The 127,275-nt window shown below is 42.9% G+C and overlaps 1 protein-coding gene across 1 annotated transcript; it reads left to right on the forward strand.

The window, feature by feature from the left end:
• Positions 1-2,948: 2,948 nt before the first annotated feature.
• Positions 2,949-118,789, forward strand: SLC7A14 (solute carrier family 7 member 14). The gene is made up of 8 exons (XM_027541357.1): positions 2,949-3,167; positions 61,112-61,566; positions 81,672-81,908; positions 83,461-83,678; positions 93,956-94,102; positions 96,070-96,278; positions 98,070-98,947; positions 111,695-118,789. The coding sequence occupies exons 2-8, from the start codon at positions 61,263-61,265 to the stop codon at positions 112,015-112,017; spliced, it is 2,316 nt and encodes a 771-aa protein (XP_027397158.1). The 5' UTR covers positions 2,949-3,167; positions 61,112-61,262; the 3' UTR covers positions 112,018-118,789.
• Positions 118,790-127,275: the final 8,486 nt, after the last annotated feature.

Below are 127,275 nucleotides of genomic sequence, written 5' to 3' on the forward strand. Positions count from 1 at the left end.
TGCTTAACCCTGGAACTAAGATATGCATCAATTGTTCCTGCTGTGTGTGGCTCTAAATGCTCTGCTACACTTTTATCTACCGCATTTCTATTCATTGATTCATTAATGCTTGGTCTACAGCTGGAAAGTGTCTGCAGTGACTCATAAAGGCAACAATCAACAGGTAAAAGATAAGACCTTGTAAGTAAAGGAGTAGGACCCAAGGGAAACCTTATCAGGAAATCATTGTTAAGGTGTAACTTTCAATTACAATCAATGCAAGATTTGTCCCCCAAGCTTCCTTTTTCTGTCCTATGCTGTGAAAGGTGACTTGAACATTGAAAAGTTGTTTGGAAAAATTATTCAGAGTCCCAGAGCAATTTCTGGTAAAACTGTCCAAATTTTTCTGAAATTTATACTCATCCAAGTAACTGTTCATAATGGTACCATTTTTGAGGCAAAATTATATTATTTCATGCTAATTCTTCCATTTCTTATGCTTCCTCATAACAACCCAGAAGTAGGTAGGAGACAGAGGTAGCATTTTACCTAGCCTGGACAATTTTTTTTTTTAATGATATATATATATAGGAGCATGAGTTGGCACCTTCTGGTCTTTTGGTGTCCCTAAACATAAAGAGGTCCAAACTGACGCTTCCTGAAGAATATTTTTAAAAAGAAAATCAGCAAAGTGGACTAGAATTTGCTTACAAATGGGAAAACTCCTCAGGAGTTCCTGGTTTGTGTAAAGATGTCATTGGGTTCATAGGCAGTGAACTGGAGACTCATATCACTCAAGGAGCTGATGGCTAACCAGAAATTGCTCCTGGATGCTGAATATTCTTGCTTTGAAATCAAACTCATTTTGAATTTCTAACCCAAATCAGTTTTACCTGGGAAAGGCAAAAGAGTGTAAAGCTGCTGTCCTGAAATATAAGTGCAAACTTATCTCAGTTATGAAATACTCATAACCACTGTGACTGTGGCTGGTGTTGTTCTAAAAATTAAAAGGCAGGAAAAAAATTAAATTTAATCCAGAAATTCATCACAGAAGACACTGAAAATGAAAATATAATGCTCAAAACACTACACCCCTTAAATTACATGCACACACACAGACTTACAGAAAAATACTGACAGTTTAGTTGTTGCACATTCCATGATAAATCCCAACTTCCTACCCTTTCATGCCCATAATGCATCTGGACCAGGCTAAATTCAGGGTTTTCTTCAGTCTGTAATGTCAATAATTCACATTTATTCACTCTGGACATTTAATGGTATGGCTTGTCATACATTATCCTCCATTTGAACCAGCTCATGGAAAAGGCAGACAAACATTCTATTCCCATTGAAAAGCTGAAACTCGAAGAGCTTGAGTGATTTGCCAAAGATCATATAATAAGTAACTGGCAGAGCCTGTATTTGGAGAAGGAAACAGCAACCCACTCCAGTATTCTTGCCTGGAGAATCCCTCAGAGGAGCCTACTGTCCTCTGGGGTCGCAAGAGTCAGACATGACTTAGTGACTAAACCACCACCACCAGAGCCTGTATTAAGATGCCAAACTTCTGATTCTTTAACTCTATGCCTTTCCTGCAAAGTTCCACAGCTTCTTGGGTATCCTAGAAGATCTGATATACCCTCCATAAGCTCAAATGAAGGAGATATCTCGATACTTAAGACCTGGATGCTGGTCCAAGGCAGTAATAAATTTAAGCTAGGTAGACTTTCCCAGACTGTCACCCAGGTCCTCTAGCTAGAACTCACAATCTAAAGGTACATTTGACTGCTCCATGCTAGGAAAGAAGTGTCAGACAGCCAACATTCTTCTCAATCAGAAGTCCAGTGAATGTGTTTCCAAGGATGGGGAGTTACATCTCATTAGCTCCCATAGATTTTGAAGGCCTGGGCCAAAGATACAAGATTATGTAGGTACTGTCCATCTAAAGCAGTCTTTTCAATGAATATTAAATACTTAATTCTCTGATGAGGCCAAACATGCCTCGGTTTGTACTACATAGTCCTCATCCTTTTGAGACATAACATAGTTCTCAACAAAACCAATGAAAAAATATAAGCCCAGTAAATTGCTTTTCTCCTTTCATATATTATCTGTCAAGCCTGAATGCACAGACACCCCTTTCTAAGTTTACAAAAAATACTTCCATTCTACTGGTGCAAATCACAGTCTCCTTGTTTCTGAGATTTATTTTAACAGAGACGGGGGAAGGATTCCCATTTATTGAGTTCTAAATATGTTAGGCAACTTTAAGAATATTACCATTTTTAATTCTCATAATAGTTCTGTGAAGGGCTCATTTCACAGATGAGAGAAGAAAGGCTAACAGAAGTTAAATACTCCCAAGGGTATCTATTTTTGGTATGGACCAAAATTCCTCCTCAATCTTCAAATCTCAAAGCCTCAATCTTTTCTACTAATAAGATGTTTATCAAAAGATAAACTTGGTCTATTGGAGAAAGAGGAAGATCTTGTCTTTTTTAGGAGGGGAGGGGAAATCAATCTCCCCCATCCTTTCCTTTCAGCAATGCTGAGGGAGGTGGAAGAAATTTAAGAGCAGCAAGAGCTCGGTGAAGAAGGGGGAAGCTTCCAGAGGGCAGGAACCAGGTCTGGGTAGCCAGCTTTGTCCAATGTCAAGTCCAGCAGAAGTGGAGCTTCTCGCAGAGGCTGTGCATTCGCAACACATCAACACTGCAGAGTCCTGCCTGGTACTCTCCCAGGACGGAGAGCTGCCCGCATCTCTTTCCCTCAGCCTCACATACCATGAGGTACTGGAAGCAGCACCTGGAGGCTTAATAGGCCGGGGAGGAGTTGAGAGCGGCAGATAGCAGTGTGTGTGTGTGTGTGTGTGTGTGTACTGGGGGCGGGGGGGGGGGGGGGGGCGTCTGGTGAGAGGCTTCTGCTCGGTAATGTAAGGGGTTGGGCAGCCCACGTGACTCCAGGAAGGCGGAGACAGGCTAGCTGGAGGGAGGGCTGAGAGGCCGCGGGGAGGGTGCAGATAGAGGGGCAATCTGAATAATTGAGGAGCCGTTCGGCAGCGGCGGCTGCCTCCTGCTTTCCTTTGCCGCCAGCACCCCGCATCACGGGAGAAGAGACAAACCCCGAGCTGTAAGTGAGGACCGCCAGCCATCAGCCCCGGTAGCCAGTTCATCACCTCCAGCCCTCCGGTGAGTGAACGTCCCCCTGACGCTGTAGTCTGTCCCCCTCCGTGGCCTCTGCATCCCAGCTGGAAAATGGGATGATCACCTCTTGTTGAATGAACCAGGGAGCCGGAGCCACCCGGAGCGGGTAAGCAGGAACATGGCGCGGAGGCTGAGGGCGCCCTCCGGGAAGGGGTCTCCTAGAAGGAAGGATGGAGCCGGGTAGGGGTCTCTCCGGCTCTGGACCGGAATGGGGCCTGGATAGCATCCAGAGTTGGGGGACGCCGGGCTCCAGCTGCGGGGCTGCCAGGCAGGTCTGGCCCGCGGGAGCTAGAGGCGGAGGAGAGAGCCGCCAGCAGCGTTCGGGCCGCCCAGGTCTCCACAGACGCCGGGCCCGTCCTGTCCCCCCAGTGCCTTGGCACGCACCTTGGCTCGCGCCGCTCGGTTTTCTCGGCGTCTGAAAGAGTCCAACGAGAGAGATGCTTTTCCAGCCGAAGCCCGAAGGACGGGCGGGAACAATGTCTGCCCTTTTACATGAGAGCAAACTCTTCAAAGGGACTATCTGAGCCAGGTGACCTGACAAGGCCATGCGCTCGCAGGAGCATCTGTCCCCAGAGACCGGTGACACACCGGGGGCGACGAGGAGGACGTGATGGGTGAGGTGTCAGGGAAGCTCCCTGAACAGAGGGGGCAACCCCGGGGAGAGGACTCTCACACTTACACCTAAGTCAGAGCCCGCCCCACTTCCCCATCCCAAAGCACATCAGTGTCCTAAGAATCCAAAGGGCCAGAGTAGGGCAGTGTAGCCTCGCCGGACGCAGCCACAACCTCCTTCTAGCTCTTGAGTCAGCACCCTCCTCTCCGCGCGCCGCCCCCCCCCCCCCCCCCCCCCCGCTGCACCTACACACACACATGTATTTTGTATTGTGATTGAAAAGTAAGACAGAAGTCGCCGAATGGCTAGAAGTAAAGTGAAAGGTGGAGAAAAGGTGCAGGAATGCTGGAAAAATAGAGCCCTCACCGGGCTATATTTTAGCACTCCCCACCCCACCACCTATGCTGACTTCGGTTCTTGGGGGTCTTCAACCGAGAGGAGAAAAGGAACCGGCTCTTGGGAGGTATTCTCACCGTAGTGGCAGGGCCGGTCACTGGCCAAAGTTGACCGAGAAACACAGAATGATAACCCACCCTCCCCTCTCCCAACCCCACTCCGACCGGAGCCCCCTCCAGGAAGGGGTTCGGGAGAATGCCAGTCCAGAGAGTGGGCCACAGAGAGGACGGCGGGAGCTGTCCGCGGTGCTGAAAGTTCTCCAAGGCGGCGAGATAACACCGCCAAGGGACTGGAGGCTCACTGCTTGCCAACATTTTTCTCCAAAGCAGAAACTGTGTTAGAACCCTCGTAAAGGAAGTCAAGTGGATCAAGTGACCTGAAGAGAGGGGTAAAGGTGCTATGCATTCCCCGTTTCTCTGCCTTCCCCTTCCCCTCCCCCTCCCCCACCCCTGGATTCCACTTGGAAGCAGGTTTTCCCCAATGCTGGGTTGAGGAGCAAGGAGCGGGTGTCACTCTAGGATCCAGCTTTGCTTACTTGAATGGGAACGAACGTGGTGCCTCATTCTGTTTTCTCTGCCTGCGCTGTGAATCTTCCTGTTGGTGAAGTGTTGGAAACACGGTGTTGTTCTGATAAACGCTACTGTGGCTTTCAAGAACCAGAGAACTGTGAGGCTGCACAAAGGAAGAGGCTTCATTAACGGAGAGACTAACTAGGCTTTCTATTCCTGGCTGAGGTTTTTCCTCTCTTCAGTACCCTTCTCTCTCCACCACGCGTTATCTACAATGTAAATTTTGCATCCTCTAGATATAGATCTCTAAGCAGTCTTGTATGTTTGAGAGTCTTTTACATTATGGGCTAGATGAGGAATGAACTAAGCCAATTTCAGGAGGCCAAGTTAAGAGACTATTTATTAAAAAAAAAAAAAAAAACCTACTATATGCTGGGCCATATCATCTCATTTAAGCTTCACAATAGCTGCTAACCAAATGTATCACAAAGTTTAGAAAACTGAAGTTATGTATCTCGAATCCAGAACTTGGATTCAAATTCAAGTCTGCTTAACTCTGAAGTCCAAGCTATTTCCATGCCCTTATTTTGGCATTGACTTTGGGCAGTGGTTACTGGAGACTATAGCAAGAATCTGTCAAAGGTAGAGGACCAGCTTTGCTTTTCACAGACACTACTCTCTCTTCCAACCCTTTCCTCTTTAATCTGTTCACCCACCCACTGTCACTAACTCCCACCATACCAACTGCTTTTGTGCATGCTGCTTGAGATACCACTGTTCACACACTTGAGCTTCAGGATAACAGAAACATGACAGAGGAATAAACGGCAGGCTTTCCTGAAGAACAGCAAGGCTTCGGGGAGTCTGGAGAACTAGATTTCACTCATGCTTTCATATTTAGAATTACACCCTTGAGTTATAGGGCTGGAAAAACCTTCAAGATCATTAAGCATCATTGTTTTACAAAAAAGAGAATTTGGGAACCAAAAGATGCTTATTAGTCTAACCCACATGACTGAAAAGTTAGGACTGGAATCCAGTTGACCTGACTCCAAGGCCAGTGCCCTTTCCACTACTCCCATGATGCCTCAAATATTCTTCCATGCCTTCTCTGATTATCTTTGACAAGAATATCAGCAGGACTGAACTATATTCAGTAATTTGTTGTTTTTGTTGTTGTCATTTAGTTGCTGAGTTGTATTCGACTCTTTGCCACCCTATGAACAGTAGTTCACCAGGCTCCTCTGTCCATGGAATTCTCCAGGCAAGAATACTGGAGTGGGTTGCCATCTCCTTCTTCAGAGGATCCTCCCAATTCATGGGTTGAACCTGCATCACCTCCTTGGCAGGCAGATTCTTTTACCACTGAGCCACCTGAGAGGCACAAACACTCAAAATACAAGTAGTCCTCCTACCTAATTTTTCTTCCTGTTCTTCCCTCTCTGGTCTCACTGTTCCAGTGTTGGCTGACCGAATATAACTGAGATACCTGACCCACATTCCTCAACAACTGTTTTCCCTATACCAACAATTTGCAAATCGGGATGGTGGTATGGCATTTCTTTACTTGCCTTTATGCTGTCTATATTTCCTCTTCTATGATCTATTCTCAACAAAATAATTTTTCCAAAATCAATTACCCTTAGCATCTTCCTGTGTTCTCACAGGTACTTACTTGGCAGAGGCCTCAAAAAGATTTAGGCAGAAATAAGTGATCATCCTAAGTCCTGATATTTATCAATGCTAGGCAGTATGCTAAGTCCTTTCATAAGTCATTGAATTTTCACAATTCTGTCAAATAGACAATTTCATTAGACATGGTCCTAGAGTTCTAGTCCACTCTAACATACAACAGACTTGATACTCTATTCATTTTTGCTTGCTTCTCTTCTAGCCCATAGTAAAATCTCACTTTCATTAATTAGATTTTTGTAGCCCTAGTAATCACACTTGGCAAGATGAAATTTTTATATTAAATTGGACAGTTCTATCCTGCTCCAAAATGTAGAATTTAGAGATTCAAATTCAGTTCAAATGGCACCATTCCACTGTTTCATCTCTTAATATTTACCATAACATATTCCTCCCATTTATTATTCTTTACTTAAAGATCCCCTTATGCCTTCCTAATGCTATTACTGACATTCTGCTTCAAACCTGCTCCAGAAGCAATTAAGGCATAACTCATAATTAAATACATAACTTCTATTATATCATCACTGCGTGATTCTGCAAGGATGATGTTGCTGGGTTACTCAGTCCCAGGTACCATAAGCTTACACTGTCTAGAACCACTCTATCCAATATGGTAGTCACTAGCCATATGTAGTTATTTACCATTTTAATTAGCTAAAATTTAAATGTTAAAAATTCAGCTCCTTAATTACACTAGCCATATTTCAGCTGCTTAATAAAACCATATGTGGCCACTGACTGCCTTATTGGACAATGCAGATACAGAAAATTTCCAGCATTGCAGAAAGTCCTATTGGACAGCATTTCTATAGGAAGTGCTAAAAACATCACAGCAACTGAGAATATGAAATTGGGAATAAGGACTTGGGACTCTGCTTTGAAACTTTTTCCAAGAGAAGAGGAAAATCCACCTGTGCTGAGAACATCCCCCAAAGCCCAAAGATGCTCAAGACAATAAGGCTAGGAAGGAAAAACATGTATCTCACTGAAGGAGCCGATGCCTTCTGGAGTTTAATTACACATAGATTCCTTTTTACCATAAAGTCAAATGCTCTATTTTACTGTCTTACTGGTTTCCTGAGTTCCAACTTAGAAATAACATAGCTGTTCTTATTCAGATTTCAAATTTATATATACTTTATATAAATATATATATATATTTATCTTAAGATAGATAAATAGATCTTAACAAAAGAATGGATGGTAACTTGAAAGATACTCTTTCAGAAAAAGAGCTGAGATGTACTCTCAGCCTGATGTTGGTCAAGGATGCCATTCTCAGGCAATTGTTACATACGGAATCTTATTACTAAAGGAGAGCTTAGAGAAACTGTCTACTCCGGTCTCCGGCAGATCATGCTGGCTTTAATAATAAATACCACTTTGGGGGGAATCATGGTTTATTCATTTCATGGGAACTCTTTATCTCTTAGAGAGGCCTGGATTTTGGAAGAGAGAAATACATTGCCTTGGAGCTGAAAAGAGTTTAATTTTCACTGTCTTCAGCTTGAGGGATTTAACTGATTTTGTATCTCAAGAAATAAATAGAACTGACCGTGTAGCTTTGAAACTCATGCTGGTAGCATACAATCATTCACTTAATCAATAAAGTAGTTGAGGAGTGTCATATATTTGCACAGAAAGGCTGTGGTCACAGGTGTTTGGAATGCCTATAGCCTAGCACATGGGTGCTCAAAAGATATTTGCTGAATTCATACCATTGTTCCAGGTCACTTCATGCCACAAACTCATCTAGCCAAGAAATGAGTACTGCCCGTGGCATTTTCCCTTATCAAATAAAACAGGAGACAGACACAGAACATCAAATCTTACCCTGATAACCACCTTCCTAACCCCTCTGGGGGCATAGGTAGTGATGGCCAAGACAGACTGCCACTGAGAACTGTGTCTCGCTGTTCTCCTCCAGGGAACAAGGAACACATCAGTCCAAGAGTGTTTCATTTCTTTATGATGAGGCAATTTCACAAACAATACTTAAATGGAATTGTATGATACTTTTCACTTTTACCTTAAAGAGACATTTATTTCCTTAAGAAATAAATGATTGGCCTTCATGATTGTTGCAGGCAACTACTATTATTCCTAAGTTCAGAAGGGGCTTAGCTCAAAATGAAAACACATATAATAATAAAAGGAGAGCTGACAACATCACAGTTTGATTGGTCATATAATATTATCCTTTTCCAGGAATAATTGGGCTTTCCTTTACAAGTTTTAACTGGTGATTACTGACAAAAGTGAAAGAAAAACATCTTTCTATTCTAGCAAGTCATTAAGCAAATGCCTGGAATTAGCTGATTCTCACTTGCCAAAGGCAAAATATTCCAACCCAATAAACTGTCCTACAAATGAGCAAGCTGATCTCCATCATCTGTTCATTTGAAAAATTGTTTTCCTTTGTTTGTTTTAAAAATAATCAGCAAATTTAAAAAAACAATTGCATCCAGGTGTTTGAACATTTTGATGACAAAATGTTTCTCATAATTGTAAAGATTTAATTGTTCATTAGAGAAAATCTTTATACAATATATTATTGTGCCAATATTTTGTAACAGTTGCATAACCTAACTCTCTTACTTTGCAAACAGAAAAACTGAGGCTGAGAGTGGTCACTCAAGTTAATAACAGAGGCAGAAGCAAGACCTGAGTCTTCTTTCACAATTCACTGCTCCTTGCATCTTTTAACATCATGCATCTTTTCATTAGTCATTAAAATTTTTATCAATGACTTTAGCCACCAAAACTTTACCAGAGATGCTAAGAGTAGGAAAATGAATGTATCTGGATTTCAGATTATTTCCCTTGTACCCTGGTGTGAACTACTAGTCAAGGATAGTCAACAGGTAGAAATTTCATGGCTGGTATTATAAGGCAGAAGAAAAGCATTCAAAACTTCAGAATCTTTGTTGCCAAGAATTTGAACAAGGATTTTACTTCTCTCACCTTCATTACCTTCATCTTTAAACCAAGAAATTTGGATTAAATAGTGTTTCAGGTCCCACAAGCTGTAATATTCCATGGTTCTATGAAATGAGGCTAAAGACTTGAATATGCTGTCTCACTGAGCCCAAAGAATCAAAAATAAATGAAGGATTCCTATTTTTACATCATTATTTATTGGAAGCTCTGACATGTCATGACATGTCATGCTAGTATTTCACCTAGTTACAGCAATAATGATAATGATAATGATCAGGATAGCGAATACCCTTACTCTGACCCTAAATGTTGGTAATGTTATTATCCCTTTTTTACAGATGAAGAACTGGATCCTAGAGTACTTAAATAACCTGCCCCAATTCTTATTTCTTCATGGCTATGCTGGATCTTCACTGCTACACATGGGCTTTCTCTAGTTGTGGAGATTGGGGGCTGCTCTCTAGCTGCAATACTCAGACTTCTCATTGCAGTGGCTTCTTTTGTTGTGGAGCATGGGTTCTAGGGCGTGCAGGCTCCAGTAATTGTGGTACACGAATTTAGTTGCCTTGTGGCATGTGGAATCTTCCCAGACCAGGGATAGAACCCATGTCCCCTGTGTTGGCAGGCGGATTCTTAACCACTAGGCCACCAGGGAAGTCTGACACTTCCTCTTTGAAAACCACTAGTCTCTCAGATAACTGATATGAATCATTTTTAGGCCACAACATACAAGCCCCTTCTCTGGGGAATTTTCACTTTACCTACATTTTCTGGCTAGAATAGCAATCACAAGGTGAATAGAATTCCAGGTTTCTGGTTCAGATGAAGTTACATAGGGATCTGTATTGTCTTTCTGCAAGATGGCTCTTGTCCTTCTGTAAGTTACGCCACTGATCAATTGTTTCGGTAGTTCAGTACTGAATGTTGTTGCTTTGCACCATGCTGCTTTTCCCACAGTACATGAACTGCCTGTACTGCCAGAAATGAATGAATGCTGGTGCAGGATCCATCACCTTTTAACGCTACAAATGTCAGCCTACCACATCTTCACTGTTCAGTAGAGTTTTCTGGCATTTACCTCCAGGTTTTTTACTCAGAGTGACAATCTAGACAGCTTTTAAGGAAGAGAAGGAGAGCTTCCAGAGTGTCATTTCCTAGTGATGGGCTTCTATCAAAAATAAGACTCAAATTTTCAAAATCATGTGTAGAATTCATTTTCTTCTCATTGCTGCTAAGTCACTTCAGTCGTGTCTGACTCTGTGCGACCCCATAGACGGCAGCCCACCAGGCTCCGCCGTCCCTGGGATTCTCCAGACAAGAACACTGGAGTGGGTTGCCATTTCCTTCTCCAATGCATGAAAGTGAAAAGTAAAAGTGAAGTCGCTCAGTCGTGTCCAGCTCTTAGCGACCCCATGGACTGCAGCCTACCAGGCTTCTCTGTCCATGGGATTTTCCAGGCAAGAGTACTGGAGTGGGGTGCCATTGCCTTCTCCATTCTTCTCATTAACCCTATCTTAATACCAAATTAGTCAAATAGAATACATGACAGTATCTATCTACCTCACTGTGGGTTTTAACGTATATTAAATCTGCTCTTCATATCACAAAAAGGGCCAATGAGATACTCCTTGTGAACCATAAAGTCTTTACAAAGGAAAGGATGGATTTTCTGTCCTTTCTGTTCTTTTCAAAAATAGCTCTTCTCTTCAAAAAATAGCTCCAGTCCTGAACCTGACTTCACAGCTATATCAAAGTCTTTAGGGTTAAGATCTTAGACCTAAGCTTGCACATCTAGAAAATGCTTATTAACAATAAGGGAGGCTTCCTGGTTCCTTCTAAAATCAATAGTTCTCAAACTCAGGTGCTATCTCACTAAAGGGTATTTTTTTTTTTTTATTCTTACAAACACTGGGGGTAGGGGGAGGTATTATCACTGGCTTTGGCAGCCTGGGATCAGGGATGCTAAATATCCTGCATCAGCAGGACAACCCTGCACAATTAAAAAAAAAAAAAATCCCACCTGAAATGCCAATAGCACTCCTCCTGCACTGAGAAATCATGCTCAAAGTGAGATGCTGTTCCAGCTTCCTAATTCCCCAATTGATACAGAGAATTTACTTTAGTATCCTTCCCCAGATGGAATGCAACCAATGTGAAGTCTACAGCAGCTTAGATGCATTACTGGGATTTCAGTAATTTTATTGAATTCAGGGCTGGTTCATGCCCTGAATCATGAAGTCTATTGTCACAGCTACAAGGAACCTCAGAAATCACCCCAACCAGCCTTCTCCCTTCCCTATGTTTTAAAGATGAAGTAATTGAAACCCAGAAATGTTAAGTGACTTGCCTAAGGTCAGCCAGCAAATTAGTGACAGGACCAAGACTAGAGTGCGGTCCATCCTCTTTGTTGATAGCATTTTGCCCTGCTCTGTACTGCCTTCAGGAATTTTATTCATCCTTGGAGCACAATCCAGCGTAACACACAGTGTGATTATTAAGTATTTATGAAGCTCCAAGTTTTCCACTGCTCACTATTGAGATATGGTTCCTTCATAACAACCAGGTAAGAGATCAGATCCTGGGCTACTTCTATACAAGAGCATTCTTCTTAGAAATACAGATAAGCAGCATACCCAACACATGGGCACAGCCATTCTTCCCCCGCCTCACACACCCTCCCCTGCCTCCTCGTTTCAAACTGCCAGAGATTATAGAGGCACAGCCTGAACAGAAGGCATCTTAATCTCCGGTGATTCTGTAAATAATATGCTGTTCATGCTTGCATATAAATGATCACAGCCTCTCTACTTTCCAGATGAGGGAGACTTCAGAAAGATGAAGGTGCCTGCACACAGAGCATGTCAGAGAGAGGATTTTCAGATTCCAAGCACCAGCTCTCATTGTAGCAGGGTTAAATTTTTCACCCATCTGCACATTCCTAATTATTTATCCAGGCTTATGGTCTTAAATTTCACCTCACAGTCAAGTTAGTTTGTGCATATTTAGATTCTCAAATTGCTTATTTCCTACTTTTCATTCTCTGGCCACCGTTCTTCTACCTCTCATCCAATATACATCCAATAGAGATCATCTAAACCAATCCACTCAATTTACAAGAGATGAAACTCTATCTCTGAAAGCCAGAGAGGCAAAGCTGCCAGTTCAAGGCTAGATTCTCTGACTCCCACCCCCATGCTTTTCCCTCCACACCAAGCTGCGACTTTCCAAGGGTAGGTAAAAGAGCATCTTCCCACTCCCCACACACCTCCCATTCATTGACCAACCCCATAAGGATGGATGGAAATGACTAACTGCACTGTGCTCTGATGCTTATTCCAGGACCTTATTTAGAATATCCACAACTTAGTATCTCTCACTTTGTATTGATCCATCTATCATATTAAGAAGCTGGTTATAGAGGACACTTTCTAGTCCAGAGGGTATATATAATCAATATCATCAAGGCAGAGATCACCACAGAAAACTGTGCTCGAGAAAAAAGAGGGCATGATCCATGGCTCCCATCACTTGATAATGGAGCAAAGTTCATCCTGCATTCACTGTAAATGGCAGGTCATTGGATTCATAATCCCAGAAAGCAGATAACCGGGTAAATGGGTAGGCTGAAAAGAGTAAGAAAGTTAAAAAGGACAACTCCTAAACCATGTCTGCTTTAGGAGCAAGGTGTTTTTCCTGAATTGATCAGCATGTGTTCATGCTAAGTTGCTTTAGTCGTGTCCAACTCTTTGCGACCCAATGTACTGTAGCCCACCAGGCTGCTGTCCATGGGATTCTCCAGGCAAGAATACTGGAGTGGGTTGCCATTTCCTTCTCCAGGGAATTGATTAGCATGGTACATTTAATTTAATGTACACAAGGCTTACAATAATAGGGTTTTTCTTTTTTTTAGAAAATCAATGAAACATTTTCTATTTAAATTCATTCTGAAGAATCATTTAAAAACAAAAACAGGTGGTGTTTCAGTAAAAATTGCACTGAAAAGAGAATTGGTGAAGAAATCTAAGAACCAGCTTCTCAGGCAGGGCTTCACACCATCATGATTGTCTCATCGTCTGACCAGGCTTATTAGGTTTAGAAACCTGATTTTATCAGTTCTATCAAAAGTCTTCTAGCTCTGCAGAGCCAAGCCATGTTCCCCAAATCCCAAGAGAATGACCTGATAACTAGATGCCAATACAGTCACTTCTAATGTAGGATGCTTTCAAGTATTGCCCAGGTCATTCCCATCCTGGTATTAGGATAGTAAGAAAACCGAACAAGTCATAGAAGATGACTTGAGAGCACAAGATCAGGATCAGTGGAGTTGGAGAAGCAGTCTCAGGAAATCTACCATCCACCCTGAAACAGGGACTAGAGAATTCTTCCAAATTCCACCAAGAACACCTTTCAGATTACTGGAATATTGGGCCCTCCAAGTGGAGGATCTTGTTTCCCCTTTCTCTAGTGTTAGAGAAACTTTGGAAAATTATTTCAGTAGAAGGTAGACTTTAGCTTCTGTGCATCCCTCATCTTCTGTTAGGATATTATTTCATACATGTTATAACTTCTTAACTCATAGCTTGTCTTATATTTAGTTACATTCTAGTCTCCTTTAGGAAGTTTTGGTAGATGCCCCAGTTTAACCACCAGTCATGAATAAGTCACCCTAGTGGCTGGGTTATTTCTAAGGGGCAAATCTCTTGTATTTTGCGCATATTCTATTTATTCCACTTCTCAGAGGGTGCCATGATCTGACCTCGCTCTGAGAGCACTGGGTCTGGTGTATACTTGTCAGTAATCTTCATGTGTGGACCCTGACATTTGAAACTGTATTCATTAGTCACTCTCAACACAGAAAACATTCATGGGGTGACTATGACTCATCCACAAAAATGCCAAAGGAATCAACTCTCAAAAGGTTTTTTTAAAAAAAATCAGACACCATTGTTACCTCTGACAGAGGTCAAACAATCATTTAACTATTTTTATTCTCCCCTTGAGCAGGCTAGTTATCCTAGTTCCAAGCAAGCATAAACTGCAACAGACGGTCTGGGATTCATCTTAAGTTCTTTCCTAGTCACACAGACTTTTGACACACTTTCTATTCCAGCATCAGAACATAGAGGAGGAAAATATCTGAATGAGTATAGACTGTTGTGCCAGAAATAAGTTCCTAATATAGACAACTAAAACATGCCACCATAGAACTTAACTGTCAAAACAGAAACAAGACTTCTCCATTTCAATACTGTCTTAGTGACTAGCCTGTGTTCTTCTTTTCTGCCCCCAAGTCTATTCCAAACCAGTTGTAAATAAATATTATGGTGCCAACACAGTAATACTAGGTATCTGGGGAGAACCTTCAGTTGAGCTTTGTGATGTCGTCTCTTTACACACGTGATTCCAATATGGCAAGTTACTGAAGTCAGGGATAATTACATAGCTACATCATAATACTTCTGACAATAGTCACAACAGCTCAGTTCAGTTCAGTTCAGTCACTCAGTCGTGTCCGACTCTTTGCAAACCCGTGAATCACAGCACACCAAGCCTCCCTGTCCATCACCAACTCCCGGAGTTCACTCAGACTCACGTCCATTGAGTCGGTGATGCCATCCAGCCATCTCATCCTCTGTCGTCCCCTTCTCCTCCTGCCCCCAGTCCCTCCCAGCATCAGTCTTTTCCAATGAGTCAACTCTTCACATGAGGTGGGCAAAGTACTGGAGTTTCCGCTTTAGCATCATTCCTTCCAAATAAATCCCAGGGCTGATCTCCTTCAGGATGGACTGGTTGGATCTCCTTGCAGTCCAAGGGACTCTCAAGAGTCTTCTCCAACACCACAGTTCAAAAGCATCAATTCTTCAGCGCTCAGCCTTCTTCACAGTCCAACTCTCACATCCATACATGACCACTGGAAAAACCATAGCCTTGACTAGACGGACCTTTGTTGGCAAAGTAACGTCTCTGCTTTTGAATATGTTATCTAGGTTGGTCATAACTTTCCTTCCAAAGAGTAAGCGTCTTTTAATTTCATGGCTGCAGTCACCATCTGCAGTGATTTTCACATGTACTCATTTAATCCGAGGAGTAGGTATATTTATCCCAATTCTTCATATGAGAATTATCAATTTTAAATGACATGCCCAAGGTCTCAGAGCCAGATTCAGATCTGTGCTACCTGACACCAAAATCCTCCCCATTCATACTACTCATCCACAGTTTTCTTAATTAGTTTATTTATTTTAATTGGAGGATAATTACTTTACAATATTGTGATGGGTTTTGCCATACATCAACATGAATTAGCCACAGGTGCACACGTGTCCCCCAATCCTGAACCCTCCTCCCACCCCACTCCCCACCCCATCCCTCTGGGTTCTCCCAGAACACCAACTTTGAGTACCCTGCTTCACACATTGAACCTGCACTGGTCATCTATTTTAAATATGGTAACATACATGTTTCAATGCTATTCTCTCAAATCATCCCACCCTCGTCTTCTCCCACATAGTCCAAAAGTCTATTCTTTACATTTGCGTCTCTTTTGCTGTCTTGCATATAGGGTCATCGTTATTGTCTTTCTAAATTCCATATACATTAATATACTGTATTGGTATTTCCCATTCTGACTTACTTCACTCTGTATAATAGGCTCCAGTTTCATCTACCTCTTCAGAACTGACTCAAATGCGTTCTTTTTTATAGCTAAGTAGTATTCCATTGTGTATATGTACCAAAACTTCCTTATCCATTCATGTACTGATAGACATCTAGGTTGCTTCTATGTCCTAGCTATTGTAAACAGTGCTACAGTGAACATTGGAGTACATGTGTCTCTTTCAATTCTGCTTTCTTTGGTGTGTATGCCCAGCAGTGGAATTGCTGAATCATATGGCAGTTCTATTTCCAGTTTTTTAAGGAATCTCCACACTGTTCTCCATAGTGGCTACACCAGTCTGCATTCCCTCCAGCAGTATAAAAGTGTTCCCCTTTCCCCACACCCTCTCCAGCATTTACGGTTTGTAGACTTTTTGATGGCAGCCATTCTGACCAGTGTGAGATGAAACCTCATTGTGGTTTTGATTTGCATTTCTCTAATAATGAGTGATGTTGAGCAACATTTCATGTATTTGTCAGCCATCTGAATGTCTTCTTTGGAGAAATGTCTGTTTAGTTCTTTGGCCCACTTTTTGATTGGGTCATTTATTTTTCTGGTATTGAGCTGCATGAGCTGCTTATATATTTTGGAGATTAATTCTTTGTCAGTTGTTTTGTTTGCTATTCTCTCCCATTCTGAAGGCTGTCTTTTCACTTTGCTAATAGTTTCCTTCATTGTGCAAAAGTTTTTAAGTTTAATTAGATCCCATTTGTTTATTTTTGTGTTTTGTTTTTTTTTTCCATTACTCTGGGAGGTGGGTCATAGAGGATCTTGCTGTGATTTATGTCAGAGAGTGTTCTGCCTCTCTTTTCCTCTCAGAGTTTAATAGTTTCTGGTCTCACATTTAGATCTTTAATCCATTTTCAGTTTATTTTTGTGTAACTTATCCACAATTTTAAAAGTCTCTCTGAGACAGACTGATCCTAATATATCTTACATGAGTACACGGATGACAAGAATGGCTCTGCAAGTGCACTTACCTTCGTGGCCTTATCAGAGGAGTTAGACCCAGAGGTCCAAAGGTTTCACGTGGAACCGTGAAAAAGTCATACTTTTTCTAGGCCTCAGTCTTTCCATCTAAGAAAGATAAATAATAGTGGCTCTTTAGTTATTCACTCATTCAACAAATATTCTAAAAACTGAAGTGACAGTGGAAAAAAACACAGGTTAAGAGTTGTTAATAAAAATAGGAACCCCTGTTCAGATTATTGTTGCTAAAATAAAGATAATACTAAGTGCCAATGGCCTAGGGTATGTGGAAGACTGCATTCAAGATTGTTTTGGGTTAGTTTCTTAATCAGCAAAGCAGTTTGAAATCTTCTCATGTATCTGTCAAATAAAACTACAGGCCCAACCGACCAACATAATGCAAGTTGTTACTTATGAAAAACAATAGCCTGGATCCTCAAGGTTCCTGTGAATGGTTTCTGAAGACAAATTTGTCCTAAGTGATGAACAATACATCTTTAGACTTAAATTATTACAGAACTTCAAAGTGCCTTTTCATTTGCCTAAGGAACTCATTTCTTTCAGTGAAGGCTGAGATCATGTGATTACCCAAAGCAAGAACACAGTACAGGAAGACTAATAATCTATAATGGCAAAAGAGATATCTGTTAAGCAAACAGAATGGGCAATTTGAAATGAAGGGAAGTAAGGCCATTTTGAAAGGCCATTTTGTTCAGTTTAAGAAAATTCTTGAGTTTAATCTTGCTGGAACTAGTGAATGTTAAGAAAACACTGAATGAGAGAGTAAAAAAGAAAACTTGCTGTTCAGTTGCTAAGTCGTGTCTGACTATTTGTGACCCCATTGATTGTAGCGCTTCAGGCTTCCCTGTCCTTCACTATCTCCCGGAGTTTGCTCAAACTCATATCCATTGAGTCAGTGATGCCATCCAACCATCTCATCCTCTGCTGCCCCTTTTCTCCTCCTGCCCTCGATCCTTCCCAGCATCAGGGTCTTTTCTGATGACTCTTCACATCAGGTGGTCCAAGTACTGCAGCTTCAGCTGAAATCAACCCACAAAAAGGAGGGGGAAGAGATGGCATTCTTCCTAAAGCACTTTCCCTAGAAAGGAAGAGTTGAAGTGGGAGGTGCAGAGGCGTTTGCTGGGCGGTGAGAAGTGAGATGTGTTTCCTTCCCCTCAATCAAAGACTTTATCGTGTCCCAGGCTTGAGAGTAAGAGACATCGCACACATAAATAAGCAGATGGCTCTTTCTTCAGTTCTGAATCATCCAATTTGTCCCCAGTTTTCAGAAGTCACTTGGCAAAAGGCATCATCATGAAGCCATTAACTAATGATTGCAAATTCACCAAGCCTAGAAGCCTAATTTATACACAGGAAACTATTTGGACTTTTAAAGTAATTTTCTCCTGTTAAGAAAAGGGGCATCAAGCCTTTCTTGGCATAAAAACAAAACAAACACAGACTCAAAAAATCAAGGGGGAAGCACTGGCATTAGAAAATGAAGGAAATTTGCCAGACTAATCTCGCAGCTTAGCTTGTTTGCAAGGCCAGTTTCTAGTCAAAAAGTAGGATAATAAGAGTTGTAAACAGAATGTTAAAATGTGATTTATGACTGGACTGTGTCATATCACTCAAGGTGATCCATTTTAACTTAGCTTTAAATATCAAAGCAAAGTTCTCAGTGTTGGCTTTTTTTGTTTGTTTTTTAATGAACTATAAGGAGGTCCTTATTGGAATTTATTTGCTGCTCAGCTGCTTGCAGTTTTTTGGAGAAGTGTTTCATTACAAGCTCTATGGCTATAAGATTAGTAAAACTCATCTCTCCTGGACCTTGAATGCTGAGCTAAGGGGATTAAGCTTTAAGCCACAAGCGCTGGGAGCCACCAAAGGTTTTAGTATGGTGAAAGTTATGACCAGAAGAGTAAGAGAAGGTTCTGGCAACAGTGAGTGGGATAGCTGAGGGAGACAGAGAGAGGAGGGGAACAGAAAAGTCAAGTCAGGAGATTGTCAAAAACATTCAAAAGAAAGAGCATTTCATAGCTGCAGAATCAGGGGCCATTGTTATTTCTTGGCTGGTGTTAAATCATGTTGCCTGGATCTGGAGATGAGCACAGCTCCCAGGACTAGGGCTCAAGAGCGCCCTCTCCTTGACTTCACACCTGACCCACGCCCTCCCTCTCCTTTTTGTCAGCTGACTGGAACCCCTCTCCACTCATGGTGAAAGGGTTGGTGGGGATGGGCTGGAGTGCAGAGAGAGGTAAACCAGAGGAGCTTTGCCTGCCTGGAACCAAGACGGTGCCAAGAAGGCACCACAGGGAAGCAAAGCAGGGGTGGTGGTTTCAGGCCAGCCTCTCTAGCAGTGTGTGCCTCACCTCGCACAGGTTACTTTGCTTTTCTGGGCCTGAGATGCCCCAACCTTCGAACAGAAAGGCTACTGTGGATGCTTGCCATGGTTCTTTCCAGCTTGAGAATTTATAAAATCAGCAGTGCGTTATTAATTTAAAGATGCATTTCATGGACCACATTCAATTCAGTTCAATTCCAGGGCGGACACTGTGCAAAATGCCAAAGGGTTTGATTTCCTCCTTTTATTCCCCACCACTCCATTTCTTGTATTTTTCCATTATTTCTCAGATACAGTATTTTTCCCCCGTTCCTTTTTTTTTTTTTTTTCCTCCATTTTCCAGTGGTAGCAGGGAGGGGGCTGTTTCCATAAGACAAGACACTGGGATCATCTGTTTATTGACAGGACAAGGGACTAGCCCGCCAGCTCTTTTGCACATCATTCTGCTGATGTCCCGTAGTCTTGTACCAGCAGGAAGAGGAAGTTGAACTCAACCTCCCTTCTGACTTTTATTTTTTAATCACTGCTTTCTCCACCAAGCTGCAGGCTTCCAGATGTTCTAGGCAACTCTCCCTCACTGCCTACAGGTCAAGCAAGATGATTGCTGTTACCCACTTTTCCCTAGGAAAACAAATAAAGAAGGAGGCTATTTATACTGTCTTGCTGTAGTTTAACTTGACAATAATTAATACGCATGTGCATATGTACACACACAGCCCAGCCTCTTGAATGCAACTGCATCTGTTTAACCTTGGCCTACTCAACTCTAACCAGAGAGCAGGGCCATGGAGGCCTCACTCCCAAGGAAACAACTGAACCCTGAATTAGTCACCTGTCTTTTAGTCCCCTGAGCTACTATTCCATTTGAGAACTATCAAATACTTGTCTTGCTCATCTCAGTTGAAGCTGAGCTCAGCTAGGGTCTCCCCTATTTTACTGCCCCACCCAACCCCCAACCCCAGCCTAAGGCTTTCAACCCCCGACTCAGTATCTCACTTCCTACACCAGCCTGGTTAATATTCTAAGCACAACTTCTAAAGAAAGAGAAACAGGCCAGCAGAGGAAGCGAGAATCTATTTCTTCCAGTGCTCACAGCCTAAGGAGGCTAGAGATTTTCTCCTAACAATCCAGGATTCTGCGATGAGAACCAGGTTATTGGGTAGCTAGAAATACTTCAAAAATAAAACACTCAACACCCAAGAGAGGCCTACGTGGATGTACATGGAGCCCAAAGCTGGAGAGATGAGAAAAGACTTTAGGAAAGACTACCAAAAAAGTATTATAGAAAATGTAAATTATTATTAAAATTAGAGGGAGCAGTTGATCCAGCCCCATCTCCTAGAGCAATAACAATAATATCTGTATTTTAATCTAGTACATACCACAGACTTCATATACATTAACATGAATTAGCACAAAAATCCTAATAAGGTGGGCATTTTTATGCTCTTTTTTTTTAAAAAGAAAAGCTCTTCCCTGGTGGCTCAGATGGTAAAGAATCTGCCTGCAATGCAGGAGACCCGGGTTTGATCCCTCAGTCAGGAAGATCCCCTGGAGAAGGGAATGGCAACGAATTCCAGTATTCTTGCCTGGAGAATCCCATTGACAGAGAAGCCTGGAGGAATATAGTCCATGGGTTCCCAGAGAGTCAGACAAAACTGAGCAGACTAATACTTTAGATAAAGAAACCAGGCTTAGAAAGACCATAACTCTAACACAGATCTGTCTAACTTCAGAGACTAGAGATGATTACTTCTGCAAAAAATAAACTGCTGAAACTTAAACTTGGTAAAATAAAACCAAAGCCAGTGTACTGGAGGCAGACCTTTTGGGTCCAGGGAACAGCAGTGTGACCCTGGGCACATCCTTTAGGTCACACTTTCTTGTCTATGAAATACAAGTTTGGGATCCAATCATTTCTTCCAACCCAGCACCTGGGAGTGAGCTTTATAGTCCCTGCATGTCTCAGCCACAGGAGCCAACAGCTAAAATCTTAGCTCAGCACCACAGATCTCTAACAACAGGAAGTGCCACTTCAGAGGCTCTGGAAATGACTCAGAAAATCATTCTGTTCTCCAAAGAGAACCTATAATTTATACGACTGTGATTATCCCACTGGTCAGGGCCTAGGTAACATTCAGCATTACATTCCATGGCACTCTGACAACACTGGAGACAGGAGCTGTGCTCAGTTTTTTTAAATACATGTGTTTAAAGCAGATAGTGACTCAAAAATGAAACAGGGTAAAAAAATCAATATTACAACCCACACATTCCTCTTATGTGAGAACCCATGACAAGAACATGTTAATGGCAGGGAGGGCTGGGGTTATTTACCAGCAAGGAGTCTTCATTTAATAAAAGGAGTCACCAGGATTCCTAAATAGCGTATGTTTATAGTCTGCAGAGACTGAACTTGATGGAGAGATAGACACTAAACCAATGGTGACTGAATGCAGATCAAAACCAAAGTGAGAACATGTGTTATTTAAGTTGAAAATAAGATATCCTGTTTACAAAGGTTTGCTTTACACATAAGTGTTAGGAACCAGTGTTTGCTGAATGGATGTGAGTGTCCCTTTGGTATGGCAGGAGCCCTCTAGGTACAAATCTACACAGAGGGGCTGGATGCACACAGGTGAGGGAGGGAGAAAGAGAGGTGGAGGCGAGATGTGAGGGAGCCTCATTTCTGCTTAGAAAGGCATCATGGCAGTAAAAATTTGTATTGACTTAAAATAAAAATGGATGTTGCTAGAAAAGAGGATGATATATGGTGCAATTCTTTGAGTTAAACAACCAAAAATGAACCTTTGTCTAAGCCATCTAGAATATCAATAGGGCTTCTTCGGTCAGTATGTTAACCATTAAAGAGAGTTTGACAAGCAAAAGCAATATTTCTTGTAGCAAGGCCGGCAATCAGACAATGCTAGCATAAACAACGTCCCCCAGGAGGAATCGGAAATCTCATTACTGCCTTTGTGGTTTACCATGTCCTGACCCACAAACAACCAAACATTACCAACAACACACTGTGGATCGCCTTTTAAAGTTTATACCCCCTTTTCATGTGGCATTTCTTATTTAATCCTCTTCACAACTCTTCAGGGTAAGCAGAGCCAATATATTATCTTTGTTTTGAAGACAAAGAAACAGGTTCAGAAAGGTAGACGGATTTGTTTAAAGACATACACTTTTTCTGTAACAGGTTAATCTAAAACCCTGGAGTTCTGACTCTTAGTCCAATGCTCTCTCCACAATACCCCAGTAGGATCTGAGGCTTGGAGTACTCTCTTTCATAGGCTTACGTGGAAGGCAGCTCATATGTTTTGTGTGAAGATACAGACACAGCAATTTCCCACACTGGGAAGTTTGTGAATCAGTAAACAAATATTTGTTGCAAGAAGTCTGCTCGATCGTATATTAACATTGAAGAAGACTAAAACATGGGCCATGTCCTCAGGGAGCTGATAGCTGTGAGGCCTAGACTGTGAAGGGACTTGAAACCACAAGATGTATTATCAAAAGTAGTATTAGCATCAGTTAAGCCTCAGAGAATGAAGAGGTGAATCAGAAGGGGAAATGGGAGAAAGAGGGGAAGAAGGGTTAGTACCCAGGACGGGGCACTACTGCTTAAGGACATGAAGGCCCACACAGGAGGGACAGTAGATTTAGGCCCCCTGGAAGAGGGGAGTTGGAACTGAGATACCCACACAGATCTAGGACTTTCAAAGGACCTCATCGTCAGTGAAAGGAAACACAAGAAAAATCCTACTCACCCATCAGTGATCATCAAGGGAGCTGGTCTCTGCCCAGAGTTCTGAATACAAAACAAAAAAGGCTTGCATGAGAAACCAAAACCTTAGCCTTTCCACAAAAGGGTGGAGTCTAGATTCACAGTACTCACTCAGTATGAGAATTCCAAGGCTAAGAATTTAACATAAAGACTGGGCCACAAATACCCATAAGGCACCTTTCACAAAGGCTTCCCAGGTGGCCCAGTGGTAAAGAATCTGCCTGCCAACGCTGGAGACAAAGGAGACATGGATTTGACCTTTGGGTCAGGAAGATCCCTTGGAGGAGGAAATGTCAACCCACTCCAGTATTCTTGTCTGGAGAATCCCATGGACAGAGGACTCTGTTGGGCTACAGTCCATGGGGTCACAAAGAGTCAGACACAACTGAGCAAGTAAACAATGAGAACCTTGCAGAAGAAAAATGCAAAAAACTCTGAAAGGATACTCTGACCACCCAGGCCAGATGGGATATCCCAGACAAAATAAACTCCACTGAAGTTTGCTCACAACCAAAAATTTAAAAACATATAAAGAAATATTCTCCAACGAGTCAGAATGGGTAACACAAAGAACTGGAGATTATCCCAAGAACCTGAGCATTACTCCAATTAAATTCTCTTTTGAAGCAAATTTTACATTAGCTATCAGAAGTGGAGAGAAACAGCATGGGAGGTCTACATTTGCCATGATATTTTAGCGTTTTCCATTTCAGGTTCTGAAAACCATCCCTCTTTATTTTGAAGATTCTGTTGGCCAAATAAGTTCAATAGCTGTAAGTCTCCATGACACCATGATAAAATGAACTTTAAAAAAGAAAAGAAAGAAAGAAAAGCCACAGATCTAGAAAAGATACATTCACTGTATCTAACTAACAAAGGATTAGTATAAATCACATGTATTTTAAAATTCCTACAGATGAATAAAAAAAAGAAACAACACAATAGAAAACGGGCAAAGATTAGAAACAAGCAATTCACAGAAAAGGTAAAGAAAAAAAAGACCTACTTAACAAATTGAATAATCAGAGAAATACTTAACAAAGTAAACCCACTGAAGTCTTTCTAAACCTTTCGTTTAAGCAACAATTTTAAAGTCTCATAACACCAGGTGTTGGTGATGATGTGCAGAAACAAGAAGTCTTACATATGTCTGATGGAAGAACAAATTTCTGCAACCACTTCAGAAAGAAATTTGGCAATATATTGTAAGTTATAGTTACTTTACACCCCAGTAACTCCAAGCACACATGTGTAAGGAGACGTACTTTGCCAACAAAGGTTCATATAGTGAAAGCTATGGTTTTTCCAGTGGTCATGTATGGATGTGAGAGTTGGACTAAAAAGAAGGCTGAGTGCCAAAGAATTGATACTTTCAAACTGTGGTGCTAGAGAAGACCCTTAAGAGTCCCTTGGACTGCAAGGAGATCCTGAAGGAAATAAACCCTGAATACTCACTGGAAGGACTTGATGCTGAAGCTGAACCTCCAATACTTCGGCCACCTGGTGCAAAGAGCAGACTCATTGGAAAAGACTCTGATGCTGGGAAAGATTGAGAGCCAGAGAAGAAGGGAGTGACAGAGGATGAGATAGTTGGATAGATCACTGACTCAATGGACATGAGTTTGAGCAAATTCTGGGAGATGGTGAAGGACAGGAAAGCCTGGTGTGCTGTAGTACATGGGGTCACAAAGTTGGACACAGCTTAGCAGTTGAACAGCAACAGTTCAGTAAGAGATTACACCTGAGTTATAATAGATTATCTAGACCTAGAGACAGATTAACTTCAAAATTAAAACTCTGAGTGAAAACGTTAGTTGATACTATTTTTAAACATTTTAAACACATACAAAACAATCTATAAGGATACAACTTATGTGATTTAAAAAATGTTTAAAACATCTGTGGGGATGATGAATATCATCTCCAGGATAGTAGTTACCTCTACAGAGAAAGAAGGAAGCAAGGAAATAGAAGAGTCTTAGCTATTGATTGGTACCTTTTATTGATTTCCAGAAAGAAAGATCTATAGCAAAATTGGTAAAAATCTGTTAAATAGGAGCAGTTATCATTTTGCTTTCTAAACTTTTTTTTAAAAGTAGTTTTATTTATTTATTTCTGGCTGTGCCGGTTCTTCATTGCTGCACGGGCTTTTCTGTAGCTGTGGTGAGTGGGGGCTACTCTCTAATTGCGGTGCATGGGCTTCCCATTGTGGTGGCTTTTCTTGTGGCTCCTGGGCTCTAGAGCACAGGCTCAACAGTTGTGGCACATGGGGCTTAGTTGCTCCACTGACATGGGGGATCTTCCCAGATCAGGGATCACTGGCAGGCTGATTCTTTACCCCAGAGCCACTAGGGAAGCCTCTGCTCTCTACATTTTGCCTATGTCTGAAATATTTCATAATGTAAATTTTTTAATGTTTTATTTTAAAAGTTGACGCACTGTGCCTAGCCCCATATCAGAGAGCAAGATGGCCTCAGTGAGGTTGGCAGGGACTGAGAAAAGTTTTCCTAACCATTACTGAGAGAGAGTAGAATTTAGAGGTCATGGTCCCACGGAGAGAGACAAGGAATGAGACCAGAAGGTACACCAGGCAGGGCTCTCACACACCCCTACCAGCCCAGTTGGATCAGGGCTTGTTTATTCAGAGACTGGAGACCTCAGCAGCTATAGCCACAGGCGCTTTGTCTTGGAAGGAAGTTCCTAGTCCCAGTGGACAATTCAGCCTGGCCAGAGGGTTGGCAAAGACTGAGCTGGTGCTTCTTACCTCTGCAATGCCAGTTTGATTTGGTTGTTAATTATACACTGTGCGAGACTGAAGTCCCACCTAATAAAGCCAACCATAGTGTGGCCTCCCAAATTTGAAAGAGGGGTGGGTGGAGAGGAACTCTGCATGTTATTAGTTGAATCTATTTGCTTGTTTTATAACCTAGGTATTAGAATTAGTATTTTTTTTTTTAATCTATGGCATTCACTTAAAACAGGACTTAATAAATATCCCATTCTTGATTCAAGCAAACTAATGAGTGTTCATGGGTGAAAAAATTTTTTCTAGAGAAAAAGAAAGGAACAAAAATATGCTCTGAATGCTACATCTCTTACATGAAAATAATTTGTAAACTGATATAACAGTAGGCATGTTAAAGTGAGAGACTATAGTCTTCTTCCTCCTGCCTAAATTTTTTATAAGTTAGTTATCACTTTTTTTATAGTAACAGAATTTTTAAGAAAAAAGGAGTAACACTGTATTTCTGAAATCAATTAGTTCTACTGATTGAGAGAAATAGATCTTTTCTGGTGCCTAGAAGAGAATCTTACAGTTGGTTAAGAAATAAGTTTTAATTAATGATATTCCACCTTTCTAAAAGAGAAAAGAACTATATTCTATCTTCTCCCCCTGAACAAATTTAAAAATTGAAACAACCCTTTGAAATCACTAATGTTCTATTTGAATAGGCCCTTTATCAGCATTAATACTAGCAACTGGCAGGAACACATTAATTAGTAATTTTGTGAGGTCCAGGTTTTGAAAGCACTGTATGCCATTTGTGGGTTTTACGAAATAGACTTTCATGGAATTGGACTCCTATATAAACCTCCCAGGACAGTCATTCAGCCAGGCAGTTACTAGCATGAAAATCAGCAGGTCACATCCTTTATCTGAACAGGGTCACACTCAGGGAGAACTATTTATACCAGGCTAAGCACTGTTATAACAGGAAGGAATTGCCACCCCTTCTGCTTAGGTGTAAGGAGAAACTTAAACAAGCCATTCTTATCCTATAACCTTGTATTTATAGCCAGTGAAAAAGGCCAGTCATTGAAATCCAACTTTGTAATTCTCCATTCAGAATGCCACTGTAGGGAAAACATCATGTTTAACTCTGTCATTTGACATTTTTCATACCACGTGGGTGTGTTTCCTATTTGAATTTCAGCCACAGTCTTATTACTGAGCTACTCACATCTACCACTGTGATCGGAAAATAAAACTGGCTATTTGTCCAGATACCTCAGTGTACAAAACACAGTAAGTTAGAAGTAGAATGGGGATTTAGAACTTGAGAATTATAAATCTGAAAGGTAATGTAAGTAGTTAATTCCCCCAACCCTGCCTTTTTATTTTCTAAATTGAGAATACCAAGCCTCCAAGCAGTCTTGTCTGAATTGGCTTGGTGCCGTTTCCCGGTGACTTGAACACAGGACAAGCAGTATAAGATGCTATATTCCAGACTAATCCTTCTTGCCCCCAGTGTGTGCATGTGTGCTCAGCCTCTTCAGTCTGTGCCTGATTCCTTGAGACACTATGGACTGTAGCCCACAAGGCTCCTCTGTCCATGGGATTCTCCAGACAAGAATACTGGAGTGGGTTGCTATGCCCTCCTCCTGGGGATCTTCCTGACCCAGGCATCGAACCTGCATTTCCTGCATTGCAGGCAGATTCTTTATCCACTGAGCCACCTGGGAAGCCTGCCCCCACTGTGTAAGGAAAGGAAAGTGAAGTCACTCAGTCATGTCCCACTCTTTGCGACCCCATGGACTGTAGCCTACCAGGCTCCTCTGTCCTTGGGATTTTCCAGGCAACAGTTCTGGAGTGGATTGCCATTTCCTTCTCCAGGGGATCTTCCCGACCCAGGGATCGAACCCAGGTCTCCCGCATTGTAGACAGACGCTTTACCGTCTGAGCTTTCCTTGACAGAACCAACTGGCCCACACAGTAACCCCCTTCCTTCCTTCCTTCCTTTTTGATTCAGAGACATGAGCCTTGCCCAAGATTACAAAACTATTCAGTGGGAAAGAGAAGACTAGAATTTAGAATTCACTCTTGTTCTCACAAGACAGTAATTAAACAACATTTACTGGTGCTTACCTTCAGCCCTGCATTTTCTTAAGCAAGATGCATGGAGCATCTCATTTAATCCCTACAATAAGAAAAACAAATACTGCATAATATTGCTTATATGTGGAACCTAGAAAACTGGTACAGATGAACTTATTAGCAGAGCAGAAATAGAATCACAGAGGTAAAGAACAAACTTATGGTTACCAAGGGGAGAAGGTGGGGGTGGGGGAGTGGTGAATTGGGAGATTGGCATTGACGTATATACTACTATGTTTAAAACAGATAACTAATGAGAACCTACTGTATAGAACAGAGAACTCTATTCAGGGATCCGTGGTGACCTAAATGGTAAGGGAATCTAAAAAAGAGGAGATATATGTATATGCATAGCTGATTCACTTTGCTGTACAGCAGAAACTAACACAACATTGTAAAGCAAGTATACTCCAATTTAAAAAATGTTTTTAATGTGGTTAAAATTAGAAAAAAAATCCCTGCAATAGCACTTTTAGGAAATATGCTATTATTACCCCCATTTTACAAAAGGAAGGGCTTCACTGGTGGCTCAGATGGTAAAGAGCTTGCCTGCAATGCATGAGACATGGGTTCAAATCCCTGGGTCGGGAAGATCCCCAGGAGAAGGGAATGGCACCCAACTCCAGTATTCTTGCCTGGAGAATCCCAAGGACAGAGGAGCCTGGCGGGCTACAGTCCATGGGGTCTCAAAGAGTTGGACACGACTGAGCAACTAACACTTTCACTTTACAAAAGGAAAAACTGAGATGTGGAGAGCTCAAGTTACAAGGTCACAAGGCCATCACTGATAGAGCTGAGATTTGAAAGAGGTAGTCGGATGCCAGACCTCCACTCTCATCCACTATGTCTTCCTTCTTCCTTCCCATCTGTCTCCCACTCCAGTGCCATTTCCACTACACAGGCTCAAGGGGTTGCATTCCTTCATCTCTGGCCTTAGCACCCAGCAGTGTCTGACACAGACTCGTCACTTAGTTTGATAAAAGGGGTTGAACTTCTCCATGTAACACATATAGGCAACTCCAGATGCACTGTTCTTAAAATCAATATTGAATTACATAACTCAAGGATAGTGACAAACTAAGGCTGATTGAAAACTTCCTGGCCTGAAGCCAAGGCATTTTAAATCATAAAAAGTTTGGCTTGAGGGTTTGTTGGGTTTGTTTCCTTAGCACTTTCAATGAGCCTAGACTGTACTAAGCACTTCACATACATCACTGTATAGAACTGCTCGCAGAAATCCTGTAACATATGTCTGTGATTATCCCGTTTACCCTGGTGGAGTAGCTTGCCCAAGGCCATGCACCAGTACAGGGTGGAGACAGACTTTTCATACAGAAATGTTTCATTCCAAACTCTGCACTTTTCTACTATAAATATGAAATGAGTGTTAACCCAGCCATTTATACTATTTTTCCCAAAATCTTTTCATCAGCTTGTTAACATAAATATTCATGTTGAAGACTCCCCACCCCCACCACCCACTTCAGCTGTACAGAATATTCTTGGGCCCCAGCAGCTAGAAGGAGAAAGGCAGGAGGGTAGTGCCAACTCAGCAGGGAGGCCAGGCCAATCACCCTCTAGAGAACAGAGTTCTGCCCCTTTCTCTGAGACACAGACAGCAAGGATCTGGGCAGTGCCCAGGCAGCAAGCACTTATCTTGTTTATTACCGGCCCATCTCTCCTTAGCCACACCTCTTTCCTTTACAGGACCCAGTTCAACTAGTCTGTCTCTGATGAGGTTTCTACATCTCCCCATTCTGTGGATTCAGGCTCAACTGGGCAATAGAACCACCCATCATTATGTGGCTTCTGTGAAAGTGGGCTCCAAATTTCAAAGGATGAGCTTCCAGTGAACCCCAGAGCACATCTCATGATAAAGTCCTAGACAGCCTTCACCCAGTAAGAAGACCAGCCAGTTCATTCCCTAAAGGCAGAAGCTAGCACAGAAATACACTAAACAGGAGAACTGTGTTCCATAACCCACCTGGAAACCACTGGAAAAGCAGGGGGTGAGAATGCACTTGAAGCCTGATCTACTCTCTCATCAGGACTGAGAGACAGGTAAAAAAAGACAAATTCCTTGAGGCACCAGAGAGGCCTCATAAACACTATTTTTTTAATTTTGTTTTTATCAGTTTTTTAAAAAATTTATTTATTCCTCTGGCCTCTTCTAGGACCCTCCTCTTGTTTTCCGGCCTTAGTACCTTAGTGGCCTTAAAATTACTTTTGTTACAAGGTTGTGATGGGAGTGGGGGAGAGCCTGGTAGGCTATATTTTAGCAAGGATAATGTAGACCTTGGCGCTAGTGGTAAAGAAACTGCCTGCCAGTGTAGGAAATGTAAGAGACATGGGTTCGACCCCTGGGTAGGGAAGACTCCCCAGAGGAGGGCATGGCAACCCACTCCAGTATTCTTGTGTCAAGAATCCCATGGACACAGGAGCCTGGCAGGCTACAGTCTGTAGGGTCGCAAAGAGTCGGACACAACTGAAGTGACTTAGCACACACACGCGAAATGCTGATCTCGAAATATTTAATAATTTACCTGAAAAATCAATGAATTGATTTCATTTTCTGGGTCTGTGTATGCCTATGGTAGGACAAAATCAATACCTAGTTTCTCTAGATTTCATGAGGAATGTTTAAACAGCCCCTGTGTCTAGATTCTGCTATTAAAAACACAATATTAAAAATATTAAAGGCCTATACAGAAAATAGGCTTATGTGGTGACTCACCATTTAATGTGCTGATGTTGAAAAAGAGAATTAATGCCTTCCTTGAAGAGCAACCCTGTTAAATCAAACTTGTGTGTCATCATTCAGGGCACAGGATGCCTAAGTGATTGACTAAAATGTGCATTATAAAAATAGCATGACAATTAAAACCCACCCTTAAAAGGAGCCCTACATAGATTATTTCTTGTAGTCCTCCCATTAAAGTAGGCATGATTGATAGTGTTTACAAAAGATCTGAAATCCAGAGAGGCAAAGGTGCTTTATCCAAGGTCACAAAGAGGGGAAATGGAAGCCAGGGCTAAGGGAATGCAATCCTGTGGACTGCCCAACTTGCCATCCCACCTCCCAGCATCTACCGCCAGTCCTTACACAGGCTGCAGGCCATCCTGAGCCTCACGGACATTAGCTATCTATATGAGAAATGGGCTGTGGTTCCAACTATTTATGAATATCGTATCTTAAATATATAGTGTTAGCTAAAGTCTGAAGGTACAAAAAATTTGAAATGTCATGGCTTAAAAGGTATTATAATTCAATGCTTCCGTTTTGCAAAGAAAGAATCTGAGATCTGGGGAGGTGAATTGTCTTCTAACTCAACCAACATTCAGAGTACACCTACTTCAGGCAAAACCTTCTGCCAGTTCAGTGTACACAGTGTATGTTACTTGCTTAGTAATGGAAATAAAACAAATACACCATTTATTAAAATATAGTAGGCAGAAGTATTATAAAGTGCCATCCTCTAGAAATCTCTTCTAACCAAATATAAAAATGTTGTAAAAAAGTATATGCAAGCAAGTTCATTTTGCATTATTTATAATAGTAAAACCTTGATAGAACTCTAAATGTCTGGGGCATTCCCTGGAGGTCCAGTCGTTAAGGACACACTTCCACTTCAAGGGACACTGCTTCCATCCCTGGTTGAGGAACTGAGATTCTGCATGCAGCATGACATGGCCAAAAAAGGGAAAAAGAAACCTAAATGTCTAACAGTCCCAACAATAGTTGAATGATTACACTAATTATGGCCCAACTATGTCATGAAACATTGAACAACCACCCAAATCACATTTTATGAGAATATTTAATGATCTGAGCAAACGTCCATAACATAATAAGAACTGAAAACATCAGAATACAATATTTTATGTATAGTTTGAATGTAATTTGAAACATTTGGACCCAAAATATTAACAGTGGCTAACTCTAGGCAGTGGGATATGAGCGATTATTAATTTCTTCTTTACATTCTCTGTGTTTTCAAAGTTGTCTACGATGGACGTGTGTAACTTTCATAATTAGCTAAACAAGCAAATATTTTTCAAAGTGCTTGGCAGTCTCTTCCAAGATTCCTTTCCACTGGAGCCATTTGAGAATAACAGAATAGTAGACAGGAGAGGCAGACTGGGGCAAACAACCTACTAAGGGCTGAACTTAATTCCTTTTACATCAGGGACCTGTTAAAGGTTTCTGAGCAAAAAGGTACTAACTAGGGCTGGGCTTTAGAAGCTGCGTCTGCTGTGGGGCAGAGGATGAGGAGGAAGGAATTGAAAGCAGAATCTTATGGGCTGTCAGAAGCAGTCAGGGCAGTCCTAGTTCATGAAGGATGAAGTGCATGCGGACTGTGGGAAGAAGGAGGGGAGCCTTGCCAGAGACACTGCATAGGCTTAGTGTTGGCCATTTGGGGAGAAGAAAATGCTGAACATCAGTTAGAATGCAGTTTCAACATCACCCTTTGGACTTGACGTGAAGTCCAAAAGGAAACACAAAAAATGAAACAAAAGCCATAGGAGAGAAAATATTGAATCAAAACACCCTGACCAAAATCATTCTTCCTTGGCTTAAAAAGCCAGGAGCTGCCATCTGACTCATGGTTAATTTCATTCTGGTCATTCTGAATTGTGTTACTGACGTCACAGCTGTGCAGTGCAAGATATAATAGAATCAATACCCTAATCACTCAGAGCCATGCCCAGCACAGTCCTTGGACAGAGGAGAAGAGCCGGCAAACTCCTCACCACTTCTTGTTTACCCTCTTTTTGCTCTTGTCCCATTTTTTCTTTTGTAACCCTGAAATTGGCAGTTTTACCCAATGACTAACTATCAAAAACAAACCGAGGAGGGGTTAAAAATATGGAGAGAAAGTGACTGGAAACATGTGCACCAGAATATTCACAGTGCCATCTGTAGGCAGTGGAATTCATGGCGATGGATGTTGTCTCTTTTTATTTAATCATATTTCTTCATATTTTTCTAACTAACATGTAGTAATTTTGGAATGAAAAAAGTCATATTAAAATGTCAAATCATGAAAATAAAAAATTTTAACAATGGCTTGGACATCAGAGTCCTAGCAGAAGGATTGGTGTCCAAGGTCAACTCCAGTGTCAATGTTTGCAAACAAGTAATTTAAACACAGCACCTGCCACCTCAGACAAATGTATTCTTCCAACTGTTCCCTATATTCTTGCTGCTTTTAGGTCCCTCAGGCTCCCTAATCTCTCCATGCTGCTGCTACTGCTGCTAAGTCGCTTCAGTCATGTCTGACTCTGTGCGACCCCATAGATGGCAGCCCACCAGGCTCCCCTGTCCCTGGGATTCTCCAGGCAAGAACACTGGAGTGAGTTGCCATTGCCTTCTACAATGCATGAAAGTGAAAAGTGAAAGTGAAATCGCTCAGTCGTGTCCGACTCTTAGCGACCCCATGGACTGCAGCCTACCAGGCTCCTCTGTCCATGGGATTTTCCAAGCAAGAGTACTGGAGTGCGGTGCCATTGCCTTCTCCGAATCTCTCCATAACCTCTGCTTATTTTCCACCAGACATTTCCACTTTCCTGAATATCTCACTTGGGGCATTTGGGTTTTAAATCACCTCTTTCCTCATGGAACAAAAAGGCTTTGTCCCATCAGAGAACTTCTAACATTTGGAAGACTTTCTATCATTGTTCTCAATGACGTTGATGATGATGAAGTTGAGGGGTTTAATTAATTTATTTTTTAGTTGAAGGATAATCGCTTTACAGGATTTTGTTGTTTTTCTGCCAAATATCAAAGTTGATGTTTTGACCTGGAAGCTTCCTTTCCTTACTCTCTGGAATTAAACATACAGTCCCTTGTCTATCTTCTCAAATAAATGTGTATGTGTTATATAAATAAGTGATAATAAATCTTTATGTGTTGCAAGGTAAATCAATGCATCAGGAGAAAGAGAGTAGTTAGTTTCCTGAAGGAATAAGAACTTAAAGGAGTCCTGAGGATTCATCCTTTCAACAAAATTCATTGATCCTAACAGTGCCAGACAGTGTGTTTGGGACTGAGGTGAAGCTACAGATGACAAGATGAACAAAGTCCCAGCACACAGGGAACTAAAGGAAGGGCATCACCGGTTGGAGAGGAGAACCCCAAGGCTTCCAGAGGGGCTGATGGACCTGGTTCTGAAAAACGAATGTGATTTCCAAAGAGCTGTCAGTGTACCCAATGGAGGGGCAACAAGGCCAGTTCCTAGGCCAGGTGGTGTGCAGGGTACCCTCGATTTGAAGGGTAATCAAGCTGATGGGCGATGTAGGAAAGCTTGTCCTTCATTTCACAGAGCATAAGGAACTATTACAAGCCTTTCAGCAAAAGGAATAACCTGGAAATACTCATAGTTTAGCCATGAGAGATGTACTGGAAAGGCAGAGAAGGAAGTAAGTTGAAGGGTGCAGAAGGTACCTTTACAGAAGTGGTTCTTAATGGGAATACTGCTTCTTGAGGGATATTCTAAAGATTTATGAGACATCTTAACTGTCACAGTGACTGGAGGGCACACTGGCATTTAATTGGCAGGGACTAATGATGCTAGTTATACTGCAATGGGTAGCATAGTCTCACAGGAGGAAGAATGGCCTTGCCGCTCACATGATGTTCAAATGTCCCACTAGACAGTTACACAGGTGAAAAACCTGTTGACAATTGTCTGAGCCCAGAACATAATTCCATTTTATATGTAAATAGTGTGCATACATTTTATATATGCCATAAAGACAGGCATATAGATCAATGAAATAGAATTGAGAGCTCCAAATAAAATCCTTACACTTATGGGCAATTGATTTTGACAAGGGTATCAAGATAATTCAATGAGGAAAGTACAGTCTTTTCAACAAATGGTGCCAGGGCAGCTGGATATCCATACACGAAAGACTCTTATCTCAAACCATACACAAAAATTAACTCATAGTGATCAAAGACCTAAGTGTAAGAGTTAAAACCATGAAAGTCTTAGAAGAAAACATAAGCATAAGTCTTCATGACCTTGGAGTAAGCAAGTTTCTTAGATATGACACCAAAAGCAAGCAATAAAAGAAAACATAAATTAGACTAAATCAAAACCAAAAACTTTTGCATGCAAATGACTCCATCAAGAAAGTAAAAAGACAGTCCACAGGATGGGAGAAAGTGTTAGCAAATTATGTATCTGATAAAGATCTAGTATCCAGAATATATAAAGAACTCTTAGGGGTCAATTATAAAAAGATGAATATTCAATTTAAAGATGGGCAAAGGATTTCAAGGGCTTCCCTGGTGGCTCAGATGGTAAAGAATCTGCCTGCAATGCAGGAGACCCAGGTTCAATCCCTGGGTAGGGAAGATCCTCTGGAGAAGGGAACGGCAACCCACTCCAGTATTCTTGCCTGGGAAATCCCATGGACAGAGGAGCCTGGTGAGCTACAGTCCCAGGGTCACAAAGAGTCAGACACGACTGAGCAACTAACACACACACAAGGGATTTCAATAGACATTTCTCTCAAGGAGATATACAAATGGATAATGAGCACATGAAAAGATGTTCACTAGTTATTAAAGAAATTCAAATCAAAACCACAATGAGACACTAAATGATACTCACTAGGACAGTGATAGTAAAAAAAAAAAAATGGACAGTAACAAGTGTTGATGAAGATGTGGAGAAATCGGTGACTTTACATGTGCTGGTGGGAAAGTAAAATACTGCTGTTGCCTTGGAACACAGCCTAGCATTTCCTTAAAATGTTAAACATAGAGTTGACATATACAGCAATTTCACCCCTCATATATGCACAATGGACTTGAAAGCATAGGTCCAGACAAAAATTTGTGCATAAATGTTCACAGCAACATTATTCATAATAGCCAAATAGTGTAAACACCCAAAATGACATCAACCAATGAAAGGATAAACAAAACGTGCTGTATCCACACCACAGAATATTATTCAACTATAAAAAGAAATGAAGCTCTGATACGTGAAACAACAGGGGTCAACTTTGAAAACATTATAAATGCAAGAAGCCAGACACAAAAGGCCACAAATACTATTACATTTATATGAAATACTTGAAAAAGGCAAATCCATGGAGACAGAAGGTAGATTAGTGGTTTCCAGAAGTTTAGGGGAAGGGCTGCTCATGGGTATGGGTTTCTTTGGGGGTCATAAAATGTTCTGAAATTGGGTAACTGTGATGGATATGCAATTAAAAACAATTGAATCATGCATTTAAGAAACGAATTTTATGGCAGATGAGTTACGCTTCAATTTTTAAAATTTACATGTACCTAATTTTCAGGAAGGCAACTAATACATAAATCAAGGAAAAGTGATATTAGGTTTAATTTGAAAGTTTCTGGAAAATCACTTCACCCACAAGCCCTCATCAGCAGTATTTGCATTACCAACACCCCACAACTTTATTACTTGTGGCTGTTGAGATCACTCTGGGCAAAGATGCAAGTTTGAATACTTCATTATATTGTGCTTGAGCATTTACAGTTTGAAAGTATTTTTATTATAAATTAATTGCCTTCTAGTTCTTCATATTATGAGTGCACTGTATTGATTTTTCTTAAATAATGTCTGTGGGTCAAGTATATTATCTATAAATTTCATGTCAGTTTAGGAATGAGTGTGATTCCCCATCACATTAATAATGTATTATGTGCTATAAAAAAGCTGGCACTGAGGCTAATAGAATTGAGGGCTCTTGATCTATTTTCAGATCAACCCCTCATTACACACGTGCCGAATCACATCATTTAATTATAGCCCAAGATCTTCCTCGTTTCTTCTCTGCACGTAAAACCCCAGACAGGTGAAACCATAGCAGCCCAGCTTCAGTATTTCCTTACACGGAAGCCTGCACAAATTAGGTCTCTGCCTCTGCAATTACAAAAATTTCCTGTAAAAAGCTTAAATTGCTTTTCTGTCTTTGGGAATGTTCAGACTCCCCACATCTCCATGGTTTGGGGGCAAGGCGATTTTGCTGATTGATCTATGTATGTTTTCTCCCCTGCTATGTTTTAAAGTATAATGTGGAAGGGACTACAGGAACCATTATTTATTCTCAAAGGATGCAATCTTCATGTCAGTGTTCAAGCCAAGTGCCTCTCTGTAGGATGTCAGGTGGGGATAACTTAGCATTCTTAATATCTGAGATCATAACAAAGTGTCACATTGAGGACATTTAAACAAATTTCCTCATCTCTGGCTGAGTATAAAAAGATACAGAGGAACTGCCAGGAGAGGCAGAGAAGGGACAGAAATCCAATGTCCAAGTCTAGACCTAAGCTGTGTCATCATTAATGAGTCACTTTCTGTCTCCAAACTTCTCTTCTTCATTTGTAGGTTATGGATATTAATGCCTATGCTTCCTGCCTTACAGAGTTATGACAATTTAATGTGAAAATATTTACAAAGTGTTTTATAAAGTATAGACTCATTTATTCATTCCTATGTTCTGAGTATCACCTTCCTGCCAGAAGGCCCTTGCTTGGTGCTGGGGACACTACAATGCCCAAGACAGACACAGCTCTGCCTTCATGGGAATTCAGGGACTAAAAGGGACACAGACTCTAATCAATAATGACAAAATTAGTTCACTGATTCCATGGAGGGCTCCAAAGGAGAAGTATGGGGTGCTTTAACAGCTTACAGAGGCGGGATAGGGCCAAACTCCTTCATATATCAGAAGTGATGCTCGGGTGAAGCCTGGGGTTGCTAAGAGCAACCTAACCAGCAATTCCAAGAGTCTGATCTGTGATTTTGTTTAAAACACAGATTCTTATACCTCACTCCCAGAGATGTGGAAAAGCCTGAAGAGCTGAGTTTGTGCTTTTGGTTTTTTGAGTTTCCTGGGTGATATCTCATGTGCAGCCAGAAGTGGGAACAACTGACCTGAGCTAAGAGTAGGGAAGATTAAGCAGGTTAAAGAGAGCAAGCCACTGTGAAGGCCCAGAGGTGGGACTGAGTCTTGCTGCCAGATGCAGAACAACTGCACAGGCACTGCATCTTCTCGAAGGTTCTTAGGAATGCAGAATCTGAGATCCCATCTCAGACTCACCGAGGCAGAAACTACATTTTATTTTTTATTTTTTTTTACATTTTCTAGTTTGCTTTTATTTTTTTTTTTGTCAATATTAATTTAATTTAACTTTATTTTTTAACTTTACAATATTGTATTGGTTTTGCCATATATCAAAATGAATCCACCACAGGTATACATGTGTTCCCCATCCTGAACCCTTCTCCCACCTCCTTCCCCATACCATCCCTCTGGGTCATCCCAGTGCACCAGCCCCAAGCATCCAGTATCATGCATCAAACCTGGACTGGCGACTCGTTTCATATATGATATTATACATGTTGCGATGCCATTCTCCCAAATCATCCCACCCTCGCCCTCTCCCACAGAGTCCAAAAGACTGTTCTATACATCAGTGTCTCTTTTGCTGTCTCGTATACAGGGTTATTGTTACCATCTTTCTAAATTCCATATATATGCGTTAGTATACTGTATTGGTGTTTTTCTTTCTGGCTTACTTCCCTCTGTATAATAGGCTCCAGTTTCATCCACCTCATTAGAACTGATTCAAATGTATTCTTTTTAATGGCTGAGTAATACTCCATTGTGTATATGTACCACTGCTTTCTTATCCATTCATCTGCTGATGGACATCTAGGTTGCTTCCATGTCCTGGCTATTATAAACAGTGCTGCAATGAACATTGGGGTACACGTATCTCTTTCAATTCTGGTTTCCTCGGTGTGTATGCCCAGCAGTGGGATTGCTGAATCATAAGGCAGTTCTATTCCCAGTTTTTTAAGGAATCTCCACACTGTTCTCCATAGTGGCTGTACTAGTTTGCATTCCCACCAACAGTGTAAGAGGGTTCCCTTTTCTCCACACCCTCTCCAGCATTTATTGCTTGCAGACTTTTGGATCGCAGCCATTCTGACTGGTGTGAAATGGTACCTCATAGTGGTTTTGATTTGCATTTCTCTGATAATGAGTGATGTTGAGCATCTTTTCATGTGTTTGTTAGCCATCTGTATGTCTTCTTTGGAGAAATGTCTATTTAGTTCTTTGGCCCATTTTTTGATTGGGTCATTTATTTTTCTGGAATTGAGCTGTAGGAGTTGCTCGTATATTTTTGAAATTAGTTGTTTGTCAGTTGCTTCATTTGCTATTATTTTCTCCCATTCTGAAGGCTGTCTTTTCACCTTGCTTATAGTTTCCTTTGTTGTGCAGAAGCTTTTAAGTTTAGTTAGGTCCCATTTGTTTATTTTTGCTTTTATTTCCAATATTCTGGAAGGTGGGTCATAGAGGATCCTGCTGTGATGTATGTCAGAGAGTGTTTTGCCTATGTTCTCCTCTAGGAGTTTTATAGCAGAAACTACATTTTAATAAAATGCCCAGGATATATGTATGTATATGAAAGCACCCAGGAGTACTGGGTAGAAAAAGGCAAGAACTCTGGCTTATATGTCTTGATATTCTTAGCACCCAACACATATCAGGCACTCTGTAAATGCAGCCTGAATCAAGTTTTACAGGTGAAAATTTTTATTTTATGGAAACTGTCCATTTCAGAAGCTGTTGAGACTGACAGGAAATGGATACAGGCACATTATACTGAGGAGTGTGTAAAGTGGCACAATCTTTTGAAAGGCCAATCTGGAAAAGACACCTAAACATGAAAGGTGTCTACCTGTTCACTTGGGAGCTCCACTTCTAGGAACCTGGGGTAAGATATGGAAATGTCTGCAAAAAATACCTCCACCATGGCATTGTTTGTGAGAGGAAAATAATGAGAAGAGCTTCAATTTTCATTAAAAGAAGATTAATTGTTGTATACTGATCTTCCTCTACTTGTGATGGAATTACATCCCAAGAAACCCATCAGAAGTCAAAAGAAACAACAGCTCAGCCTAGGGTACCTTAAATGTGCTCAGAACATTTACATTAGCCTACAGTTGGGCAAAAATCATCTAACACAAAGCCTCTTTTGTGATAAAGTGTTGAATATATCATGAAATGTATTGAATCTCATTGTTATTGTTCAGTCATGTCAAACTCTTTGTGACCCCATGGACTGCAGCATGCCAGGCTTCCCTGTCCTTCACCATCTCCCAGAGTTTGCTTAAACTCATGTCCATTGAATCAGTGATACAATCAACCATCTCATCCTCTGTCACTCCCTTCTTCAAAAGTGAAAAATAAAATAGTTGTGTGGGTTCAGAATGGTTGTAATTGTATCAGTCATTTACACAGCAGCTGATTGCCCAGCATCACAAGACAATATCGTACCATATAATCACTAACCTGAAAAAAGATCAAAATTTGAAATACAGTTTCTACTGAACATGGATTGCTTTCACACCATCGTAAGTCAAGCCACTGTAAGTTGGGGAAGGTCTATATACATAAAAAGACCAAATATGGTAACTCTTTAAAATGATGTACATCCATGTGTATGGTCTCAATATCTCTGATACAGTAAGTGAAAGAAGATCATAAAATAGTGTTTCAATTCTGTAAATATATGTATAGTGTGTGTGTGCATATGTGTGTGTGGTTAAAAAGAAATAGTAGTAGTTTAACATTTTTTTTAGATACCTCTAAATCGTCTGAAATTATTTACAAGAGGTATATATTGTTTTAGGCTTCCTAGGTGGCGCTAGTGGTAAAGAACTATCTGCCAACGCAGGAGAATTGAGAGACACGGGTTCAATCCTTGGGTCAGGAAGATCCCCTGGAGAAGAGTATAGCAACGCATTCCAGTATTCTTGCTTGGAGAATGCCATGGACAGAGGAGCCTGGGAGACTATCGTCTATAGGGTCGCAAAGAATCAGACACGATTGAAGCAACTTAGCACAGCACACACAGACAGCTCATATATTGTTTTGTTTACAGGCAATGGAAAACATTGTCATGCTCATAAAAGAAAAGAAAACCCAGTACTTCAGAAAGTAGAACAGACTCTATTTGGCTTTTTGAGTCGCTGCAGGAGACAGGGAGGAGGAAGGGGAGGAGGAGGAGCAGGACGAGGTTCTGATGTCCTGAGGTTGCTAGTTGCTCCATCCAGGGTCTCACTGCATTGGAATCACCTGGGGTTCCCACACATCACTGATGCTAGGTTCCCAACTCAGACCAATTAAATATAAGTCTTTTGGGAGTGGGACTGGTCCCTGTTACTTTTAGAAGCTCCCCAAATGACTCAAATTGTTCTAAAAAGTTCAAAGGCTGAGAATCCCTGGGGATCTAATATGAAAGACCAAGGACATCTATGTCTCATCCAATATTCATGGTGCTACAACTTTCACCAATGACACTAGTTCAAGTCCAGTTTTCAGGGAGAGAAAAAGGATATGACAAGTGAAAGGCTGAACCAAATCAGCTTCTAGATCAGCTGAGCATCAGTGTGAGGGTCCACCCAACTGCTTTATTGGTGGGCACATCAGGAAACAGTAGAATTGCTCCAGGAGGTGGCTTGGAGGCCTGACTGGGAATAGAAAGAGCTTCTGTTTAAAAGTACAATGCTAGACTTCATCCCTTGAGAAATTATAAAGTGCCTTCTTACCCCTTTCTCCTTCTCTATTTGTACTACCACGTGAATTTGTTCCCTCTAAATGAGTCAGTGGAAATGAGAACACTAATCTACGTCAGTGCTCTGAATTTTTAAGTACCATCAGGTTGGCTGTAGTTGCATAACTCAGTCATCATTTGAGAGCCGCTAAGTCCAGGGTTTGTCACAGGGGAATTGGAAGCATCAAGGAGATTCAAACACAGATGCCTTTCCTCCCCACCATTCAATGGCCTAGAAGAGTCCTCGTCAGTCTCTCAAGCTGCTTTCCAATGAACTACTTTCCAGGTCACTGGAAATACTTGTGTGCTCCTCCTCAATAGGAAACATTAGATTCTCCCTCCTGACTGTGAGTTGGATGAGTCTTGTCTCCAGACAAGACAGCAATCGCGTTTGGTGATCAGATGGGCAGAACCGCTACCTGAAGAAGTCACAGCATTTCTTTTCTTGTGATGCCAGAAAGGACTGGCCTCCCAGGCAGCAGTACCCAGTACCCAAAGCCTGGGTACACCAGTAAGAATCAGGGCTTTCTTTGCTTAATAGAGTTCTGTTTTCTCTGTCCATGCCCAAGAGTTAAAGTAGGGTTTCCTATTCACATAAGTCCTAAGTCTCTAAAGGGATGTAGAGGCAGGCAAATCAATGAAATATTAATATTAATAGTTGTTGAGAGGTTACTGGGTACAAGATACTGAGTGTGGTTCACAGTGGGTAACATGAGGTTGGCTTATTCAAAACTATGCTTAAGAAAACTGACGGTCTCCCAAACCATACATGATTGTGTATCTTTTCTTTAATAATACTACTAGCTAAGGGGAACCTAATTGAACAAAAGGTTTTGTTTTGTTAGTTTCTGGGTGTTTTGGTGGGAGGTGGGTTCAAATTAAAGAACAAAGCTTGAGGTAGACATAAATTTAGTACTTTTAACTAAAGGCTGTTTTGATTTGGGAGCATATATTTTGTTATTGTTTTGTTGTTGTTTAGTCTCCAACGTGTGTCCAACTCTTCCACTACCCCGTGGACTGCAGCCCACCGGGCTCCTCTGTCCATGGGATTCTCCAGGCAAGAATACTGGAGTGGGTTGCCATTTCCTTCTCCACTGGATCTTTCTGACCCAAGGATCAAACCCATGTCTCCTGCATTGGCAGGTGGATTCTTTACCACTGAGCCACTTGGGAAGCCCATACATTTTGTTACCAATGGTAAAAGAATTGGAGTGGATTGGAAGGAAGGATAACCAAGAAGAAAGAGACAACAGAATAATGTTTGAGATAAGCCCTTAAGAATGTTAAGAGTGAGCACACTACTCACTACCAAGTTAAGCTGTTCCAGTCTACTCCATTAAACGATACAGGACCATGCCACGTCCCCCGAACATAGAGCGTGATGTCCTGTCACAAAGCACTGTTCTACTGTTACGGCGTTAATAATGGAGGAGGGGAAAAAGAGACTCTTTGATAAGGGTGAAGGAAGAAAGATGCTTTCCGATCCTGTTTGGAAAGAGATGAAGAGCCAGGAGAGTGGATGGGGGCTGGGGGTTGCATCTCTGGTGACCAGAGCTTGTGATTTCAGCATGTGGCATCCTGGCTCTTCCACATTCCAGCTTCAGAACCTTGAATAAATCCCCCCAGTTTCACTGACACTCACTGTCCTCTTTTCTAAAGGATATCACCACCTTTCTGATGCTATTTTGAAAGTTATTAGACTCTACAGCTATGTGGCCCAGTATCGTAGCGACTAACCACATGTGGCCATTTAAAATTAAATAAAATTTTAAATCCAGTTTTTCAGCTACACTAGCCAAGTGCCCAATAGCCACCTATGGTTATGGCTACCATAACAGACTTCACAAAGAACACTTCATCATCACAGGACTCAGCTGGACACTGCTGCTCTAGATGGGCCACTGCCCTGGAGATTCACTTCCTAGGTTCAAATCCCAGCTCTGCCACTTCATAGCTATGTCACTTTGAAAAAATGCCTTAACTCTTCTGTACCTCAGTTTGGAGATGGTTAAAAATAAATCTCCCTCATAGGGCTGTTGTAAGAACAATATATGCTCAGTTGCTAAGTCATGTCTGACTCTTTTCGACCCCATGGACTGTCGCCCACCAAGCTCAGACTTTGTCCATGGGATTTCCTAGACAAGAATACTGGAGTGGGTTGCCATTTCCTTCTCCAAAAGAATTATATATATATATATATATTTATATATTATATTTATTATATATATATATATAAATCAGTTAAAGTTGTGCCTGATACATAGTAAGCCTCATATAAGTGGTTATATATTCTAGAAGTGAAGGTTACCCAGGAGAGGACAAGGCCGCGTCTGGCACATAGAATGAGATGAGCGAATATTTCTACCCGAGGTGCGTAGACAAAAAACACAGAGAGGGAGGACCTTTTTTAAAGCACTATGACTTACATTTTAGATATATAACCATGTAACCTCCCCATTTTTTTAGCCTCACAATAAGGGACTCTCTTTTTTGTCTATTTTATCCTCATCCACTTGCAACAGAATGAGACTCAGAGTTCAAAATAAGAAGGGGGCAGTTTTAATCCTTTTATTTGTCCCAAGGGGTGCACACCCCTTTATACACTTAGGGATGTTCACTAAGTGGAATTGGGGTCCTGCTGCTGCTGCTGCTAAGTCGCTTCAGTTGTGTCCGACCCCATAGACGGCAGCCCACCAGTCTCCCCCGTCCCTGGGATTCTCCAGGCAAGAACACTGGAGTGGGTTGCCATTTCCTTCTCCAATGCATGAACGTGAAAAGAGAAAGTGAAGTCGCTCAGTCATGTCCGACTCCTAGCAATCTCGTGTACTGCAGCCTACCAGGCTCCTCTACCCATGGGATTTTCTAGGCAAGAGTACTGGAGTGGGTTGCCATTGCCTTCTCCGAATTGGGGTCCTAGTCACATCTAAACCACAGACAGGAAAGAATTACACTCTCAGCATCTGCCTATGGCAGGTGGAGCCAATTAAGTGTTCTCAATGCCAGGTTCTGAACACAGATGCTCACTTGTTGGGATACTCATCAGTTGTCAAAAATATGACACAGTTTGACCCACCCTTTTCATGGCAACCCACTCCAGTACTCTTGCCTGGAAAATCCCATGGATGGAGGAGCGTCCATCCATGGGGTCACAGAGTTGGACATGACTGAGCGACTTCACTTCACTTTTCCCAGCCCAGCCCGCTTGGTACTAGAGATTATACTTCTTATGTATCCCATTGATGCAGAACATAGTGAAATGAGTCTTCTGGCGCTGGTTCTAAGTACCAGACATGCCAGCCTTCTCTTCTAAGGGAGACAGAGAAGACTAGGTCACATCTGGGCTGGTGTCTTCTGGGGAGAAAGAGGAGGTCAAAGGCTCCAGGGCAGCAGGTCCACCAGCCTAGCCTGGCAAAGGGACTTTACACTTTCTACCAAGCTTCAGATCTCAGAGACGGCAACAGCCTCAGAAAGGTCAGCTCCAAGTATGTGTCAGTGTGCACAGGTGACCCACAGTCCAGATGGACTTGAAAGTTTGTAAACCATCTAATTCTTCACCTCAAGGAATACTTTTATTCTAGCTTTAATTGTGTAAGTAAGTTCTTCCATTTCTTTTTCATGTTGAATGAAAGGGTGTCCCTTCCCTTTCCAGATCATTTGGCAGACATTCCAGTATCACGGCATGACGGTTTCTTGATGTTGAGTCACACTGACTAATACTGGTTACTTGTAAATATCATCCTATGATTCCATTTAATAGTAGACACCATATCAAGGACTAAAAATGTACCAGGAGTGAGGATCTTCTAGAGGATGCATTCTTCCTTTCAAAATTGCATTACACTGAGGAAGAAAATCACAATAGCTTATTCCTAATAGGAGGTCACCGTCAAGCTTGTGCATTACATACACACAACTTCTAGCTCTCACTGCTGTCAGATGAAATTAAGAGTGTCTGAGAAGGAGGGTGTGAACAGCTAAGTTGAATGCCTCTGACAGGTGAAGGGAGGGAGATGAGAACTAAGATATGTCCATTGGATTTAGCAACACAGAAGTCACTGATAACTTCAGCAATGCAGTTTTGGTGGCAAGCAAAATACAGAAGGCAGAATAAAGAAGGCCAATGACTGACAATATACGAAGAAGTGGAGACAGCCAGGATGACAATAGCTAAAGTGTGGCAATACCTAAAGAGGGCATGGCAGTTTGGGGGAGGGGGGCTGTTTTTAATTGTTTGTTTTGTAAAATAAAGTGAAAGTGAAAGTGAAGTCGCTCAGTCGTGTCCGACTCTTTGCGACCCCATGGACGGTAACCTACCAGGCTCCGCAGTCCATGGGATTTTCCAGGAAAGAATACTGGAATGGGCTGCCATTTCCTTCTCCAGGGGATCTTCCCAACCCAGGGGTTGAACCCAGGTCTCCTGCATTACAAACAGACGCTTTACCGTCTGAGCCACCAGGGAAAGCCTTGTAAAATAAACCTGTTAAGAATAATTCAAATTCTAAGAAAAGTCCAAGAAATCATCAGAATTAGTTGCCTTTGGGGGATGGAGAATAATCAATATGGAATGAAAGAAAGCCAATCTAAGAGAAGCCAAGGGGACTTCCCTGGTGGTCCAGTGGCTGGGACTCTGCACTCCAAATTCTGGGGGCCTGAGTTCGATCCCTGGTTAGAAGGCTAGATCCCACATGCCACAACTAAGACCAGGTGCAGCCAAATAAATAAATTAAATATTAAGAGAAGCCAAGGTCACAGGACTAGATACTTGCTTCAGGGGCAGATTCTATCTTCCTATATTGGCCTGAGCTTTGTGTAGCATCTGGGAGAATCCTGCCTCCGGGTTCCAGGTAACTCGTATCTGCTGTGTAAGGCTGATTCGTTAACCAAGTCAGAGCATTCCCTGGAAATTCCCTGAAAATTCTATCTCCAAAGTGAAGAGAGTGACAGTGATAATATTGGTAATCTAATTCCATGGGGGAAACAGATGCTAGAACAGTTCCCTGTAACAGAGACGTATAGAAGCATAACTACAAAACCCAAGGATAAGTCTTCATGACCAGGAACAGGAACAGGCTCATTATTCTGGGATCTTCTATGTTTTTTTCTGATTTTCAACTAAATATTTTCCCCTGATTTTTAAAAAATACATGCCGACCACAGAAAAGAAGAAAACAGAAATAATTTCTAAGTCAATCACCCATTGATCCCTCCTTTTAACATTTTTTGTGTTAGTTGCTTGTCGTGTCTGCTCTTTGCAACTCCTTGGACTGTAGCCCACCAGTCTCCTCTGTCTATGAAATTCTCCAGCCAAGATTCCTGGAGTGGGTTGCCATTCTCTTCTCCAGGGGATCTTCCCGACCTAGGGACTGAGCCCAGGTCTCCAGCATTTCAGGCAGATTCTTAACCATCTGAGGCACCAGGGGAGCCCCTTTAACATTTTAGTCCTCTGCTTCCAGAAGAGAATGCAATTGGATCATATGCTATACAGTTTATATCTTTTATTGTTAGTTTTTAAATTTAATATATTCTGAATAATTTGTTACTATGTTATTAAATATTATTTCTGAACAATATTTTGTTGGCTGCTTAAATTTTTATATTTTGAATCCCTTAAATCCATTTAACTCTGCCCTTATTTTTGGACATTCAGATTGTCCCCAATTTTCACCACTATAAATGATATTGCAACAACCATTGGGGGGAAAAAACCTTTTTTTTGTACCTGATTATTTTCACGTGATAGATTTATATTCCAAACACACTTATGTCAGCCCACTCTCCCACCATCAAAGTATGAAAGTATCATTTCTTTGATCCATATTATTTAATATTTGTTTGCATTAACAATTGCTCCTTAAAGGGCTCTATGAGGAATACATTCAAACTCAAGAACTTGCAGTTTGCAAAAATATTAACTCAACAGCATGGAAGCAAGCACTTTTCAGTCAAATAGCTTGCAGTCTGGAAGTTCATTTAAAAGTCCCCAAATGAAATCTGGCATTTCTCACCATTGACATTGAAATACGCTCTCTGAATTTTCAGATTTCCTAATGAAAAGACATGCTGATTGTCAGGAAAGGAACCTGCCTCCAGGGAGTTCTCTGGCTATGTATCCAGAGTGCACCCCAAGGGCCTCAGACCCATGAATCCTGAATGGGTGCTATCTTCCAAGGAAGCCCAGAAGCTGAAATGAACATGTACCCACAGGGCAAAGTGATCTCCATTTCTCAAAAAAAATATTGAATTCCAGGTTGTCAAAGTTCTCAACTATATTCTACACAGATTGAAAAAAAAAAAATGACGCAAACTAAAACTCAAACCCTCTCTGCTATGGTGGATACTGTATGATTTATGAGACGTTTACTGCTCCGATGAGGTGAAATACTTTTTGAGGTCTTCAAGGAGCTACATGAATCATCAACATCAAAAAATACAACTCTAACCCTAACTGGATGTTAATATTTTAATGTTAAATATTTTTAATATTATAATAGTGTGAATTTTTAACTGTCTTCCCTTGACTGAATATTAAAGGATCAAAAACATAGAAAGATCATTTATTTATAACTATGTAATATAGATAATTTGGTTTCCCAAAGGGATTTGTGAAGGCAGCCAAGGAAAATAGAGTTCAATCATTTGTAAAATCTGAGACTTGGATTAAATGATTTCTGAGATTTTGTGTTCTTTGATTTTATGCACACAGGGTACTCAACAAAGGAACTCCTCCTACATTGTAACAGAGAACAGGGATTATTACAAACTGCTATTGTCAAAGACACCTTTCATAAAGAAATATTTATGCAGAATATTCTTTTTAGCACTGTGGAAAAACCTTCATTCTACAAACATTTGTTGATTACCTATGGCTTGCCAGTCCCTAATGTGGTCCCTGAAGATTCAGCAAAAAATGAGACAGACAAATCCATACCTTCAGGGAGTTTATAGTCTAAAGAGTGTGTGTTCCAAGAACAGAGAGATCAGTGTGGCTGGACCAAAAGGGAGGGTGGCAGGCAATGACCTCTGAGATGAAGCAGATGCCAGGCCACTTAGGGCTCTTCAAGCCATTGTATAGGGCTTCTCAGGTGGTGCTTGTGGTCAAGAATCCATCTGTGCAGGAGACATAAGAGATGCGGGTTCAATCCCTAGGTCAGGAAGATCCCCTGGAGAAGGCCATGGCAACCCACTCCAGTATTCTTGCCTGGAGAACCCCATGGACAGAGGAGCCTGGTGGGCTACAGTCCATAGCGTTGCAAAGAGTCGGACGTGACTAACGCGACTGAGCACACACCCAGACCATTATAAGGAACTTGGATTTTACTCTTTCCAAGATACAACCATTTGCAGGGTTTTAAGGAGATACAAGCCTTCAGGTGTATATCAATCTGTGTCAAGGCACAAATAAATATATGCTGAGTTGGGGGGAATCAGAGAAGAAGTGGCCCAAGTCATTAGCACACACTTAATGACAGGTGGGCTATGAGCTATGTGCCAAAAGAACATGAAAATGTGGATAGCTTTGGGGAGGCGAAGGTGGGGGAAAATAGCAAGAAGAACAGCTAAAAAGTAAAATCACTGTAACCATCAGGGAGACCTGCTCTGTCACACTGGATGGTTACGTCATCATCATGCCTGTCTTCCCGGCCAGCGTGGGGGCTCCAAGAGCAAGGAAGCCATCTTCTTCTTTCTGTTTCTGCGTCTTGCACACACGATGCTCTGAACCCGTTAAAGCAGATGGTGTGTACTGAAAACAGTACACACCCAGAAGAGAGAGGGGAGGGGAATGTGGCATCAGGCTTTGTTGAGAACTGAAAGTTCATGAAGCATGTATAATAACCTACATCCGTCAAATTTATATTCCATCCACTTGTCTGTTGATTATTGTATCACATAGAAATGGCCATTTTCAAAATGTGAAGGACCTGCTTGAAATTATCTGACTTAAAATATAGACTCTTTAGAAGAGTAGAAATTTCCTTTGGGGGCCTTGGAAGGAAACACAGAGCCAGGAATATCCAGAATAACTGGATCAAAGTACAAAGGGGTCTGGGTATGTGTTGACACAGTGACGAGGGAACACAAAACAAGTCTCAGACATAAGCTCCAAACCCAAGGCACAATGCCATACTAACTGCAGTCACGAGTGCGTGAGGGAGCTTCTCACATCGGCAGTTCTGTTCAGCATTTCCAGGGAGAGAAGCTGCACAGATGTATCCACTGAAGGATTCTCCTGAGCAGTGCTGAGGAAACCAGCCGGTTAATAAGGAAAAGCATTTATTAAATCCCTGAAAGACTCGTGCTTCTCCAAATTAGATGAAGAAATTCCCACTGAGGCTGAGTCACTAGGAAAACTCCTGAGGAACATTAAACACCCTCAGCTCCTCTAAAGGAACATTACCACCTAGGCAGGGATCATTCCAAGCCTGGCACGACAATAATTTCATACAGAAAAAATATAGGCAGCTCTGTCCACTGTCTTAAATATGGAGCGGTAGGAAGAGGGGAGGGGGAAGAAGGAGAGGAAGATGATGTCAGGTGGGGATATCCTCCTTGACCTGGTACTGGAGGAGAAACGGCTTCCCTGCAGGAGGTACGGGTTCAACCCCTGGGTCAGAAATCCCAGGAAATGGCAACCCGTTCCAGTATCCTTACCTGAAGAACCTCATGGACAGAGGAGCCTGGTGGATTACAGTCCATGGGGTCTCCAAAGAGTCAGACACGACTGAGCAACTAAAACAACAACAAATATGTGTGTGTGTAACTGAATCACTTTGCTGTACACCAAAACTAACATATTATAAGTCAATAAAAATTAGTATTTTTTTAAAAATTTATCAGAAAAAAGAAAAAAGATAGATGTGATTGTTTTAACATATTGAAATTTAACATATTGCTTGTTACTGCAGCAAAAGCTTATTAATGGAGTCAATAACTTTTTAGAAACAGAAAAAGAAATAGCACACTTTGTAAAGGAAGCTGAAATGATACCACCTCTTTTGCATAGCTATTCAGATGTCATAGATTGAAACTCTCCTTTAAAAATCTTCCAAGCAAAACAAAGTCAGCTGTGTCTGAGATCTCATATACAACATAAATGGGCTAGAAATTGGTAAGTAACATGGTAGGTGATCAAGAAATAACAGAGGTAGGCTTGATCAATCAAACACTTAGCAAAGACATTGTTGGGAAGATTAGCAATCTGAAAATCAGGAACCCTGGTTTTAAAGCCAATTGTACATCTGAGTGAGTCTGTCAGGCACTAGTATTGCATGATTTAGGAGATACATGTATACACAAGCACAGCCAGACAGATCAAAAACATCTCCCCTAACACTCTGGTCCAAAACTGTCACCATGATAAACTGCAGCCTGCCCAGGAAGTACAAATCAGAAAGTGAAAGATCTGGAAGCTGTACCACATGAGACATTGCTGATCACTGAAGAAACTGAAGATGTTTAGTCTAGGGAAGATAAGACTCCAAGAGACATGTTAGCTGCCTTCAAAGACTTGAAGATGTTCCCATAAACAGATTAGCCCTAATCTGAACAGATAGAGACAGCAAAACAGGGGACAACAAGAGAAATCTACCAGGACATCCATCTCAATTCAATTTACTAGGTGTTCTGTTCAGATGGCACAGACCCTGGGATTCACATATATCTGACCTGTATCTGGCCACCCCTGTAAAACCACAGTGACTGACAGACAAGTGACTCCACAGTTGAGATACAAACACAGAGCTGTAATTGACAAGCTTGGAAGAAACAGAAGAGCAACAGAAGCCAGGACCTCAGCAGAGAATCTGCCACCAAAGACTCTGGCCAAGTAAGCCACAGTAAGCCACACATATGATGGTCCAGGGCTTCCCAGATGACGCTAATGGTAAAGAATTCTCCTGACAATCAGGAGACATAAGAGACATGGGTTCAATCCCTGGGTCTGGAAGATCCCCTGAAGGAGGGCATGGCAACCCACTCCAGTATTCTTGCCTGAAAAATCCCATGGACAGAGGAGCCTGGAGGACTGCAGTCCATAGGGTCACAAAGAGTTGGACAAGACTGAAATGACTTAGCACGCATGCAGGCATGAAGGTCAGAAGGAGGTCAGGCTTTCAGAGATAGGGTGGTGACTATAGATGAACCCACCATGCCCTAACCACCAGCATGTGTATGCGTCTGGGGCAGAAAAGTCAAGGGTGTAAGAGTATGAGAGCAGATGTAACATTCAAAGCTCCAGGCAAATCTGCCAAGGACTGTCTTTAGATAATAAAAGACAGGAAAGGAGAAAGCCTTTCTCTAAAAGCTTGAGAAAGGCAAACATGAGCACCTAGGATTGCAATACCAAGGTGTACAATCTGCAGCCAGAGGATCCAGGAGGTTTCAGTAGAGAAGAGTTGTGGGTGAGGGCTGGGCAGCAGGCCAAGGGCCCTCTGAGAGCTGCCTAGGGGGGGTGGGAGGGCATGTCAGCAGTAGGGGACAGAAAGACCTGGTCATCCACCAGAGCTGGGTGATGCTAGCAGGCGGCTGTTCCCTGGCTTCCGTGCACGCCAGGCCCTGTGCTAAAAGCTCCATACACGTTAACTCTGATCCTCCCCACAGCCCTGTGAGCTAGTTCAGTTCAGTTCAGTTGCTCAGTCGTGGCCAACTCTTTGCGAGCCCATGAATCGCAGCACGCCAGGCCTTCCTATCCATCACCAACTCCCAGAGTTTACCCAAACTCAGGTCCATTCAGTTGGTGATGCCATCCAGCCATCTCATCCTCTGTTGCCCCCTTCTCCTCCTGCCCCCAATCCCTCCCAGCATCAGAGTCTTTTCCAATGAGTCAACTCTTCACATGAGGTGGCCAAAGTATTGGAGTTTCAGCTTCAGCATCGGTCCTTCCAATAAACACCCAGGACTGATCTCCTTTAGAATGGACTGGTTGGATCTCCTTGCAGTCCAAGGGACTCTCAAGACTCTTCTCCAACACCACAGTTCAAAAGCATCAATTCTTCAGCACTCAGCTTTCCTTATAGTCCAACTCTCAGATCCATACATGACCACTGGAAAAACCATAGCCTTGACTAGATGGACCTTTGTTGGCAAAGTGATGTCTCTGCTTTTTAATATGCTGTCTAGGTTGGTCATAACTTTCCTCCAAAGAGTAAGCGTCTTTTAATTTCATGGCTGCACAATCACCATCTGCAGTGATTTTGGAGCCCAAAAAAATAAAGTCTGACACTGTTTCCATTGTTTCCCCATCTATTTCCCATGAATTGATGGGAACAAATGCCACGATCTTAGTTTTCTGAATGTTGAACTTTAAGCCAACTTTTTCACTCTCCACTTTCACTTTCATCAAGGGGCTTTTTAGTTCCTCTTCACATTCTGCCATAAGGGTGGTGTCATCTGCATATCTGAGGTTATTGATATTTCTCCCAGCAATCTTGATTCCAGCTTGTGCTTCTTCCAGCCCAGCATTTCTCATGATGTACTCTGCATAGAAGTTAAATAAGCAAGGTGACAATATACAGCCTTGATGTACTCCTTTTCCTATTTGGAATTGGTCTGTTGTTCCATGTCCAGTTCTAACTTTTGCTTCCTGACCTGCATACAGGTTTCTCAAGAGGCAGGTCAGGTGGTCTGGTATTCCCATCTCTTTCAGAATTTCCCACAGTTTGTTGTGATCCACATGGTCAAAGGCTTTGGCATAGTCAATAAAGCAGAAATAGATGTTTTTCTGGAACTCTCTTGCTTTTTCATGAGCTAGTTAGTGCCCTTCTTATCCCATTTTATAGACGGCACCAGCCAGGCAGAGAGAGGCTCATAGCTAGGAAAGGCAGAGTCAGACTTTGAACCCAGGAAATATGGCTTCTGAATTAGGTCCTGAACCAGAAGCCAGGAGCTCAGGGCAGAGGATAAGCAGTGAAGCTGGGGGCAAGGGTGGAGGGGCTAGCACATGACCTGGGTACAGGAGTAGGGAGGGGTCTCCGACGGCTTCTTCACATCCTGCGGTTCCAAGGAGGGGCTCTTCAAACCTGGCACCTTCAACTGCAACTTCCATTTGCCTGGGTAAAGAATCCGCCTGCAATACAGGAGACACAGGAGACGCAGGTTCAATCTCTGGGTCAGGGAGATCCCCTGGAGAAGGAAATGGCAACTCACTCCAGTATTCTTGCCTGAAAAATCCCTTGGACAGAGAAGCCTGGAGGGCTACAGTCCGTGGGGTCATAAAGAGTAGGACGCAACTGAGCAGGCCTGCATGCAAGCAAGGTACAGAATGAAAAAAAAAAAAGATGAGAAGGATTTTGCTGCAATCCTAACTGTCCAGCCACATGAGGGGCAGCTCCCGTCAGCCACCGCTTCCTGCTGCTCCAGATGTTCCAACAAAGGCCTGCTCCCGGGGAGAGTCAGGAAGGGATTTCTGTAATCCCTTCGTGTATTTGCAAAATCAGTCAGGAAAGATTTGAAGCTGGTTACTGTTTTGTTTGCCTTCATTTACTCCCTCTCCTCACCTCCAAAGGCAGGCTCCAACCTAATTCGATAATCCTACCTAGCGGGTACACTTCCAAGCCATAATTATTCTCATCCTCACACAAACCTGCTCTTACCATCATTATCCTTGGAACCCACTGAACCCTCAAGCATGCAGGCCAGCACCACAAGGATGCCTCCCACCTCCCAAGGGCCCCGCAAGCCTTCCTTAGTTATAGCTGTGAAGTATTTTGAGAAACCTGAATTAAAGTGCTAGAGAAAGCACAACACACATTTATTGCTCATCTTGGAAAGACAACAGCAATAAGCTTCCAAAACTCCTTTTGATTAGCATAATCTGGGGGTAATGAATATGGATATTGTCAATAGTCACTTAGAAGCATGTTTTCTTTTGCACATTTTGTTCTCTCCAGTAAATTTCCAACCAAGGAAGGAAATGCCCCAAGTCCCTGCCTGCATCAATAAAGCTAGCACTCAGAGGAATTACATGGGGAGAATAGAGCCAGGAAGGAACTCTCACCACCTTCAACCTTTCTTCTAGTTGATTTTCAGTGTTTTCACCATGATTTCTGATTATCAAATAGAAACTCTCAGTTCCCTAACCCATCTGGTTCTTTTTTCAGTGTCCTTATGACAGTTTCTGATGAAGGGCTGATCAGAACAAATATCCCGAATGGTATCTCCAGATAGCACAGCATCCATAGTCACCACCTGAAAAAGACAGCTGCTGAGAGGCACAGGTACCTGCCTAGGAAGAGAAAGAGGAAGAACCTGTGGGCCTTGGGACCTCATGTGGAAAATGGCAATGGGTCAGTCAGGGTTTCTCCAGAGAAAGAGAACCAAGAGTACTTATAGAGAGACTATGTATATGAGGACATCACTTCATGAGAAATAGATGGGGAAACAGTGGAAACAGTGTCAGACTTTATTTTTCTGGGCTCCAAAATCACTGCAGATGGTGACTGCAGCCATGAAATTAAAAGACGCTTATTCCTTGGAAGGAAAGTTATGACCAACCTAGATAACATATTCAAAAGCAGAGACATTACTTTGCCAACAAAGGTCCATCTAGTCAAGGCTATGGTTTTTCCTGTGGTCAGGTATGGATGTGAGAGTTGGACTATGAAGAAGGCTGAGCGCCGAAGAATTGATGCTTTTGAACTGTGGTGTTGGAGAAGACTCTTGAGAGTGCCTTGGACTGCAAGGAGATCCAACCAGTCCATCCTGAAGGAGACCAGCCCTGGGATTTCTTTGGAAGGAATGATGCTAAAGCTGAAACTCCAGTACTTTGCCCACCTCATGCGAAGAGTTGACTCATTGGAAAAGACTCTGATGCTGGGAGGGATTGGGGGCAAGAGGAGAAGGGGACGACAGAGGATGAGACGGCTGGATGGCATCACTGACTCGATGGACGTGAGTCTGGGTGAACTCCGAGAGTTGGTGATGGACAGGGAGGCCTCGTGTGCTGCGATTCATGGGGTCGCAGAGTCGGACATGACTGAGCAACTGATCTGATCTCATCTGATCTGATGTATATGAGGAGGGTTCCTTACAGGAATTGGCTCATATATTATAGAGGCTAAGAAGTCCCGTGATCAGCTATCTGCAGGCTGGAGAACCAAGAAAGCTGGTGGTGTCAGTCAGTCTGATACCAAAGGCCTGAAAATTTGGGAGGGGCCGGTGGTGTGAGTCTTGGTCTAAGTCTGAAAGCTCAGGAACCACAAGACTTCCCTAGTGGTCCAATGATTAAGACTCTGTGTTTCCAATGCCAGGGGCACAGGATCGGTCCCTGGTCAGGAAACTAAGATCCCACATGTTACATGAAGCAGCCAATAAATAAATGACTTTTTAAAAGAACCAAGATCACCAATGTACAAGAAAAGGAGAAGATGAATGTCTTGGCTCAAGCGGAATCAGTGAATTCACCCCTCTTCTGCCTTTTTGTTCTATCAGGCCCTCAATGGATCAGACGATGTCCACCTATGCTGTTTCGTCCTAATCTCTTCCAGAAACACCCTCACAGACATATCCAGAAGTATTAATAGTTACCAGTCAGCTTGACACATAAAATTAACCATCCCAGGCAGTATCTGGTTTTCTATACCAGCGCTGCAGTCATTATTAACAGGGCAGTGGACCCCCACCCTGCAATGCAAGAATGAGCAAGGGAACTCTAAGGAATCTCTATGTTGATGCCACAGCTCAGACCAATTAAACTGGGGTCCCTGGGGTTGAGGCCAAGCACCAGTGTTCCTGAAAGATCCCCAGGTAATTCCCCAGTGTAGCCAAGTTGGAGAACCAGGGCGGCCATCGGCAGCAGGCCCATACCTCACTCCCCTTTGTACGCTGGTCCTGGGATTGACACATCAGACAGCATGAGCCTTCACTGAACCTCGCTGCACCAACAATGATCTTTTTAATAATGTAAATCACATTGTGTTGCTCACCTTAATAAAATCCTCCCGTGGCTTCTCAAGGCTCTTAGAGTCAATGCAAGCCCCTCATCTTGGCTTGAGAGATGCTCAGCAGTATGAGCTTGCACACCTCAGGCGGGAGAAGGGAAAAGTGTTAGTTGCTCACTCATGTCTGACTCTTTGCCACCCATGGGCTGTAGCCCTTTTCATACCGTTTATGGGGTTTTCAAGGCAAGAATACTGAAGTGGCTTGCCATTCCCTTCTCCAGAGTATAAAGCACAAGCTGGAATCAAGATTGCAGGGAGAAATATCAATAACCTCAGATATGCAAATGACACCACCTTTATGGCAGAAAGTGAAGAAGAACGAAAGAGCCTCATGATGAAAGTGAAAGAGGAGAGTGAAGAAGTTGGCTTAAAATTCAACATTCAAAAAAAGAAGATTATGGCATCCGGTCCCATCACTTCATGGCAAATAGATGGGGGAAACAATGGAAACAGTAAGAGACTTTATTTTGGGGGGCTGAAAAATTACTGCAAATGGTGGCTGCAGCCATGAAATTAAAAGACACTTGCTCCTCGGAAGAAAAGCTATGACCAACTTATATAGCATATTGAAAAGCAGAGACATTACTTTGCCAACAAAAGTCCTAGTCTAAGCTATGGTTTTTCCAGTAGTCATGTATGGATGTGAGAGTTGGACCATAAAGAAAGCTGAGTGCCAAAGAAATGATGTTTTTGAATTGTGGTGTTGGAGAAGACTCTTGAGAGTCCCTTGGACTGCAAAGAGATCAAACCAGTCCATCCTAAAGGAAATCAGTCCTGAATATTCATTGGAAGGACTGATGCTGAAGCTGAAACTCCAATACTTTGGCCTCCTGATGTGAAGAACTGACTCACTGGAAAAGATCCTGTTGCTGGGAAAGATTGAAGGTAGGAGGAGAAGGGGACAACAGAGGATGAGATGGTTGGATGGCATCACTGATTCAATGGACATAAGTTTGAGCAAGCTCCGGGAGTTGATGATGGACAGGGAAGCCTGACATGCTGCAGTCCATAGGGTCACGACTGAGCAACTGAGCTGAACTGGACTGCAGCCCACCCAGCTCCTCTGTCCAGGCAAGGAATTTCAAGGAATGTCCAGGAATTTCCCAGGCAAGAATACTGGAGTGGTTGCCATTTCCTTCTGCAGGCGATCTTTCCGACCCAGGGATGGAACCCGGTTCTCCCTCATTGCAAGTGGATTCTTTACCGACTGAGCCACCAGGAAAACCCTCAGGCAGGAGAGCTGAGACTAACACTCTGAAAGCAGGGCCAAGGGCCAGCTCTGCCCTAATGTGCTTCATGACTTCAGAGGAGTTACTGGACCCCCAGCCTTCTCTGCCTCATGTGTCAATGCAGGTTTGCCTAGGATTTGATTAGTTGACACGCATAACACTCTAACATGGCACCTGATTCCTCCTCGTCACCCTGACCCAGTGTCACTCAGTCCCCAAAGCAGTCATCCTGTCCCCCCTCTGACCCAGCTCTGCAGGACACTCTCCCTGACACCTGGCATAACTTTCCACCACTCGGGAGCCAATGCTATGACTACAGAGACCCTCTCACCCCTTCACTGCCCTGTTTTATTTTCTTTATAGCCTGTATTCATTCACCAGGGCTGCTATAACAAAGTATCACAAACCGCATGACTTAAACAACAGAAATGCATTGTCTCACAGTTCTGGAGGCTGCAAGTCTGAGATCAAGGTTCAGAAGTGTGGGTTTCTTCTGAGGGCTTTGAGTAAAACTCTGTTGCAGGGCTCTCTCCTAGGTTCTGGTGGCTGGCTGGCAGCCCCTGGTGTCCTCTGGGTGGTAGATGCATCACCATGACGTCTGCCTACATCTTCACATCCCATGCTCCCTGTGTGTGTGGCTCTGTGTCTAAATTGCCTCTTTTTATAAGAACACCAGTCATGTTGGATTAGGGTCCCATCCTACTCCAGTATGGCTTCATCTTAGTTACCGCTGCAGAAACTGTTTCCAGTTGAGGTCACTTTCTCAGGCACTGAGGGTTAAGACTTCAACATATAAATTTGGGGGGAGGGGATGCTGTTCAACCCATAACATACCTTCATCCCTCTCTAGAATGATCTGGTTTTATTTTTCTATCTGTGTATTGAATTATCTTGTCTCTCCTCACTGAATGTCATTGCTTATATTGCCTGATTGTTCTGCAATGGCCATGCTATGCCTTTGTCACACACAAAAAAACAATAAAATATAAGCCTTTCAGAAAAAAAACAAAAATGAACCTTCTCCCTTGCACTGTGATTTGGGTGACTATCATCTCCAGTTCTAGACTGGAAACTCCATGAGAACAGGGACAGTGTCTTTGCATCCCTGAGCTTAACACCATGCCTGCTCATAACAGATGCTCAGTACATACTGGCTGGGTTGGATTAAACAGATATGTACACTGATTTCCCCACAGGAGCTCAAGAGCTCAAGTAGAGCACTGTTCTTGCAGCCTTCCAGATATACCTTTTCTCAAAAATCTGGAAATCTTAATAATGTTAGCACTCCAAGCTTTTGAATGACGCTGCCATATACAGTGGCACAATTCAACTATTCTGATATCTTAGATGTTGTCAAGAATTAACACACAGCATGAAGCAATGCTGTCAAATCTAGGAGGAAATTAAACCAGTAGGTCCATCACCCAATCCCTGTGAACTAAACTGCGACATTTCACCTAATTCTTCTAATTAGGTTGTGTTTGCAATGTCTTTAGAAGCAGACAAGTGTTACATCAAGTGCTAAGTAGTATTAATTAATAATATTGGTAGATTACACCAGTTGGTACTTGCTGTAAATGTAAATGTTCTAAGCCTATCAGTATAGTACCTGGGATCAATGTTCTAGCTGTACTTTAAAAATTCTTCATAGAGTTTTATAAAGCCTCTGACTTCCAAGTCTTCCCTGGTAACTCAGATGGTAAAGAATCAGCCTGCAAGGCAGGAGACCCGGGTTGAATCCCTGGGTCAGGAAGAGCCCCTGGAGAAGGGAATGGCAACCCACTCCAGTATTCTTGCCTGGAGAATTCCATGGACAGAGGAGCCAGGTGGGCTACAGTCCATGGAGTCACAAAGAGTCGGACATGACTTAGTGACTGACACTTTAACACTGACTTCCAAAGAAAGTAGCTTCATAAAATCTTTGCATTTTCTGTAACTACTTGACAACATTTTAGAAATCATCTATTACAACAATTCTCAAATCTATCAGACCAAGCATCTCTTTTTTATAATAAATGTTTTGACACACCCTTCTTTAATGTCCTAAAGCAAAATTCATGAGTAACCTGCCTGTATATAACATATTTCAGTATATAAACACTCAGGCAAGTACAAATATTGTCGTAAGATGATGGCACCATATGAAAAATCACTGTCAACATGCCAGTTTCAAATGGCACCTTTGCAGACTGTTATAGGTGTACTGAATGGGCGATGCAGTACCATGGGTTGCACTGAAAGGGGGTCTTGGTTTTCCAAAATGGTGATGAACTCCTTTCAAGTTCCAAATTAAAGAATTTACAATCTTCCTTCAATACATTCTATAATTGCCTTCCTGGAAAAGCCAAGAGACTGGTCTACTAAAAACATCCAAAATAGTCTCATGTGCTTATATGTTAAACAGGGATAGGTTTCAGTTCTTGTAGGTGAAGAATCATAACCAGATTCTTCACCTACAAGAATATCCAGTGAGACATCTGAAGATGGTATGACACCACCCAACACATTTAGCATCTCTGGGCCCCACCAAATGCCATGGGCACTGCCCCTACCCCAATCTCTGAGAGCAAAAAATTCTCAAAACTTTCCATTTCATTAGAGAACAAAATTCCAAGATAATCCCATGGGGTGGCTCTGCCCCTCTTGAGATCTGACTTTACATCTTTATATTAAAAAATGAGGATTTGTGTCCCCAAAGAATATGCTCAAGAATCACAGACCAAGTCTTAGCAGAGCCAGGTAAGAAGCACCTTGCGGGTTGACAGAAGAGCACCCTCCACCTGCCAGGCATTGTCTTAAGATCCTTCTGTGTATGTGTATCCAACTCTTTGTGAACCCATGGACTGTAGCCTGCCAGGCATCTCTGTCCACGGAATTCTCCAGGCAAGAATACTTAAGTGGGTTGCCATTTCCTTCTCCAGGGGATCTTCCTGACCTAGGGATAAAACCTGGGTCTCCTGTATTACAGGCAGATTCTTTACCATCTGAGCTACCAGGGAAACCCCTAAGATCTTTTTAGACAAACACTTATTTAATTCTTATATCAACACAAGGCAGGAGGCTTGACCATCCCCACGGTACAGTTGAAACTGAAATACAAAGACATGACATAACTTACTGCAGGTCCAGTGGCAGAGCCCTAACTCAGACCACCCTCTTCAGAATGACCATGCAACACAGGGCAAACTACTCATTTAGGACTGGAAGGGACACAAAGCGGGAAAAGCAACCCTCTGCATTATAAATACACCCAACAGATCAATTCCACCAGTTCAATGCACTGACCTCTAGCTATGTCTCCAAGTCATGGTTTGTTCCCCCTTGGTCTCACCTTCCTCCTTCTTGTGTGTTTCCTGCAGACATTCATGCCCAGGAGAAGGCTGCTGCAGGTCCCTCTGGACCTTTCCTGAAAGGGAGATCCCCATTCACTAGATGAGTTCCAGAAGCATCCACTGAGGTTTCTGCAGCCCACCTCTGTCAGCTGACCTTCACCACTGCCTGTCTCTCAGGATGAGTGGCTTCCTCACCTCCCTCGACCCCCGGCGGGTGCAGTGGGGGGCCGCCTGGTATGCCATGCACTCTCGGATCCTGCGCACCAAACCGGTGGAGTCCATGCTGGAGGGAACTGGGGCCACCACGGCACATGGCACCAAGCTAGCCCAAGTGCTCACCACCATGGACCTCATCTCGCTCGGCGTCGGCAGCTGCGTGGGCACGGGGATGTACGTGGTGTCTGGGCTGGTGGCCAAGGAGATGGCAGGACCCGGTGTCATTGTGTCCTTCATCATTGCAGCCGTTGCGTCCATATTGTCAGGTAAGCATCTCGGTGAAGGCGAAGGCCGCACTCGCCAGCCTGTTACCGTTCCTCCCACTCTTCTGGAGTATTCAGTAGTGAGAGGAGTGAAATGGTAGACCTTTTTTGCTTTGACTAACAGGGAGTTCACTAGGTTTGGCTCATTGGAGTAGCTTCCTTTTCCTTTGGTTTCTCCATCCAAATAATTACCTGGTGCCTAGCTACTGCGCAATGTCTCATTCCCTGTCACGTCCCAGTGGCTCTATTTTTATTCTAAGTCTCCTTTCATGGGAAGGTAGGTCAGTTCCCTTTGTGTGTGTGGTGGGGGTGGGGGCGGGATATAGCCAAGATATAAATAATAAATAATGGATAGGCAGATAGCAAAATGACACGTCAGTAAACCTGATGTGATTGGGACTTGATGAGCCTCAAACTGGCATTGTGATCACCAAGGAGGAGGAAACCAAGCTAGGAAATATAAAGCCATTGTGAGAACCACAAAGCACCACCTGCTGCAAGCGTCTCAACAGCTTGATATTCTGCAGTGGTAGCCCAGCAAGCACCTTCTCTCTCCTTGAGAAAAAATCATAAAGCTCATTTGTTTTTTTAAATAAGGCACCAGGGCTTACATACTGATAGTTTATGAAACAGCGCTATTTCTTTTTCCTCTTTCTTCCTCTTGAGTTGGGGTCCACAGTATTTTCCCAGAATGCCAGGGATGGGTCAGTGGAAACTCTGAAAAAGAAGGGAAACGTCTTGCTCTTGATGCTTATACTCCAAAAGCTCAAGGTGGACTTGAGGGTGGCAAATCACGTGGGTCAACTCATGTCTTGGCAATGAATGCTGTGGCCTCTTCAACTGTTTCTGGAGCAGTAAAGGTGCTTACTTATACTGGGAGTTCTGTGTACTAATGCATACGACCACAAGGAGAGTTCCACACTAGTATCACACATCCAGGCTAAATAGTCTTCATCTTTATGAGATGCACGGGCTTCCCGGGTGGCATTAGTGGTAAAGAACCCACCTGCCAATGCAGAAGAAGCAAGAGACATCTTCCCAATAGGTTGGGAAGGTTCCCTTGGAGTAGGAAATGGCAACCCACTCCAGTAATCTTGCCTGGAAAATTCCATGGACAGAAGAGCCTGAAGGGCTACACAGTCCATGGGGTCACAAACAGACACAACTGAGCATACATCCACGCATGCACACATATGGGATGCACAGACCAGGGACATGCAACCACAAAGTACACTGGTTTACATTTGTCATCTTTTTATTGTGATGAGAAAAGTAATTCCAGACTGATCTGAAAATTTACCTCCTGCCATGGCTTATATCCTTGTTGGTTTTACCACTATCTTTTCCTTAAGTCATTCTCTAATATGCATGAATATCCTAATAACTGAGATTCCTGCAGAAAAGAGGATTTTTTTCCTTATAGATGAAAATAAATTTTATTCACATGAATGAATCCAGTGGATGCTTGAAATTCTATTAACCTGACTGCAATCATTTTCAAACTTGTTTGGCAAAGAAATTATCTGGGGGAGATGCCAGATTCTTACTCACCATAAATTTATAAATCTGAAAATGTCAGCATACAGAACAGAATAGCAATGGTAAGACAAAAGGCAGGCATGTAACCACAGGTCCTACAGAGGGCATAGGGGAGATGGCTAAGGTCCTGCCTGGTCAATGCAGACCACTTGCTCTCTGCTCAGTCGCTCATTTGTGTCCAACTCTTTGTGGCCCTATGGACTGTAACCCTCCAGCCACTCTGTCCATGGAACTTTTCAGGCAAGAATGCTGGAGTGAGTTACCATTTCCTTCTCCAATGGATCTTCCCAACCTAGGGATCCAACCCCCATCCCCTGCATTGGCAGGTAGATTACCTGCTGAGCCATCGTGGAAGCCCCACAGTCTCCTCTATGTCCCATGCTATTGTGCCCCAGTCCCCCAAACCCACAATAGTTCCCACAAGTGAATCCCCACAGCTTATCCTTCATGGTGCCAGCTTGCATTTAGAAATTAGAACCAGGCCCAGTCACATTCTGGGAGCCTCTCCCCCTCTCACCATGCTCATGTGTAACCTAGCCCAGGGCTCTGGAGGGAGAATTGACACCACAGATATTGGCAAACACTACAAATCAGCATTTGTTTGTTTGTTGTTTTCAGAGAGTGAGTTGTTATCCATTAACCAGCACATCACTGGCCTAGCTTCTCAGAAGGCCCCAGTACTATCCAGTAACTCCACCAGGCACCAAGAGAAAGTCCTGCTTCTCCCCCATTAGGGACACTCCTCTCTGCACCTGGTCTCAGCCATAATCCTGCTCTACCCTTCGTAACAGACACCTCCTCACTGAGGCCAACCAGAACCTTCCCTGAGCTCCCAGCCAGGGCCAGGACCAAACTAACTGTGCCAAAGTTGGCAGTTTTACATTAGGTTTCTTCATCCAGGCCTCTCACTCTATGATCCTCGGTCACTAAACCAAGGAAGGCCCCCCTCCACTGTGCTCCTTCCATTCCCGCATCGTGACCTCAGTAGTACCTCCCGCTGGACCCAGTTCCCCACCACTTCTCCATATCACAGTAATCAAGCTCCTGTCTACCCTCAGGCTTTTTAATACCTGGTCCCTTTCTACTCTGGCCTTAAGCAGAATGGTTTCAATTCGCATTTCCCTAATTATGAATATTTGAACATCTTTTTGCATTTATTTGCCATATGCATATATACTCTTTGGTAAAGTATTTGTTCAAATCTTTTTCCCATTATTTAATTGGAGTCTTCAGGGTTTTTTTAAATCAACTTTTTAAACTCCTTTATATAGTTTATATACAAGGCTTTTATTAGATGTGTGGTTTTACAAACATTTTCTCTCAGCTTGTGGCTCATTTTTAAATTTTCTTTTCATTTTGTTTTCTTTTTTAAGATACTGCTGCCCAGGTTTTACCCCCTAGAGATTCTAATCCAATTCAGTTGGATCAGGGTACAGCCCAAGGATCAATGGCTTTTTTTTTAATTCCCTGGGGAATTCTAATGTGCAGTCCAGGTTAAGAACTACTCCATTATAGGAACCGGGACTTACCTATGGAATAGCCATGACCTACAAGAAAAGGAAACATATACTAAGATAGAAACTCTTTGGCCAGCAGATTCTTAAGAGAATTTTGCCCCTGTGGCATCATCCTCCATGCCATGCAAACCAGTTTATGATACGGAACAAATTCAACTAAGAGAGGGAGCCACTTTCTCTATAACTGGACAAGATTCAAAGCTACAATAACTTCCCAGGCTCCTCCTACCGTTCCTGCCCCAACACCAGAGCTGCCCACAGCCTATCACAGGTAGGAGAAAATTTATCAGAGGAAGCAGCTTGTGCTGTAACCTTTACCCTTCATCCAAAAGGTCTTATCTACTCTCGAATAGCTCAGCAGTGCACATCCAGACCCCATGCCTGTGCCAAACCTTAGAAACCCTTTGTGTATACCAGATTGTATAAACCAGATAGGGGAAGTAGTTTTCTCTCTGGTTGCCACTGACAGCTTTATGAAGAGATGAGGGATGAAAGCAGGATAGTTTTCAGAGTTTCTCTAGTTCAGCTGGCTTGGGATGAAACACAAAGCAAGGTCTCCATGCCAGCGACACCTGGCCATTCAATGCAACCTGCCCCAAGAGGCTCCTGTGGACGTGAGTTGGGAAATCAAACTTGTTTATTTTCAGTCCTTTTAATATTAATAAAATTGAACCTCAAACAGAATATAGGTCTGAATGACTCCTAAGATCATGCACTGTCTATAGTAACTCTTTGAGCCCACATCTCGGGGTCGGGGGGCGTTTTAAGGATTAAATGACAGTAAGCATTCACAACCTCAGTCCCCTGGCTGGTACACAATACTGATAATTTTTATCTGCTCATGAAAAACAGTAGCAAAAATCTAATAAGATACAGTTTGGGAAAGCTGTATTGGGTACCCACTATATGCCAGTCTTACGGCAATAGCAGAAATAAATAAGAAATTGTCTCTACCCTAAAGGGCCAGTCACTTATTGGGTTCATCTCCACTGTTGGAGATAAACACTAAACCTGCTAAGTAATTACAGCAATAATAATATTACTGGCAGCAGAAGCAGCTGATTTGAGCACTTCCTGTGAACCAAAAGAGTTCTAAGTGATTTACACACTACTGTACTCAGTCTTCAAAACAACCCTATGTGGTAAGTGGTGTTACTGTCCTCATATTACAGATGAGAAAAAAAGGAGGCTTCTGAACAGTTTGGCAATTGGTTTAAGGTTCTTGCTTAAGAGGTGACAGAACAAGGAACAGCATGAACAGTCTGACTCCAGTGACCACTTGGCACTCAGTTTACGGTTCAGCACTAGGGTTGATTATTTTGTGTTGATCATGTGAAAGACTCTCACTCGCTCTTTCGCATCTTCTCATCCATCATCAGGTGAGCCCTGGTAACTGAATCCCCAGGGAGGTGGTAAGGGGAGCAGAACTCTTTCCCACAGACGAGGCTCCCAATCTCCTCCCTGCGCCGGTTCTGCAGATCTTCACAAAGTTTAAGCTGGGCCTCCTCGTTCCGGTGTTCATCTCCGGTTGATTTTCATGGCCAAAGAGATCTCTAAAGACTTAGGGTCTATTTAGATAGTCTGGTGAGCTTCTCCTCCTCAAACTGAAGCACAGGTGAGAGGTGACCACCAGAAGGGTTGCCCCTTCTGCAACCTGTTTTCAGTGACGTAGATCGCTCATTCATTCCACAAACTTGCATTTACTAGTTCCTCCAAACATACTTGAGAACTGCTCTTAATCACTAGGGGGAGTGGGAGAGGCAGAAACATTGAGAGGATAGAGAAGAAATGCAAAGATGAACAGATGCGGGGCAGCCTTCAAGCTTCTTGAAGACTAGCTCTCCAACATATTGTCCAAATACACAGCTGTAAGTTGGAAATCTTAATAATGATAGCGGCTGCCCCTGATGTTTGTAAAGTCTGTAAGACATCAGTTAGTAAACACTTGATAAATGTTAGCCACTACTATTATTACTATTGTTATTATTCTTCTTAAGTGAATACTGTGCTTTAGGCACCACACATATACTACTTCATTTAATCCTCTAGGCCCCCCTGCTGGGCGAGAATACTTTCCTGTTGTATAGCTCACCATAATAGCTAAACCACTGGGCAGTGATAACATGCCTGGCACCAGCTGAACACCAGCTGCACAATCCTCCCAACATATCCTACAAAATAAGTACCACTGTCAGATTCACCTTGCAGATGACAAAACTGAGGCTCGGGGAGGTTGGGTGACTTGTCCAGGACAACAAAGTAGTCAGAGGCAAAAAAGGCAAGTCTACATTTGATTCTGCCTTCTCCAGAGGCTGTTACCCCCATATTGCTTCATGCAGACACACACCCCCAAAATTTAAAAACTCACCAGAGAAAACTGAGTAAATCAAGGAAACCCTCATTCTTTTTTCTTTTGAACTAAAGCTTCATTCTTATTGGGGTTTTAGAAGAGCCTGTAGCTCACTCTGTTCTATTGATTAAATGAGTACTTTTCTAGATCAAAACTTCTGTAACCTGGGTCATGAAAGTGACTTCAAAGTTCAGTGTCTTTCCGTCACCTGTCGGCAGTGAGAAGGGTGCTCTGAAGTGCAGACAGCTCTTCCACAGGGGGCTGGATTGACAGCCCTGTAGGAAGGCTGTCAGTTACCAGTTCAGGAAAGGTGAGCACAATCTAATAGAAATATGCAAGTTTCTCAGATCACTTAGTGTGAAAATGAGCTTCCTCCAGCAAATCCAGGAGAGGCTGGGCTTCTTTTACATCTTCTCCAGCACTGGCTGGGGTGGACAGGGCATACTGAGAGCACCCAGCGTGGCTGTGGGAGGGACTGGCCACCAGCTTGGCACCGCAGACATGTTGCAGAAGACAGGAAAGAACTCCGAGACAAGGGGCTTGGCATGGACGCAAAGAAACAAGACAGGCACACATGAAATAGTCGTGGGCACTGCAGGAGACAAAGGGCCTGGGACACCCGTGATCTGGTCCAGTCCTGTCCCCCAGCAGCTTGGGACCCTGGAACAAGTCATTTACATCTTGTGCCCTCAGTTTCCTCCTCTGCAAAATGAAGAGTTTAGATTGAAAGCGAAAGTGTTAGTCGCTTCAGTCACGTCCAACTCTTTGTGACCCCATGGACTGTATCCCACCAGGCTCCTCTGTCCATGGAATTTGCCAGGCAAGAATACTAGAGTGGGTTGCCTTTCCTTTCTCCAGGGGATCTTCTGGACCCAGGGATCAAACCTGGGTCTCCTGCATTACAGGTGGATTCTTTACCATCTGAGCTACCAGAGAGGCTTGCCCATATGAGTTAGGGTGAAAAAGAGAACCCAGGGAGGGGAAAGATTTGTAAAGAAAGGTCCAGTGCCTCAATTCCACCCCCTACACACACCCCAGCACCACATAGCATGGGAGGGATCAGTCCCAGAGCTGACATACCTCACTTCAAGCCCTGCCCAGCCATTTACTACTTGTGAGACTTAAAGAATGCACTTAACCTAGGGCTCCCCAAGCAGGTTGCCAGAAATGACAGATGTGCCAAGGTATTGCTCCCTTAGCCCTCAGGGCCACAGGAGGTGACCAGGCTTGTCACTTGTACCTGTGAACAGCCTCGTCCCTTTACACAGGACCTCCTGACCACATTCATACAAGCGTCATTGTCTAGGTGTATTCTGTCAAGCGGAAAAGATCAGGGAGTCTGGAGAACCTACCTAGATCTTGACCTCAATTTCTACAAATGGGATAATGATAGCCTCAGCACCATTATGACCTTGTGAGGTTCAGATCATGTATGGAAAGCACTAACCAGAGCTGTGCGTGTAGTCAATGTTTAGTAATGTTCGCTATTATTTTTATGACTATCACTACTGCTTACCAGGTCTCCAACCTACCAAGGCTAGGCTCGTTCCTGGTGCAAATGAGCCATCTGTGGTTCAGATTCGGAAGTCCCTCCACACACACCTAGCAGAAGACTCAGACCCACCTCCTACCCACCCTTTCTCCAGATAAACCTTGGGCGAAGAGCTTGCTTTTGCTTCTGAAGGTATTTGCCAAAGAGGAACTCTATCTCTACAGGGACAGTCCCTTCAAACAAGCTGTGCTTCAAAACATACAAGTAGACTGTTCCTCAGAAGACAAGTAAATAAATATATAGAAAAATTCCAAACTGTAGTAAATGCTCCGTGGAAATTAAGCAGGGTACCATGGCAAAGTACTCTCTCTCTCGGAACAAATGGTATTTAAGCAGCCTCCATTCTGTGCACTGAAATAGGGGCTAGAGATGAGTCAGGCACAACAGCCAAGGATAACCACCTGATGCAGGAGTGCAGACGGAAACCATGAAGAGCAGTTGTGCCAGGCACCAGCTCTCACCCTTGGAGGCCTGGTAAAGGCAGACACTGTGGCTGACCACAGCAGCTCAGGGATTGCTCGTGCCAGGCACCTGCTCTAAACACCCTGTCCCACTCAAGTGTCCCTCCTCATGCTGCCTGGTCACAAAGGCTGGATTAAGGGGCCAGGGCCACCCAAGTGAATCAGGGAGGACCCTGCAAACTCCCCAAGCCCTGGCAAAGAGGTGAGGTCACCAAAGCAGAGGGGGTATGAAGAGAAAAGAACTAAGGGCAGGACTTTGTTAAATGGCCACAGTCAGATGGAGATGGAGAAATAGGAAGCAACAGTGGAGAAAGAAAAATGTAGGCAGAGGAGTAGGAAGGAAACTGAAGGAAGAATAGATTCTTACACAAGGAAGTGAAGAATGCATAAGTGCTGACATCCCAAGCCACAGGGACACTGATGAACGGCCTTTCCAGTGGACTGCCTACACACTGGAGCGGGCCGCTTCTGGGGTACAGCGTAGACAAACGCTGTAAGACAAAGGGTAGAGGTGGCATGAAGAAGAGAACAGCAAGCAATAAAGTGAACCTTTGATTTAACAACCCAGGGAATGCATTCATCCTGGACACAGCCTGGGCCTGGGCTTTACTGCATGTTCGTGGGTGACTGTATGTGTGTGAAAAGCAAGCATCACACATGTTTCATGCTCTACTTCACCATGGCTGTTGACATAGACTTCAGTTCAGTTCAGTCGCTCAGTCGTGTCCGACTCTTTGCGACTCCATGGACCACAGCATGCCAGGCCTCCCTGTCCATCACCAACTCAAACTCATGTCCATCGAGTCAGTGATGCCATCCAGCCATCTCATCCTCTGTCGTCCCCTTCTCCTCCTGCCCCCAATCCCTCTCAGCATCAGAGTCTTTTCAAATGAGTCAGTTCTTCACATCAGGTGGCCAAAGTATTGGAGTTTCAGCTTCAACATCAGTCCTTCCAGTGAACACCCAGGACTGATCTCCTTTAGGATGGACCAGTTGGATCTCCTTGCAGTCCAAGGGACTCTGAAGAGTCGTCTCCAACACCACAGTTCAAAAGCATCAATTCTTCAGTGCTCAGCTTTCTTTATAGTCCAACTCTCACATCCATACGCAACTACTAGACATAGACTTGGGTCCCAAAATTCCATGCAAAGTAGTTGAAAATATAGAAATATTTTGTATATAGAAAAATGTATATAGAAATATACATTTACATAATTATGTATGTATACACATACACACATAAATATATCTTTATATCCTATCAGTGCTTCAGGAATTTCCTATTCTGGAATGAATTCAATAATAGCCCTTCGCAACCTACTGTGTAGTACAGGGAACACTGCTCAGTGTTCTATGCCAGCCTGGCCGGATGGGAGGGGGTTTGGAGGAGAAAGGATACTTGTATATGTATGGCTGAATCCCTTCACTGTTCACTTGAAACTACCACAACATTGTTAATTGGCTCTACCCCAATACAAAATAAAAAGCTTAAAAAAAATAATAGTCCTTTGCTATTCATCTTTTTTTTAATCAGAGAATAATCGCCTTACAATGTTGTGTTGGTTTCTGCCATACAACAACGTGAATCAGCCATAAGTAAGCATATATTGCCTCCCTCTTGAACCTGCCTCCCACTCCTTGCTATTTATCTTGAGATTTTATTTATAAATACCCCAGTTTATAATTTCCTACCCATTTTAAAGAAAATAAACAATGCAGTAAGTTTCTCTTATGTATAAAACATGGATACAAATGCCTGCTCCTTTGCAAACACATCTAAGCATGTTTTAATTATGAGAGCACTTGACATGATACATCAGGCCAAAAGCACTCCACGTTCCCCTTGGCGGGAATGCCTCTGTCAAGAAGCCACCGACATATCCAAGGGATTCACTGCTCCATTCACTGGAGTGGTCTTACAGAAGAGTCAGCTAAAATTCCACCACTGTTACTGCATTCAGTAGGGGCTGTCTAGTTGGAAAAAAACCCATCAGGACCACTTAGATGAGAATCTGGCAAGAGCAGTAACCCCTGGATCCTGGTCAGCTGTGCCCAGTACTGTTTGATACACACACTATCCTTCCTACCTCATGGACCAGTAGGCAGCAACACTCACTCCTAAAATACAAACTTCAGACTTATGCCCTATGGAAGACCAAACTCTTCTAGAGTTTGTGGGCTAGAGAGCAGAAACAGGGCTGGAAAGGAAGGGAGGTTGAAAGTGTTAGGCGTTCATATCCTGGGAGAGGGGACAATTAGAGAAGCAGGAGCTGCCACCAGGTCCCCACACCCAGAAAGTTCTCTCTAACCGCCTCCCAAATCTTGAGCCTCTCTCTGGCCCTGCTCTGCCCTCTCTGCATGTGGCCACTTTGGAAAAAAGTCAAGATGGTGCCTGTCTCTTCAGGGGGTTTCTCCAGGAATATCCTCCACTGAGAGCAGACCCAGGCCCGCAAAAGACTCTCTGGGTCTCACCCACCCAGGCATCTGCCGAGAACACAGCCTGTCCCAGCAGAACCTGGTCCTACCTGCTCATCAGGTGGGCTGAGGAGGCCACACAAGTGCTCAAGTGTGTTCTCTTAGCACTCACTTTTAATCCTGCCCATTAAATTCTCAGGACAAGGGGGTGGTGGTCTGGTCCCCTCACTTGTTAGAAGTCTTCTCTGTCGGTGCCACATTCCTATGCTTCAGGAATAGGGGGATTGCCCAATTTTGGAGAGAAATGAGCTGGAAAATCTTCAACAAGCTGTTACTTCCATGCCTGCTCTCCTTGCCTTTCTGCACAAAGCCATTTTGGTCCAGTCATCAGAGTCATGTGGATGAGGGGCAGCGCAACCCCATGGACTGCAGCCTACCAGGCTCCTCCATCCATGGGATTTTCCAGGCAAGAGTACTGGAGTGGGTTGCCATTGCCTTCTCCACATAAAGAAAGGCTGAACAAGAAAATGGGAACTCTCTTTTCATCCTCACAATTTCTAACTGAATTTGTGGAACAGAACAGTTATTACTATACTAAAGATTAGGAACCAGAAAGAAATTTTTCCAGGTTCAGATTTAGAAGTGAACCAAGCACACACAGGGCTTGATCTGAATGCTACATTACTTCTGATACCTCTGCCAATGCTGACTCTCTAACACTATCAGCCAACAATACTCGCTTCTAATCTCTTTTATTCCACCTACGAGGCCAAGGCTCCCACATAAACACTCCAGAAGCTACTTCTAAGTAAAGTTCTCAGATTCCTTTTCCTCAACTATAATTACAGCCATAGATGCCACTGGAGGGGTGCCTGCTAAATGCCAAGACCCATGACAGCTTGCCTGGTAGGCATCACCATTGCCAATTTCCAGATGGAGAAACTAAGGCTCAGTGAATTGGGTGACTTATTCAAGGCCACAGTTAGCAAAACTTCTAGTTGCCATTTATCAAGCACTTACAGTGTGCTAGACACTAGGCAACGTGATCTGTGTGCGTTATCTTATTTAACTGTCATAAGTACTCTCTGTCTCCCTCCAGAGGCTGTGTGACTCCTATGATACCACACAGCTTCTCCTAAAGCAAAGAGGGGCCGTTGATGGAGACTCTAGCATTACCTCACAGCTCACCTGTATGGGTACTGCATACCTGATGGGTAACGGCATACAATGGGCCTAACAGAGGTAGATGCCCCCAAACATGTCTTACCCTTTTGTAACATCTTTTGCCCTCTGAGGCTGCCTTTGATGTTTACCCAAGGTCACCAACATGAAATTGTTAGGAGCAGAAAAAGGCAGTTTGAGACCACCTGCCACCTTAGCAATGAAGAGGGATCAATCTGGGCCAGAAGACAGACTCAGAAACAACTAACCCTGTGGATTCTTTAGTCGAAAGCAGCCACATGATCATTATTATTATTACCATCCTCATAGCTTGATAATGTACTAAAAATTAACCAATGTACACTAATGATGATATTAACAACAGAATGACTAGACTGTAAAATTCATCATATTATGGAATAATATTACTGGAATTCATCATATTATGAAAACTATACCTCTAATAACCTTTAAAATATTTTCAAAGGGGAGATCAAGGCAAGAGAGTAAACAGTCTGATCACACTTAATCAGTAAATTATTAAACTTCCTTGACCTATTTTGGGGGTCACTTCTCTGACCTTGAGGTCAGCTTCTTTCCTTCCTGTCTGTATGTTGATATGCTGGTGCTGTGGGCTGGGAACTTTCCAGTTCTGTTTCCTCCCAACTGTAATTGGAGTCCTGTCAGTTTCCGTAAGTAATAGTGTCGCACCCCTCTGATTGAAGGTGCTACCCATCCCCTAAACACAAGCTCTTATTGTCCACCTGAGGCCCACTTTGGCAGAAAAGTTATGGTCTCTTCTCAGACACAAAGAAACAGGAGTTCCAAGACAAATTATTTTTCTTCCAGACACATTTGTAAAAATTGGCCCAAGCTTCACTGACAAGTGATGAAGTAACCAAGGTTACTCAGGTAGAAGAGACAGCTGAGGTGAGAAGGAGAGAGTGCCTGATGGATTACCCCTGAAAAAGAAACCCCACAGTTTCTTGGCTGACGAAGAGCATAGGAACAGGACGTTGGGGCAGGGTCGTAGGGGTTCACCACACTTGACAGGGGGCTGAATAGATGTTTCTTAGATCCCAACAATATGCTTCTCAAGGGACCAAATGATGGGGATACTTCAGTACCACCTCCTGGAATTCAGTGCTGCTGAGAAAACAAATGTTTCCCAGAGAATTCACATATTATTTCTCTCTAGGGTCCTATGATTTCTCCTTACACCCCACTCCAAAGCCACATGTAAGCAGTACTAGCAACCACAGTAAAACAGGAAGTCCCCTACATACGAGTAAGTTCCATTCCAAGAGCCTGCAAGTCCAATTCATTCGAAAATCCAACAGAGTTAGCCTAGGTACCTAACACATTCGGCTATACAGTCCTGTACTGTAATAAGTTTATAATACTTTTCACACAAATAATACATAAAAAACAAACACAAAAAATAAAGAAAACATTTTTAATCTTACAGTTCAGTACCTTGAAAAGTACAGTAGAACCAGCTACATTACTGCTGCTTTTATGCTGCTTCTAGACATCCTGGGCTTGAAATATAGATACTGTACTCTACACAGTAATGTACAGTAAAGTACACAAAATCACAACCACTCATAGAGGGTTTACGCACGTGATAACGTACGCTGGACACAGGCACTAACTTACGTGATTGGACATGTGAATGCATGTTTACATCTTTGAAAGTTTGCAACCTGAAAGTTCATATGTAGGGGACTCACTGTATATACAACATCTATAGCCTTGCTGTGAATTTATAAATGGAACAGAGACGTTTTAAGAAGACTAAGAAAATGGGAAGGAAATGGGTAACAATTATCTCAGCAAAATGCCATCTTTGGTGAGGATGTCCTTAAAGACATGTTTGGGTTTAAGTGGTGAGTTGCTATGGTGTCGCCCAACAACTGATTCCTCCCTGAGTCTGGAAGACAGAGGATAAGTGGCAGTCAGGAGGACTGGTGACAGATAAAACATGTTCAAAACAACCAACCAGGCTGGGTATCTGCAACCTATGGCCAGTTACCCCAGGCAGAAGCTCTGATCAACACGCAGGCCGGGACCAATCCCAGAGACCTCAGTGAAACTGCAGGGCTGGTTAACTGTTTCCATGAACACTTCTCTCCACTCCTTCTCGTATCTCCTGACACCCTCTTTCCCTATGGGTAGATCTTCCAGCTCTCTGAAGACCTCACTTCAGAACTCAATGTTGCATCTCTTTAAATCAGCCCATGTGTTCCCCCAGCCCCTGCAACTAATATCTCCTTTCTTGTTTTCTTAAACTTGTTGCTTTTCTGGTCTGTATTCTCCACTAGACTGTCAGACCCACAAAAAGAAGAACTATATTCTTCCTATTCACCTTTAAGTTCCTAAAATCTCACATAGATGCATCAAGATGGTGCCGTATAAATATTTCAGATGATGAAAGAATGAATTGGAAAGTGCCTAGAACTGGGTATCTGGGAACTTCCGTTTGGATCCCAGCTCTGTCGTTAACTGAATACTCAGCTTCATGTCTGGGGTTCAGCTGCATCGTCTGTCAAGTAAGAAAACCACCCCAATGAGAAGCCAATACCCCTCCCCATGCCATGTTCATTACAGCCTGTGGGTCCACAGAGTATACTCACAGGCTTTGGGGAGGCGTGGGATGAGGGAGGTCCTGAGCAGGCCTCCCACTCCCTCCTCAGACAGAGCCACCCTGCTTTCACTTACTTATGAATTAGGCTCTCAAATAAGACTTTGTGTGCAGAGTGGGTTTTACAACCAAGACAAAACTTTACAACTATAGTAGATAACGGTACAGCCCTTTTCTGCTAGATTCCTCCAACCTAATAACCAGGTTCTTTCCCTCAACACTTGGTCCCAGTCCCCCTCTGCAGACTCATCACCCTCAGTCCCCAGAGTTGCCCATAGATCATTCCAGCTGTGCCCTTTCATCTGCCTGAGACCATCCTTTCCCATTTTCTTCTGCCTGAGAAAGCCCAGTTCACCCTTCAAGATGCAGTTCAAAAGCCTCCTCACTTTGTCTCCACTTCCCCAGCCACCAAAGAACCATGCTCCCCAAGAACCACACTCCCCCCACTGAGCTCCCAGAGCACCTCATATATACTCTACAGCATTAAACACCAGCTGTGTGGAATCATCTGTTTATTAAACCCTTTCCTGACTAGAATATAGACACTTCAAGGTCAGGAGAGCTGCCTTACCATTTAAGTCTCTGATATGATATCACCACAGTGCCTGATTTAGTAGGCACTAAGGAAGGAAATTAGGAAGTCTGAAGTTATTCAGGAAATTAGTAAGTTCACTGATAAGTAGGTTAGTGAATTAGTCAATAAGTTTAACTACACAGTAATGGGAAAACCTCTGTTTATCTGAGTAGAGTAATTGGCATTTAAGTGTAAATAATCACTAGATTTAATCTTTCTAGGAGCAAGTACACTTTTAAAAAGGACTTATTTGTCGATGGCTCTCTTTGCTGGAAGGAAGAGGGAAACATATTTCTTGAGTGGAGAACGTGTTCTCTAACTTTTACCTACTGTCAGTTGGATCTCTCTCCTTTACACCCTCCTAGGGTGGAGAATCTTTGCCTCCTGGCTCTATGCCTCCTGGAACTAGAGAACCAGTACAGGTTTTAAGTGACAGGATGACACTATATGGGGAGGAACATGTAGTGATTGTCTTGGTAGTGCTGTCTTCGGCACAAGTTTAAAAGTTCAATATTGTTTGTAGACTCTCTGGGAGCACCTAATTGAAGGTTGGTCTGTTACACCTATATATGTCATGCTGCTAAGTCTGCTGCTAAGTCGCTTCAGTCGTGTCAGACTCTGTGCAACCCCATGGACGGCAGCCCATTAGGCTCCCCCATCCCTGGGATTCTCCAGGCAAGAACACTGGAGTGGGTTGCCATTTCCTTCTCCAATGCATGAAAGTGAAAAGTGAAAGTGAAGTCGCTCAGTCATGTCTGACTCTTCATGACCCCATGGACTGCAGCTACCAGGCTCCTCCGTCCATGGGATTTTCCAGGCAAGAGCTCAAAAGAAATTCACATTGAAAGGAACCAAATTTTTCTGAACCTCAAATCACATATGACTTGAGGTATACACAAAAGGATTGACAGTGAATGTTTCAAAAATGAAAGCTTCTGGTATCTTGTCCCAAGCCTCTTTTCAGTGTGTAAGTCCTAATTTTCCCTGGGTTTCAGGCTGGTAGTTAGTCAATTTAACCAAATATAGTTCTAGATATAGAAATAAATCAGAACACTAGGGATACTACAAAATAAGAACAGGAGGAGGGGCTTCCCAGGAGGCGTAGTGGTAAAGAATCTGCCTGCAATGCAGGAGACACAGGTTCTATCCCTGGGTCAGGAAGTTCTCCTGGAGAAGGAAATGGCAACCCACTCCAGTATTCTTGCCTGGAAAATCCCATAGACAGAGGAGCCTAGAGGGCTACAGTCCATGCGGTCGCCAAGAGTCAGATACAACTAAGAAACTAAATGACAACAACGAATGTTTACAATATACTTAAAAGGCAGATAACCAAAAAGGGTATCAGAGTTGCAGGGTGTGAGGAATAAATCACTCCTCTTCTCTTTAGTCCCACTGAAATGAAGCCACTGTATTGCTCAAGGACTTGCCTCTCTGAACAGCTCTGAAGGGAACACTTCCAGCATGTCTGTAGCACACACTCACTCGATGGCCATCTGCACCCTGACATTGTACTCCATATTGATTTTCTCCAGCTACACGGTTATACTTTCGGAATCAATATGCCTCTCCCTCTCCAGCCACTTGATGAATAGCCGAGGAATGCAAAGTCACTTTGATAACAGCATAAGGCAAATATGATTAGGAGGGTAACTCTGGGGCAATAAATTTTTGAAATGAGTTGCTAAATTGAGTAGAGATTATTTATAAACTTATCTCTCATTTAGAATAGTGAGTCTGCATCTTGGTTCACCAAATCAATTTTAGGTGATAAATATTCTGCAATTCTTTTTCTACCATTCTGCAATGCAAACTAGAGATAATGTTACCTTCCTACGCACTAACTTAAAAAAAAATCACCTCTGTATGGAAGACAAAGGAAAGAAAATCAATTTCTCATAAAAATAATATTTCAGCATACGGATGCTGGGGCATAACCACTGTGAATGCAGCTGCCACAAACGCACGCTCACATACATGTGCCGTCTGGCGCTCAAAGACCATGAGTCTTGAGCTGCTGCTGATGTGGCTTTCCCAAATGACAACCAGCTCCTGGTAAATTTCAAACCAAACAAATTACAACTGGCCCTTAATTTACCCAATTGTTACATCCCTGAATAATTCAGAGTATGTAAGACCATGCAAACAAAAAATGCTTTGTGCAATGAAGATAGATTTAAGCTCAGAAATTACAAACACGTTGTGTCTTACATGAATGTCCACTGAGACCTTTGGAATCAAGTAAGAGAACAATGCATCATCCTGTGGGATGGTCCCACACACTACAAAATGTCTAACAGCCCAGGCTTTTGCCCATTTAATGCCACAAGGGCCCACAATAATCGTGTGCACCATAGACACCCTCATAGCATACCAAAACTCCCCCTAGGAGGCAGTACAAACTTGCAAGAGTACTGGCTTGCAGTATTTCCTACAGGGCTTCCCCCATTAACACAAATGATTAAGAGTTGATTCTAGGTTTAAACCAAAGAACGAAAGTACTAGAAGGGAGCATGAAGCTCCTCTAACTGGCCCTCTAGTTTTACCCACATGAGATAAGTAACTTGCCTTTGAATACTCAGTGACCACCTAATCTAGGGTAAAAAATTTTTTTAAGAAATGGCATCCTTTTTCATGGTTTTTATTTCTTATTGAAATTAAAAAGACATCCTTGAATGTGTCTCTTACACATGAGATAGTTGGGCGGGGGTGTGGAGGTAGTAGAATGATTGACAACATTTTCCAGTTTTTTTCCCAGGATACTGGAGTTGAAATCATTCACTCCTCATCACTGAGTTGCCCTAGATACACTCTATATACAATGTGTGCTCAATCATGTCTGACTCTGCGACCCTATAGACTATAGCCCACCAGGCTCCTCTGTCCATGGAATTCTCCAGGCAAGAATACTAGAGTGGGTTTCCATGCCCTCCTCCAGGGGAATCTTCCTGACCCAGGGATAGAATCCACATCTCTTGCATTGGTAGGTGGGTTCTTTACCACTGAGCCACCAGTGAAGCCCTCTAGCACCCACTAAAAGCTTGGATTCCTGCATGCAAATAAATCAGAAGGTTTCAAAAATAAAATCCTTTACAACATGTTCAAAATGAGAGTGTGTCCCAAAGAATGATTTCCGCGAGCAGAAACTATCCCATGTGATTAGTGGCTAATTGATTTTCCCACTGTTCTCCCCAAACCCCAGTCATCAAGATCCAAGCATGTTTGGGGGAAATAAGTAAGATTCTATATGCTCCTACACCACGCACAGCACAGGGCCCATTCCTCTGACCCAAGAGAGCAAGGGACGGGCAGGTCCCTTCACAAGACCTAAGGAAGACTTGACTTGACTCTTTGCTAATCACCCTTGGCCAGTGACTTGAGTGTTTTCTAACTTAATTTGGCGGATCAAATATTAAGGAGAAAATGTTTGATTGGTCAAACTGCACAATATTGGCTCTCCAAGTTAAATCTGCAATCAAACTGACGTCCATTTCAAAAGTGCCACTTGGAAAAAATCCTACTTATAAGCCTTGTACATTATTAGGTGGTGAAGAAGGATGAAGAAAAGAAGCTCACAGAGTATAGGAATAAATCATTTACCTCCCAAATCCTTACACTGCACTTAAAGAGACACCTACTCAACATGCAAACTCAATTCCCTTCAGGAGATGAGAATACATAATTTATACCAGTTCCCCCAGCAACCAAGGAAATATCATCAGGCCCTCACACTGTATACTTTCCTCCTAGAGTTCCTCAGGCTTTCCTTCTGAGACCACTTCCTCTTAATTTTAGACTCACTCCAACAATTTAAACATCAGGTGTTAGAAGCAGCAATTTAGAACAGGAGGAGGTCAGACCACTCCAGGTAAGCCCCACAACAGTAACAAGAAGAAATGACTGACAGTCTGACCTCCAAGGAGATGGAAAACGATTTTACAAAGTGGAGGGAAGGAGGCTGACACCGAAACTCAAAATAATAACAGCTTAGGCCATTCAAGGTACGGACAAACAGCTTTGCTGGCCTTGAGTAACTAATGTGAAAGGAAACGATGCTTAATATATTTTGTAGCAGAATTCCATATAACAATAGAATCCCAGGTTGAAAGAGTAGGAAGATCCTAAAGAGAGCATCCCGGCCTAATTCCTTTACCTTACAAGGAAAGTGAAAGTGAAGTCGCTCAGTCGTGTCCAACTCTCAGCGACCCCATGGACTGCAGCCCACCAGGCTCCGCCGTCCATGGGATTTTCCAGGCAAGAATACTGGAGTGGGTTGCCATTTCCTTCTCCAACCTTACAAGGAAAGAAACACATAACGAGGTGCACAGGTTCGAGGCAGAGTTGAGACAAGACGGCAACCCAGCTGTCCAGGGCTCCTTCCATATGGAGGCGCCGACACTGACGCCCGAGGGGAAAGGAAGAGAGGCCGCCTCACTTGTAGTCACGCATTGTGTCACAGCTTCTGACATCTCTGCTTTTGCATCCGTGCATTGATTTTTACTCTCTTCCAAAGGAGAAGAAACTTGCTCTCTCCAGTCACAAAAGAATGAACAATATTTCCCTGATTTGTGATGAGAACCGCAGGGCTGGCCCTGAACAAAACTGGCACGGACAGTAATGTTTACTTCGCGTTCCCCTCTACCTCTATCTCCCATCCTGGTGTGTCTCCTCCAAGCTGTTGCTCTGTCCTCCCACTCAGTACCCCACCCACTGGCCCAAAATCTAGAGTTTTTAGTACAATGTAGAATATTCTCCCAACTTCCAGAAGTTTTATATACTCCCAGCCCCTTTCTAATTTAATTTCTAATGCTATAAAACAAAAAATGAGCTATACACCAGTGTTTCTCAAATATAAGTGGCAAGCTTATTAAAATGCATATTCCTGGTCCCCATCTCCTGAAATCACAACTCAATAGATGACTCTGATCACTTCTTGGCCTTCTGGCTAAGATCAAGTGTAATAGATGACTCTGGTAGAAGTGTCCCACCAGACCCACTTTGGAAAACATGTGACTTCTGCCTGCCTCTCCAGCCTCGTCTCCTCCCAGTCCCCCAGTGCACATCCCCTTCCACCCAAAACTTCATACAGTCTCTCCCCACCATGCCTTTGCCTCATAGTCCACCTTCTGAGTCCAATTAATTCCTCCATATACCTCAAAACCAGCTGATGCACACGTCTCATCTCTGCTCTCTGTGTTCCTATTCGTTTCTGCATTACTGAGCTCCTACAGCCTACAAAGTGTGGGGATTTCCTGGCATAGTTCTACTTGAAGGCAAGGCTCTGCCTCATTTGTCTTTTTTCTATTCCCAGCATTTGGTATCTTGCCAAGCACATAGGAGATACTCTAAAGGTGTTCATTAGATTATCTTATGCATGTGCAAATTTCCTAGTTAATAACTAGTCATTTATTTATATTTGCATTGTTAATTACCCCCCCCCATCCCATATAGTACAGGATTTTCAAAGATTGCTCCAGGTATCACCCTTAAATGAGGAACACATTTTGTAACAAATAAAAATGAAAAGAGAAGAATGCTAACATAATCTAACCTTGGTGACATCAATTGTATAGTCATAATGAATTAGACCCAAGTTCACTCAGGATATCTGACACTTAAGGAACAACAACAGAGACACATACAATAAATGGGAGTTTTTCTAATAAGATCAGTTTCTAATCGTTCCTTAGAATTTGGTCTGGCATTCGGGTTTAGACTTTTTACAGAAGTAAAGTTGAAAGACATCAGAACTGGCTTTGAATTGATTCATTTACATAAAACTTTGCATACTTGTTCTAAGACCCCAGAGATGTCCAGGATTATCTATCCCAGATGGTTAGCCACCAAAAGGTTAGCTCATCTCCTGAAATCCACCTTTCATGTGTGTGTCCCATGCAGGTGTCTGCTATGCAGAGTTTGGAGTTCGCGTCCCGAAGACCACAGGGTCAGCCTACACCTATAGCTACGTAACTGTCGGGGAGTTTGTGGCATTTTTCATTGGCTGGAACCTGATCCTGGAGTACTTGATTGGCACCGCGGCCGGCGCCAGCGCTCTGAGCAGCATGTTTGACTCGCTGGCCAACCACACCATCAGCCGCTGGATGGTGGACAGCGTGGGAACCCTCAACGGCCTGGGTGAGACTGCCACAGCCTCTAACTCCAACATGCAAACTCACTAAGCCAAATAAAGGGGCTCCTCTTTCAGGATGCAATTTGGCAAAAAGTACCAAGGGCCTTAATATGTCTTTTTTTTTGCCAAGTAATGGATGAATGAATCTGTCCTAAGGAAACTATTCTAATTTCCATAAAAGTTTTATATGAAAAAATGTTCATCACAGCCTTGTTTATAATAACAAAACAATTAGAAACTGTTTAAGGATTCTACATTGGAGCAACTGATTAAGTAAACTATGGCAGTGTATAACATAGCTAGCAATTAAAAGGATGACCAGGAAGTCTGTTGTAAGAGCATGGAATGTTTTTAATGTAATTCTGTATGACAAAGGACACAAATTGTATGTATATGTATCACGTTAATAACTATATAAAAATATGAGTAATTTGGAAAAAGAAATAGAAAACTATGAGGAACTTCTCTGATGGATTCTTTAGAAGATTTTTAAAAATTTTTCCTAAATCAGCATGCATTAATTTTTAAATAAGGGAATATATTTAAAAGAAACAAAATGAATGGGTATAACAAAATGAGTGAATACTAAATAACCAGAAGCTCATGTAACAAATACCTTGAGATTTCAGCTTCTGAGCCCCACCTTCCATTCTGTCATCTGACTATCCCTTCACAATCAAGGGAAGCTAAACTGTAGTGGAGGAGACTTTGGAAGTCTTGCCCCAAAACATCCAGGGACTAACTCAGTGGCTGCATACAAGTCATTGGTGCCCCTGTCTCAGAAGAGCTGACCAAAATGCTGAGCACCTAGATACCATGAGAAAATTTAAAAATATGAAGAAAACATCTTCTCAGGATACTGATTTCATAAAGTTTAGGCCCGAAAGGGTCCTCCAAAATCAGGTAGCCCCAGTTTTTCACTTTACAGATGAGGTTCAGAGAAAGGAGACATTTGCCCACGACCACACAGCTGGTTACAGGTCAGAGTTGAGCTGAAATCCAGGAGCCTGCCTGCTGAAGCAGTGCCACTTTCCCTCTATAGAGGGCAGGAGTCCACTGGCCAACAGACAAGACCAAACAGGCGAGAGAGTTCCCCAGCCATCTTCTTTGCAATCACACAAATGGAAAGTACACCCTTCTTCCAGTAATCGTCAAAGACACACATTTTAAATTTTCCTAATAAAGAGATTGCTGGAATGAAATGGAATATTTATGGGCTATAAAGTAAACGACAATGAAGATAAAATCGTTCAAATAACATGGTAGATCCGTGTATACATTTGAATGTCCTTGGATAGCCCTGACTTCGGATGTCCCATGCTATGGCTCCAGAGGAACTGCTGTAGTTGTCATATTATGAATCCCAATTTTTGGTCCGGGATATCAGGTCATCTCACCTATATACCAAAACCTTCCCATTTGCAACTAGACACCTGTGGACCACACACACACAGTCCCTTCTCCTTCCACGACACACTGACCACCCTTCTCTAAGCTGAGTGCAGATGCACTAGGTGGGCCTGGACAATATTATTAATTCACATCTTATCCCTCTAGGGAAAGGAGAACAATCATACCCAGACCTTCTGGCTTTGGTGATCGCAATCATCGTCACCATCATCGTCGCACTGGGGGTGAAGAATTCTGTGGGCTTCAACAATGTACTCAATGTGCTGAACCTGGCCGTGTGGGTGTTCATCATGATTGCAGGCTTCTTCTTCATCAATGGGAAATACTGGGCTGAGGGCCAATTCTTGCCCTATGGCTGGTCAGGGGTAAGTTCATTCCTAAATCCCTGTGGGTGTACCTGCTGCACGCTCTGCCTACTACCCTATGACCTGTTTGAGACATGAGTTAAAGGAAATGCTGCTTGTCCCATAACCTTCATGGCACTCTCTTCATCACCTTTTATCCAAATTTCATCAGAATGTTCTGAAGAAATGGTTCTTTTTTATTTAGCTGTTTCACAAACATTTCTTGAGCTCCTATATTATATGGAAAATGATAATAGATTTGAAGTTTTGATCACTTGCAATTATGCCTAATTCTGCATATAATATCTCATTTAATCTTCCTGCAATTTAGGAGACTGGGATTCTATCCCTGGGTCGGGAAGATTCCCTGGAGAAGGAAATGGTTACCCACTCCAGTATTCTTTCCTGGAGAATTCCAGGGACAGAGGAGCCTGGCAACAGTCCATGGGGTCACAAAGAGTCACATGACTAAGAGACTAACATTCATTCAATAACCTTGCAAGGAGGATATTTACATTCTAGTCTTACAGATGAAAAAACTCAATACTCAGAGGGGTCAAATGACTTGCTACTAAGCACATAGCATAAGTTCCCAAGTTAGGAGCCAAAGACAGGACTGTCTGATTCCAAAGCCTGCACATGAACAGCTCAGCCCTATAGAATCTCTCTATAGGACTGCTCAGTTCAGACAGCTGGTAAATAGACAAGCAGTAAAAGAGGCCCAAACAGTGAGCAGGCAAGGAAGGGGTGAGCATTGCTTCAGTATGGAACTAAGAAAGGAACAGTTCTCAAATCTAAACTCAATGTTTGATCCAAGGTGGAGAGTCCTGTTGGGGTCTGAGAGCAGAGAAGCCCACTGGTGTGGTCTGGGGATTGACAAAAGAGTGGGCTGGACCAAAATCTTCAGATCTCATCCCGGTGATCTGATGGTGTGGTTTATGCTAAAGAAAGGTGGAAAGGTCCAAGCAGCAAATTCTTTATACTGACAAGTGCTAGTTCTAAGTCACACCTGAATTCTTCCTCTATATGACTAAAAATGCCACCTTTACGGATTTACTGGTAAAATTCGCTCGCCCATTCTTCTTTTTCTCAAACTGTAGAACAGAAATCAGAGAAGTTCGAGCTAGAAGGGATCTTAGAGGCCCCCTGGTCCCACCCCCTCACTTAACAGATAAAGAAGCTGAGGCCAGAAGACAAGCCCACCCAGCATCAGTGACAGACAGCCAGGATTCCACCAGATTTGCTTTTGCAGTCTTTGCTTACACTGGCTTTCCAGGGACCAGAAATTGCTCTTGGAGAACACTCAAAATAACTTCTGTGTATTCTAAACCATGCCATTCTGTTCAGTGAAGAGAAATAAGCAAGAAACAGTTTAAACCAACGTTTCTAGTCTTCTGCTTATCAGTAAGAATTCTGCAGAATCACAGAGTTCATCCCTCCTCCTTGAGGTGAATAAATCCTCAAACTGGTTAAAACCAGAAGAAGAGACAAAGAAACACTGTTGACCCCATTCTGGATCCCCAAGTCTATGTTTTCTTATGATACAAATTGTTCCCTTCCTATCATATAAGAAAACAACAAATGATAATCGTGACAAAGAAAGAATGTTTTCCCAGAACTCCACTGCATTTCCATCAGAGCACATGAAAATGTTCTCACCCTTTTCTTAACAATGTAAGAAATTACTGGGTCAGGGACTTACTGTAAGGCTTTGGCCAACAATTAACTTCTCTGCTTTCCAGTTTTCTCATCTATCAGGTGGTTAAACTAATTGCACCAAATGTTTCCAAAAAGATAATAAAACCTTAGACATTTTTAAGTCCACATTGTATAATTAGCAACAATGATCATGATGGAGGAAGGAGCTAGAATTTACCCACTACCTTCTGGGTGGGCACATGCTCTATGGATATTATCTCACTCTTACAACAAAACTTTGAAGTAGGTGCCGCTATCCGCAACTTACAGATGGAGAACTCAAGGCTCGGAGAAGCTGGTAACTTGCCGGAAGTCACTTAGCTAGTCAGTGCCAGGACTGAAATCCCCGCTCAGGTGTATGGCTCCAAAGCCCCCTCCACTATCTCGAGTACCTTGTGTATGATGACCCCTGCCTTCTGAGTCTTCTTAACACTTCCTTTCGGGGAAGACAATGGCACCCCACTCCAGTACTCTTGCCTGGAAAATCCCATGGGCGGAGAGCCTGGTAGGCTGCTGTCTATGGGGTCGCACAGAGTCGGACACGACTGAAGCGACTTAGCAGCAACACTGCCTTTAAGCTTCACAAAGACTTGGAGTCTTGGAGCTGGGAGGAGCATTAAGATGGGAGGATAGTTAAGTCTGGGTTTCCCAGGTGGTGCTAGTGGTAAAGAACCCTCCTGCCAAGGCAGGAGACATAGGAGACATGAGTTCGATCCCTGGGTCAGGAAGATCCCCTGGAGAGGGGCATGTAACCCACTCCAGTATTCTTGTCTGGAGAATCCAATGGACAGAGGAACCTGGCAGGCTACAGTCTGTGGGGTCACAAAGAGTCAGACCTGACTGAGCAACTGAGCACAAGAAAAGTTAAGATCACAGGTTTAGACCATAATAGAATGAAATTCAACTCCGGTCCTGGAGGAGTCAAAGTCCTTATTTACTCCACGGGTCCCAGGACCTCACGCATGGGACCAACTGTCTTTTTTTTGCACCTTTGGCCACTGACCTCACTCCAACCCAAACCTACTACCTGGAGTAGGCTGGTCGTTGGTACCATATAAACCTGGCTGGGATTTTGGATTTTTCCCTGTGAGTCCTCTTTCCCTGCAGGAAATTCAAATCTGTGTCCTAGTGGCTGTCCCTAAAAACATCATCTGAGCACAAAGGACAGCCCAGCATGAAGACGGTGCTGACTCATCCTCTCTGCCTGGCCTCGGATTTCTGCATCGCACATCTCCTCCCCAGCCCTCTGCCTGGACCTGTTCTTTCTTGACTTTGGTTTTAGGTCACTTTTCCAGTCCAGCAAGGCCACTCTGAATATACATGGTATTTTTTGAGATCTCACACTTTCTCATGAGCATATCATCCACCAAGTGAATAAACACACTCCCTACTCTGTTCTCTAACAACTGTCAGCAAAATCAAGTTGCCTACTTGCCAACTGCATGAACTTCCTCACTCCTTAGGGAAAATCTGACCCCCAACTCCGACCAAAAAAAAAAAAAATCTGATGAAATTTGTTAGTCACTCAGGCATATCCAACTCTTTGCAACTCCATGGACTGTAGCCTGGCCAGGCTCCTCTGTCCATGGAATTTTCCAGGCAAGTTTACTGGAATGGGTTGCTATTTCCTTCTCCAGGGGATCTTCCCAACCCAGGGATTGAACCTGAGTCTCCTGCACAGCAGGCAGATTCTTTACCATCTGAGCCACAAGGGAAGCCCACCTCTGACAAGGGGACTGACAAGTTCAGAGTACCAACCCACTTTCTTCTTCAGTCCCGATAGGTAAGACAGGATGGAGGACACCATTGTGGAGGGAATGGTTTATACGGATACTGTTACGTGACTTAAAACACAACTCTCAAGGACTTCTAAAGGGTTAATGAGCAATCCATCCTCTGGCCACGGACCCATCAGAAGCCTAGTCTTTCCTGTTCCAAACACTTCCTTCCAAAGAAAATAGCATAACGAATGGTTTACTCACTTACGGGTTCTGGGTCAAATGCTTCTTTGGTCTTGAAGAGCTTAAGAACAACAAACATTTTTTCCCTATATCAAGTAACTGCTGGCCCTCAGCTGAACCCCACTTCCATCTGCAATTCCTCAGCCCCTGAACATTGTTGGATGCGTATTCACTGTATGTTATTTGTTCTTGATGCTATCTTATGGTTTCTCTTTGACCAAATAAAACATTCTATCAGCACAAATAGCTCCCAGGAAAATGGTTCAGAGCAAGTATTTGTGGGGAATGCTGACAGTCTCCAAAAAGAGGAAAAGCTGTTTTCCATGTCTCCACATTTGAATCCACTTGCTGGAACCTATTAGCACATTCCACTATCGCTGTGGACAGGCCGCTAACAGGTCTGGAGCAAGAGGGTGGTAGGAAATGCTGCTGAAGTTGGAGTTTTGTCTTGTTACCTTGAGAGTGAATTACACAAAGGTGCCTAATTATCTCATGGGCATATCTAAGGTAGAATGTGGAGAGCCGCCTCATCCTAATGCCTCTCAAATATCAGCAAGGCACAGGGATCCCAGCTTTTAGGGATCCCTGAAGTTGAGTGGCAGGCTGGCAATGACATTCTTTTGTCAACGAATTAAGCAACAGTCCTCCAGCAACTGAGGCAGGTACTGCTGCCCCACAAAGCTCTGTAGAGGGAAAGACTGACCTGCATCGTGTGGCTGAGCAGCTTTACCAGGTTGACCTTGGAAAATAATTTCCAGTGATGTCATCAAAGTGAAAAGTCAATACTGGTTTTTATTTATGTAAGACATTAAAGCAAAGTTAGGATAAGTACTGATGAAGGCAGAAACATGTATACACACACACACGCTTCACCCACTAATTTAATTCACAGATGCTCACCCCTGGGTACTAAACACATTCTTTCAAGCATGGAAGTGTATCCTAATTATAAATACCAGAGGCTCGATCTGAAATCTGGGTAGAGTGAAGTAGAGAGCAGATTTAGCGGTTTGGGGGTAGAGACACACCCATGCGGTTTCATTTCATGGCTTTATTGTATTTACCAACCAGGGATTATTTGCTTGAAGGACACACACACACACACAAAAAAAAACTCAATGAAATTAACTCATGTAAAAAGGTGACCCAATTTGTTAAGGTATTATCTTTTCTTAAATAATCTGTTTATTTAATCTCTATCTTCTAGGCCAGAGTCTGTTCCATCCTGGCAGGTGTGCTGCTTTTCTTCCATTTGCCCACACTCCCTCAGATCACCTCTCTACTCCTCCTGCTCTGGTCTGTGCTCCAGAAGACCCCCTGCTGGTGGCTTCCTGTTAGGGTTAGCCAATGGGAGATATCAATCAGGAGATCAGAAGGGGAGAAGAGAACAGGCCAGGGTACTTCTTCCTCACTTCCTCTCAGCCTTGACCCCTAGAGTCCCTTCATCGAAATCATTCCATTTGAACCATTTGAGTTAAATTTCATGGCCTTCCCATCACAGTAGAACCTCCAGATGGTCTACTTTTGATCTGTTTAGTCTTTCTTCAATCATAACTGCTTTCTAGTTCTACAAATTGGGGCTAACATGCATTTGCAATTTGCATCTATGTGCAAATTGGGGCTAACAGACATTCTCTTTGCAAACTTATTCTCTCTCTTCCCAACTAACCTAGTTCCCATAGTTAATTTTCTGGTATCTAATCATTATCAGTAATTGCCATTCGTGCTTTCACTCATTTGGGAAATAGCATCTGTGTTTTACAAATAATGTTCAGTTCAGTTGCTCAGTTGTGTCCAACTCAGTGACCCCATGGACTGCAGCACACCAGGCTTCCCTGTTCATACCAACTCCCGGAGCTTGCTCAAACTCATGTCCATCAAGTTGGTGATGCCATCCAACCATTTCATCCTCTGTTCATCCCCTTCTTCTCCTGCCTTCAATCTTTCCCAGCATTAGGGTCTTTTCCAATGAGTCACTTCTTCACATCAGGTGAACAAATTATTGGAGCTTCAGCTTTAGCATCCGTCCTTCCAGTGAATATTCAGGACTGCTTTTCTTTAGGATGGACTGGTTGTATCTCCTTGCTGTCCAAGGGACTCTCAAGAGTCATCTCCAACACCACAGTTGAAAAGCATCAATTCTTCAGCACTCAGCTTTCTTTATAGTCCAACTCTCACATACATACATGACTACTGGAAAAACCATAGCTTTGACTATATGGACCCTTGTTGGTAAAATGATGTCTCTGCTTTGTAATAATGTAGGTATTTGCTAATCTTGATCAATTTGTCATCACAATCAAGGTAGCATTTCTGGTCTTGCAGTGTCCTCTAGGGTCCTAACCCCAGGAGGTCATGCTCAGAGTACTTTTTGCACATGACTGTATCCATATCACTAAGCACAGTTCCTGGTTCATGGGAGCAGTTAATAAAATAGGCATCAAGTTCTAAAAGAAAAATAAGGAGGAAGAAGAGGAGGAATTTGTTTGTGTCCTTGGTTTCATCTGTTCTAGAAAAACTTACAATAGTAATAAAAATATTACTGATAAAAGCAGTATTTATTAAGCACCTACCCAGGTGGTGCTAGTGGTAAAGAATCCTCCTGCCAAAGCAGGAAATACAAAAGACTCGGGTTTGACCCCTGGGTTGGGAAGATCCCCTGGAGAAGGAAGTGGCAACCCACTCCAGCATTCTTGCCTGGAGAATCTCATGGACAGAGGAGCCTGGCGGGCTACACTCCATGAGGCCACACAGAGAGTCAGACATGACTGAGTAACTGAGCATATATTCTACAACCGTGGTGGACTATCTCATTTAATCCTTGTAACAATCCAATGAGCTAAATACTATTTTTATTTCCATTTAAGTGATAAAGAAAATGAAGCCCCATGGGGTTAGGAACTTGTTCTATGTCACCAAGCTAGTTCTTGGCAGAACCAATCAAGGTCTGACAGGCTATAGAATCTGCACTCCTAACAAAGTCCTATCCACCCATACACACAGCTCTGAGATTCCCCCTGGAGCCTACAGTGCACCTCTCCTCCAACAACTATGAGTCATACTTCAAAATTGGAAGGTGTTGCTCCAAGATACCTGTGTCTTGGAGGCATCTCCCACTGAGCCTTCTCTTTCAGTTGGGCCTCCCTGTGTCCTCCCTGTGTCCTCAGTTAATCTTACGGCATGGTTTAGACCTCTCACTTTATTTTATTTTATTTTTTTTTTTGGTAAATTTATTTATTTTAATTGGAGGCTAATTACTTTACAATATTGTAGCGGTTTTGCCATGTATCACATGAATCGACCATGGGTGTACATGTGTCCCCCATCCTGAACCCCTCTCCCACCTCCCTCCCCATCCCATCCCTCAGGGTTGTCCCAGTGCACCAGCCCTGAGCACCCTGTCTCATGCATCAAACCTGGCTGGTGATCTATTTCATATATGGTAATATACATGTTTCAATGCTAATCTCTCAAATCATCCCACCCTCGTCTTCTCCCACAGAGTCCAAAAGTCTGTTCTTTACATCTGTGTCTCTTTTGCTGTCTCGCATATAGGGTCATCGTTACCATCTTGCTAAATTCCACATGTGTGCGTTATTATACTGTATTGGTGTTTTTCTTTCTGACTTACTTCACTCTGTATAATAGGTTCCAGTTTCATCCACCTCATTAGGACTGATTCAAATGCATTCTTTTTAATAGCTGAGTAATATTCTATTGTGTATATGAACACAATAGCTTTCTTATCCATTCATCTGCCAATGGACATCTAGGTTGCTTCCATGTCCTAGCTATTGTAAACAGTGCTGCAATGAACACTGGGGTACACATGTCTCTTTTAACTTTTTCCAGGGTAGCTTGGCCCTGAATTCTTACTTAGGACCTTCCCACCCTCCTGTCCTCAGCAGGGAGCTCTTCCAGTATCTAAGACCATCCAGCACTGATCACTCCAAGTGGTATGGCACTGTAGCCCTGGGACATCCTAATTGGAATTGATTGCATCATCAGACTGATTGTCATAAAATGTCACTGTATGATTTTTAAGAGGTGTGTGTGTGTGTGTGTGTGTGTGTGTGTGTGTGTGTGTATGTATGGAAAGAAAGATGTTAAAGGAAGAGAAAGCAGGACCTGTTTTTCTGGAAGCTGTCTTAAAGCAAGGCCTTCCTGGATTGGGGCAGCTTGGTGAGCCTGAAATTCCAGCATCCATCCATCCTTGAACACCAGAAACATTTTTTAGACAAGTGAAAACAAGTACCTTTCCAAACCTGTGAACCTCCGTGTACCATGAGGTGAGATCTCTTTGATCTCCTTGTCTGGAGGCAAGACACTTTCCACACCCTGAAATGCAGGACTCTGCTGGAGTGAAAGTGGGAGTTATCTCCTCTCCCAGATAGTAGCCCCCTGGTGACAACTGCTTGTATGGAAGTTCTTTCTACTAGAATAGATCAGGAGTTCTTAGACTTTTGTGTGTGTAGTAGACTCCTTGGCAGTCTGGTGAAGCAGATGAACTCCTTTGGGATTGTATTTATATTGTATATAAACTGTGTTTATAAATGAATAACCTAATTACATAGAAGTTCGAAAGAAACCAATTACAGTTAACCTATGAACAGCAGCAGTTTGAATCAGGCTGTTACATTTTTTTTTCAAAAGTAAATACTATGGTACTACATCAGTGAGTGGTTGGCTGAATCTGTGGACATGGAACCACAGATATGGAGGAATCAAGTACACAAGGAACCACGGACACAGAGGGCCAGGATAAGTATACTCGAATTTTCAACTGTGCTGGGGTCAGCATCCCTAACCCCCACATTGTTCAAGAGTCAACTGTAAATTGAAATACAGTTACAAAAATATTTTTAAATTGTGATATAACCATGGGCTTCTTTACTAGTGTTTTAAATATTAATATCTGTCTAACAACTAACATAAATTGGAAGTAGCAATGAGCACAAATGGTATTTCAAGATCTCTGCAACAACTAATATGATTGGGAAAATATCTGACTGGTGACAAATATCACAATACTGTTAGTCATCTATGCTCATAATCAAAAGAAATGATAACATTCAATAGAAGGGTAAGGAAAATAAAGATTTATTTTTCTCATCAAAATTCTCAGACTCTCCTGAATTGCATGGACCCCAGAATAAGAGCCCCCAATTAGAGAACTGAAGCATTAGAGCCCGAATGGGAGAGACTAGAGAAGAGACTAACTCCTTTTACAGATGAGCAAATGTTGCTTTTGAAAGTTTGAGACGATCTTCCATTTTGTGATGTACTTTGTAGGTTCTAGTTCTTTGTATTATGCCTTTTACTTATTGAGAAGTCAGTCAGAAAGGTAAGAGTGAAAATTTAGGGACAGGTATCTGCTTGGCACATTTTTAGAATTTCATCCTTTATAAACCAAATATGGACAAAAAGGAAAAACTGGCCCAGTCTACAATGAGCCACACTCCTGGACTCCTAGCTAGAGTTTGCTGCTGCTGCTGCTGCTAAGTCGCTTCAGTCGTGTCCGACTCTGTGCGACCCCATAGACAGCAGCCCACCAGGCTCCCCCATCCCTGGGATTCTCCAGGCAAGAACACTCGAGTGGGTTGCCATTTTGCATGGTGTCAAATGCCTTCACCCCATACACAGAAAATCCAGAAAAATCTCTTTCATCTTCCCCTGAAAGGATATCCCCAAACATTTCTTACTTTCAGCTGGTAATGAGAATGCTAAGCTGGGAAAACAGAATTTAAACTTTGAAAAATTCTTTGGAAGAAAGTTACATGCTCCTCAATGGAGGATTTTCACTGACATCTTGACCCATCAAATTACAACTATCTTTGGAATCACATAGGCTCCTATCAGACAGACATCCAGCAGATGTCACTGGATACCACCTCCCCAGCTTCACTCTGCCTCACTCTTCATCCCTTCCCCAGCCATGTAGCCCAACTAGACTGCTCAAACCCCCAAAATCAGTTCTCCCTTTCTTTCCATGGAAGACAAGAGTCTACCTGAAAAATCTATAAATCCTTTATATCATTTAACATCTGGAAGATACCCTGAAAATGATCTACCAGGATCACTAGCAGTGATTTGAGCAGGAGAATTTGTGCAACTGCATCTGAGACCCCTACTAAATGCCAGAAGCGCACACTCCATGTCTCTGTGTCAGTCACAAGTACCTCCCCACATTTCCAAACATTTCCTAGCGGTTATCACACAGCCCCTGGTTATGGTTGAGAACCACTAAATGAAAATAAAGAACAAAGAAATTAATGAGTTCCCCCAAGACATAGGGGCAGCCAACTTACTGATTTACTTATAAGCCCACTTACTTCCAAAAATGATTTCAATGTGTTGAATGAACCTAATTTTTATTTGGGCATAATTCTTCTTATCTTCATCTTATACATGAAGAAATTTCCCAGTGTCACACAGCTAGTAGAAGTCAGAACTCAAGCCTTTAGCACAAGTTCCACCATGTTACCCTCTCTGCTGCTGCTAAGTCACTTCAGTCGTGTCCGACTCTGAGCGACCCCATAGTCAGTAATCTGCTGACCATCGGGCAATTAAGGGGCCCACGTGTCAGGCGCTGGTGATCCACTGACACTCTAAATATTTCAAATGTTTTCATCTCTATAGGTGCTGCAAGGAGCAGCCACATGTTTCTATGCTTTCATTGGCTTTGACATCATCGCCACCACTGGAGAGGAAGCCAAGAATCCCAACACATCCATCCCTTATGCTATCACCGCCTCCCTAGTCATCTGCCTGACAGCATATGTATCTGTAAGTAACAAAGGCTTATTATGGCACCTTCCACATGGACTTTTCATATTTGACCTTAAACGTGGCTCTGAGACTGGGTTTCCTTCTGTCAGGAAGTAATCCTTCACTTGTGCATTCATGGTGTTTGTACGCAGATGTTCATGTTGCTCCCTCTTTTAACACGGGCTCAAGCTCACCCCACCCACTGATGACAGGGAGAAAATCAGGGTTTCAAGCTGGACACAGGAGAAGCCCCAGGCCCTCACTTGGGCCGTGGCTCACATCCCTGCTCCGCCCCATGCACAGGCTCTCGGCATCCCGGCATCCGGTGCCGGGGAGTGGGGGTGGTGGGGGGAGCATGCAGGGAGTGGGCTGCCGTCCAAGGAGTTCAGATCATAGGCTGGCAGTAACGGGTGGGTGTGCGAGCAAGCAGAGGCATTGTAGGCCTCTGTGCACCCTCCTCAATGCTCTTCTGTCTTCTGGGAGCTTCCCAGCAGCAAAGAGGCAAGGCTCCCCTAGAGTGGGGAAGGAGAAAACAGGATCGTCCTGGAAGCCAAAGGAAAACATGGGAGCAGCACTGGATATGGTTTGCCCACCAAAACGTTTCTCTTCATGGATAGTCAATTATCATTTCCCCTATGCACATGGCTTCTCAGGCGGTGTTAGTGGTAAAGAACCCACCTGCCAATACAGGAGACATGGGTTGGATCCCTGGATGCAGAAGATTCCCTGGAAAAGGGCATGTCAACCCACTCCAGTATTCTTGCAGGGAAAATCCCACAGACAGAGGAGCCTGAAGGGCTACAGTCCATGGGGTCACAAAGAGTCAGACACAACTGAGCACAGAGCTTATGCAACATGCATGCAACTTACCTTACCCAGCCCTGATTATCCCTGTAGACAGAATGTTCAGGAACAGTGTGGGGGGAGGGGCAGCAGGGGGAGCAACAGAGACACTCTGCTGCGTATTCCCCCTCCTGTACCACCTCATACCTTCCCCTCCTCCAGGAGTCAACCCTTGCAGCACACACAATAAAGTTAATCACAGTTCCTTCCTTAGGATAGTGCTTTATAGGCTACAGAGTAAGTCTACCACATATTGCCCTAATCGAACATGGGCAGGAGACCCACCGAGAATTGCTGTAAGAATCCACCCCACTCTCCTCCAGTCTACCCCACCACATCCCCAAAGAGGATGTTGCAAGTGATGATGTTACTGGGACAGATTCCCTTTTAGAATGTGTGGGCCCTAACCACGCCTCAAGAGTTGTTTGGTCTTGTGTTGGTCACCAGGCGCACTCTACCGCCAGGAGAAGAGCCACACTGCTGGGCTGTGGTCACACATCTTGCCAGCCTCCCCGGTGGCCACTTTGTTTCACTGGGGGATCTTGGCTCCTAAGACATAAGGCGAAAAAGTGATCTAGAAATGAACCACTCTCTCCTTTTCAGGCTCTGAACTCCCTCAATGATGCCAGGATTGGCCTTCACAGCCCAGGGGTCTCCTGGCCTTATGACTGGCGTCTCCATTGCCTGGGGCCAATTATAGGGGAGGGATGTCTTGGTAGATCTATGACATGTGAGGAGAAACAGGTCCTGGTTAAGCAAAGCCATAGTGGTCTTAAGTACAAAAGAAATGAGTCTTGTCCATGAGGGCACAGTGCCCTGGCTCCAGGGCCTCTGGCTACAGGTCCTGCCATCAGATAATACCTGCTCTTCATTGAACTATCCAGGTAGCTCCACTTTCAGGAGCTGAAATACCAGCAGACTTATTCCTCAGATATGAAAGGACCAGAGAGAGATTTTCAGAGGAAATCCTGAGACCAAGAGCTCCAGAGGCCAGATGACTTGTCTAAAGTAAAGCACACACCAGGAAGTGGCAGATGCAGGCTCCCATGCAGGACCAGGTCTCTTTCCTCTGCTATGGGACACCCACCCATGCATCAGACTGATCCCTCTACCTCCAACCACGTTTCATCTTGTTTTAACAGGTGAGCATGATCCTAACTCTGATGGTGCCATATGACACCATTGACACGGAGTCCCCACTCATGGAGATGTTTGTGGCTCGTGGCTTCTATGCAGCAAAGTTCGTCGTGGCCATTGGGTCGGTTGCAGGACTGACGGTCAGCTTGCTGGGCTCCCTCTTCCCAATGCCGAGGGTCATCTATGCCATGGCCGGCGATGGGCTCCTCTTCAGGTAAGGGCTATGCTCGTGGCATTTATTTTACTCTTCCATGCCTGTCCAGGGAGACTGTCACCCATCTTCCCTGTCACATGGACCATGGAACTTGTCATATATCTTGGCAAAGAGTTTGAGTGAAAATAATTTAGATCCTAAAACAGCCCCTCAGTTTGACTCTGGGTCCCTCAATCTAGCCACAAACTGGTTTGTTCCCCCAACTGCCCCTCCCCTTTTATTTGACACTGTCGGCTCCTTCGTAAAGATGGTGGGTGCCAAAATGCTACATGGGTGGCCTCTGGAAGGAAGGACCCATCCCAGGGGCATCTTAGGCTTGCCCTCACATTGAGCCCTGACAACTGCCCCTCTGAAGTTGAAAAAAGTTCAAAGTTACAATCAAAGAGAGGATAAGACCCTCTGAGCAGAACCTAGTAATAGTAGCAATGACTACCACCATTTATTGACCATCTGTGTATCCCAGGTATATGGTATCCCATTAGTCATCACAATAACTCTATTTAACAGAACAGTGTACTAGATGAAAACTCAGAGAGGTAAAAAAGCAAAAACTTGCCCCGAATCCCCCAGTTGCTGGGGGGGGGGGGGGGGGGGGCGGTCAGGATTTGAACCCAGGACTGTTTGACCACAATGACCAGATTTTTAACTACATCAAGACACTGACACTTCCAGTCGCCTAATCTGGCCAGGAAGTAGCCTATCTGCCCACGGTACACAGGGCATGTGGCCCCATCTCTTGATGCCTCGTGCCTCCTGTGTGAGGAACTTGCAGGTAAAGCATTCTTCAAGTGCACCGAACAAGGAGCAAACTTCCAAGGAGGTCTCAGGCATTCAGAGGGGCCCAGCTCAGAAACCTTACCTCCGCCATTAGCTGTCACCTTCTGCAGCAGTTCCTGTGCATACCCTCTGAGGTCACCACTGGGTCAGAGCTGAGACCGTGGGGGAGCTGGAGGCTGACTGCGGTGGAGATGTGACAACTTCACACATCCAAAAGGTCTTTCTGCTGTCAAAGAAAACCAAGAGATGCTAGGCCTCTGAGCAGTTTATAGTCTTGTGTGAATCACGGAAATAAGAGAGGACTGGAAGGGCAGCAAGAATGAGGGCCAGGAGGAGAGGAAGGTGGAAGGTGGGAGCCTACCTAAGTCTAAGGAACTGCTAAACAAGCCCCCGTCATTCAATCACCCTTGATGGTCTTCTCTATCTTCTCCAGTGAGTAACTGGCCAGATTTAGCTTTCATCCACGAGCACATGTTCTTAATGACTGTGCTATTTTGCAACCAAATCCCTGTACTTTCATTGTGGAGCAAGCTTCTCAGGCTTTGGCATAAATCAGAATCCTCTAGAGGTTTTTTAAAGTGTATAGTTTGTTGGGCCCCACTCCCAGAGAATCTGACATAGTAGGTGAAACCTGAAAATACGTATTTCGAACAAGTTCCAAGGTGTTGCTAACGCTGCTGATCCATGGACCATACTTTGGGTAACACAGGTGGAGAGGACCACCAGGCAGGTATGTGACTTCAACTATCCCCTCTTCATAGCAAAGTCTGGGCTTCCATTTAGATTCCTGAGGACCTCCTAGATTCAATCAACCCACCACATCACATAATGAAGTAGGCACTTTAATAGAGCAGTTTGCCTCATACCCAAGGAATTAAAATAGATTCTGTTTAAATTATATTTCAGAAACTAAATCCTGGAGTAGGAACAGCAACAGTATTTAAAGCAGTGACCAGGAGGTGTTAAACCATGTTGAGTCAATCACCGTTAACCCTCTGCTTGCCCCTCCTCCAGATTCCTGGCTCACGTGAGCTCCTACACAGAGACCCCCGTGGTGGCCTGCATTGTTTCGGGGTTCCTGGCAGCTCTCCTCTCCCTATTAGTCAGCTTGAGAGACCTGATTGAGATGATGTCCATCGGCACCCTCCTCGCCTACACCCTGGTCTCCGTCTGTGTCTTGCTCCTTCGATACCAGCCCGAGAGTGACATTGACGGCTTTGTCAAATTCCTGTCTGAGGAGCACACGAAGAAGAAGGAGGGCATTCTGGCTGACTGCGAGAAGGAAGTCTGCTCTCCTGTGAGTGAAGGGGAAGAGTTCTCCGGCCCAGCCACCAACACATGTGGGGCCAAGAACCTGCCATCCTTGGGAGACAATGAGATGCTCATAGGGAAATCAGACAAGTCAACCTACAACGTCAACCACCCAAACTACGGCACCGTGGACATGACCACAGGCATAGAAGCCGATGAATCTGAAAACATCTATCTCATCAAGTTGAAGAAGCTGATTGGGCCCCGTTACTACACCATGAGGATCCAGCTGGGCCTTCCGGGCAAAATGGACCGGCCCACAGCCGCTACAGGGCACACGGTGACCATCTGCGTGCTCCTGCTCTTCATTCTCATGTTCGTCTTCTGCTCCTTCATCATCTTTGGTTCTGACTACATCTCAGAGCAGAGCTGGTGGGCCATCCTTCTAGTCGTTCTGATGGTGCTGCTGATCAGCGCCCTGGTGTTTGTGATCCTGCAGCAACCAGAGAACCCCAAGAAGCTGCCCTACATGGCTCCCTGCCTCCCCTTTGTGCCTGCCTTTGCCATGCTGGTGAACATCTATCTCATGCTAAAGCTCTCCACCATCACGTGGATCCGGTTTGCAGTCTGGTGCTTTGTGGGTAAGCAACTGCCCCAGACAATCCTGTATCTTCCCCAAGATTTCTAATTTTCCTTTGGAATCAGTTTACCTGTTTAACATATTTGACCATTCCTGATGAAATGGCTTGGGATAGGTGCTCATGATAACTTAAGAGAGATGTTTAAGTGAATGCTTATTTTAAGGTTCCTTATTTATTATTTTTATATTTCCTATATAATTTGGTACCCCTGGGGTCTCTGGCAACAAATACTTAGCTAAGGAGGGTCCTTAGGTGCTTTGAGGAATAGGAAAGTAAAGAATAAGGGAGGCAAAATAAATACGTGTGAATCAATCAGCCTGGGCAAGGCAACAAAAAGACTCGTGGAGTTGTAGCCCAACCACTCCTTGAGATGAGGAATATGCATGTTCAACGTGGTGACCTTTGTTCCCAAACCATATTGTTGTTCATGCTTAATAAATACTTATCTGTGATTATAAAGCACTCTTCAAATAAGAAAAAGGAAACTTTCAGTCAGAATAGTTGGGAAGGACTTTAAGGAGGCAGAATTTGAACTGGACGACAAGATAGGTTTTAGAGAGAGGGAAGTTGGCAGGGGGGAACACAGTAATCAAAGGCAAGAGTATATATATTCCAGAAGATTCCTCACCTCTGAAGGTCATCCTGCACCTTCCTGTAAGGATTTCGTACCAATTTTCCACTACCTAAGCCTCATCCCTTGTTAGACTTTAAGGGATCTCTGGAAAGGACCCCACTGACTTGTCAAAGTTCTCAGCACTCACATGATTTATTCACAATCTCTTGCTTCTGTTTAAACATTTTGCCACTGGAACAAGAAGCAAACCAATGGAAAGATGATACTATGGGTAGAAATGACTGAAGTGTGTAGAAATATTAGAGTCTGTATTCGTCAAATTTATAAAGGCACAGACACAAATACCCAAGAATGTATTCATCTTTTCCTGGACTATCCAAGCTAGATATAGCCTCCAATATCTAGTGCAATGTTACCCACAGTGTGGTAACCATTCCACTATAGATATTTGGACTGATTTTAGAGAGTATATGAACTTTTCAAAATATCGTATGGTTGTTACTTTCACAAACACTACAAAAACAGACATATTCAAATCATTGCTTTTTTAATAATTTATTTATTTTAATTTTGACTGTACTGGGTCTTCATTGCTGCACTCAAGCTTTCCCAGGCTTTCTCTAGTTGCTGCGAGCAGAAGCTACGCTCTCATTTCAGTGCTTGGGCTTCTCATTGCGGTGGTGTCTTTTGTTGTGGAGCACAGCCTCCAGGCGCACAGGCTTCAGCAGTTGTGGCACGAGGGTTCAATACTTGCAGCACGAGGACTCAGTAGATGTGGCACACAGGCCTGGTTGCTCCAAGGCATGTAGGATCTTCCCAGATCAGGGATCAAACCCGTGTCCCCTGCACTGGCAGGCAGACTCTCATCCATGGTACCACCAGGAAAGCCCAATTATTTTTAAATTTCAAAAGTGAGTTAAACAGAAGAAAAAATGTTAGTACATGTGCCATATGATTCAAAGCGATAAATAACACTTATATCGCACTTACCACATATCAGCCATCATTCCAAAGGCTTCACTTCTATTAACTTATTTAATCCACACAACCAGATCCATTTTACAGATGAGGAAACTAAGGCACTTGACTGAGGTCACATACAATATAAAGTGATAAAGTGAAGTTGCTCAGTCGTGTCCGACTCTTTGCGACCCCGTGGACTGTAGCCCACCAGGCTCCTCCGTCCATGGGATTCTCCAGGCAAGAATACTGGAGTAGGTTGCCATTTCGTTCTCCAGGGGATCTTCCCCAGGTCTTCCAGGATCTTCCCTGGATCCCGACCCAGGGATCAAACGTAGGTCTCCCGCATTGCAGGCAGACGCTTTAACCTCTGAGCCACTAGGGATATACCAAAGCCAAATTAGAACTCAGGTGGTATAATTCCAGAGTCCACAATCATAGTCACTACATTAAAAATGTAGTATATAAATAAAATGTAAATAAATTTTGAGAAACATTGAAACACTCCCCATTTCTCCCTATCTCAACTATACAGTTAAGTAAACTGAACCTCCAAAAGGTTCAATAACATGCTCAAGGTCAGCAAGAATAACAGGAAATTATTCACAGAGCTATTACCACAATCCAGAATCTCCATGTTCAATGGGGGCCTCCTACCTCCCCACCACAGTGATTCTGAGCAGACCTTCGTATCTGCCCAGAATGTTTGAGATGTAGTCTGTGCAGATTAACAGAGGGCTGGCTTCATGGGTGGATGATCTGTATAGTCACACAGGGCCTCGTGCTTGGCTTAATGCTCTGGTGCTGTCTTCTTGAATTCTTAACAATGTTTTAACAAGAGGCTCCATGGTTTCATTTTGCACTGGGACCTATAAATTATGTAGTCAGTCCTACCTAATATCTATGTTTCTGGAACACCAGAGGAATTTTGCAAAAATGATGCAATGGCCTATTGCCTTTGGAGTCAGACAGCCCCAAGTCCAAATCAAAACTCTGCCATTTCCTTGTGACCTCGGGAAATTCATTTAATTCCTTTGGGCCTCAGTTTACTCATCTGTAAAAATGCAGATGATTCTACTAGACTTGATCTAGTTGCAGTTTGGGGCTTAAACAAGAAAACAGCAGGGGAAGCAGTAAGAACTATTTCTTTCCTGCCTTTCTTGTAAAAAGCTGAAATGATTCATTGTCTCCCAGACTAGCTGTCACATGCAAGAGTACAACGTGAACCTGTTCTGACTCAGGCTGCCTTCCCAATTATCAGGCAGAAGAAAGTTCCCAGAGAACCTTTTGTAATCTTGCTGATAACACAAACTTCAAGCTGGCTCCAGAAACTGATACTCCCTGGCATGGGAGGGTGCCACCCTGCAGCCTGAGTGGGCCAGACAGAGGGCACTGGAGTCTGTAGTTTAAGGAGCACCCAGCTGCTGGCTACTAACTGCTTTGGTATCATTATCTCTGAAGGCTCATAGATAAGTAAGTTTCGCCCAGAACAAAGATTCTCAACTCAGACTACACAACAGAATCATGTGAGTTGCTTCTGAAACACTCTATGCCCAGAATCCCCCCACAGAGATGTTCTGATTCAATTGATCTGGTACAACCAACCACGGTATTCTTAAAGCTTCCCTGGGTGATTCTGTTGTATAACCAGGTTTACAATGATCTAGAACAGTGGTTCTCAAAGTAAGATCCCAGACCTGCCACATCAGTATTACGTGGAAACTAGTGAAAAATGCAATTTCACACCCCAGCCCAGACCTACAGATAGAATCAGAATCTCTGAGGGCAATATAGATTTTAACAAGTCCACCAGGTAATTCTGATGTGTGCTCAAATATGAGATCCACTGATCTAGAGAGAAGAATAAGACAATAATTAGCAGGTAGGCAGATAATTTAATTACAAAACTCCCTGTTTTTTGCTATATAAAATATATCCATCCCACAACCACAAATTGGCTTATAAAATCTTTAACGATCTTATAGAATAAATTTCCCATCTCTAAACATCTGAGTCTCCAAAATGTCAGATTTTTCTTCTTCATCTCTCTATTCATAATATAAGTTTCCCAAGGAGAACAGTAGAGAGATTTCTAAATGGAGCTTATTATGAAACATCCTCTACTCTTTAAAAAGATTTACATGGTTGGGCTGAGTCATAACTTGATAATCTTCTCAAACACATTTTTTACCCAAATTTCTCTAAATGAATCTTAATTACAGCATTTTTGTAACAATATTTAGCTAAGCTTTTGTCCTTCGGAAGAGCCCAACTCATAGCGAGAAACGAAGCAGTTCTTAATAGATACCCAGCACTTGTTTCTTTTCCTTCTGACAAGAGAAATAACACACATAGCAAAAGTTTCATAATTCCCAACAAAATGAACACAAAGCCAGCCTTCATTTACCCTTTCTCTTAAATGATGCAGTTTTGTAAAAGAATACCTCAAGGAGTTGGGCAGAGTCCCAGAAACCAGCAGAGACCAGTAAGAACACTGTATGATGGTATTCTCCAGGCATGCGTCAGGTCAACTTGTCCCTGTGGGCCTTTATTGTAAATTAATCATCGTTAGACCAGCTCACGGGTACCCTTACCCTGCATGCCAAGTTGCTCCAGTCGTGTCTGACTCTTTGTGACCCCATGGACCATAAACCTTACTCTAGGTGTTGTCAAGATTTCATTTGGAATTTTTTCAGTCCCTCTGAGGAAAACCAGGTGGCTCTAGTAGTAAAGAACCTGCTGGCCAATACAGGAGACTAAAGAAATGCAGGTTGCATCCCTGGGTTGGGAAGCTCCCCTGGAGGAGGGCCCAGCAACCCTCCAGTATTCTTGCCTAGAGAATCCCACAGAGGATCCTGACAGGCTACAGTCCGTCAGGTTGCAGAGAGTTGGCCACAACTGAAGCAACTTAGCACACACACAGCTGTAGAGAACAAACGGGACGTGTGATTTGGGCAACGGACCTCATAAATCCTGGACTAAACCATCAACATCCCAAAGAGAAGACACACTTCACGGTTTTTGCCTGAGCTCTCATCTGAAACCCTACTGGAAACTGACTCAAAGCAGCCACTGTGATGAAGGGAAGAGAAGGGAGAGAAGGGGGCCATGAATTCGACCTGAGAGGGCACCAAGATAAACAAATTCCTGATGATATGTCCCATAAATCAGTTCGAAATTCTCCTTGTAGGAAGTGAGAAAACAATTGGCAGCTTCAACATCAAAATTATGCTCAGAAGAGCAAGAAAAATCACAGAGGCCAGGATGAGGATGGCAACAAAGCCAAGCTGATTCCAAGAGGGAAGGAGGGGGCAGGTAAACCCTGAGGCTGCCTGCTGGTGGAGGCGCTGGGCTGGCCAGGGAGATGCCTCGGGAGGAGGGGGCAGCTGAGACTGAAGGGCCAGGAGACCACGCAGTGGAAGGCCCTGGAACAGGCAGTGCTGTGAGTGATGGGCTCTTTCCCTCAGCAGTACAGGTGCGAGGTCATCCCAACCTTGTGCTTGCAGTTTTAGTTTGTTCATTCTCCTTGCTGTCTAGCATCCCACAGTGTTGATATACGACAACGTATTTATCCATTCTTGTATCCATGGGCATTCAGCATGGCAGCTGCTACGAACATTCTTATACATGATTTCGATGGATACACAGGGTTTGTGTTTTGGTTGGGTTTCTGCTGAGTTAGAGGTGGAACTGCTGGAGTTTTTCATGTTCTTTAAGAAGGCTGCCTTTGGTCTCATAGCCATTATATTCCTCGAATAAAATAAGGGCCCCCAGCTCCATTCTGCAGCTGGGAAACTGAAGCATAAAGAACCTGACATTATGTTAGATCAACTGCAGGCCCAGAAGAGAAGCTCCTCTGGTCCCCTCTTCATCCTGAGCCTTGCTCTTCCTGGCCACACCATATTAAACAAACCTAACTGTTGTTACAATCAACAGGGCTTGTGGGTATTTAAAAAATAACCAGCAAAGTGGGAGCTGGTGGGGACTGTGCTGGATGGGAGGGCACCTTCTCATTACTATCTTCATTTCTGCACCAGCAAGTGTCTGTTTTGGAAAGTTGATCCCAGACTAGAAAAAATAAAAAAGACTCTGGGCATAACAAAGTGCCTCAGTTATCTGCAGCGGGCAGGGCTTCCTGCCTGAACGGGCGCCTCAGAAAGAGACAGCTCCACCCAGCCTGCGGTCAGGTGGCCCACCCCCCTGGCACTGAGTGTGGAGCCATGTGCGGGGCACAGGAAGCTCCTAGGGGCTCTAGAGAGCAGGAACCTGCTTCGTGACCTGAGCTAGAACCTGCGAGGCTGGGAATCTGTCTAGCTCCGGGTCACCTAGCCTCTTTTCAGAGCTGAGGGTTTTTTTTCTTTATTTATTTAAATATCACTTTTTATTTAAATTGCCAGTCTTCCTTCTTTTTTTTTTTAATTTTATTTTTAAACTTTACAATAATGTATTAGTTTTGCCAAATACCGAACAGGTATACATGTGTTCCCCATCCTGAACTCTCCTCCCTCCTCCCTCCCCATACCATCCCTCTGGGTCGTCCCAGTGCACCAGCCCCAAGCATCCAGTATCGTGCATCGAACTTGGACTGGCGACTCATTTCATACATGATATTATACATGTTTCAATGCCATTCTCCCAAATCATCCCACCCTCTCCCTCTCCCACAGAGTCCATAAGACTGTTCTATACATCAGTGTCTCTTTTGCTGTCTCTCTTTCTAAATTCCATATATATGCGTTAGTATACTGTATTGGTGTTTTTCTTTCTGGCTTACTTCACTCTGTATAATAGGCTCCAGTTTCATCCACCTCAGAACTGATTCAAATGTATTCTTTTTAATGGCTGAGTAATACTCCATTGTGTATATGTACCACTGCTTTCTTATCCATTCATCTGCTGATGGACATCTAGGTTGCTTCCATGTCCTGGCTATTATAAACAGTGCTGCGATGAACATTGGGGTACACGTGTCTCTTTCCCTTCTGGTTTCCTCAGTGTGTATGCCCAGCAGTGGGATTGCTGGATCATAAGGCAGTTCTATTTCCAGTTTTTTAAGGAATCTCCACACTGTTCACCATAGTGGCTGTACTAGTTTGCATTCCCACCAACAGTGTAAGAGGGTTCCCTTTTCTCCACACCCTCTCCAGCATTTATTGCTTGTAGACTTTTGGATCGCAGCCATTCTGACTGGCGTGAAATGGTACCTCATAGTGGTTTTGATTTGCATTTCTCTGATAATGAGTGATGTTGAGCATCTTTTCATGTGTTTGTTGGCCATCTGTATGTCTTCTTTGGAGAAATGTCTATTTAGTTCTTTGGCCCATTTTTTTGAGTTTTTGTCCTAGGATTTCTCCCACATGATCCAGAGGACCTCCTACCCTTCTCATTTGTACATTTGAGGTCATTTGTTTAGTTTGCACAGAATGACACAGGGCTTTGCACAGGGCCAAAACAAGTGGAATAAATAGGTGTTTTGCTAGCTGATACTGAGGTGCCCCAGGCTTGTAAAAGCAACGTGGCATCCCAAACCTCCCTGTAGGCCCCCAGTAGGCAGCCCTCCATGCAGACTCAAGAGATGTGAGTTCTGATGCCATTTCAATCCCTGCATGTTGCACAGGTCTTAACTCCTCTGGGGTGATGTGCGAGAAAGTAGATTTGTATAAAGGGCTTTCCAATCACAAGGTGTCCTGTTACATAAAGAAAGCCCATTCAATGGCTGAAGGCATGATCCTTCACCTTGTCCAGCCCGAACCTCTCACAGGCACAGAACTGTCTGGAAAAGAAGCCAGAGCCTCCATTTCAATACTTACCTTCCATATAAACAGCTTCCCAGGGGACTCACTGCCATTACTGGGTGCCCAGTACAGCCATGTTTGCTGTGAAAATATTGGAACACTTCTGTGCCTTCTGCTAACTAGTTGCTGCCTTGAATACCCCATCTACAATCCATCACATAAAAAAATAATTCCAGCCTACCAGGGAGGCCCCCAAGACCCTCTGCAGCACAAAAGCTGGCTGCCTTCTGATTTTTTACCTGCCTTTCATTTATTCAGATATCAGATAGGTAACTACAAAGCAGTGGATCTACGTTTTTATGGAACTGGAGAATTAAATCCACAAATAGAATAAATAATATTACTTATCAGTTAGCCACCTTATTTTTGAGACTTTATTCCAAATGACTTCTGGCTTATGCTAAAAGCTAATCCACTGTTAAAAGATAAAACTTTGCCATCTACAAGGATTTACAAAAGAATAAACCCAATCTCACTGACAACCTGAATAATAGGACCCAAAACCTATTTCAAGCAAAGACAGCATTATTGGAATAAGTGTATAGCTTTAAAAAGTGAAGAGTCTATCCAAACAAATAATTCAGGGAAATTTTTATGCTTCTGGATATCAGATGATTTAAGGAATTATTAGTTTTTAGACGTGATAATGGGACTAAGTTTTTTAGAGGAGTCTATTTTATAGATACCTACTAGAGCACGTACAGAGGAAACAGGATGAAAGGAATTTGTTTCAAAGTAATCTAAAGAGAAAGGGGTAGGTGAGTGGGTGTCAGGAGAGACAGAGCTAGTGATGACTATATGGGCCTTTTTATATTGTTCTCTCCACTTCTGTATGTTTCATATTCTTCAAAAGTAAAGTTCAGGGACTCCCCTCGCAGTCCAGTGGCTAAGACTCTGCATTCTCCATGCAAAGGGACCAGTTCAATCCCTGGTCAGGGAACTGGAGTGCACTTGCTGCATCTATAAGATCCTGCATGCCACAACTAAGAGCCGGCACAGCCAAATAAACAAATAATAAAATAATAAATGTTATAAAAAGTCAAGTTCAGCAAAATCATTTCCAATTTAGCGTATACCTCCCAACCACCCCCTGGTAGGTGGGAGAAATAACAATTGCAAGCAGCCAGGATCAGGACATGGAAGGACCTGGCAGGAACTGCCATCTGCACAGTCTAAACACTGACTGTGCAGCTGTAGAAAATCCTGTATTTGGTCTTGTGCCACAGTCTTCTGTGAAATGCCATAATCATAACCTACACACACACACACACACACACACACACACACACACCATTCTCAGGAGGAATCTAAACAAGATAACACTTGTAGAGTATTTTTAGTTCCTTGGGAGAAAGGCCACATCACTGGAGGACCTCAGCACCCAGGGGCGCTGGGTGAAGTGTTGTTCAGATGGTTCAGGATTCCCAGAATCCCCACAGATTTTTCAGAAACTACCTCATGCTTCATTCTCAAAGCCAACTGAAAAAAGGAGCAGAAACAAAACACCCTGCTTCTACACAGGAGGCTTTTAGCAGCTCTGTTTACTCCTCCAACACAAAGCCCTTGTTTATGTGTGACAGATGGTAATACATGTTTCTCTCCTCCCGCCCTCTCTCTCTCTCTCTGCTCCCCTTTCATTTGCTCCCCTCTGTTTCTTTGTCCCTCTCCATTCTTCCTTTTCTCCAGTCCTTCTCTGCCTCACACCACTTTTCCTGAACTGACTCTAGGGCCAGCAAGTAAGATAAGGGCAGACAGAACACCAAGCCCTAGGAGAACACATTTGCCCAAACTGTCTATTCATGCTGTCAGGCCAATGCACCCAGTCGCTTCTGGGTTCACAGTCCTCATATTTGAAATGTGCTTTTCACATCACTGCAGACCTTAGTTACATCCTGGGAAAAAGACTATTTCCTAAACTAAAAAAAAAAAAAAAAAGAAATGTACTTTTGAAGATAGAGTGACACGCCTTAGAAACTGTAGGGGGCTCAGAGCAAACATTAAAAGGCCCATAAATATTTATGTGGCAAGTTTCCATGGATTGCTTTCCCAAAGTAATCATAGTTGACACATTTGCGTACTGACACATACATACACACACATACACACACACACGTATACATACTCATGTTCCTTCCAAGCCAACCACTCCCAAAACAAAACCTAAGCTCGTACTGACTATTTCTGCACTAGGCAGTCTCTAACCCAGCAAGGGAGGGGATGTGAAGGGCTGGATAAGCTAGAGCCTTCTCTCTCTCATGGACTGCTGGTGCTGCCTATCAAACGCCCAGGCAAGTGACTCAGTCTTTCCCAGTCTCCATTTCTCCATCTGTAAAATGAAGGTATTCAAACAGATAAATGACACAGACTCTTTTCCAGCTCTAAATCTCTATGATTCTATAAGGAATCACACCAAAGTTCTTAGAGAATTACCATAAACCAATCTAGCTGATGGGCTTCCCTGGGGGTTCAGACAGTAAAGAATCCACCTCCAATGCAGGAGATGGAAGTTCAATCCCTGGGTCAGGAAGATCCCCTGGAGAAGGGACTGGCTACCTACTCCAGTATTCTTGCCTGGAGAATTCCGTGGACAGAGAAGCCTGGCGGGCTACAGTCTATGGAGTCACAAAGAGTCGGACACAACTGAACGACTAACACTTTCACACTCACTTCATAGTCTATCAGACAAAACATCTCAATACTTGGTGGGGTTAGGGGAAGGTCTGTCAGAATAGATGTCAAACCAGTGCTTGATGACCTCTGCAGTACAGAGAAGAGAAGCCAGGGGCAAGGGGAAAAGAAAAAATTTTATTAAGTTTAGTAGGGAAACAACACACTTACAAACAGGATCTGAGAACGGGATAAAAAGGAAAGAACTGACATAACAGATACCAAGCAGACAGAGGAGGCAAGCTTTGCCACCTACTTGGATGCCTAGGAGAAAAGATAGCAAGAAAGAAAAACTGGGCAAAAGGAGGTGTGTGCCTGACAATAAACTCAGTCTCCTGAAATTTACTCTCTCATTTCAAATGTGCTTCCAACAGAGGTATTCTCCAAGCAGCAAACTGCTAGCCCTTTTAAAAGAGGCCTCGATTTGGTGCCTTGTTCTCCACAACGATAAGAACTATCCCCCATGCCCACCCCACCCCCAGCCCCAGCCAAGAAAGAGTAAGATCCATGCTCAGAAAAAATGAAATTGCTATTTGAGAACAGCCACATCTGCCAATGATTAACTCCAGGATTTATTACCAATTAGGACGATAAATCTCTGCTTACTTTGGCTCCTGGAAAGTTGATTTCACAGGAAAATGGCAGGGAGGAGTGGTGGTGGCAGGGAGAGTCATTTGAGACAAGGAGGGAGAAATCCAAGCTTAAAAAGACACACTTCAAATTCAAAAGGAAGCAGAATACCTCGGGGACCAGAGCGGAAAGCAGGCTTCACCTTGTGGTTCTAAGCAAACAGCCCAGCAGATGCCCGCAGGGTTAGCAAAGTCAGAGAGACTAGTGCCACCCAGAAGAGTGTGTTGGTACCTGGAAGGAGTTGCAAAACCGAGGGGACGGCAGTAGCCAGGTCACCAAACGGCCGAAGTTGGCAGTGGAGCACACGCATCAGAAGGTTTTTGGGTTTTTTTTTTGCCACATCACAAGGCTTGCAGTGGTATTTTATGAGTCCATTTTATCTCCTTTGTTAGTCTATATTAATATTACAGACTGAATTGTGTCCCTCCCAAATTCATGCTGAAGCCCCAACCCCCAACATTGTTTTTTTCGCCAAGCTGTGCAGCTGGCAGGATCTTAGTTCCCCAACCAGGGATTGAACTGGGCCCACGGCGATGAAATGGTAAATCCTGACTATTGGACTGCAAGGGAATTCCTGCCTCAGGAGCTTTAAGGTTCCTTATCTCAGGGGTTCTCAGCTTTGGCTGACCACTGGAATCACCTGTGAAGCTCTAAAAACACCTACACCTGAGTCACGATGAAGACCAATTAAATCAGAATCGCCAAGGGATGAGGTATCAGGATTGTGCAGGAACTCCCCAGGTGACCCGCTGGGTGCAGCCAGGGTTGAGAATCACCGCTTACGTCGTTCCCTCCTCATAGCAGCTCCCTGTATTGGTACAGTACTCTCGAGATTTCATACAAGAGAAAGCTGAGGCACAATGAGGCCCAGTAACTGGTCCAGGGTTACACAGTAATGGAGGCAGGATTTGTACTCAGACCTCACCTTCTTAACCATCATGCTCCTTGGCCTCCAATGCTATGCTTCTCAGCATTCCAGGCCCTGAGCCTCCATGGGCTTTTCTCAAACTATTTTCATATATTTTTTTCCTAAAAATTCTTACAGAAATGAGACATTAGCCCATATAATGCTACAGGTTAACTAGGAAGGCAGGCTTCTTTCCTTTGCTTGGAATGACATCAAAACAAGGAGGTTGCACCGAACATTTCATGCTCATTGGGAGTTCTCATTCATCCCTTCAACAAACATTACGTGGCAGTTTTCTACAGTCTATAAACTAGAGCCCCCCTGTACAGATAATCACACAACAGATATCCTAAGGTCCTAACAGTGGCATGAGAGTCCACAGGCACTGAGTCCACAAACGAAAGTGGACAGCTGAGTGACAGGAAAGTATTATGACTCTGGTGAGTGAAAAGGGGCAAAGTAAATCATAGGCTCATACATGCATGTTGCTACGTGCTAAAATGGGGCTTCCCAGGTGGCACTAGCGGTAAAGAACCCGTTCGCCAACGTAGGAGACAGAAGAGACGTGGGTTCGATCCCAGGCTGAGGAGATCACCCAGAGAAGGAAATGGCAATCTATCCCAGTATTCTTGCCTGGAGAATCCCATGGACAGAGGGACCTGGTGGGCTATATAGTCCAAAGAGTTGCAAAGAGTCAGACACAACCAAACCAACTTAGTACCCACACATGTGGTGAAATAAAAGAATGAGCCCATAAATGGAAATCTGGGATAGTAAAATGCTATGAGAAGGCTGGGAGTACACTATGGGAGATCCGTAACTATTTAAACAAGAAAAGGCAAATTCCTGGCTGGCACCTACACGAGTATAGTGAGCTAGATGTCAACAGGGGAGTGGGGACTGAGGGGACCTCAAGTGCGCCATATCCTAACCAAAGAGATGGCCAGTTCTCACCTCCAGCCAGAAGTTTCCATGTAGGAATGTGGGTACAGCATTGTCAGTCCTTCGGTTCTAAGTACTGGTTGTTTAAAGATTTACCATTTTTAAATGGCATCTAAGTCAAATCTTTTCAAAACACTGCGCAGACCAAAGAAAACACATCCACCACCAGGTCTGCTCTCATCATTGAGAGTAAGCCCCCTGCTTGACGCGTGGATCCCCAAACAACAGCTTATTCACCTGTGCTTCCTCCCACTCACCCCACCCCCCTGCAGGTATGCTCATTTATTTTGGGTACGGCATCTGGAATAGCACCCTGGAAATCAGCGCCCGAGAAGAAGCCCTGCACCAGAGCACCTACCAGCGCTACGACGTGGACGACCCCTTCTCAGTGGAGGAGGGCTTCTCCTATGCCACTGAGGGCGAGAGCCAGGAGAACTGGGGCGGGCCGGCCGAGGACAAAGGCTTCTATTACCAGCAGATGTCAGATACGCAGCCCAACACCCGGACGAGTAGCAAGGCGAAGAGCAAAAGCAAACACAAACAGAACTCAGAGGCCCTGATTGCAAACGATGAGTTAGATTACTCTCCAGAGTAGGAGCACACACACCAGAAATGTGCAGACGTGGTGGTGATTTCTTTTCAGTAACTTCACCCGTGGGCTAGAAGGTGGAAACTTCTTTGGCTCTCATTTCAAAACTCCAGCCTTCCCCAAAGTCAGTCCCCAGTCATAGCCTGTCATTGGCCACCTCTGCTCTTCATGACCGTTCTGTGGAAGGGCTTCACCCGGGTCCCATAACTAGTCCCCTTGCAAAAACAAACAAAAAACTAAACTAAAAGCTATGAGAAATTCTATCAGGTGCAACCATCAGAGCTGATGGCAGTGTCTCCCAGGCCTTTGCTTTGCTGGTTGAATCTTTTTGCTTCTTACCAAGGCCCCAAGATGCAGGGAGTGAAACCCCTGGAAATGTGCCAAAGCAGGTGGGGTTGGGCAGAAGGCAGCATTTCAACCACCTGAGATCTCAAGGGCAAAGCCCTGTTAGAACACTAGGCTGAGAGCCACTCCTCGAGGCCACGTGGCACTTGGCACTTTCTCAGAAAGCAACATTTTGTTCTGAAATCTCACAAAAACAAATTCATGGTGATGCATACTTCTTTTTCCTTCGCCAAGGTTCTCACAGTCTCCAAACTAGAACTTTAGGATGCAGCAAAGGTCAGGAACTCTGAAACCATGATCCCAAAGATCTCAGACTCACTGTAAGACAGTCAGACCCAATAATAAGGTAAGAAGCACCATCAAAACTCTACTTAAATGCCCAGGAGAAAAAAAAAAAAACCTAAATAACCATCTCTTGCAGTGAAAGCCAGAAGGGCACTGGCAAAAATTAACTCTCTGTCATGTCATGCCTTCTTTTATACCAGACTCTAAGCTCCTGCTGACATGATGAAAGAGGGCAAAGTGGAGCATGATTTCATGGCACTAATATGCCTTGAAGAAGTAGGCTATTTGTTTTATGATCAGATAAAAAAGCTTTACAAGGAGAAGTGACTCAGCCACTGAGATCACATTGCAAACTCTATTTCAGATTTCTAAAATTATAAATTCTGAAGTTTTTTGAGATATGCAGCCACTTGATTGGTGGGTGCTAATCTGAAAACAAAAAATACTGAAGCATAGCTACTTAGGTAATCACATTCCATGAGATCACATTTCATTCTGAACCCTACTCCTCTGGAGTAGCTCACTTTCAGACATGGATTTTTCCTGTTATTTCCCAAAGTAGTTTCACTAAAACCCACAGGAAAAAATCTACCTGATAAGGTCTAAACCCTGGCGAAGGGCAAGGCAACCCACTCCAGTATTCTTGCCTGGAGAATCCTCATGAATAGGGAAGGCTAGTGGCTACAGTCCATGGGGTCACAAAGAGTCAGACATTACTGAAGCAACTTAAGAGGGACTCTTAAAGATTATTTTCTCAGAAACAAACTAGAAGAGGACATTTGCAACAAGAAAAAAACACATGGTCTGTGCATTCTAGTCTTGGGCTATAGGGATTCATACAGTACCTTGAGATGTGTACACATGTATGTGAAGGCACAATTTGGATCAAGCTAAAATCTGTGAGGATTTCCTGAAAGCAGGGCAAAATAGTAAATTCTTTGCTCTCTCTGTCTCCTGGATCTCGAGTTATGCCAAAAGTTTTCCAGAACATCAACTAATGTTTAAGTCTGTTCTTTCTTAAAGGTTGAGATTTGTGCCATCTTGGCATGGTTCAGGATTATAGACAGGATACAAAAGCACATTTTTATGTGAAACTAACAATGATCAAAAATGCACCAAATCCTAAACAATAGGAATAAAAAGAAATGTAACATCTGCCCTTGGAGGTTCACAGCCCAGGGAAAGGGCAGCACCGGAACCTGATAAATGTAGATAAAACAACCAAACATGGCAAGTCCTCTTGGTTGATGAACTGGGCTTTAAAAATAATAATATTTATAAAAAGGCCAACTGAAACTAGTTTTTCTTTAATAAATTGGATATCCCACCCGAAGCCAATGTATGCCATTTAAATTCAAATAATTACTATTCTCCAGATCTTTTTTTTTTCACTCCTCTATAGTAATTGTTCAGCACTCTGGTTTTCCTGAGGTCATTTTTTCATCTTAATGTAATGCTTGGCAATTCCATTTCTCTCTCCCCTAAGATTAACCATAAAGATACAGTGGCTGGTGTGTGAAATATATCTTTGGAGATTAAATTAGTACTTCTTGTGAAAACAAACTTTGGAACTGGTCTTGCTGCTGCTGCTGCTGCTGCTGCGTCGCTTCAGTCGTGTCCGACTCTGTGCGACCCCATAGACAGCCCACCAGGCTTCCCATCCCGGGGATTCTCCAGGCAAGAACACTGGAGTGGGTTGCCATTTCCTTCTCCAATGCATGAAAGGGAAAAGTGAAAGTGAAGTCGCTCAGTCGTGTCCGACTCTAGCGACCCCATGAACTGCAGCCCGCCAGGCTCCTCCGTCCATGGGATTTTCCAGGCAAAAGTACTGGAGTGGGGTGCCATTGCCTTCTCCGGGAACAGGTCTTAGGACTGAACAAATCTGCCTAGTTTAAATATAATCTATTAGACTTGAGACATATCCAGACAGATGGGGTGGAACTGTATTTATTAAAAGTGTTCAAAGAGAAATATGAGAAATATGAATGCAAATAACAAAATCTTAACATGCCTGAAAGAGCTTCCTTTTACTAATAAGGTGTAAGTATTATTGTTAACAACTGTCTTCTGGTAGATGTGTGGAGTTTCTGTAGCATGAGAAGAGAGGACTCGTGCTTGGTAAACCCTGTTGGTACTGATTTCATAAAGACCCTCTCAAAATCATCCTCATTCCAGGAGTCATTTCTCTCAAATAGTATCTCTATATTTTTTTTAAGCTTTGCTCTCTTTATTGCTCTAAATTGGTTAGTCATTTCACCAGTGACCTTGGTTTTTTTTAAAAATTAGTCAATATAATAGAAAATTTTTCAAGATAAATAGACATGTTTTTCTCTCATGGTTCCCAGCCTCTGTGAAATAGACTCAGATTTCACAGTGCAGTTTTCAAATATCATTAATCACTAGAATGATATTAGCATCTCCTAATTCATTTTCTTAAGACTATATTTGTAGGACCACACTAAAAGTAAGATCACCCTATAATTACCTCAGACACTTAGCCCCTTGAACAACATCCTAGGAAGACCTATATGTTACTGAATCCTCTGTAGCAAGAGCTCTTTCGGTGAGATCTCATAATATGGATTTATGGCTTGGAGCTAATTATTTGGCTTTTTAAATGTATGCTACTTATTAGTACTCTCCTTCACTTCAAGAGGATTTCAAGTGGTTATTAAAATACATATAATACCAAAAAAAAAAAAAGAAATGAGGAATGTGAGGCAAATAAAAATAGAAAAGAAAGGATAAGACAAAGCTAGAAGTGTATTTAGTGCACAAATGGAGAAACTTGATATGCATTGCTAAATTTGCCAATGAGGGAGCAACTTAAGAAATGATGAAATTGTTGATAATGACAGCAAGAAGTATTTCAGCATGATAAGACTAAATCTTTCCTCAGGAGGGCGAAGAATTGTAACAGCAGAGACCACTGACACCCACAGAAAAGCTTCAGGGCTAGATTTTACCAACTACATGTGCCTGGCTTATAGTGGATGTTCAATAAATACCTGATAATCTGATGGATGGGTAGATGAATGAAAGGAAAATGAAATACTTATTCAACAATATTTGTGGAGAGCATATTATGTGCCGTAGAGATTCAAATATGGAAAAGACCTTCCTCCAATGGAAAGATCAAAGAGAACGCAGCCCTTGTGTTGAGCCTTGTGGGATGGGCAAAATTTTGCCAGGTAGAAACGAAAGCGATGCCTGCCAAGTGCAGGATCAGCATGAGTAAGGTATAGATTGTGGCTGATAACTATCTCTTGACTAATAACTTGTACTGTGTCTCCTTCAAGGGAAAGCAAGAAGCTAGTTTAACAAGAAGACATGATTTATATTTTGAACTGTAGGAAATAATGCTGAGAAGGCAGGTCAGGGCTCATGCACAGAGAGACATGAATGTTGAACTGAGCTCGGCAGCTCTCCTTGGGTGGGGAGGCACTGAGAAAATGATGAAAGTATGAATCAGTGAAGGCTGGACTTTAAGAAACTGGAGCAGTGGCTTCCTCTGCCCAGGCAAGGAGCTAATAAATCACATACACACTCCAAGTTGATTTCACATATTAAAGGAGAAAAATATCCATTCTTAAAACAACATATGATACTTCCTTTGAAATCCTGTCTGATTTCATCATTAGCTGAGAAGTTTGTTCATTTAACATGTAGACAGACAACACAGTTATTTCCAGCCACATTAAAATTTTCAGTAATACGTTTAAACAACAAAGCTAACAACATTTTATATCTATCTAACCTAAACGTTAAAACTGCAGCTCACGATTTTACTCAAACCTGAGTACAAAGCCACTTTGAACTAGTGAAAGGAAAAGAATGACAGAATTAGGTCAAGAATCCAGTTCTACTTCTTAGTAACAAACTAACAGCAATCAAATATCAACATAATGGTTATGATGAGCCTGTTTAATAAACAGGGGGAGAAAACTACTGAATTTAATGATCTTTCTTTCTCTAAAACCTATGGGTTGTTCAGGATATAAACCTAGTAATACTGGTTAAATAAAACACAAACTCCTTCAAAGAAATGTCTTCTCCCATTCTGAAAAGAGTTGATGAACCTGAACTCCTTTACACCCCACTTGTTGGAAATCAACTTTACAAGGGGCTAGAACTCTTCACGGCAACATAAAGAGAAACTACAAGAGTCTGAGAATCAGCCTAAAAGACTAGAGGAAATTGCTGTCCACTTTTTCACCAGGTTTTAGCAGGGCTGAGATGTCAGTGAAAGCCAACCGAGGGTCAGCCACAGGTTTACTGATTTTGCGTCTCCGATTAGACTGCCTTGTTGGGTGGAGATGTCAGAAATCGGAAGACGTGTCTGAAGCCACAGCTGGGGGTCAACTCACCGAGTCCAGGAGGCAATCAGCAGTCCACTCTTGGACTAAAACCCTCGGGTTAGTCAGCACTCCGAAGCTGGCCTTAGTATCTTATGCTAGTGGAGAGAACGGAGCAAAGGAAACACACCCTCCAAATGCGCCACGTGGAATTTGCACTCCATTTTCTCGCTGTTTCAGAATATAACTTGTTCAGGAGCGTTTTTCTATCCCAAATTTGACGGAGCCTCGGTTTCTCCCATATGCATGCACCTCCCAGACTCTAAGGACCCCTTTGTCTACAGAGGCCTCTAGAGTCCCTCGGAAAGATGGGCGCCAACCTGTACGCAGCAATGCTGCCGCAGTGAAAGAGCCAGAAATGTGTAAATGAACAACGCGCGCGCTGGACAGCGTCCCAGCCAGCAGGCCTCAGCCGCGACCGGAAATCCGGATGCTGTTTTCCCAAGGCATTTTTATTTCTCAGCTGGAATGATGATGGATAGCAAGAAACCCCTATCGTGTACGATAGTCCTGTATCTACTTTCATTGTCTCAAAGATTTTAGAGGAGAGACTGTTGTAACTTTCTTCCCGCTCAGGAGCAAGTTCGTTCCTAAAAAGCTTTCCTATTTTTGCTTGGTTTGAGTAACTCACGCATCCTTTTGAAATACCTAGGCACTTGCCTTTTGCCAAAACTCCTTCTCTAGGAAAACCTTCTCTTCTTTTTTTAGAACTTAAAGCCCAAAAAGGATTAGTGGACATTTTGAAGGCCATCGAAAGTGAACATATGTTCTGTAGTATCAACTAAAATAGTGTTAGACGTCATTAAACAGTATACTACCTGAATGGAGTTAATAAAATGCACAACAGCTTTGGGCTTGAAATCTTCTGAAACCAGGCAACTATAATTCCATATTCTATAAGAACATGTAGTGCATTTTGATACAATAAGGAAAGAAAATGGCTTGGTATTAGAACTAGGAAACAGGGGCAGCCTGTGGATTTTTTCATATAGACTCTGTGATTTTCCCCCCATTTTTCTGACATTGGCATTGGTGACATTGGCTAAAGGGAACTGTGGGTCATGTGAGTCCCCCAGAAAGTGCAGACTATGAAGGACTGAGTTCATTCTGGTACTGGGATGAGGACGCTGTTCCTTGTACATCTCCTACTGATTGGTCTTTGCAGTTGCAGATACTTTGCTTCACTCACTCATGCTCACAAAAGCTAGAATCTACCCTGGAAATCATAAACCTCTACTTTCCAAAGCAAAAGCACGGTTAATGCTATGATGGTGTATAAATACCTCATCTGTCTGGGCTAATAGAAGGGGCTGCAGGTCTTTTAAAGAGCAGCTACAGTCCTCATTCCATGTTGGCACACCATCTATCCAGGACTCACATTCTAGCTTTTCTCACTGTGGAAAAGAAATGTTACTGTTTAATTCATATCCAAAGTTATAAATACAGCTTGTAAATTTTACTAACATGTTTCATTTTTGTTTGATCCTTAAGAAGTACAACTTGCTTTCTGCAGATGGTAACTTCTGGTGGTGTTCTCTGCTTTTTTTTTTTCCTGGTATGAACTTCTGTGTTTGTTAAAGTTTGTTCGTTTTGTGGTTTCTAATTCCCATTGGTGCACTGTACAATGGGGTGTGTAGTGTTATGAAGAAAGAAATAATATCCAGATATGTTATGAAGTGTGTTTTATTTTCAAATGACTGTGATGTTGACAATATATTGATTTATCAAGATACTAAGGGAAAAATTCTAAATTTACCAAAATGTGTATATTTTAATAAATGGATAAAGCTTTATTGTGTGCCTTTAAATTTTAAAATGGGCTTATAAAGAAAGTCAGAAACAAAAGTGTCTTACTATAAAATATCCATAGTAATGTAAAGCTCTTATACAGGAAGCGACCAAAAGAAAAAAAAGAAAAGGAGCTTTCCCATATTTTGTTAACCTCAACCAATATCTGAAGTCTGCTACTTTCTTTCCATATTAAAATGGAGATGAATAAGTGAATCTTGCCTTAAATGTTTCAATTGTCCTTTGTAGAAAAGTGAGATAAATGAGCTCATTTTTTGGAACTAATTGCATTATTGTGGAAAATTCATTTTCAGAATAAAAAAACTTTTAAAAATTACAGGTAATCGACTATTAAAATTTAAATTTGAAGAAAGTCAGTGCCATCCTACCTTTTAAAATTCACTTTACTTCAGTAAAGAAACTGAAAGTTCCACTTTAGCAGACTTGGGAGAACATGAAGTGACTCCATCTCCCTCTCACCATTTTCCTCCAACAAGATACAGGGCTTTACCCAGGACCCTGCTCACTAGGCTGCCTTGTGAGTTACCGCTTTCCCAGCTCCAATTTCCAGGCACAGCCACACATCCCTCCACCCTTAGAACATTAGAGTTATTGCCCACGTTCATTTTATGGCCTAATTGCAAGAACATTACCTGCCGAGAGTCTCAAACCCAATTAATGATGATAGCATTCATTTATTTTACTTTTTGATGGCATAGATAGTGACATCTGCAGAAAAGATAGAGAGGAGCATCAGGGTCACATATTGTCCACACCACATGAGATGTGAAGAACCTGCCTTGTCTTTATTACCTACAACTCCTTAATCTCCCTTGCAAAGATCTACCCCACTGGGTAGCAGGGAAGAGAAAAACAAACTTTAAATATATTAATTTATGGAATCACATTTGCCTTCCAGTTTGGTCTCTTTTTAGATGATCTAGTCTCTTTGTAATAAATTCTCCATCTTCTGGATTTCCTCCCTTCTCCCTTGCTTCTGTCCAAAATGGCATCTGGGAACAGAGCTGATGAGATCTCATAAGAGAGGGGAGTTCAGGTGTAGATGAGGACTAGGGTGCTCTGAATCACTGATGGATGCTCCTGCAGAGTGACTCCCTGGGTAGCTCCCTGGACAGATGACCACTGAAGAACAAAGGGCCGTGTGGGTCTCATGATGACACTCACTTCCAAAGTTCATAGGCCTGGCAGTTAACTCTGGAAAAGTTCCTGAACATTGACGCCTCTTCAGCTGGACTCCAGACCTTTGCTGGTCTGCTGAGGCCTCAGCACTTCTGGATTAGAATTCACTGCATCCCACCACGGGATGGGCCTGAGAACCAGGAGCTGGGGCACCAGCTGGGGCTCGAGTAGCAGCCACGCCTGTCACTAACAATACACTATCGTTTCTGGCCTCTGCTTACAGAGGCATATAGCCAATGGTGTGCGACAGCCTGCTCATGAGAATGATTAACTTTCCATGACTTTGGTGACTCAGTTGCAGAAACAATCATTATTAACACTTAACTTCTACAAACTTACAATTAGTTATATTGAAAGTAAAGGTGATAAATACTCAAAACTGTTTTATTACATGTAACTGTGATCTATGCTCTTGAGGTTATTTACAACTGTTACGTCTGTATGGAGGAAATACTATGTAATGATGAGCTATTACACATTTCTTCCCAGCTCTGTGTTCAGTGAATTCACACAGCTCAGCCACGGTGAGCGTTATTTACGCCATGCAAATTGGCACAAGCTGCAAGATCAGGGTTGGGTTTTTTTTTTTTCCTTTCCCAGAGAGCTGTCTGTTAAATCTTTATAAGCACTGCTAAGTCACTTCAGTCGTGTCTGACTCTGTGCGACCCCATAGACAGCAGCCCACCAGGCTTCCCCATCCCTGGGATTCTCCAGGCAAGAACACTGGAGTGGGTTGCCATTTCCTTCTCCAATGCATGAAAGGGAAAAGTGAAAGTGAAGTCGCTCAGTCGTGTCCAACTCTTCGTGACCGCATGGACTGCAGCCTACCAGGCTCCTCCATCCGTGGGATTTTCTAGGCAAAAGTACTGGAGTGGGGTGCCATTGCCTTCTCTGTTTTATAAGCACACCACAAACCAAAACAGTGTATTAAAAAACAAAGACTTTGCTGACAAAGGTCAGTATCATCAAAGCTATGGTTTTTTCAGTAGTCATGTATGGATGTGAGAGTTAGGCCATAAAGAAGGCTCAGTGCCAAAGAATTGATGCCTTCAAATTGTGGTTCTGGATAAGATTCCTGAGAGTCCCTTGGACTGCAAGGAGATCAAACCAGTCAATCCTAAAGGAAATGAATCCTGAATATTCATTGGAAAGGCTGATGCTGAAGCTAAAGCTACAATTCTTTGGCCATCTGATGGGAAGAACCGACTCATTGGGAAAGACCCTGATGCTGGGAAAGACTGAAGGCAAAAGGAGAAGAGGACAGCAGAGGATGAGATGGTTAGATAACATCACTGACTCAATGGAATGAATCTGAGCAAACACAGGAGATTGTGAAGGATGGTGTGCTGCATTCATAGGGTCACGGAGGGTCAGACACAACTTAGTGACTGAACAACAACAACAAGCACACCACAACTTATATCTTTCCAGCTCACTGTACCATAACCCTTTGGATGTTTTCAGGCATTCTCACTCCTATCACATCCTGCCCACAGAGTGGGGATAACCCTTTGGATGTTTTCAGGCATTCTCACTCCTATCACATCCTGCCCACAGAGTGGGGAAAGCCTGGACATGTGTTTTTCCCTCTCTGTCTTACCTCCATTTCTCTTCCTCTCCCCATCATCTAGCAGGACCAGTAGGGGCTGGACTAGCCCTCTTCTTTCAGTCTGAAAAGGACTTCCCTACATATTATCCTTCTTCCGGGGCAGGGGGTAGGTGGCAATAAGCCTGATAATTTAGTCTTACTGGTGGGAGGATGCCCATTTGCACGTTTACAAACAGTATACAAGAAGAGTCATAGTGCAACCTGGAACTAGGGATTATCAGGATCAAAAATAATTGGATTGATATTCCAAAATACAACCTGATTACATGGGTCTTAAAGTTGAAAGGTTATTTAATAACAAATACTGATGACTATTTGGAGAAAATGGAACCCTTGTGCACTGTTAGTGAAAATGTAAAATGATGCAGCTGCTGTGAAAACAGCTTGGCAATTCCCCAAAGCATTAAAGATAGAACTACCATATGAGCCAACAATTCCACTTCTAGGCATATATCCAAAAATAAGGAAAGTAGAGTCTCGAAGGTATTTGTTCATAGCAGCATTATTCACCATGGCTAACACATGAAGGGAACCAAATGTCCATCAATGAATAAATGAATAAAGAAAATGTGGTCTATACATAGGATAGAAAATTATTCAGCCTTAAAAATGAATACAGTTATGACATATGCTACAGCATGGAGGACATTATGCTAAGTTAAATAAGCCAATTGCAAAGAGACAAATATTAACTAATATGAGGTACCAAGAGTAGTCAAAATCATAGAGACAGTAAAAAGAATAGAGGTTGCCAGGGGCTGGGGGAGGGAAGAGTGCAGAGTTACTGTGGATATAGAGCTTCTCACTGGGAGAGGGTGGTGTTGACATTTGCACGACAATATGAAGGTACTTAATACCACTGAACTGTACTCTTAAAAATGGCTACTATGGTATGTTTTATGTTATATATATTTTACCATAATTCTAAAAATTGGGAAAAAAAGATTAAAAGGTTTATTCAGAGTATTGAAGGTGTTTTAGAGGCATCTTCTCCTTAGTCTGTAGCTCAAAACCATTTTTAAAAATTAAATACTCATTAGAAATGTAAAAGATTCACATATCTCAAACATTCAGTGGACAGCTTTCCCACATGTTATTTCCAACTGTTAGGAGCTCACTGACTGGCAATGAGTCCTTTCTGTGTCGAGTTCCCTTCCTCTCCTCAGCCCACATGCTTCTACCCCATGAGAAGTTCTTTCCATTCTCCTATTGGCCTCAATCAAATCAAGAAAAACTCTAAGCTGTGAGGCTCAGAGAGAAAAGCCTCACCGTGCCCCCACCCATTTTTATGACCTAAAATTTGAATTCTCCAACTGCTTATTACATATATGTGTAAGTCTGATGCTTACAGAGCCATTTAGAGTGTTTTCAGGAAGGGATGAGCCCTCTGAAAGTCAATTAACTGGATGAGATAAGTACTGTGGCAGACTTGCCTTCAGAGAAGGGAAATATGAATGATTTGTGACTCTAATTAACTTCAAACACAGCAACAGGAATACAATTTGGAATAGAATCCAAAGAGGAAATAGTCCATCCAAATTCAATTCTGGTGACTGGAAGACTGTAATTGAATTTCCTTCCTAGCGGAGACACTCCTCACAGGGCAGGTGGGAAGGGGGCAGGGGGTTTCCTAGCAATGGGGTTCCCTGTTCTCTGAAGCTCTAGGTTCAAAGCAGCCTCTTTTTTTTTAACGTTTTAATTGGTGTTGCAATATAACCAATGAACAATGTTGTGATAGCTTCACGTTAACAGTGAAGGGACTCAGCCTTACATATACAGGTATCCACTCTTCTCCAAACTAAAGCAGCCCCTTTAATATACTGGAAATAAACTCAGGATATGGATACAATGTCCTCAACTTCCCCACCCAGCCTTGTCAACCTTGTATTTAAGGGGGAGATTGGGCTAACCAACTATGGTAGAAATGGTGTGGGAAGATGTGCTGTGAAAGAAGGGCATCCCTGCCCTACCTACTCCCTGATGCCCAAAATGCCTCCATTGGAAACAAAGTCTGGCATTCTTCAATAAGAAAGAGATCTTCAAATGCCTTCACAGTTAACTCCCCTTGGAAGAAGAAACACTGTCTTAATTCATTCACATTGAGATACAAGTGACTGATATCAGTTCCTTCCCAGAAAGGGGAGTTTTCACAAGTCACGAGAAAAGATTACGAGTTCGTGGGGTGCCTGAGAGAGAGGATTAGGGGACTCCAGGAGGCGAAATGGCACAAAAGGGAGAGGCCCGAGCCCCAACAACAGGCTTGGCCCCATTCACTTCACAACTTTGCTGAGAGTTAGATCTAAGTACAGAAGACACCAAAAGCCAGCCCTGAACTGTTGCCCTCAAGATCTCACTGAGGGAAGAGATGGCTGGTTGGGGGCAGAGGGGCTTCAACTGCAGGAGAGAAACCTGTGTTCCTGGCTCTCCGTGGATGGCTGTGTAAAACCGGACAAGCTGCTTGCCCTATTTTCTGTAACAGGAAGTTGACCCATGATTTCTAACTTTCTGGATTACTGCCATGATGGAGGTGAACACATCTCTCTTGCTTCCTGCTGCACCTTAGCACCCAGGAACAGAGCCTGGGATGAGGAGGCATTCAGAGAATATTTGTTGAAGGGCTGGATGAATCAAAGTTAAGTATTCTCTTATCATACAAAGGCCCTCCATATGCTTTTGCCAAAGTGGAGAACAATTTCAATCACTCTCTTTAAATATTCGACAGATCACCTCTCCTACAAATTCCAGATCCTTTGAGCACTTTTAGAAATTGATCCTAAAAAATTAAATATTCGGAGATGTGATCAACGGTTTATGCCAAAGAATATCTCTATAAGTACAGGGAAAAAATTGTAATCAATCTAATGTCCCAAACTGAAAGTTGTTTAAATAAATTATAGTGTAATTTTAGAACTCAATACGGCACAGTCATACAAAAATATCTTCAATGAACATCCCATGACATAAAAATATTCACTAACTATATTTTTAAGGTAATAAGATGAAAAGATTATATATAATGTTTTTAGTTTTGAAAATACATGTATTTTACATATGCACATAAAAAACATTTGTTGCTAATTCACTTCAGTCGTGTCCAACTCTGTGGGACCCCATGGACAGCAGCCCACCAGGCTCCCCCGTCCCTGGGATTCTCCAGGCAAGAACACTGGAGTGGGTTGCCATTTCCTTCTCCAATGCATGAAAGTGAAAATAAAAGTGAAGTCGCTCAGTCGTGTCCGACTCTTGGCGACCCCATGGACTGCAGCCCACACAAATGTGGCAGAGAAGGCAATGGCACCCCACTCCAGAACTCTTGCCTGGAAAATCCCACGGGCGGAGGAGCCCGGTGGGCTGCAGTCCACGGGGTCCCACAGAGTTGGACACGACTGAAGCGACTTAGCAGCAGCAGCAACCATTGTGGGCTTCCCTGTGGCTCAGCTGGTAAAGAATCTGCCTTCAATGAGGGAGACCATTGTTACCTCTGAGAAGTCTGATTTGGGGTGGATTTGCATTTTCTTCTTCATGATTTTCTGTTTTTCCCAAACTTTCTTCAAAGCATATTTCACTTTCATTTTCAAAGATACAATGTAATTAATGTTTATTCCCTGTAACACAAGGGCCTTTTACAAATATTTGTTGTGCTAAATAGCAAACCAATAAGACACCTTGCGCCTCCCCCCAAGCAATGACACAAACAACAGAAACTATCCTTTCAAAGCCATATCATAGGCAGATTTCTCTCTATATACTGGCACTTGTAGAAGGCTCATATTCCTTCAGGAGAAGAAATCCAAACTCAAGTGGAGTTCATAAGCTTGGATACTTGGATCACATGTGTATTATTAAGTATTAAATACCAGTGTTAATTTGTTCCAGATGTTGAGGTTATCAAAAAGACATCACCATGGTAAAGAATAAATGCAGATATGTGCGTATTCAGTTGTAAATGCTTAGCTTAATTCTTCTACCAAGTAAAATATGCTCCAATATACCTTTGTGTTGCCTTGGGGATATTGCCTGTCACACAGAATATGGTCAATAATATTAGTTAAATTAGATTGAACAGAATTTCACTCACACCTGCCAAAAATTTAATTATTTTCAAAACCTGCATTTTGTTCATGATTTATAAATGAAATACATCCTTCACTAAGGTCATTCCTTTATTTAAAATCTCCAGTAGTTCCCACTTACCAATAGAATGAAGCCCTTCACTGCCTGCATCCCATCCATCTCTCCAGTCTCAGGTCTAACTCTTCCCCCAGGCATCCTATATTCCGATCCCAGCAGACTACTCAAGGTTTTCTGGGCATACTCTCCTGTCTCCTTGTGTCTCCTTGTATGTCCTTCACCCCCTTATCCACTCAGCAATCTCCCATTCATCCTTCAAGTTCCTCTCAAATATATCTTCTCTCTGAATTTCTGGAATTTCACCTCTGTCCTACCTCGTCCTTCCCTGATTACATGATTCCATAGCATTTTTTTTCCATGTATATAGCATTTTACATGTTGAATACAGTTATTTGTTTATATGTCTCTCTTCTGCTATAGATCATAAGCCTCCAAAAAATATGAAAAAAATTAGAACTGTTTTCCTAAAATAATTTTCATCTAAAAATTAAGAATAAAATTAAGCCTTAAATTAGTATAATAATATAATAGCAATACATTACAGTGTATTGATTACAATATATATTAAAGTAACAATATAATATGTTGATTATAACATATATTAACATATTGTTAAATAATATATTCAGTGTTAAATATAAGGCATAATTTGATTTGTATTGTATTATTATTATTGTGGATCCTATTGAGGCACATATTCATCAGACTATCCCTGTGAGGGTCTAATGGTCATCTGGGTCTTGAAGAGCTCCTGATGCCAGAGGTTCATCTTCAGTGAGGAGGGGTATACAGCACCACCCTCACCACCTTCACTATCTCATTCAAGTTATGCTGTTTTGTATAATACACATATCCATTTAAGTAGATTTATAGATTGCATTCCCAGGTGGCACTAGTGGTTGAGAACCGACCTGCCAGTGCAGGAGACTTAAGAGACTTGGGTTTGATCCCTGGACCAGGAAGATCCCCTGGAGAAGGAAATGGTAACCCCCTCAGTATTCTTGCCTGGAGAATCCCATGGGCAGAGGAGCCTGGAAGGCTACAGTCCAGGGGGTCACAAAGAATCAGACATGACTGAAGTGACTTAGCACACAGGTACATAGATTGTATTATCTCTTTTTACCAAACTAACCTCACAAAAAGAGCTAGTCAGTTAAAAAGATTCCTGCAAAGAAACCATAAAATAGCCCATTTATAGCAGCAAGCACAGTGAAGCTAAAAGTACAAAAGTTTGCTGTCTGACAAGAATTTAAAACAAAATAAACCTTGTTAATCAATGATCTTATACAATTCATGAGACAGCAGTTGCATTTTGAAATTAGTGCAAAGGAGAGATCATTATGTAAAAAGATGTTTGGACATGTATGTGATTTTCTTACTGAAAATAATATGTATCAACTATGAAAACAGTTCTGTACGTGTAGAAAATTTTATAGCCTGATTAAGAAATTTTACAGAGTATCTATAGGCTTTCAAATAATTTATTTAGAAATAAAAACATGCAACTTACCTGATTCGTTTGAAAAAACAATTGAAAGGCATTAAGGAATA

Source organism: Bos indicus x Bos taurus, chromosome 1 (assembly GCF_003369695.1).
Source record: "Bos indicus x Bos taurus breed Angus x Brahman F1 hybrid chromosome 1, Bos_hybrid_MaternalHap_v2.0, whole genome shotgun sequence".
Classification (NCBI taxonomy): domain Eukaryota; kingdom Metazoa; phylum Chordata; class Mammalia; order Artiodactyla; family Bovidae; genus Bos; species Bos indicus x Bos taurus.

Excerpts from the sequence above, each read along its gene's own strand:
- SLC7A14 (XM_027541357.1), top strand. The coding sequence starts at position 61,263 with ATGAGTGGCTTCCTCACCTCCCTCGACCCCCGGCGGGTGCAGTGGGGG. Across the intron at positions 94,103-96,069 it reads GCCTGACAGCATATGTATCT|GTGAGCATGATCCTAACTCT; the intron begins GTAAGTAACAAA and ends TTGTTTTAACAG. Across the intron at positions 98,948-111,694 it reads TGCAGTCTGGTGCTTTGTGG|GTATGCTCATTTATTTTGGG; the intron begins GTAAGCAACTGC and ends ACCCCCCTGCAG.